The sequence below is a fragment of the Chionomys nivalis genome, chromosome 1 (genome assembly GCF_950005125.1).
Source record: "Chionomys nivalis chromosome 1, mChiNiv1.1, whole genome shotgun sequence".
Classification (NCBI taxonomy): Eukaryota; Metazoa; Chordata; class Mammalia; order Rodentia; family Cricetidae; genus Chionomys; species Chionomys nivalis.
The window spans coordinates 78,824,251-78,968,429 of NC_080086.1; the positions used below are offsets into that span (position 1 = coordinate 78,824,251).

Genomic DNA, 144,179 nt, shown 5'->3' on the forward strand with positions numbered 1-144,179 from the left:
ATTTGTGCTCTGTGTAAGGGCTCCTACCCCCACCCCAGCTTTTAACAGGAGAACCAGGACTCCTGGGTGTGGGGGAGGGGAGGGTCAGCAGAACTGATGAGCCAGCAGATTGGGGTGAGGAGCGCTGATGCCCACGTGTCCTGTTCCAAACCTCCAGAGCCATCAGCCAGAGACCTGCACGGGCCAGGCCCGTTCCCCAGTGGGTCTTTGGAAGCTGGGAGGTAAATAAACCGCTCATCACCTTGGCCCTCTGTGACTGGGGCAAGGACCTCTACTTGCTTATCTGTAACACTGGGACAAAATGGTAAGCCAAATATTTATGTTTGTTCCCATAGATCAGTTCGGCTTTCAGCCTTGGCCAGAGAAGCTTCTGCCCTGGGTGGAGACAAATCTGGAGACTTAGAACTGGTCAAAGGGCTGAGGCTAAGTGACCGAGGACTCAGTCCTAAATAGGCCCATCACAGCAACCTCCTCCCCAAGGCTCAGAGGACATGACAGAAGAAGGGGAGGAAAGAATGTGATGCTGAGGGCGGGGAGGAGATCTGGGAGGTGCTGGCTTCTGGAACCAGGGGTTGGCTCGGGGTTCCCTGAACAAGACCAAGCCAACAAGACCAGGCAGTATTCCAGCAGGCAGCCCTAATTAAACTCAGTGGGTTACAAATTAATAATCATAATTTGAAAATTTGAGAGGCCATGAGGATGGGAGGCAGTGGCTGGATACATTGTATACATGTGTGAAATTGTCAAAGAATAAAGTATTTTTTAAAATAGCAACGTTGGGGTTGCCTGTGAAGGTCTGAGATGACCGAGGTAGGAAAACAGCTGGGGTCCGGACAGAACAGAGCTCATTAAATGTCAGTGTTGTGATTTATGTGAAACTGACCCCTGTGAGCCAGTTCTATATACTGAGTGTGGGTTAAAAAGCTGCCTGTAGTGCAGGGAATCATCATAGCAGCCCGGTGAATAACCCGTTAGCACCAATATAGAAAAACTAGGATCCCTGGGAACAGAATGACTCACCCAAGGCCACCCAACTAAACAGTTGTACCCATGCAGTCTTCACAGTCCGTATGTGTTCGGACACCATGAAACTGTAAGCCAAAAGGAGCTAATGGTTAGAGATGCTGAACAGGCACATAGCCCCCACACCTGGGCCCATCCCACCATCTCTCACCCCACCATCCCTCACACCCGGACCCACCCCACCATCCCCCACACCTGGGCCCACCCCACCATCCCCCACACCTGGGCTCACCCTACCATCCCTCACCCCACTATCCCCTACACCCGGACCCACCCCACCATCCCCCACACCTGGGCCCACCCCACTATCCCCCACACCCGGACCCACCCCACCATCCCCCACACCTCACCATCCCCCACACCTGGACCCACCCCACCATCCCCCACACCCCACCATCCCCCACACCTGGGAACACCCTCCCCCACACACCTGGCCCCATCCAGCTTCATGCCTGTCAAGTGTCCCCCACTATCTCTCCTTTTCCCCTAGTCCACAACTGGGGCTGCTGGGAGGTACCCACCCTGCTACCCTCTCCAGACAGGATCTTCCTCCTCCCAGCTGCTCAGGACTCTTGGCTCCCTGCACCTTCTCTCTCATCCTCTTGACCTTGACCAGGATAAGTTATTCTCATCATTCTGACTTTTCCTCCGGACTCCTGCAGACTCTGTCCAGTCTCACACAAAACCGTGCCTGTCTTTTCTGAAAATGGGTTTTGTCTGGTGGTAAATCTGGGGGACTGGTAACATTCCTCTGTCTGCTGATCCCAGTCAGAAGAACAGCAAAGGGACCAAAGCCAGCCTGCACCTTGTCAGGGAGGCACAGGGGGACATCAGCACATGCCCGCATACCTGCTGTCAACCCCAGGAACTGGTCCAGTCAGTGAGTGCGGCGGCTCCCTTGACAGCCCCTCCTTTCCTCCCCTTCCTCCTTAATTGTCCCCTGATCAGGACCTGCCAGGGGGCTGTGTTTAGTCATAGGTAAAGGCTGACACCTCCCGGGGTATCTGCGTGCCTTCTGGTAAGCTACCCATCCTGGAATTAGGGGAACTCCTGTCCATGCCCACACAACACTCATGATCTGTGCCCCTGGACCCAGTCTGTGCCCACACAGTGGCTCTCCTAGACTTCTGGATGGCAGGAGCTGCTATCCTGTCCCCCCAGTGGCCTGAAACCTAGGAATTCACTGCCAAGAGGCTCGCTGGAGTTGAGTGGCACTGGGGATCACTGAGGTCTTGGGTGACTCACTTCTCTCTCCTCGGTTTCCCCACACAATTGCTGTGTCGACCTCAGTTCCTCAGGGCTGAGAGACACGAGATGTTTGGAGCTGTAGGCACACACAGGGAACTGCAGGGTTTGTTTTTGTAGCAGCCGCAGTTGGGACGACTGTACAAGCCTACCAACAAGGCCAAGTAGCTGAGCTTGACCGGATGGCTGACCCTGAGGTCGGAGGAATCGGCAGCAGTGGGGAGGTTGGTGTACCTTGATTTGGCACTTGCAGGATTTGTAGCTTGTTGGCCCTCACCTCTACCCTGACCTTTCTGTAGCTTTGACATTCCGGAGAGCAGCCCATACCCAGGAAAAGGTTTCTCTAAGCCTAGCATGTCCTGTGTGGACACCCCTGATGCCCAGCAGAACTACAGACATGCCTTGTGGACCCACAGGGCTTCCCAGGCTCCCAGAAGGGCCCAGCGCTGAGAACCTGTTGCTTGGGAGCCCAGGGGTACAGAGAACCTTGGAATGTGACGCTGGTGCTCATACATTGGTGACCCAAGACTCTGCCGGTTCTACTGGGAAGGAGGGACAGCTGCCAGACACCATGTCTGAGTTAATAGCCTTCAAGTTAGTGGTCTTAGAGCGGGGAATGTCTTCATGGTGTGGTAGTGCCATCTGCTGGCCAGGAGGGGAAGTGCAGGAGACGTGCTACAGGAGGAGGTGATCTTAATGACAGACTTATCAAGGCAGTACCTGCTTAGCCTTCACCGGCTGGGATCCTCTGGCCCTCCTGATCCCTGGAGGGACCTGGCAGGTAGAAAACTCTCTCTCACTTTACAGACAAGACGCTTTGATAAGCTCAGAAAAGTAATGGAAGCCACTCAGGACTCCTCAGTCTTCAGATGGCCAAGCCAGCCCAGGCTTTGTAATGCTTCTCAGAACTCCACATAGGATTGTCTTGTGAAGGGCTGGGGATGTGGTAGATTGCCTGCCTAGTACTCACGGGTTCTATTCCCAGCACTGCGTCAACAGGGTGTGGTAGTGCAACTTGGAATCAGTATTCAGAAAGAGGGGCTGGGAGTGGTTACTGGTGACACAGGTCATCATGAGTTTCTTAGGCTGGACTAAGGCATGAGACTCGCACGTGTGTGTGTGTCTGCGCACGCATGCATGTGAGCTTGCGAGAATGTAATAGGACACTTAGCACTTAAAATTTCATTAAAATCACAGTATGGTCATGCATGTCTTTAATCCCAGTTGCGAGAAAGAGGCAGGTGGATTAGTGTGAGCCTGAAGTTGTCAGTCTGGTATATAAAGCAAGTTCCAGGACAGCCAAGGCTACATAGCCAGACCCTGGCTCAAAAAAGAAAAGAAAGTGAGCTCACCTTCCTAGACCTGGATGGAGTGGGGAGGACCTTGGACTTCCCACAGGGCAGAAAACCCTGACTGCTCTTTGGACTGGAGAGGGAGGGAGAGAGGAGTGGGGGGAGGGGGAGAGAAGTGGGGGGAGGGGGAGGGAAATGGGAGGTGGGGAGGAGGAAGAAATTTTTTTCAATAAAAAAATTATATCAAAAAAAAAAGGAAGGAAAGAAAGGAGAGAGGGAGGGAGGAAGAAGGGGAGGGAGGGAGGGATGTAGTGGGAGCTGCGGGCTGAGTTCCTGCCACCCCAGCTCCTGGTTGCCTGGTTAGCTTATGCCCTGAAATAACAACACACAAACTGTATTCTTTTAAACACTGCTTGGCCCATTATTTTGTTCCGTTGGGGCATCCATCTTCAGCCTTCAGGCCCATAGTTTCCAGCAGACATTTTCATGAAGCAGGAAATTCCAAAGACAGTTCAGTCACTTTCTGCTGTGTCCTGCAGAATGTCTTGCAGACTCTTTCATGAATCAGGAACCCCGAAAGATCATCTCACTTTTAGGCAAGTTCAGCAGTCCTCTCTCTGCAGGTTCTTTGTGTCCAGTTTATGCAACAGTCCAGGCAAGAGCAGTTTCTTGCCCAAATGGCTATCAGACTCCATAAGGATCCTCTTCGATGCCCATCTTCCTCTTGAAGTAGATTGGTGCTGCCAGGAGCAGACGTGTCTCATTGTCATGAAAAACCTAATTTATTAAAACATTTAAAATGCCATATTCTATAATCTTTGAAAGATATGAAGAATGCCTATCTAAAATATATCTATGCACATCTAGAAAATCTTAACTAACATGACTACAAACTTGACTATTATGATTATCTATTAACAACCTATATACATTACATTTTTAAGTGAACTACACAATCACAATACCTTAATCAAGATCAGAAATACATATACATATAAAAAATTGACCTTAAATTTAAATCACTAAAGCAAAATCCCTATCAATGCAAATTATTCATACCTATATCATATCCCCCTTTAAATGTAAAAGAACATTTATAAACAATATTTGGGAATATGGACGTAGTTATTTCTCTCCAAACTGCTTTCTGCTGAATGGGGGCACTGTTAATCAGATATTTCAGGGTATAACCTGTGTGCTAGGTTTATCGCAGTCGTCAATTGAGTGAAGTAATTATTTGAAGGTGTTTACAGCAACCTTTTAGGAGGGCGTGGTCTATCATACCATATTGGGATGGAAGCAATCTGCAGGGTGTCATTGTCTGTGAAAACAAAAGAAGAATCTCTTTTTAAAGTATCATATCCTTAGATACAAATTTTGAAGTCAAGGTATTTTTAAAATATCTATGTTGGATTAGTTTAGTAGCATTTATAAACAAATATCTTTTAGCATCTGTTGCTTTTTTCTCAGCATTTAAACAATTTAAACAGAGCATAATAGCATACAGTATCAAAATTCTCTGTGTATTTTTTATCTTTGTGTGCTTTATTTTAACCTCTATTTTGTTTATTTTTACTTTTATTTTTTGCTTTTTGAGACAGGTTCTCTGTATCTTTGACCTTAAATAACTCTATAGACCAGGCTGTCCTTGAACTCTCAGAGATCCTTCCATCTCTGCCTCCCAGGCATTGGGATTAAAGGCGTGTGCTACCACACCTTGAAGTCACAGAGGTCAATCTCCCTCTGCCTCCCTCCAAAGTGTTGGGATTAAAGGTGTGTACTACCACACCCAACTACTCTTTCTTTTTTATTTTGTTTTTTTTTTACTATAAGAACTTTAACTTTTAGCCTGCATATACTTTTAACATATTGTAAACCATTTAGACTTTTTTTTGTCTTTGAATCTCTCTTTACTGTATCTCTCTCTCTCTTTTTTTGACCACATGAGCCTTTAAATTACTGAGCAATATGGGTAGGATTAAAGCCGTGGCTTTGCTGGCTAGATCCAGCCCATTTCTTAGCTTTCCAGCCTCATGGCAGAGGTACCGGCTGTAGCCATGTTTATCACCACAACTATGTGGTGTTTTAAAGTCCCTTCCAGCAAGTAAGCTGCAGCATTCTGCTCACAGACCACATTCGTTTAGACTGCCTGCCTGAGTCAGAGTTTGCCCTGGCAGGACGGCCCAGAAAGCCAGCATTTTAAAACAGCACAACTTTTTTTCCTGCTATGGCCGAAAACAAATAAGCATTCAGTCAACTTTTATCAATACCATTTAAGTGTTTTGTGGTAGGACCTCTTAATGAGCTGCAGGGTTTTGCAGCTAAAGCTGAGTCAGGAAGCCTCTCTTAGATGAGAGTGCTTGCTTGCCTCTAGCAAGCAGAGCAGACCCAAGAAATTGCTGCCCCACGTTGGGTGCCATTTTTTAGTGGAAGCTGCAGGCTGAGTTCCTGCCACCCCAGCTCCTGGTCGCCTGGCTAGCTTATGCCCCGAAATAACAACACACAAACTGTATTCTTTTAAACACTGATTGGCCCATTATATCTAGCCTCTTCTCAGCTAACTCTCGCACTTGGACTAGCCCATTTCTATTAATGAGTGTAGCACCCCAAGGTGCGCTTACCGGGAAGATTCTAGCCTACGTCCATCCTGGCTCGGAGCTTCATCGCATCTGCCCCCGAGAGGAGAGCTATTGAGTCTGAGCTCACTTCCTCTTCCTCCCAGCATTCTGTTCTGTTTACTCCACCCACCTATGTTCTAACCTATGAGGGCCAAGCAGTTTATTTATTTTTTAACCAATAACCTTCCTCCATCAGAAGAAGGGAGGGAAGGAGGGAGGGAGGGAGGGAGGGAGGGAGGGAGGGAGGGAAGAGGAGTTAAAACCAAATTCAACCCGACTCACTGTGCTGGGCCTTTCTTACTAGCTTTGAGAGGTGGGAATATATGGACTCACTCTTGATCCCAGGCTGTGGAGTACCCAAGATCCTGACACAGGGAATAAGGTGAGGAAGTGTGTTTAAATCTTCACAGGGCTCATTGTAAGCTCAGGGAGGCTGCTTCCTGTGGTGATTGACAGCCTGAGGCCTGGCCCATGCCCACTGCTGCCCTTGCTGCCCCCCACCCCGCCCCCAACAGCTGTTGCCTGTGGCTATTGAATGAGCGGCTTTCTCCTTTCCCAATCCCCTCGAGGTTCTGGGAAATGAAATCAGGAAAGGAAGATTGACCAGGGGAAGGAAAATGGGTGAGGACCAAAGCCAAGCGGTCACCTCCGGAGAAGCTTCTGCTCTGGGCAGGGTTACAGCATGAGCCTCTGGGACAGCATGGGTTCAGGAGTGACCCTGCATGGGAGCTGAAGCTGGGACACACACCTCTGACAAGCCAGTGCTCACCTCCTTCTGAAGACACTTGGATCTGGATAAGGAATGACATTCTGCTGTTAGATTCTGGCCCTAGAATCTCCTAATAAGCTGGGCTTGGCTACCTGCCTTTAATAGGCTAATTCATCAGTTAAGTAACAGGGGAAGAGAAAGCAGGTGATATATTCAGTATAGCCACATGGGGAAGAGGAACAAAGAGCCCCAGTGGTATCTACACCCCTCCCTAACTCCATCTTCAGGGTCCCAAGGTTGAGGTTTCAATAGGAAAGCAAGAGGTGTGTCTAACTAAGCAGTCTTGGTCAAGTTCCAGTCCCCACATCATCACCACCTAGTTTTCTCATCATCACCACCCAGTACCCTCATCATCACTTCCCAGTCCCCATATCATCACCTCCCAGTCCCCACATCATCACCACCCAGTACCCACATCATCACCACCCAGTCCCCACATCATCACCACCCAGTCCCCACATCATCACCACCCAGTCCCCACATCATCACCACCCAGTACCCACATCATCACCACCCAGTACCCACATCATCACCTCCCAGTCCCCACATCATCACCACCCAGTACCCGCATCATCACCTCCCAGTCCCCCCACCATCACCTCCCAGTCCCCGCATCATCACCTCCCAGTCCCCCCATCATCACCAACCAGTCCCCACATCATCACCACCCAGTCCCCCCATCTCACCTCCCAGTCCCCCCATCATCACCACCCAGTCCTCTCATCATCACCTCCCAGTCCTCTCATCATCACCTCCCAGTCACCCCATCATCACCTCCCAGTCCCTGCATCATCACCTCCCAGTCCCCCCATCATCACCTCCCAGTCCCCCCATCATCACCACCCAGTCCCCCAATCTCACCTTCCAGTCCCCCATCTCACCTCCCAGCCCTCTCATCATCACCACCCAGTACCCCCATCATCACCACCCAGTACCCACATCATCACCCAGTCCCCCCATCTCACCTTCCAGTCCCCCCATCATCACCACCCAGTCCCTGCATCATCACCTCCCAGTCCTCTCATCATCACCTCCCAGTCCTCTCATCATCACCAGCCAGTCCCCGCATCATCACCACCCAGTCCCCGCATCATCACCACCCAGTCCCTGCATCATCACCACTCAGTCCCCGCATCACTGCCCCATCCTCCTCTGCAAGGTGGCCTGTGGAGTTGGTTGTCTCTTACCTTTTGGCAGGTTGTGGAGATTGTACTCAGGCTTGTGTCAGGCTTGTGAGGCATGTACCATATCCACTGGGCCATCTCACCAGCCCAAAGAGGCCAGACAGGTTGTCAGCGTGGGAAATCTCCCCTGGGATTGGTATCAAGGGCCCAGCTTTTCCTTCTTCCAACATGAGACTCCTGAGGAAATTTTCCTCCCTGTGGATTAGTGTCTCAATCGTCTGATGCCGGCGGGAGGAACACAATGGATTCTTTAATATTTTCATTCCTGTCGGGATGGTTATAATGTGAGCCTCCCTAATGAGCAAGGGTTATGTGCCCAGGAAGTCAGGGTCACAGCGCTGGTCTTGTCTGTCCTCTAATTGTAACTACACAGAGAACCTGGCGGGTCCTTCTGGTCACTGTGGCAGCCAGGTTAACAAATCCTGGATTTTGACTTTCTGACCAAAGGGCACTGCAGGGTGACGAGATGCACTGTGTGTCCAAGGCCAGCAGTCCCCAGGCCTCTTGACCTGCTGGAGGCAGTTCATGTTGTCTTTGAGAGCCCTCTTCTCCCCTAGGGAAGTTTAACTGTGCCGGCTGTGAGCAAGCGAAGCTCTCGACAACCAAAATTTTCCACGTTAGGTTTGGGAGAGATCTCTTGTTAAAATACTGTTCACAGCATATTAAGGATAGACTGATTGCTGATACTTCCAGTTTTTAATAAGTTAATGCGTGGAGGTGTGTGTGTGTGTGCGTGCGCGACACGTGCATGTGCACATACAGGTACACACGTAGAGGCCAGAGGATACAGGGTCTCTCACTAGCCTGGAACTCACCAAGTAGGCCCAACTGGCTGACAAGTGACCCCCAGGGACCCACCTGTCTCCACCCCTCCATTGCTGGGAAGTCAAGAGTTATCACAGCAAGCTTCTTAAAAATGTGGATTCTGGGGGACAGAACTCAGGTTCCCTTGCTTGCAGGGCAGGGTCTTTACTGACCATCTTCCCCGCTCTCATTCTTCCAGATTCAAATGGAAATACAATTTAGACTTGTAATTTTGTGCGGAAGAGAAAGAAAACTTGACTCATTTTTGTACCTCTCCTCGGACTTTTGAAGAAAACTGGTCCTTCACTGTAGCCATAAGTTTTGCTTCCTAGGTTTCCAGCTGAACGCTTGTAGGGCTTTGCTTGCTAAGGTCGTGGTTTTGCTTTGTTTGACAACTGAAGTACTTGTGCAAGAGAGGCAGCGTGCTAAATTTATAATGCAGTTCAAAGTGTTTAAGGGAATTAAATGTAATTCATTACATTTGCAAATGATCTCTAAGGGATTCCTGTGTCTTCAAGGCAAGCTAATTGCTCATTAGCTGGAGAACATTGAAGCACATTGTTCTTACAGTTCTGATTATAAACAGAACAAGATTCGCAGAGAGAACACAGCAACTTGAGGAGAACTGGGTCATACCTATCTTAATGAATGAATCATTAACGGAAGACCTAGTCCTTTCTGGACTTGCCTTGGACGTAAGAAACCAGTTCCCGGTGGCAGCTATGGAGACTAATGGCTGCCCTGGTGAAGCACTTTACCCTGAAGAGCTCATTTCATCCTTCATACAGCAGAGAAACTCAGGAGCTTAGGGACTTCACAGCTGGGCAGATAACCAAACTGGACATGAGCTTGGATCCTTGACCCCAGATGGTCTATGGGTTTTGTTTCTTGACCACATTGGAGATCCCTGGAGAAGAGGCTGACTTCCAAACATCTGCACTCTTTGGCACCCTCAGGGGATTGGTTCCTGGATCCTAAGGGATGTCGAAGTCTACACTCAAGTTCCTTAAATAAAATGATGTACTATTTGCATATAACAGATGCATGTCCTCATATGTGTGTTTATTTTATTTTATTTTAGTTTTAGTTTTTTCGAGACAGGGTTTCTCTGTAGCTTTGGTGCCCGTCCCGGAACTAGCTCTCCCAGAGATCCACCTGCCTCTGCCTCCTGAGTGCTGGGATTAAAGGCGTGTGCCACCACCGCCCGGCATGTGTGTTTATTTTATTATTTACTATTATTTTTATTTTATTCTATGTGTATGAGTATTTTGCCTCTGTGTGTGTGTGTGTATGTGAACCCTCTTCTGGCCTCCTCAGGTCCCAAAAAATCAGATCATCTGGAACTGGAGCCACCAACCATGTGGGGTGCTAGGAATTGAACCCAGGCCCTCTGGAAGAGCACTCAGTACTCCTAACTACTGAGCCATTTTTCCAGCCCCGTATCTTACTATATTTTTGAGAAATTTCTTACTCTGTAGCCCAGGTTGACCTGGGAGTCACTATGTAGCCAGGGCTGCTTTGAACTTACATCGATCCTCCTGCCTTAGCCTCCTAAGTGCTGGAACTACAGATATGAACCACTACCTCATATATGTGGTGACCCCCTCATGTTTTACACAGCTAGTTGATGTTCTGTGTCGCTTATGTGATAATGAGGCATGGCCTCTACATGGTCAGTACCCATATGATCATAGTAGGCCTGAATGAACAGCATACCAACATGACTCGCGGCAAACAGTGCTAAAACAGGACTGCTGGAGAGAGATGGAGAAATGGAGGGTCTGTGAGATGGCAGGAAGTTCCAGCAGGGTTTGCCTACACAGCTCTTTGCTGTACGAGTTAGGATTTCACCATGATTGGTTGTCGTGGTGACAGTCTCATGCATCCCAGGCTGGCCTCCCTCTCACTGAAGATGAGCTCTGTTCCTCCTGCCTTCACCTCCCAAGCACTGAGATGACCATTTTGGCCGCCGTGTGTAGCTCATAAGGATTTTTGAGAACACAAAAGTTGAGGTCATTCGCCTGACTCTACTTGGCGACAGTTGGTTATTCTACCTGTGGCCTCTCTTACAAACCAGTCACTTGGGGAAGGATTCCTCTTAGGTATCCAAATACTCGGATTTGTGTTTTTGCTCTTTACTCACGTACATCTTATCTTATTTATATTTCTTATACCTACATTTATGACTTCATCCCTACTTCTTCTCTCTCTCATTGTTATGCTTTGTAAAAATGTCCTACATTTATTTGTGCTGTATACATGAGAGAACAGGTACACACGAGCCAGTAGGAGTCAGTTCTCTTCTTCCACATGATGAGGGTCCCAGGGATGGACCCCAGCTCATCAGACTTGGCAGCAAGTGCCTTTACCCACTGAGCCATTTTGCCTGCCTAAGGTTGTCATGGTTTCTAAGCTGTCACTTCTTTTAGGCCCTGTACTTGTGCTTCCTTACACCATTGAACAGCATCACTGCCACTGTCCTGATCTGAGCCTGTGTCCAGAGCCTGCTATCCTCAGGTGTCAACCTCCAGGGCCAGGTACCATCCTACAGGTGGGCATTCCCCCTCTCACGTTCACTAATGGTGTCGATTTTAAGGGTTGGGTAACAGAATTTTAATCATCAGGTGTGATGAGATAGCTGACTCGAGGGTGAGAGAACTGGGGACTGGACTCACGTCTCTCATCTCGGGGCAGAGCAGCTGCTTGGCCGATTACTAAAGTGTATTGCTAGCTAGCTCTTATATCTAGAATTAACCCATCTCCATTATTTTAAATTTTACCACGAGGCTCGTGGCCTATGGGCAAGGTTTCATCACGCCGTCTCTGGCAGCTCCATGGCATCTCCCTGACTCCACCTTCCTTCTCCCAGCATTCAGTACAGGTTTCCCCTCCTTGCTCTGTTCTACCCTATGAGGCCATGCCAGTTTCTTTATTAGCCAATGATATTCACAGCACACAGAGGGGAATCCCACATCAGAAGCTAGCCAAGTAGACAAAAATGATATAAAATATTTAAGTTTTCCAGGTTCTGGCTATTTTATTTATTTATTTTTATTATTTAATTAAAAATTTCTACCTCCTCCCCTCCTCCCATTTCCCTCCCACTCCCCCCATCCCCCTTCTCCTCCCTCTCCAGTCCAAAGAGCAGTCAGGGTTCCATGTCCTGTGGGAAGTCCAAGGTCCTCCCGCCTCCATCCAGGACTAGGAAGGTGAGCATCCAAACAGACTAGGCTCCCACAAAGTCATTACATGCAGTAGGATCAAAACCCAGTGCCATTGTCCTTGGCTTCTCAGTCAACCCTCCTTGTCAGACACGTTCAGGGAGTCCGGTTTGATCACATGCTCCATCATCCAGCTGGCCTTGGTGAGCTCCCATTAGATCAGCCCCATCGTCTCAGTGGGTGGGCGCACCCCTCGTGGTCCTAACTTCTTTGCTCATGTTCTCCCTCCTTCTGCTCCTCATTTGGATCTTAGGAGCTCAGTCCAGTGTTCCAATGTGGGTCTCTGTCTCTAGCTTCATCCATTGCCAGATGAAGTTTCTATGGTGATATGCAAGATATTCATCAGTATGGCTATAGGATAGGGCCATTTCAGGCTCCCTCTCCTCAGCTGCCCAAGGATCTAGCTGGGGACATCTCCATGGACACCTGGGAACACCTCTAGAGTCAAGTCTCTCGCCAACCCTAAAATGGCTCCCTTAATTAAGATATATACTTTCCTACTCCCATATCCACCCTGCCTCCATCCCAACCGTCCCATTTCCCCAAGCTCTCCCTATCCTCCCCTTCTCACTTTTTTCTCCCCATTTCCCCTTACCCCCACCCCATCCCCACCCCCAAGTTTCCAATTTTTTGCCTGGCAGTCTTGTCTCCTTCCAATATCAAGAGGATAACTATATGTTTTTCTTTGTAATCACCTTATTTAGCTTCTCTAGGATCTCATATTATAGGCTCAATGTCCTTTATTTATGGCTAGAATCCACTTATGAGTGAGTACATCCCATATTCATCTTTTTGGGTCTGGGTTATCTCACTCAGTATAGTATTTTCTATTTCCATCCATTTGCATGCAAAATTCAAGATGTCATTTTTTTTACCGCTGAGTAGTACTCTAATGCGTACATATTCCATACTTTCTTCATCCATTCTTCCGTTGAGGGGCATCTAGGTTGTTTCCAGGTTCTGGTTATTACAAATAATGCTGCTATGAACATAGTTGAACAAATGCTTTTGTAGTATGATAGAGCATCTCTTGGGTATTCCCAAGAGTGGTATTGCTGGATCCTGGGGTAGGTTGATCCCGAATTTCCTGAGAAACCGCCACACTGATTTCAAAAGTGGTTGCACAAGTTTGCATTCCCACCAGCAATGGATGAGTGTTTCTCTTACTCCACAACCTCTCCAGCAAAGGCTATCATTGGTGTTTTTTATTCTAGCCATTCTGACAGGTGTAAGATGGTATCTCAAAGTTGTTTTGATTTGCATTTCCCTGATTGCTAAGGAGGTTGAGCATCACCTTAAGTGTCTTTTGGCCATTTGAACTTCTTCTGTTGAGAATTCTCTGTTCAGCTCAGTGCCCCATTTTTTAATTGGGTTAATTAGCATTTTAAAGTCTAGTTTTTTGAGTTCTTTATATATTTTGGAAATCAGACCTTTGTCTGTTGCGGGGTTGGTGAAGATCTTCTCCCAGTCAGTAGGTTGCCTTTTTGTCTTAATGACAGTGTCCTTTGTTTTACAAAAGCTTCTCAGTTTTAGGAGGTCCCATTTATTCAATGTTGCCCTTATTGTCTGTGCTACTGGGCTTATACATAAGAAGTGGTCTCCAGTGCCCATGTGTTGTAGAGTACTTCCCACTTTCTCTTCTATCAGATTCAGTGTGTTTAGATTGACATTGAGGTCTTTAATCCATTTGGACTTGAGTTTTGTGCATGGTGATAGATATGGATCTATTTTCATTCTTCTACAGGTTGACATCCAGTTATGCCAGCACCATTTGTTGAAGATGCTTTCTTTCTTCCATTGTATACTTTAGCTTCTTTGTCGAAAATCAGGTGTTCATAGGTTTGTGGGTTAAAATCCGGATCTTCTACTCAATTCCATTGGTCAACATCTCTGTTTTTGTGCCAATACCAAGCTGTTTTCATTACTGTAGCTCTGTAATATAGTCTGAAGTCAGGGATGGTAATGCCACCGGAAGTACCTTTATTATACAGGATTGTTTTGGCTATCCTGGGTTTTTTGTTTTTCCATATAACTCTAGAGGTGTACCTAGGTGTCCACGGAGATGTCCCCAGCTAGATCCTTGGGCAGCTGAGGAGAGGGAGCCTGAAATGGCCCTATCCTATAGCCATACTGATGAATATCTTGCATATCACCATAGAAACTTCATCTGGCAATGGATGAAGCTAGAGACAGAGACCCACATTGGAACACTGGACTGAGCTCCTAAGGTCCAAATGAGGAGCAGAAGGAGGGAGAACATGAGCAAAGAAGTTAGGACTGCGAGGAGTGCGCCACCCACTGAGACGATGGGGCTGATCTAATGGGAGTTCATCAAGGCCAGCTGGATGATGGAGCATGTGATCAAACCGGACTCCCTGAACGTGTCTGACAAGGAGGGTTGACTGAGAAGCCAAGGACAATGGCACTGGGTTTTGATCCTACTGCATGTAATGACTTTGTGGGAGCCTAGTCTGTTTGGATGCTCACCTTCCTAGTCCTGGATGGAGGCGGGAGGACCTTGGACTTCCCACAGGGCAGGGAACCCTGACTGCTCTTTGGACTGGAGAGGGAGGGGAAGGGGGTGGGGGGAGGGGGAGGGAAATGGGAGGAGGTAGAAAATTTTAATTAAATAATAATAAAAAGAATATACAGTAGTGACTTTTAGAAATGGAGAGGGTTTGGGACAGGAGAACGATGTTTCAAAATTTGTCTTCTAAATAAAGTTGGAATTAATTTGTAAAAAAAAATTAAGTTTTTGAAAGAAAGCACAACCACTAGCATACTTTTTAGATTTACTTATTTAGTGTATATATGAGTGCTTGTGTGAATTTAAGTGTACCATACGGATGCAGGAGCCTGCAGAGGTCAGAGGGTGTCAGGTCCCCTAGAACTGGAGTGGCAAGTGGTTGAGACCTGGGTAGGACCTGAACCTTGGTCATATCGTAAGAGCAGTAAGTGATTGTATCGGCCAAGGCACCTCTCTAGCCCAAGCCATTGGTTTGGTTGGTGTGTTATGGCATGCATTTACACTAGCCTGGCAAAACTAATGTGGTGAAGCCTTGATGACCAGCGCAGTCTTCAGAAGTGGGGTGTTGGGGAATTGATTGAATCATGAAGATGAATTAATTTGTTATTAGTCAATGGATCAATGTTTCAATGGAGTCATGGTTTGAGGGCATTATTGGAAGACAGTGGGGGGACGAGGAGGCAAAACCTCACTGGTGGACGTAGTTCATTGAGGGTGTGGTGCTTTTGAAAGGTACGCCTTGCCCTACCCTTCCTCTGTCTCTCTTTCCCTCTCCCTGTCTCTCACACTCCCCTCTCTCTGCTTACTGGCCACTACGAGCCAAAATAAACCTTTTCTCTTGCATTGGCTACTTTTCTTGTTGTGACCCAATACCTGAGGGAAATAACTCAAGGGAAAACAGGCTTGTTTTGGCTTAGAATTCTAGGAGATACATGCCATTATGGTGGGAGAGGCATGGTGGCACATAAGGGAGCAGCTGGCCACATTGCACCCACAGTCAGGAAGCAGATACTGAGCAGAGGCATGCCCTGGTGACTTCCTCTAGTGAGGCTGCATCACCTAAAGGTTTCACAACCTGCCCAAATCAGTGCCACCAGCTGGTGCCCAAGCACTAAAACAATGGGAGACTCTCCACTTCAAAGGGCATCTTCTACATATGACAGGGGAGCTACCCGTTTTATCTCAACAATATGGCTGCCGAAACAAGACTGAATGATGACAACATCAGTTGACATACCAATGTAGATGGGCAAAATATCACAGGGCCCCCAACCCCAGACAAAGAGCTACAGGCATTCAAAAACATTCAGAAAGGAAGAACTAATCTTTCCCAGGGATGAGGATCTAGCTGGTTATTCAATACCAAGTGATCAGTTTTAAACACACACACACACAAACACACACACACACAAAACACTAAATGAACACAGCAAGTCAGCAATTTGCATTATGTATGTATAACACAATAATAATTCTAACAAAAACCAATAATTGTTAAAGAAAAAGAGGTCATGAGTTTGAGAGGGAATGAAAAGGACTTGGGAAGGGTTGGTGGGGGAGAAAAGAGGAAGGGAAATTATATAACTAAGTTAATTAAAATAAATTATTAACTACAAATCCAGTAAACTACAGCATCTTTGAAGATGATTTTCTGTGTTTTGTTACAGTGATGAAAAAGTGACTGACACAAGCATAACTCAATATTCAACACAGGGACTGGAGAGATGCTCAGTGGAGAGATGCTCAGTGGAGAGATGCTCAGTGGAGAGATGATCTCAGTGGAGAGATGCTCAGTGGAGAGATGCTCAGTGGAGAGATGCTCAGTGGAGAGATGATCTCAGTGGAGAGATGCTCAGTGGAGAGATGATCTCAGTGGAGAGATGCTCAGTGGAGAGATGCTCAGTGGAAAGATGATCTCAGTGGAGAGATGCTCAGTGGAGAGAAGATCAGTGGAGAGATGATCTCAGTGGAGAGATGCTCAGTGGAGAGATGCTCTCAGTGGAGAGATGATCTCAGTGAAGAGATGATCAGTGGAGAGATGATCTCAGTGGAGAGATGATCTCAGTGAAGAGATGATCTCAGTGAAGAGATGATCTCAGTGGAGAGATGATCTCAGTGGAGAGATGATCTCAGTGGAGAGATGATCTCAGTGGAGAGATGATCTCAGTGGAGAGATGCTCTCAGTGGAGAGATGATCTCAGTGGAAAGATGATCTCAGTGGAGAGATGCTCAGTGGAGAGAAGATCAGTGGAGAGATGATCTCAGTGGAGAGATGCTCAGTGGAGAGATGCTCTCAGTGGAGAGATGATCTCAGTGAAGAGATGATCAGTGGAGAGATGATCTCAGTGGAGAGATGATCTCAATGAAGAGATGATCTCAGTGAAGAGATGATCTCAGTGGAGAGATGATCTCAGTAAAGAGATGATCTCAGTGGAGAGATGCTCAGTGGAGAGATGATCTCAGTGGAGAGATGATCTCAGTGGAGAGATGATCTCAGTGGAGAGATGATCTCAGTGGAGAGATGCTCAGTGGAGAGATGATCTCAGTGGAGAGATGATCTCAGTGGAGAGATGATCTCAGTGGAGAGATGATCTCAGTGGAGAGATGATCTCAGTGGAGAGATGATCTCAGTGGAGAGATGCTCTCAGTGGAGAAATGATCTCAGTGAAGAGATGCTCTCAGTGGAGAGATGCTCTCAGTGGAGAGAAGATCAGTGGTTAAAACCTCATCCCGCTCTTGTGGTGGTCCTGAGTTCAGTTCCCAGGACCCTCATCCAGCTGTTCACAATCTCCTGTAATCTAGACTCAGAGTGATCTGATTCCTCTGAGAGCACCTGCACTGACATGTACAACACTCCCCGCTACACACACAAACACATAATTAAAAGAGAATCTAAGGCAACACCATAGAACATACATAAGTTCACAGGTTCAGAAGCACCAAGACCCACCTGTGTTCAGTTTCCTTTGCATCTTCCCTCCTGCTGTGGACAGTTTCTAAGATGCCAGGTGTTTCTCTGTGCTCCTAGAGGCCCTAGCGCACTTACGGTGAGAGATGATTTGGAGCACCAAGTCCCTTGTGAAGGTATTGTGGCTTTGTCACTTGTTTTTCAGAAGCTGGGTTGCATTTCTGTGACTCTATGGTCATGGTCTCTCCTGGTATCCTTTCATGCTTTGACAGATTGATCCAGCCTCTTAGATCTATATGAATAAACACACCATAGCTCTCTCGCTTCTTGGTAAAAAGGAAATAGCCACAGTTTCGAGGCCTCTGTGCTGGTTGGATTTTTGTCAAATTGGCACAAGCTTCAGGAATTTGGGAAGAGGGAGTTTCAAGAGAAAATGCCTGCATCCGGTTGCCTTGTAGGCAAGCCTATTGGGGGCATTTTCTGGATGGATGATTGATGAGGGCGGTGCCACCCCTGAGTGGGTCACCCTGGGTATATAAAGAAAGCAGGCTAACCAAGCCATGAAGAATGTGATGGCTATTCATGATTACCAACTTAACATCTGGAATTAACTAAAACCTCCAAACAGAGGACACACCTGTGAGGAATTTTTGCTTAATTTGAAATAGGAAGATCTGCTTCTAACGAAGCAGGAACACACACCTTTAATCCAGATTGAACCAGGAAAACCCACACCTAATCTGAGCCACACCTTCTGCTGGAAGCCTATATAAGGACAGGGAATACGTGGGGGCCCACAGATGTGAGTCCTGTTCCACCTTGACTAAACGTCAGAGAGTCTGATCTTATTTTAATTCTTTCAAAGCTGTGACAACAGGTGTGGCCACAAGCAGGAGACCCTGTCTCGGGTGCTTACTTGGTGTTCTGAACATTAAGATGGACCACAGAGGTGGATCTGCTCCACCCTGACCAAAGGTCAGAGAATTCAAACCTATTCCTGCTCCTTCATTTTAAAACAGGTTTGACATAAGAAGTGGCTGCCTACAGGATACTTGGTCTAAGGCATATTCACTGCACATTCTGCCCAAGACACCAGATTGCTTAACTCAGGTGGCTTGATGTCTCAAGTATTGAAGCCAGCAAATGTTCTGGTGTCCCTTGTGTCGTGTTAAAGCGACATTCGCCTTCTTCCCCACCCACCTTTGAATTGGGGTATATAAGCATATGGGAAATAAATACGGGCAGATTCAGCATTCAGTATTCACTGAGTTGCCCTCCTGATACTACCCTATGTCTCTGTATTTCTTTCGTATCTCTGTCTATTCTGCCTAACATTTTAAATCCACACACCTCTACCCTGGAATGTTCACACTCGTCGAGGCTAGACCTCGACAAAAAAGGAAGCGTTTGCTGTTTGTCTGCTTGCTTCCACCTTTCCAGCAGGTCCATCCCTTACTGGTATTAGCGTCTACTTCTTCAGGATTCCAGTGTAGACTGAAGATCAAGCTTTGCAGACTGAGAAACTGCTGGATTCCTGGGACTTTCCATTCATTGCCAGCCATTGTTGAATTAGCTGGACCACAGACTGTACGTCATTTCAGTAAATCTTATCTCTCTCTCCATATATATTTATATATGTGTATATATAGATACATATGTATGTGTACATATATATGTATGTGTGTATACATATATGTGTGTAGGTGTGTATTTGTGTGTGTGTGTGTGTGTGTGTGTGTGTGAAGTTCTGTTACTTTAAAGATCCCTGACTAATAAAGATTTTGGTGGCAGCAGTGCTTCTAGGGCGACAGAAATATAAGGATGAATCTTCTAAGTATCTGGCATAGGCGTTCCCATTTACCAACATCTATAGTTACTGAAGGCTCTCCAGTTACTAAAACCTCTCCTGAAAGCTCAGAGAGTACTAAAAGTCCTGCTATGAACTATTCTACAAAGTTAAGGAGATAAATACGTTTGATTTTCCTAATTCATCAATTGTGAGCAACAATGGATTTGCCAACTCTATATAAAACTTTTGATTGTGGAAAAATAAGGAAAATGATAATGTTGTCAGTTGCTCTTAGCATTTCTGGATAAATGGACAAAGAATAAGAATGAGACTCATTATAAAATTAACTTCTAGGGGCTGAAGAGATGGCTCAGAGGTTAAGAGCATGGGCTGCTCTTCCAGAGGTCCTGAGTTCAATTCCTAGCAACCACATGGTGGCTCACAACCATCTGTACTGAGATCTGGCGCCCTCCTCTGGCGTGTGGGCATACATCGAGGCAGAATGTTGTATACATAATAAATAAATCTTTTAAAAAAATTAACTTCTAATACAACAGAATCATATGGTAAAGGACAATAAACTCAGTGATAAAATTGGCCAGCTCCCGCTGTAGCCTGGAAGAGAATCTTCTCTTCAACAGCCACAGAGCTTCAATTGTGGAAAATCAAATCAAAGACCTCATTATAAAGTTGGCTGAATTACAGCAAAAATTCAAGTCCCTGTTTCAGAGGGTGTCAGCGGTTAAAGTAAGGGCATTAATTGGTATGGAACAGGGTCCTGTAACTTGGAAAGTGGATGTGTGGGAGGACCCTAGAGAGGCTGAGACCTTTGAACCCTCAGATTCTCAAGGGTTCATCTCATCAGAGGAGGCAGTTTCTTCACCTTCTGCTCCAGCCCGTAAAATATTTCCCTTTTCACCTTTGACCGAGGAAATTAATCCTTCATAGTTCTCTAAACCAGCAGCAACTTTCTCTGAAGAAGATGCCAGGCAAGACAACACTGTTGTCCCTCATGGCACACCAAAGTTACCTCTTGGCACTCAGATATAGGCTAAGCGGACTCCTAGAGGGAGGTGGTCTGTGAAGAGGTTACTACACACTACAGAGCTTAATGAGCTTGCTAATCCATTCAAGAGCAGTCTGGGGAACATGTGTGGGAATGGACTGTTCCTTGGAAGTATAAGATGAAATAAACTCTGTCTTCCCCAAGATGCCTTTGGTCAATTGATGGCAGAAGTCACAAAATAATCCCACACTAGTTCAAAATTATAACTAATAAAGGATTATTTATTTAGGAGAGACTTACAGATCACTGTCCTAGATAATAGTCCTCTGCACAAACAGGGAACAGGAACAGAGTCTAGCAGCCACTGTTCATTGTGGAAAATTTAAGCATTATTCATATAGACATATATTCAACAAAAGATATGATATAAGCAAAATGGACATGGAGAAAAGTAAAATATTTCCTTAAAATCTATATTCTTTCTGTCCCATACCAGATGGCTCCTGACATGAGACAGAAATTCTGAATTTTTCTTTTAACAACATGCTTGTATTTAGAGAAGGATAGCCATTGTCCAACTCCAAAGCCAGCTCATATTTTTAAGTAGAGATGTATATACATGTCCAAATAATCTAATCTTACCATTCAGATAATACAGCATCATAAGGCAGATTTCTCTTTGCTTGTTGATTCTTTCTGGATAGCTATCTTTTTATCCTTAGGCATCTAGATGTCCAAGGTCTCTCCACTCTTTGAAGATGAATATTTTCTTGCAAAGACAAGAACAGAACCCTGCCCCAACCCTTATGAGGTTTTCTTACCACCTGTATGGTTGTCACCTCTGCGGATGAGCTGTCTTTTCTCTTTCTCAAGAGGTTTCTCTTTTTCATACCAAATCTTTATCAATTTTGATGGTATCCATAGCTTTTCTTCTCCTGTGGAAAGAAAAGCAAAACTCCTTCCCTAATGTAGCACAACTCCTCCATTGTGAGGTCAGTACACCCTTGAAATACACTGGCTGATTTAATTCAGAAGTTCTTTCTATTATCCAATATCTCTCTGCTGCTGTTCCTTTCTCATTAACATTAAGAAAATTCAAGGTTAATAAAGCATTATGTAATCTATTTCAGGGGTATTTTCCATCCCTTTCAGTTTGTTTAATATATCCTTTATAGTTTGACTTGATCTTTCTATAACTGCCTGACTTGTAGGATTGTTTGGTATACTTGTAATATGCTCTATATTATAATAAGCAAAAAAACTGTTTCATTTTATTAGACACATATGCTGGACCATTGTCTGTGTTTATTTGTGCATGTATACCCATAATAGCCATAACTTCTAATAAATGCATGATTACTAAATCAGGCTTTTCTGAGCTCAAGGCAGCTGCCCACTGAAAACCTGAATAAGTGTCAACGGTGTGGTGTACATATTTTAATTTTCCAAATTCTGTAAAGTGGAACACATCCATCTGCCAGATTTCATTTCTTTGAGTACCTTTGGGTTACTCCCTGCTGGTAATGATGTTTGGTTATAGAAAGAGCAAGTAGGACAGCTCTTTTTTATCTTCTTAGCTTGTTTCCATGTAATATAAAACTCTTTCTTTAAACCTTTGCTATTGACATGATGTTTCCTATGAAATTCTGAGGCCTTCAGCACACTTCCAATCAATAATCAATCAATTTCTTCATTACCTTGTGGTAGAGGACCTGACAGACCTATATGGGCTTGGATGTGTGCTATGTATATGGGACAAAACCTATTCCTGATTATATCTTGAACCTGTATGAATAATGAAGTCAATTCTGTATCATCTAATATAAATTCAGCACTTTCAATATGTAAGACAACTCTTTTTGCATATTGCAAATCAGTAACAATTTTGAGAGGTTTGTGAAAATCCCTTAGTACCATGAGAATAGTATATAATCCTGTATTTTGGACAGAATTATAAGGGCTTTGTTCCACCTTACTTAATTCTTCTAATTTGTAACCTGCCTTCCGTGATTTATTTGTATCAGTATAAAATGTACAGGCTCCAGTTATTTGTGCATCATGTACAATTCAGGGAAGAATCCAAGTAGTTCTCTTTATAAGGTTAATTCTATCGCTTTTGGGATAATTGCTATTAATTTCTCCCCCCAAATTAGCACAAACTATTTGTCAATGTTCATTTTCTTCCTACAATTTTTTTTAATTTCATCAGCAGTAAAAGAAACTATAATCACTGCTGGGTCTATGCCTTCTAATTGACAAAGTCTCAATTTTCCTTTTACAATTAATTCAGAGACTTTTTCCACATAAGTTTTTAGTTTTTTACTTGGTTTATGTGGTAAAAAGATCCATTTTAAATATTTTCTCTTTGCATTAAAATTCTTGTATGGGAAATTCTGGAAGGCAATATGACTAGAATATAATTAAGATTTGGATTCACTCTATCTACATTTGCCTCCTGTAATTTCTCTTCAACAATCACCGATTCTTTTTCTGCTTCAGCTGTTAATTCTCTGGGACTATTTAAGTCTTTGTCACTATCTAAGGTTTTATTTAAATGAACTGTTAGGTCAGGTGTTATCCAAACAGCTGGTCATAGACTGAAAATATCTCCTAGTAATCTTTGAAAGTCATTAAGAGTCCACAATCAGTCTCTCCTTATTTGTGCCTTTTGTGTTCTTGACTCATCCTCCAGGTCTATTCCATCATTCAGAATAGTATGGTTTTTTACAATAGGCACTGGATTGTTTAATTTTCCTGGTGAGACATGTTCTCCATGTTGCTGGGAATGACTGGACCTTGTTTGACAATGAGAGGCCCTCAAGGAGTTTCCTGGTAGTATCACTTGCCTTGTCTGTCTCTTGTTGACCTACATTTGTTAGTCCAATGTTGGCTTTTGCCACACCTCCTACATATACCAGAAGGATGAGTCCTCCTATTCTTGTCATTCCTACAGGAAACATTATTGCTAGTAATTCCTTGTCTACAGTATCCTCTTACATGCCTTATTCTTCCACAATTAAAACATTCGGCATTTTGGTGTCTTCTACTACTATTGGAAATCACTTCTCCTACCCAAGTTTCAGTACTATAGTCAAATGTTTTAACATTCATTGTATACAGGATCCATTAATCTATGGGTGATTATCTAACTTTTAAAGGCCCAAGGATCTTTGTACATTCTAAGTTGACATTTTCAAAAGCCATAGATTCAATTAGTACAAGCCTAGCTTCAGGGTCTGCCACTCCTAATTGTATAGCCTTAGTTAATCCTTGTAAGAAGTCAGTAAAGAGTTCTCTCTGGCCCTGTTTAGCCCTAATATATGGCTCAGTCGTCTTTCTTGGTTTCTGAATCCTGTCCCATGCATTTAAAACTGCTGTACTACATAGGGACAAGATGTGTTCATCATAGTGAGCCTGTTCTTGAGGATCAGAGTAATGACCCACACCAAGAATTTGATCTTAGGAAGTCTCAAATCCCCTGTTGTTCTAAAATTTTTGCCTCTTCTCTCCAATAACACTTCCAAAGCATCTGAGGTCCATTTTCTAGCACCACTAAGATCAGTTGAAGTCAATCATATGGGATAGCCTTGGTGCTTGAAGCCCACATTTTCACCATTTCCCTGACAAATGGTGAATGTAGCCCATAAGAAACTATTGCTTGTTTTTATTTCTTTTAGATCACTCATACATATTGGTTCCCATGCATATTCTTTGACTACCTTAGGGTACTTTGTGCCAGATGGTCTTTCTGAGAAAATTACCTAATACGCAGTTGAAACTCTGTGTAAGTCATCCAGGGGTCTGGCATATAGTAATGAGGCTAAATCCTGTCCTTGCACCTTCTGTCCCTGCTCATCAATCTCAAGAAATTCCTCAATCTTTTCTATTATTTATACTACTGCCTTTTTAAAAGTCTGTATCTCCTATCCACTGTTCTGTTCTAATGTCCTCACTGAGGATTCCAACTTGTTCAGGAAAGATAATGTCCCATCCTTGGATATATCATAACTTTTCAACAGATTCTGAAAGCTAGATTCAACAGCACAAATTCTTTCAGATAATTTCCTCTCCATAGTATTGAACCATTTTTTAATGAGATAATATTGAAAACAAAGCTAATTCCTAGAATCAAGTAATAGGAAGGAAAATAGCATAAGTCTTGCACAATACCTTCTATAATCTAAGCAAAATGTTTATTGAACTCCTGGATGTTATCAGTCATTTTTCATAATTTTTAGATCTTACCTGCAGTAAGACAATTATAATGAATTGGAATAAGTGTAATAATTGTTATTGGTCAGCAAGTGTTACAGTTGCAGCCACATGGCCCAGAGATGCCAGCAGCAGTGAACAGCACATGCTGCTTACTTAGGTATTAAAAATTATGCTTTGTTTAACAAATTAAGAACAGATATTAAGGCGATCAAATGATTTCGAGAGTTGGGGCCTAAGATAAAGAGGAAATTGAAAGTTTTCTGTCAGTGTGAATTGTGGACTGTGTGCACCATGAGGATTGCAGGCAGCAGTGTGCGGGAAGGCATGTGGGTTGCAAGCCGGGGAGCACTGAGCAGCATCTGAGGGCCGGCTAAAGCTGTGGGTGGGAGAGTCAATGTCCAATGTGCCACGTGGCTGATAGACTGATCCCAAAAGAGTGTGGACTGGCCCCCACGTTTGGGTGCCAGATGATGGCAGAAGTCACAAAATAATCCCACACTAGTTCAGAATCATGAATAATAAAGGGTTATTTATTTAGGGGAGACTTAAAGATCACTGTCCTAGATAACAATCCTTTGCACGGGGAAGAGGAACAGAGTCTAGCAGCCAAAAGTGAGAGCTGGAAGCAAGAGAGTGAGTGCATGCTTTACAGCTGCATTTATATGTAGTAGGAGCTGTGGGCCTGCTTTTCATCCTGCCTGGCTCCTGCACAGCTAGCTTTACACCAGAAATAACAACACACAGATTGTATTCATTTAAACACTGCTTGGCCCATTTCTATTCATGTGTGTAGCACCTTGAGGTGCGCTTACCAGGAAGATTCTAGCCTACGTCCATCCTGGGTCGGAGCTTCATCGCGTCTGGCCGGGAGAGGGGAGCATGGCGTCTGTCTCTCAGAGGAGCTGCCCTGCATCTTAGCTCACTTCCTCTTCCTCCCAGCATTCTGTTCTGTTTACTCCACCCACCTATGTTCTAACCTATGAGGGCCAAGCAGTTTCTTTATTTTTAACCAATGACCTTCCTCCATCATTTATAGTATAATAGACCATGCCCAAGTGGACTGGTATCTTAAAGGCTGTTGGCTGAAGGAGCAGAAGGTGCTCCCACACCAGTCAGTATTTTATTAAAGCAACAGAATACCTAACCTAAGACACCTTGTCTTAAAAACACATGGACACAAGGGGACAAAAACAAGGTGGTGCATACCTTTAATCCCAATGCTGGGGAGGTGGATGCAGGAGGATCCCTAGGGCTTGTTGGTCAACCAGTGCAGCTGAACCCATGAGCTTCAGATTCAGTGAGAGACCCTGGCCCAAAAAACTAAGAGTCAGTAGCAGAGGAAGACACCTGATGTTGATCTCTGACCTCTACTGCATGCTCAACACACATACAAATGTACATACTTAACACACATGCACACACACAACACATATGCACATGTACAACACACACATATTCAACACACAACACATACATGCACATGTACAACACACACGCACACACACATAACATAATATGCACATACACAACACACAAATGCACATGCACAACACACACGCACATGCACAACATACATATGCGCAGGCACAACACACACATGCACACACACAACATACATATGCACAACACACATACACAAGCACATATTCTTTCAGTGAAAACCTATTAACCATGGCCTCTTCCTAGATGCCCTTTATCAGTCTGAGAAAACAGTTACAGCAAACCAAACACTCTTTCAGCAGCCACATGAGCAGCAGAACTCTGTTGTTTGGATCTAGGGTTTTTCTCTCCAATCAGGAAGAACAGGCTGTGCTGAGCTGGGCCTGAATTTTCACAGGGAGACTCCATTGCACAACTGGATCTGGGAATGTTGAAAAGGCAGTATCAAAGGTGTGGGTTTTTCTTTCATTTATTGAAAGTAGATGTTGTTTTATAGAATATATTCTATGATTTTCTCTCCCCCAACTCCTCCAAGACTTTTCTTACCTTCCCTCTCATTGGAATCCACATCCTTTGGGTCTCTTGTTGGACATCTAAAGAATAATAATAAAATAGAACAAAAGCAAACTGGAACAGGACAAAACAGGCAAACAAGAAAAAGAGTCAAAGAAAAAGCATGGAATACACATGTAGATGCAGAGACACACATATTCATACACACAGGATTCCCCCAAAACTATAAAACCTGATGCCATAATATATACACAAAGGACCTGTAAGATGGAAACAAATAAACAAACAAAACCCTTTCCAAACCTCATGAGACAAAGAACATCCAAAGATGTCATTGAGTTCATTTTGTGTTGGCCATCTACTGTTGGGAATGGGACCTGGCCTTAAGAGTGGTTTATATCTCCAGTGAGGCTCCATTGGAGAGAACTGATTTTTTATTTCTGAGTGTTAGTCATTAGACATGGATTCTGGATTAGGGATAGGGACTTGTTTCCACTTCTTTCAGCACTGGGATCCCATCTGGTACATATGTGAGTACATATGTGTACTGGTCCTGCTATTTCTAGAAGGCCTTGTTTCCTTAGTGTCTGACATCCCTCCATCTCTTAAAATATTTCTGCCTCTTCTTCTGTAAGATTCTCTGAGCCCTGATGGAAAGGAATTCATGGAGAATTCCCATTTAGGACTGAGTGTTCCAAGATCTCTCACTTTGTGCCCATTGCCTAGCTGTGGGTGTGTTTGTTCTCATCTACTGCTGGAGGAAGCTTCCCTGATGATGGCTAAGCAAGATGCTGCTCTATGAGTAAAGCAGAATGTTGTGAGGAGTCATCTTATGGCTACATTCCTTTAACAGAGCATCGTATTTGGTTTTCCCCTAGACCCCTGGCCTATCTTGTCTCCAGTTCTTGACCACTGGAGCAGTGTTGGGGATAAATTTCATCTTAAAGAGTGGACCTTAACTTAAATCAGATATTGGTTATGACTTCCCACAAGCTTGGTGCCACTTTTGCACTAGCACAGCTTGTAAGCAAGTCATCGTTGTAGACTGAGGACTTGATAAATTGATTGGTAGTTACCTTTCTCCTTTGGTAATGCACTGAACACCCAAGCACCATGAACACTCATCTGTTGAAGGGGCTGCGGGCTGCGTTCCTGCTGCCTGGCTCCCAGCCACCAGCTAGCTTATGCCCCGAAATAACAACACACAAATTGTATTCTTTTAAACACTGCTTGGCTCATTTCTATTAACAAGGTGGTGACTTATCATGCCTAACCCATATTTAGTAATCCGTGTAGCACCAGTCTTACAGGGAAAGATTCAGCATGTCTGACCTGGCGGCTTGCTTCATCGCGTCTGCCCCAGAGAGTAGAGCTATGGCATCTGAGCTCACTTCCTCTTCCTCCCAGCATTCTGTTCTGTTTACTCCACCCACCTATGTTCTTAACCTATCAGGCCAAGCAGCTTCTTTATTAATTAACCAGTGACCTTCCTCCATCACTCATCAGTAGGGGTAAAGGCTCTGGAAAGGCACTAGCTCAACTTCTCTATGGTCAATGAGTTGTGTAGTTTCTGTCTTCAACAATAGGGTCTTCTTATCAGCTCAAGGAGAGCAACCAATAGCTTTGACAATAGTCTGGGTTGTTTGGGAGTTTCCATGGAACATCTTTGACCAGCAGCTTTATTAGATATAACCCATTTCTGGCACTGGAAACTTGATTGGTGACAAGAGATGTCTAGTTGGGGCTCCATCTTCTGTTATTAGGCAATTTCATTTAGATAATCTTCATCCATGTATATTTTTAGAAAGCTTCTATTGTATAAATTTTCTGCATGACCCTTAGTTTTAGCTGTGCTTCCCTGTATTCCCTCCTTTGCCCCCTCTTCCCTCCCCTTTATATTTTATCCTCCTGTTCCTGTCTTACTGTTCATCTATAATTATTTTATTTCCCCTTCCTAGGGAGATCCATCCCTCCCTACTGGTTCCTTACTCTGTACCTAACTTCTGTGGTTATATGGATTGTAGCCAGCTTAGTAAATATTTAATAGCTAATATCCACATATAAGCAAATGCATGTCATATTTGTCTTCCTGGATCTGGGTTATCTCATTCATGATGATATTTTAAAATTTACATCCATTTATCTGTAAATTTCATGATTTCATTTTTAAATGGCTAAGTAATATTTCATCATGAAAACTTTTTTTTTAATCCATTTACTTGTTGATGGCCATTTAGGCTGTTTCCACTTTCTGGCTATTATGAATAGAGATGCGATGAACATTATTGAGCAAGTGTCTCTATAGTAAGATGAAATATTCTTTGGGTATATGTCTGTGGTGGTCTGAAAGAAAATGGCCCCTAAAGGGAATAGTACTATGAAGAGGTGTGGCCTTGTTGGAGGAAATATGCCACTGTGGGGGCGGGCTTTGAGGAATACTACCCAGTGTGTCAGTCAACTTCTGTTGTCTCTGGGTCAAAATGTACGACTCTCAGCTCCAGCACCACATCTGCCTGCGTGCCCCCCATGCTCCCCACAAAGATTATAAGTGACTGAACCTCTGAAACTATAAGCAAGCTCCCTCAATTAAATGTTTTCATTTATAAGAGTTACTGTGGTCATTGTGTCTCTTCACAGCAATGAAAACCCCAAGACAAAAGATGGTACCAGGGACTGGAGTATTACTGTGCTAGGCTTGACCATGTTTTTGTTTGGAGTAATATGAACTTCGGGAGTTTAGATTAGAAAAGCAGAGGGATGCTTTAAGCACTGCTTAGTGGGCCATATTAGTAGGAGCATGGAAGACAGTGGTGCTGGTAATGATTTGATGAACTGGCTCAAGAGGTTCTTTGAGGAGAAAAATTTTAGTGTGTTGCCTATAGATTGCCTTAGTGATATTTTGGTGAAAGAAGTGGATGCTTTTTTCCTTGTCTAAAAAGTTTGCCCAAGGCTAAAGTGAAGAACTTTTGGGTTAATTCCATTGGCAGAAGAAATCTCAAAACAGCCTAGTGTAGACTCTGCCATGTAGTTTTTGGTGGTAACTCTAATAAAGATTTATAATTAAAAGGAGAAAACTGAGCAGGGAAAATTACAAAATGTAAATTTTGAGGAGAAAAAGAGCACTAGGAAGTGGAATGGAGCTAAATCCCGTGTTAAGGAGATAAAGAGATTAAGAAATGGAATAAAGGGAGTGGTGACCTCAGGGCAAGATCCCACCCAAATAAGTTTCCAATTTGTGAAAAGGAACTGAAGAAAAGTAGTGTGGGAGGTTCTTCTGTCTATGTGTTGCTTTTCTTGGTTAATAAATAAAGAAACTGCTTTGGCCTGTTGATAGGGCAGAACTTAGGTAGGCAGGGAAAACTGGACTGAATGCTGGGAAGAAGAAGGCAGAGGCAGAGAGATACCATGGAGCTGCTGCCAGAGTAAGACATGCCGAAACTTCAGCTGGTAAGTCACAGCTATGTGGCAATACACAGATTAATAGAAATGGGTTACATTAAGATGAAAGAGTTACCCAATAAGAAGCTAGAGCTAATGGGCCAAGCAGTAACTTAATGAATACAGTTTCTATGTGGTTATTTCGGGGCTAAGCTAGCCAGTCAGTCAGGAACCAACAAATGGCTCACAACAAGCAGCCTCTCACTACTACAAATTGGTGCCAACATGATGGACTAAATCCATGCAAAACCTGAGAGGGGTTGAAAAGGAATTCTAGACACAAAAAGCAAAGTTTAGCCATATTTTTCTTTCAGCTGGCAGTTTGCCACAGTTCTGTTAAGAGAGATTTTCTTGATTTAGCCATAGCAGAAAAAAAGCCATGTAGTTTTAAAATGTGGCTTCCTGGGCCATGCTGCCAGCATGAACTCTGGCTACAGAACATTTGAATGGCATTTGTGGGCTCAGATGTTTGTGTTCCCACTCGGGGTCAGGAGGAAAGTAGCTGAGACCATGCCCATGGCTCAGTGCTCCTTGCAGGGAGTGGAATCAAGTCTACTAGGCATGCATAAGCAGGAGAGCATGGTGGATTCCTGCTGCCATACACAGAGATATTTTCAGGCCGTGCAGTGTGCTGCATGGCAGATTTAGCTATTACTCAGATAAAAAGGGTTTATGTGCTGCACACTCATTCTCAGAGTTAAAGTGCTGAGTACAGCTCCTACCAGACCTGGAAGTAATGGTACACCCACCATTTTAAAAGTGGAGAGAGGAAAAGCCAGCATCTAGAGCAGCTGCAACCAAGCTGCTTGCCATTTTAAAACCTCTTCAGGACAGTAAGAATTACAGATAATACAATAAGGACAGATTCAGACATAAAAAATCTCTAAATGGGTCACAATGTTGGATAAATGTACATAGACTTGGGAGAGAGAAGAAAAAGAGTACAGAGAGTTGGAAAAGAAGCAAATCATTTTTAAAAAGTCTTTTTTTTTCTTATTGGTATTGTGTTTGTTAAAAAGTCTTTAAAGAGACAGAGTACAGACAGTCATAGATTAAAAGGAGTAAAGAAAAATAAGCCACATAAAGATGGACTATACACAGTGAGTCTGGATTATGTATATTATTGTGTTATTTTTGAATTTTTTGACTGTGAAGGAGCTAAGTACAGAGAGATATTTCATTGTATGGGCTGCTAAGCTAAACCAGCATGTATATTATAAAGGTATCTTGATTTCAGAATTTGAGTCTAAGAATATGTTGCTTTGGAAAAGGGGTTCTTCTTTTGTTTCCACAGAGGATGAGAACCTGTGGATTGCTTCCAGACTCGTGTGGTTTCATGGAATAAGACCCCCTGAAAGGTGGCGTTGACTACTTCTCAAAAAATTACTTCACCCAACTGATGGCTGAGATGAACCTAGCACACAGGATATAGCATAAAAGACCTGATTAACAGTGACCCCAATCAGCAGGAAGCAATATGAACAAAACTATGCCCATATTCCCAAATATTGTTTATAATGTTTTTTTATATTTAAAGGAGGATATGCTATAGAGATGGATACTTTGCATTGGTATGGATCTTGCTCTATTGATACAAATTTAAGGTCAGTTTTGTTATATGTATATTTCTGCTCTTGATTAAAGTATTGTGTTTGTGTAGCTCATTTAAATGTAATGTATAATTAAGAAATATAGTTAATAGATAATCATCTATAATAGTTAAGCTTGTAGTCATGTTAGATTTTCTAGATGTATAGAGATATATTTCAGTTAGATAGGTATTCTTCAGATCTTTCAGAAACCTTCAGAATATGGCATTTAAAATGTTTTAATAACTTAGGACTTTTCATGACAATGAGACACATCTGCTCCTGGCAGCATCAAACTACTTCAAGAAAATGATGGGTATCGAGGAGACTCCTTATGGAGTTGGTTAGCCATTTGCTCTTGCCTGGACTCTTGCATAAACTGGACATGCAGGACCCACAGAGCGATGACTGCTGAACTTGCCTAAAGGTGAGATGATCCTTCGGGGTTCCTGCTTCATGAAAGAGTCAGCCAGACATTCTTCAGGACACAGAAGAAAATGACTGACAAACTGCCAATACAGGCAGAACTGTCTTTGAAATTTCCTGTTTTGTGTAAAAGTCTGCTGGATACTATGGGCCTTTAGGCTGAAGATGGATGCCCTAATGGGACAGAAAAACTTTGGGTGACTGTCCAGGCAGAGAGATGTCTCTGTCAATTCTAGAGTTTTGGAAGTTGCTTACAATGTACTTTCTGTTTACTTAGGTAATATTATATTCTTCTAGAGTCTTTGATGGAGTTGAAGAATAGACAGTTGTAGTTATAGTTTTCCTTAGTTATGGTAAAAGATAAAGTAAATATTGTAACTGTAATTTTTGCTAGAATTTTATTATGTTAAACCTTCCTTTTTGTTTAAACAGAAAAGGGGAAATGGTGTGGGAGGTCCTTCTGTCTGTGTGCTGCTTTTATTGGTTAATAAATGAAACTGCCTTGGCCTGTTGATAGGGCAGAACTTAGGTAGGCAGGGAAAACTGGACTGAATGCCGAGAAGAAGAAGGCAGAGTCAGAGAAATGCCATGGAGCCGCCACCAGAGTAAGACATGCTGAAACTTTAGCTGGTAAGTCACAGCCATGTTGCGATACATAGATTAATAGAAATGGGTTAAATTAAGATGTAAGAATTAGCCAATAAGAAATTAAAGCTAATGGGCCAAGCAGTGATTTAATGAATACAGTTTCTGTGTGGTTATTTCAGGGCTGAGCAGCTAGGTGTCTGGGACAAACAAGCAGCCTCCTTCCAACAGAAAAGCTTCGAGCTGGGTATGGTGGGGGAACACCTTTAATCCCAGCACTGAGAAGGCAGAGGCCGAGTGATCTCTGGGTCTGAGGCCAGTATGGTCTACATGGCGAGTTTCAGGTCAGCTAAGCTTAGGCAGTGAAAGGCAGAAAACTGGTGAAGATATAATTGAATGAGGGGGGCATGTTCTAGCCCTAGCAAGTAGCAGACCTTGGCTGCACTGATCATGAGTTTCTGACTTTAGAGTTAAGGAGAGAAAAAAAAGAGTTATGTAATAAAGCCACTGAGGCCAGGCATGCGTCAGGGGTGTCCCTGAATGGAGACCTAATTGAAAGACCATTGAACGATGCTGCGAAGCCTAGATTGCCTTGGAAGGTGTTAAAAATGCCAGAGCTGTGGGATACCTGTTGAGGAGAGCTGATAACAGGAAGTGGAACCAGTCTAAGGGAAAGACATGTAGTGCAGCAAACAAAACTGAACTGAGTTGGAGATCTGAAGAATGTTGTGACATCAGATATAGAAATACGGAGTTTGGAGATTGCCCAGCTGGTTTTTGGTCTTGCTTTTGTTCATTATTTCCTCACTATGCTCCCTTCCCTGAGTTTTGGAATGGTAATGTATATCCTGTGTCATTCATTATATGTTGGAAGTATGTGATCTGCTTTTTTAATTTGATTTTTGCAGGAGAATTGCAGTTATGAGATTGCCATGCATCTCAGAAGAGACTTTGGAATTTAAAGCAAGTTGAGACTGTTATAGACTATGGGGACTTTGGAAATTCGACTGTGTTCATTTTTTTTATTATGATATGGCTATAAGCCTTTGAGGGTCAGGGAGTGGAATGTGGTAGTTTGAAAGAAAATGACTCCTAAAGGGAGTGACAATATCGGGAGGTGTGACCTTGTTGGAGGAAGAAGGTAACTGTGGGGCAGTCTTTGGGAATTCCTATGCTGGGAATACCACTCAGTGTGTCAATCAACTTCCTGTTGCCTCTGAGTCAAGATGTAAGAATCTCAGTTCCAGCACCACTGGATCTGTCTGCACACAGCCATGCTCCCCATCATGATGAAGATGGACGGAACTTCTGAAACTGAAAGGGAGCTCCCTCAATTAAATGTTTTCATTTATAAAAGTTAGCATGGTCATTATGTCTCTTTGCAGCAACAAAAACATAAGACAATGCCCCAGAGTGGTACAGTTGGCTCGTGAGGTAGCTGTATTCTCAGTTTTCTGAAGAACCGCCACACTGATTTCTGTAGTGGCTGTCTGTGCAAGCTTACACTCTCACCAACAACAGATGAGCGTTTCCCTTATCCTCACCAGCTTTATTGATCCTGGCTATTCTGACTGGTATAAGATGAACTGTTTTTATTTTTTATAAATTAACTAATTTATTTTTTGAATGATCTTCTCTATTTTACATACTTATCCCAGTCCCACTCCCCCCCCCACTCTCCCACCTTACCCCCCCCCACCTCCCCATCCACTCCCCGGAGAGGGTAAGGCTTCCCATAGGGAGTCAACAAAGTCTGGCATATCACTTTGAGGCAGGACCAAGGCCCTCCCCTCTATATTTAGCCTGAGCAAGGTATCCCTCCAAAAACAATGGGCTCCAAAAAGGCAGTTCAAGCACTAGGGATAAATCCTGGTCCTACTGCCAGTGGCCACAAAGACTGCCCCAAACATATATCTGCCACCCACATTCAGACAGCCTAGTTTGGTCCTATGCAGGTTCCTCTGCTGTTAATCCATAGTCAGTGAGTTCCCAATTATAATTATTCAGCCACAAATAAGGCTGCCCTTCCGGGTTCTAGAGCCATGATGTGCAGACAAGCCCTCAGGCAGAAGTGTCTGAATGTTTTTAAAGGGCCCCGTGTGACCCACGTGCGCGCATGTGTGGTTACATCCATGTAGGACTCAGCTAAGCCCTTACACTCATGTGTGAGCCCTGTCATCTGTGTATGACGTAGTCACACCAACCCCCTGTGTGCATGCGCTAGGCAGGTTTTAAACGCGGGATGCACCATCTTTCACTCCTCCCCCCCCTCTGCACAGTGATTCCCCAGGCTTGTACATGCCCCCTCTAATAAACTCCTGAACAGGTTTGTTGTGTGTTTTGTGGTTCCTTCTCACTCGCGCCTGGTAATTTGACCAATAGCTTGGTTCAATCGTTTCTGTGGCTATCTTCATCATGGTTTTGACTCCTTTGCTCATATTATCATTCCTCCTTCTCTTTGATTGGTCTCCAGAAGCTCAGCCTGTGGAGGCCCGAAAATGTGAGCCTATTTCCATGTTGACCAAAGGTCAAAGAGTGGTAACTTACCTCTATTCCCGCAAGGTTATTGTGTGTCTACCTCAAACAAAGGTCCCACCTAGATGTAGGTCAGAGAGTTCTGCTCTCTCAAGGTTATTGTCAACAGGTGTGACTAATAGCCAGACCTTGTGCTCCAGAAATAGAAAAGTAGATATGTTCCTACCTCAAACAAAAGTCTAAGTATCCAACTAAGGTTCCAGCTTCCTTAAGGAGACAACACTGGATTCCACACAGGGAGTGGTTTGCCTACAGAATGTTTTGGTCTACGGTGTGAGTATGACTTGTTTTGTTCTAGCAACAGAATGTTTAATTATGGATGTAGCCCACGACCTTCAACTGAGCTGTTCATTTCCTTGTATTATGTTAATGCAGGTTTTTTTTTTTTTTTTTTTTTTTTGTCTTACTCCTACATTTTGGGGTCAGGGTTATTTTAAGCAATTGGAAATTAAACACAGGAGAATTTCAGTACGCACTGGAATTCCCCCCCATACTATCCTATGTTTCTGTGTTTTATTATTTTCATTTGCATCTTTATATTTTTTTTTTAACCGATTAAGTCAATTTATTAAACAGTTGACTTAGGCATCTGCAATGGTGACTTCAATCTCCACGCCCAGCTCAATACTGATGGACGTAATCTGTTTAACTATCTCGGAGGGGCTGTGCAAGTCAATGAGGCGCTTGTGGATTCTCATTTGGAAACGATCCCACGTCTTGGAGCCTTCCCCACAAGGTGTTTTTCTCGTAGTGATCCTCAGGGTCTTGGTGGGCATGCGCACGGGCCCCTTCACTTTCAGGTTCTTCTCCTTGGCTCCTCTGATCAGGTCGGCACACACCTTCTCCAGCGACTTCACGTTGCCGCTGGTGAGCGTGATCCGGATGCGGTGGATTGCCACCTCGGGCTCCACGGGCGTCTTCCCGGTGTCTTTGAAAGCCATGGCTGCGGTGCGGGCTTCCTGACCGACTTGTTCCTCGGCGGGGAACGAACAGCCGTGAGTCAGGACCGGAGCAGGCCGAGCGGAGCTCCGCGGCGCACAACACCACGCCTCAGAAAGGCGCATCTTTATATTCTTTACTATATTTCTAAATCCCCACACCCCTACTCTGGCGAGAGGTATTTTAGCCGAGGCTGGTCCCCGACACCAGCCCAGTGCCTAGTTGTGAATCTCTACATCTGCTTCCATCATTTGCTGGATAAAAATTCTATGATGACAATTAAGGTAGTCTAAGATGAATTTCCAAAGTTGTTTTGCATTTCTCTGATGACTAAGGATGGTGAACATTTCTTTACGTACTTCTCAGTCATTTTTATTTCTTCTTTTGAGAATTCTGTTTGGATCTGTATCCCATTTTTTAACTGGGTTGTTTGTTTTCTCGATACCCAGTTTTTTGAGTTCTTTATGTTTCTATATATCAGCCCTCTATGGTATGTGCAGTTGCTATTTTGTCTGAATGATGGTGTCCTTTGCCATACGGAATCTTCTCATGAGGTCCCTCTTATGCTTTGTTGTTCTTAGTGCCTGTGCTAATGGCACTCTGTTCAGAAAGTCTTTCCCAGTGCCAATGAGTTCAAGGTTGCTCCCCTACCCTCTCTTCTATCAGGTTCAGCGTATCTGGTTTTATGTTGAGGCCTTTGATCCACATGGAGTTGAGTTTTGTGCAGGGTGATAAGTATGGATCTGTATTGATTCTTCTACTTGTAGACATCCAGTTTGACAGGCACCATTCATTGAAGAAGCTGTCTTTTTTTTTTCTAATGTGTTGTTTGATCCATGGGGATAGATGTTCTTCCAGAAAGAGATGACAGAGAAAGAGGGACAAAGACAGGAGATGGGGAAGAGGAGCCTGTAGCTAAATGATCATATAGGGAAGGCATAGATAGGGTAGGAAGGTGAAGCTGCTGGAGAGGGCAGGAACCAGGGTTGGAACCCTGCAAAAAACAGGTCAGAGCTAAGAACTTGCTTCACGTGTACATATGGCTTCATGACACTAGATGGCGCTGCACACCAGCTCATTAGTAATAGTCACTCCCACTGGTTTGCTTTTCAAAAGTCAAGTGGAGTCCCGGTGAACTGGGCTCCGGGCCAAGGCTTCGCAGCAGGGGAGAAACTGCTGGAGGGCTATGAGCGGCCTCGCCTTCACTTGCGAATTAAAGCAGAGATAGGCTGGGGCTTTCATTCTCTGCTCTCAAAGGATCTAGACCTGTGGTTCTCAACCTTGTGGTGACCCCCAACCATAAAATTACTTTCAATGCTACTTCATAATCGTAATTTTGCTACTGTTATGAATCGTAACATAAATATCTAATATGCAGGGTATCTGATATGCAACCGGTGTGGAAGGGTCGTTTGGCACCCAAGGGGTCGCGACCCACAGGTTGAGTAAAGCCAGATAAAAGGCTAACAGAATCCTGAGTTAGGAGGCAGCCTGAAGGACAGTGAGGCCCAGTGTTGTCCAAGGTGAAGTCAAATCCCTTGTCTCCACCAGCACCTCCCCGCCACACTTGCTCCCACCAGCACCTCCCTGCCTCGCTTAGCTTCACCAGTACCTCTCTGCTTCACTTAGCTTCACCAGCACCTCCCCCACACTTAGCTCCCGGGCCCTCACAGCTTCTTCCATCCTCAGTCACATACTGATTTTTAAGTATGAATTAAGGGACTCCCCGTTAATATTCCCTGGGGACTTCCGCTGCCCTTTACCCTGACATTGATCTTAGGTTGGCCTGAGAAGTTTCAGCCCTCACCGAGGTCATACGCAGCCTGCACTTGCTTTAGTTTCGGTGAAATCGTGAGAGCTGCCATGCTATGCTATGCGTGGATCAAGTATATCCGGTTATGAGTTGTCAGGCTGCACCTGAGGTTCCGTTTCCTCTTCTCAGCATGAGAAGCCCACTCTGCATGAACTTACTTCCAGCCTTCTGCTTCCTACTGACCACCCCGTGGCCTCAGCTCAGACTTGCTGGACGTGGGATTTTGTCCCATGGTTAATGACCTCCAGCAGCCATAAGACCTGATCCTGGGTCCAAAAGTTTGTATTAAGAGAAAAAAAAAAATGAGGGGTAGGGAAAGGGCCCAGCTGGCAAAGCGTTGCTGTGCTAGCGTGAGGCTGGGAGTTCAGATCCCAGAACCAATGGGATGCCGGATGTGGGGTCCCAGTGCTGGGAAGCAGACAGGGGTCCCCAGAGCAAGCTGGCAAGCTGGACTAACCAGTATTGGTGAGTTCTGGGGTTAACTGAGAGATCCCGCCTCAATGGCTAAGGTAGAAAGAGATCAAGGAAGAATCTTGATATCAATCTTGGGTGTGCATGTGCATGCGTACACACATGTACCAGCACACACGTGCACTCAGACACCTGTGAACACCCCCCCCCATACACACACACCCAACACCCACACACACCAGTCTGCCTTAATGTTGCATACCTCAACTTTACATGTGAGAGAGACAGGAAAGAAAAAACAAGGCAGGCACTGGGCACTGCAGAGCCAGGCCGTTTGTCTTCTGAGGTCAGAGTTCCTGTGGGTGGTCCAGCTTTACCGCCTGCATGGAATTTTCCCAGATGCCAATGCTCTCATTACCTACCTTTAATTCATTACGACCCTTCCCCCCTTGCAATGGAAACTCTGTCCAGTGAACTGTGTTTTTGCAGCCTGTCACAGGGACTTGGCTCTCAGAGGAGACTGATGGTGGTCATTTGGCAGAGCAGGGCAGAAGCCCAGGGCGGTATCTTTGAGAGCCCTATGGGCACTGGATACAGCCAGTCTGTCTGGAACTGTGGGTAGAGCCCCAGGTGTTTTGTTTGCACAAACGGCATTAACAATGGAAAGGCCAGTCAGGAGAGACAGCCAGAGACATAGAAGAGATGATCCAGCAGAGGGGCCTCCACCCAGTGTTATGTCCACCGTCCAAGTCTGTGAAAATCAAGCCATCATCAGTGCAATTTCGGTTCCCGGTTTTGGAAAACACGGGTGCATTTTCCATGGGCAGCTCACATAGGGCTTGTATTCTGCCTCTGCCAGAGCAATGCCAACCGGAGGGAAATGGACTCTTGGGTCAGATGGGCATGGAAGGCCCTGGAAGCCACTGAAATGGCAATTCTGTGGATACACTGACTTCGCACTGTTTCTTCTGAGACTAATATTTTAACAATATTTTTCTCTTCGCTCACAGTCAGTTCCATCCATGCGTTTCTGGTGTGTGGTGGCGGGTACAGCTTTGGACTCCCGGGACAGAGGGTCGTTCCACTAAGGACGTTACCGATTATTTCCTTAGAGACCCCAAAAATAAATTTTAAAAATTCCAAATAAGTATGTCTTCTAACTCACACTGAAGTGACGGACACTTAGAATCTGTCACCTTTTTACAGTGTTTAAGACTGGACAACAAAGGACAGCTCTCTGTCTGCAGGAAGCTGGGACACGGACAGACAGAACAGGGCTGGGATTTCAGCTGCCTGGGAACCACAGCTCAATCTTCCTGAAGAGGGTGGGTGAACCCAGGAGCAGGGGTGGGGTGGGGGCGGGGGACCTGAGGGTGGGGAGCGAACCCAGGAGCGGGGGAGGGGGGAACCTGAGGGTGGGAGCTAACCCAGGAGCGGGGGGGGGGGGGGGGGGGGGGGCGGGGGACCTGAGGGTGGGAGCGAACCCAGGAGCGGGGGGGGGGGGGGGGGGGGGGCGGGGGATCTGAGGGTGGGGAGCGAACCCAGGAGCAGGGGGTGGGGGTGGGGAGCGGCGGCAGCGGGGGGGGGGGGGGGACGGAGAATCTGAGGGTGGGGAGCGAAAGCAGGAGCGGGGGCGGGGTGGAAGCAGCAGATCTGAGGGTGGAGAGTCAACCCAGGAGGGGGGTGGGGTGAGGGCGGGGTCTGAACCTGGGGAGAGTCCCGCAGACAGTTTGAAGCATTTAGAAACTGAGATGGCCCAAGAGCAGCGAACCACGGAAAGTGACTCTGGGGATAACCTAAAAATAACAAAGCAGATACACTAATGAGTATGGTGTCATGTTGTCCAAAGGCACCACTGGGACATCCGATCAGCTCACGGATGGACAGACAAGCCACGCCAGGCTCCTCTGCACAGACTTAGAAGGTTTGTGAAGTTGGAAGTCTGTCAGATGCTTCCTCCGTCTTGTCAGCCTCCCTGTGATGAACCGTGGCCCCACCAGTAGAGCAGGGAGTTAGCCTAGCCGGATGCCCTGAGGTTCTGACCCTCTTGACCTCCCTTCAGCTCACCTCTTGAGATCACAGAATACAGAATGTTCTCCAGTGGACGATACGTGATATACATTGGTCACAGGCAGAAGTGGGGAAGGAAAAGCCATTGATAGGATATTCGATCTAACAAAAACTCTTCTGTGTTGAGTCCAAACTCTTGGTGTAGGTTTCAATCTTTAATCTTGATTATTGGCTCTCTCTCTCTCTTGCACGTGTGTGTGTGTGTGTGTGTGTGTGTGTGTGTGTGTTATGGTTTTGGTCCCTGGTCCCTTTAAGATACAAGCCACGCCCACTCCCTCCCCCATCTGCTGAGGCAGGCTAATCTTCAGCTTCCTGCCTGAGCTAGCTCTCTTTTCCATCTTCTCGGAGAGGCAGCCTTGTATCTGCCTCTCTCCCCACTTCTCTGCTTCCCCCCTTCTCTCCTCTTCTTTTCTCTTCTCTTCTCTTCTCTCTCTCCCCCTTCTCCCTTCCCCCTTCATGACCCCCTGAATAAATATTCAACCTCACTCTGCAAGTCGTGTCTATCCATGTTTCTGTCTTCTGCCCGCCTGCCATGTGTCTCCCCCTACCTGGGAACAGCCACTGCTCAGAGACCAGCAGCCATCTCTGCCTGGGACTGGCTGCTCTCAGGGCCCGCTGCCTGCCGCCACATGGCCCACCACCACAGCTCTGGGACTGGCAGTGGTCTCTGCCTGGGACTGGCTGCTCCCAGGGCCCGCTGTTTGCCGCCACATGGCCCGCTACCACCATTTGGGACCTACAGCATTTCTGCTGCCTACTGCTGCAGGGATCTTGCAGCATTTTTTTAAAAAATTATAAAAATGTGTATGTGTGTGTGGTGTTTCCCTGCATGTGGACTGGTGAAAGATAAAGATAAACTATGAACTGTGCCTCCCCCAAATGTGTTGAGATAATTTCAATTGTGATGGTAATGGTGTTGGGGTAGGTGGCATCTGAAGGTGTTAGGGGAAGGAGTATTTGGGTATTGAAGCAACATTGTCCTCCTTCATTTCTGATGCTGGGATGAAATAGCCTGACCAAAAGCACCGTAGCAGGGAAGGCTGAAGGAGCCTCTTGCTCTTCCAGAGACTGGAGTGCCGTTCCCAGGGCCATTGTTGGACTGTTCACAGCTCCAGGGGATCCAACGCCTTCCTCTGGCCTCTGTGGGGACCTCCAATCATCTTCACTTACCCTCTCCCCCCGCACACACACCCATACACATAACTAAAAAATAAAATAAACTGGGCGGTTGTGGCACACTCCTTTAATCCCAGCACTTGGGAGACAGAGGCAGGCAGATCTCTGTGAGTTCAACGCCAACCTGGTCTACAAAGCAAGTTCCAGGACAGCTAGGGAAACAGAGAAACCCTGTCTTGAAAAATAAACTAAAATAAAAAAGTGACATGTCCCCTCCCCCACCACACAAATACACCCACAGGAAGGTAGACAGCGCGTCCTGAGACTCTCTTCCCGGTGACTCCAGGCTGTGTCAAGCTGACAATTAGAGCTGCCAATCACACCATCTAAGAACCAGGAAGCCTGCTATCTGCCCCCTGCCTTCAGACTCTTCCGTGTGTGAGCCCACAATAGTCTACTTTGCCACAGTGAACCCAGCAGACTAGGAGCGTGTCCGTGCGGGTGTTAACTGCACCTTGCCGTTTATTGAGCCGCACACTGGAGGAGCAGGAAAGAGCTGTGTCCTCCATTACTGTAAAGAGACAACTGCCTGACTTAAAATGACAAACCTGTCCTAAATACTCCCAAGCTTAATCAAGTAAACAAGGAATGCTCCCCATATAGGTAGACAGATGTGTGTTACATCTGAGTTATAAATTTTGGTTTCTAAATCTGCTTTAAGAAGTTCATTACAGGGGCTGGAGAGATGGCTCAGAGGTTAAGAGCATTGCCTGCTCTTCCAAAGGTCCTGAGTTCAATTCCCAGCAACCACATGGTGGCTCACAACCATCTGTAATGGGGTCTGGTGCCCTCTTCTGGCCTGCAGGCATACACACAGACAGAATATTGTATACATCATAAATAAATAAATAAATAAATAAATAAATATTAAAAAAAAAAAAAAGAAGTTCATTACAGCCAGGTAGTGAGAGGCAGAGGCATGCCATCTCTAATGCCATCTCTAAGTTCGAGGCCAGCCTGGTCTACAGAGTGAGTTCTGGGAAAGCCAGGCTGGTTACACAGAAAAACCCTGTCTTGACAAACCAAAACCCAAAAACAAAACACACACGCGCACACACGCACGCGCGCGCAGCGCGCGCGCGCACACACACACACACACACACACACGAAGGAAGGAAGGAAGGAAGCTCATCACAACTGCCTGGAATAGGAAACAGCTTCCAGCCCAGGAAGCTGGCTTTGTTTCTATTGCTGTAGTAAATACCCCGGGCATCCCAGGTCACACAGTCCACATCAGGGAAGTCAATGCCTACAAGAACTGTCAGGCTCTGAAAAGCCAGGTGCATAACCTGCTTTGCAAACTTAAGCAATAATGTTTCCCCAAAATGTACGGCTGTGTGTTCAGCTTTGAAACAAGTCGATTGAGCTTTAACGTCTTCTTCTAATACATTACCAGGACAATTATAGATGAAAAATGTGTGCACATTGTTTGTAGAGCATAAGAGTCCCCGTGAGCTAGGATTCTAGGCAGGCACTCTCCATCGTGTATGATCTTAGACTGTTATTGCCCATCTTTAAATTCCACCAAAAATGTGGAGCCAAGTACTGGGGCTGGGATGCAGCTCAGATGGAAGGTGTGCTTGTCTAACATTCATGACCCCAGCACCCCAGAAGTCAGGGGTGGTGCACACCTGCCGTCCTAGCATTTGGGAGCCGGGTGTAGGAGCTTCAGAAGTTCAAGATCATCCTTGGCTACGTAGAGGCCAGCCTGGGCTACATGAGACCAGGTCCCGAATGCCTGAAATAAGCAAGGGAATAAAGAGTCAGCGAAGAGTGGGTGGCTTAATTACAGATGACCACAGGGAGTCTCAGCTCCTCACAGGGACAGCCGGTCTCTTCCCACTCCAAATGCTCAGCCTAAATAAATACCTTTTTTGCTTCTGTTTGCGGCACAAGCACACACAGCACACACGTGGAAGCCAGAGGACAACTTGCAGGAGTAGATTCTGCGCTTTTGCCATTTGAGATTCGAGAATCAAAATCAGGCCTGATAGGATCTCTTGCACTGAGTAACGGGCAGTGTGAAGCTGCCTTTTCATTGGCCACTGTCCTTACTCAGCCTTAACGGCCACCCCCTGCACACAGCGATTTCGCCTATTGGTCTGGTCATATGACAGTTTGTTCGTTCAGGATGCCTCCTTCACACTCAGGAAGCTAATATTTTAAATGGACTTGTCATTAATGCCTATTTTATTGGAACTGAGTTTCTTCAATACGCTGAACACAACCCAGATAACAAGACTAAGTAGCAATAGATTGCTGGTTTGGGACATCCTGGGTTTTAGTGTACAGTAGGTCTCCCCATACAGAATTCTACTTTCTGTGGTTTTCAGAGCCCTGTGGATGACTATGGGAAGAAAGTATTAAGTAGAAAATTCCAGAAAATAAATAATTCATATTTTAAGTAATTTTGTATTGTATTACTATAATTGCTCTATTTTATTATTAATTGTAGTTAATCTTTTTTAAAAACAGTTATTTGTATTTTATGTTAATGGGTGTTTTGCCTGCATGTTTGTTAAGTGCACCACCCCATCTTCCAACAGCTGCACCACAGCCCCCACCCATCTCCCAACAGCTGCACCACAGCCCCCACCCATCTCCCAACAGCTGCACCACAGCCTCCACCCATCTTCAGGCATTCATCCCAAGGTTCTTGGATAGTACTGAACCTTAGCTGTGGAGGCCCCCAAAAAGTAAGCCTATTTCCATGTTGACCAAAGGTCAGAGGGTTGGAACTTACCTCTATTCCTCCAGGGTTATTGTGTTTCTACCTTAAACAAAGGTCCCACCTAGATTCAGATCAGAGAGTTCTGTTCTCAAGGTTATTGTCAACAGATGTGGCTAATAGCCAGACCTTGTATTTCAGGAATGGTGAAGCAGATATGTTTCTACCTCAAACAAAAGTCTAAGGATCAAACTGAGGTTCCTTTAAGGAGATAATGTTGGATTCCACCCAGGAGTAGTTTGCCTACAGAATGCTTTGGTCTAGGGTGTGAGTGTGACTTGGTGACTTGTTTTGTCCTAGCAACAGAATGTTTAACTATGGCTGTAGCCTGCTACCTTCAACTGGTCTATTCATTTCCTTGTATCATGTTAATGTAGTTTTTTAAAATCTTACTCCAACCTCTTGGGGTTGGGGTATTTTAAACAGTTGGAAATTAAATGCGGGTGATTTCAGTATTCACTGGCAGTCCCTCTAAATACTATTCTATGTTTCTCTGTTTTATTATTTTATTTGCATCTTCATATTCTTTACTAATATTTCTAAGTCCCCACACTCATATCCTGGGTGTAATGGTCTGTCCTGTCCCTTTAAGAGACAAGCCCCTCCCACTCCCCTCCCTGTTCACCGCTGAGGCAGCCAGATCTTCCTCTTCCAGTCTGAGCCCTTTCCTTTCCATTTCTCTCCCAAAGAGGTAGCTGCTGCCATGGCTCCTCTCCTTTCCTCCCTTCCCCCATCTCTGTTTCTTTCCTCGTCCCTCTTCTCCCTCTCCCCTTCCATAACCCACTAAATAAATTTCCAACCTCACTCTGCATGGTGTTCCTCCCTGCCTGGGATGGCTGCCTTTGTGACCTGCAGCATAGTCTCATGGCCCGCTGCCCACTGCTGCCACTCGGGGACCTGTAGCACTTTATTTAAACCATTACATTGGTGCTTGTGACCCGGCCAGGCTCTCCATGTTCCCTCTCACGGGCAGGCTGGCTGAGGATGCGTGGAACCCTGGGCTCTGGAACCAGGTTTCTTTACAACAGCTCTGCATTCTATCTGCCTGAACACCAACCTCTATGTGCACCAGCAGCTTCGGTGGTGAGTTTTCCCCTTCCAGTCCCAAAACACAGCCTTCACGGCTACAGCTGAGTCCTTTACTGATATTCATCTCTGATTACTTTCCATAGCGAAAAATGTGACCAGACAGCCCAGGTTTGGTTCTCCTGCACTAGCATTGCACACACTGTGTGGTGCATTTGATTTGGGGGCCCAGAGTCCCTCAGATTTTTCTTTCTCCTTTCTTTTTCTTTTCTTTTGGACCACTAGTAAGTGGTCCCTGCTGTGAGAGACTGCTTGGAGGGCCTCCAGCCTCTCTGGCTTCAGAGTCATGCAGAACGGAGCCAGTCAGGCTTTAACACCCTGCCTGTAGAGCAAGGACGCTCTTCTACAGGCCCTGTGGTGTTCACCACCGTCTCACACCCCGCCTATAGAAAGAGGACACTTTTCTATAGGCCCTGTGGTGTTTTTCATGGGTTTTCACATTTCCAGCTGTGGTATAAACCCTCAAACTCTGCTCTGCCAGTGTCCTGCCGGCTCTGCTTTTCCTCAGACTGTCCCTGTCACCACTGCCGCTGGTGCTGTGGATTGGTTGGATCCACGAAGCAGCTGTTTTCAATTACAGCCTTTGCTTCCCACCATGGTTTGTAGCATGGCTGCTCGGCAACAGGGCAGATCACCCCTCTAGGTAAAACTCCCGCCGCTCAAAAAATGTGGCTTCTCCATACAACATGTGGCCACCACCATTTTGACTGAGGTCAGGTGACTTCACCAACATCTTAACTGAGAGCCAGATCAGGTGACCAAGTTCCACCATCTTTACTGAGCTATTCCCTGCCTGGCTCCCCAGTGTTAACTTTGTTACATGGGTGACGTTACTGCTATCTTAACTGAGGTTAGGTGACTTAACTGCCATCTTAATTGAGAGCCAGATCAGGTGATCAAGTCCTCTGGTGCTGACTCTGTTGCATGTGTGCTTTCTGCAGTGGCATGCCTTTGGTAGGACCCACCAAGAGCATCCACTTTGCCTAATTCCTGTTCACAGTGTGTGTGTGTGTGTGTGCATGTAACTTAAATACACCTATGTTTACTGCTAAATGTTATAATTGTCATTCATTGTATCTCATTCCAGACTACAAAGCAATAAGTCTCATGCTTAAAACTGGTATGTACTTTTAAGTCTCTTACCAAAAATACTATATATATAATCCAACCCTGATTTAAAATATATTAAGCTGTTCTTAACTCTTGTCAGTTCTGCCATTAACCATCTATTGCAAGCAGTTTTTTCTTCTTTCTGTTTTTTTTATGAGTGTAAATCTTACCTGCTAAGTTGAGAGTCAGGACAGTCAAGCTCTGACCCTGCTCTCCAGGCAGATTCTGTACTGTAGTTATACCTAATAAACAGCCCTCAACTGCTCAGAGATCTGGGGAATATGGAATTTAAATGCTTAATTATTTAAAAAAAAAACTTTTCATAACAAAAAGAGACAGGTTGGCTCCTAGCAGCAGCACTCTACTTCCTCCAAAGAAGACAGAAGACAAATGGGCACAGAACACCATCCATCCACACTTCGTTTCAACTGCCAAGAGCTGATCACTGGGAAAAACTGCCTTTCATCTAAACTGAATATCACCAGACAGTAAACAGAATTTCTGGAATCGACAGCCCAGTTCTCTCTCTCTCTCTCTCTCTCTCTCTCTCGATCAGGATGTAGCTCTCGGCTACTTCTCTCACACCAGCCTGCCATGCCAACAACTATGCTTCTTACCACGATGATAATGGACTAAGCCTCTGGAACTGCCAGCAAGGCCCCAGGTAAATGCTTTCCTCTATAAGAATTACTGTGCTCACTGTGTCTCTTTACAGCAAGAGAATATGACAGTGGCCAAAAGCTACTTGAGGAAGAGGGAGTTCATTTTCGGCTTATGTTTTCAGAGGGCTGCAGTCTGTAATGGCAGGAGGCACGGCATGCTGGAAGGAGCAGGGAGCAGCCTGATCACATTTTCATCAACACACGGTGTCAGGAGGACAAGACTATAATCCATCAAGGCCCACCTCGTGATTTACTTGCCCAGCAAGGCTGAACGTCTTAAAGGTTCCATTACCTCCCCACACAGCAATCTGAACTGGGGACCAAGTGCTCACACACATGAGCGTGTGGGAGACATTTCACGTTTAAACCAGCACACTTGACATCTTACTTCTAGGCAGAAGAAAATCTATAATCTTGTCTTCCTTCATGTGGTACTGAACACAGCCCACTGAAAAATTAACTAATTTATTTATAGACAGGATGTCGTATATCCTGGACTGGTTGTAACTTGCTATGTAATCAAAGATGACCTTGAAATCCTGAGCATCTAGCCCAGTGGTTCTCAATCTGTAGGTCATGACCCCTTTGGGGGTGGAATGACCCTTTCACAGAGGTCACATGTCAGATATCCTGAATGCCAGATATTAACATTATGATTCATAACAGTAGCAAAATTTCAGTTATGAAGTAGCAATGAAAATACGATTAGGGGTCAGCACAACATGAGGAGCTGTATTAAAGGATCACGGTGTCAGGAAGGTTGAGAACCACTGCCCTAGCCTCTACCTCAAGTGGGATTAGAAGCCACTATGCCCAGTTTATGTTAGGGGTTGGACCCAGGATTTCGTGCATGCGAGGCAACTGAGTGACATCTCCAGGCCCAAATCTGCTTTTTAGAAAAGTAGCTAAAAGCCCATTGCTTAGTCTTTGTATCACATTATACTAAATAATGAGGATTATTTTTCTCAGTAGGTTGCAATTTCTTCCTTCCCTTTTTCCTATTTTTCTTTCTTTTCTATCTTCCTTCCTTCCTTCCTTCCTTCCTTCCTTCCTTCCTTCCTTCCTTCCTTCCTTCTTTCCTTCCTTCCTTTTTGGTTTTTCGAGACAGGGTTTCTCTGTGTAGCACTGGCCATCCTGGAACTCACTTTGTAGACCACTCTCAGAGATCCGCCTGCCTCTGCCTCTGAGTACTAGCATTAAAGGTGTGCACCACCACAGCCTGAGATTGCAATTTCTTAATATTGGGAATTAGTAACAATCTTACTCAGACAATGCAAATCAAACAGTTAAGCCTGCACTTTGCCTGGGGAGAACATGGCCAAAACCACCTGTGCGTGCATGCTTAATGACTAGTCCTTTTTCCTGGCTTTGCTTAGTCTTCCATTGAGTGTTAGTTGCAGGTCTGGGTTATTTCTAGCCATATAAGTTCGTTGCTTCAAGTACACAAATTTATGCTCTGTAAAGTGACCTTGGATGGCATAACAGGAATTAATAAACAATCAGAAGGCTGGATAATGATGTCTCATCTTCCAGAGGAAAGGGCACCTGTATGTGTTCACACCCCGAATGCACCTGTCTTCTGTAAGTTGCCTTGGTCACAGTGTTTCGATTTTAATTAAATCAGGTGGGGAGATTGCAGGGGCTTATTGGCCTGCTTGGCAAGTCTCAAAAATTAGAAGGCACATAGCAAGTGCCTGAGGAAACACTCTGAGGCTGGCTTCTGACCTTCTGACCTCCTCACGCACCTACACGCACACTCGCACACCAGCACATATGCACGCACGTATGCACAACGCTGATTAAACGTTCTTGAAGACGCTTTCACAACACCTGTGAACTGGCAGACTCCACCAAGCCTCATTACTTACCTAGGGCATTTGCTGACTGTCTGTGAGGAGCAGAGACAAAACAGATGTAAAAGGGAAAATGGGGAGGGTGGGTGGTGACAAGATGAGATCTGAAAGTTAATGGAAGCTCTAACCTTTGGATATAAAAATATCCCCTTCCCAGGCTCATGCGAGTGAACACATGGTCCCCAGCTGGTGGCACCATTTTGTGGATCATGGAACCCCTGCGAAGTAAGGCCTAGCTGGTGGACTTAGGCTACTAGGGTCAGATCTTGATGATTATAGACAAGCCCTGCTTCTTAGTCCTCTGGCCTTCCTGATCTGTGAAGAGGTTGCCCTGCAAGCTCCCATTACCAGACAGCTGCTCCAGATGCCATGACCTCCCTGCCATGATGGCTGTGCCTCACCAACCGAGAGCTGGAATGAACCTCACTTACCTTAGGTTGCTTCTGTCAGATGCTGTGCCACAGTTGAGAGAGGTAAATGATGTACTGTCAGGTGCAGGCTTGCCTGTCCCTAGGTCTCCGCCACTTTAACAAAGTTGCCTCAGCAAGTTCCAAGCCTCCTTTAGGTAACAAGTTGCTCTGGCTACCTCCCAGAACTTAAAGACTTCTTCCTGAAGACATCACAGGCTTCTACCACAGGACGGGGAGGAAGCAAGTGGATGCTGACCCGGACGCCTCCTCTTTGAAGGAAGTGCTATCTAAGCTAAGGGAGGAAGTTAACAGTCCTGTCCACCTGGAAAGCTGAAGAACCGTGGCAACCATCTTTAATCCCAGCACTTTGAAGGGAGACTGGCGGATCTCTGTGAGTTCGCGCCAGCCTGGTCTACAAGAGCTAGTTCCAGGAAAGGCCCCAAAGCTACAGAGAAACCCTGTCTCAAAAACAAAACAAAACAAAAAAAGAATGATAGGTTAATAGTCACTCGTGTTTGTCATACTTATGTTAGTCAGGTTCTCCATATGCACAAGGATGTACTCTGCATAGACAGGTGATCTTCAAACACTTCAAAGACCTACAGACTATCACATTGAAATGTTTTAATAATTTAGAATTCTATTAATGTGAGACATGACTGCTTCTGGCAGTACCAATCTACTCCCATGAGAAAGATGATCACTGCAGACACTCCATATGGAGCTTGTTTTCTTCTTGGCAAAACTGGCATATCAGGCAAAGAACTGCCCTTACTTTAACTGCTGATAGTAAGCACACTGTCCAATTTGGACAAGTAGGATTCAAAGAAGAGGCTGCTGAACCTTGCCAAGACAGGGTGGGACAATCCTTTGAATTTTTCCTGCTTCTGAAAATGGTCTGTCAAATATTCTAGGTCTACAGCCAAACTTGGTTGACCCAATGTTGGGTGACTGTCTAGGTAGCCAGCTGTTTCTGTCATTTCTTGCATTGTTTGGAAGTCATTTGCTTGCGCTTTGTGCTTACAATTCCTGCTTATTCAGGTAATATTATTTTCCTTCCTGAGTCTTTGATGGGGTTGAAGACTAGATGATAAGTTACTATCCTCTCTTACTTTAGCTAAGGCATATTAGGTACAAGACTTAGACCTTCAGAATAAGACAGCTATTAGAATAATCTCTGTTATTTGCCTATTACCTGTTGCCTGGGCATGTAGTATGTGTTTTTTTTTCCTTGTTGGTTGTAGTTCTATTTTTATATTATGTTATTACTCTTTCTCCTGGACAATACTTGACCATTGTTCTTATTGTATATAGTTTTGTATAGGTATAGAAGCTTCTTATTTAGACCAAAAGGGGAAGTGTTGTAGGGATTTATTCTGCCAGTAGCTTTGGGGTATCTGCTTAAAGGCATGGCTTCTTGCCTGTGGACATGATCTCTTAAAAGGGGAGAAAGGAGTACCATACTCTCTTGGATTGTGAAGACTTGAGTCAGGTGGTATGAAGCATGTGTGGCTGGTTCCCAGCTCCCTCAATCCCGTGAGCCTGTTCTCCCCAGCACTCCTCAATATATATATATATATCATTGTGGTTCTTGCTATAGGGTGGGGGCTGTGTGGTATTCAAGCTAGAATGTTTTTTAATAAGTTATAGAACTAGAAGTTTAGAAACATTGTCATATAAACAAATTATAGTAGGAGACTGTTCATTTGTTTCCTGGCCACCCAGACCTGAAATAATCACAAGGAAACTGTATGAGCTGCAACATTGCTTGGTCTATTAGCTCAGGCATTTTGTTAACTAACTCTTACATCTTAAATTAACACATTTCTATTATTTTGTATTTTACCACGAGGATAGTGGCTTACCGGTAAGGTTCTGGGGCCTCTGTCTCCTTCAGCAGCTATATGGTGTCTTCTTGACTCTACCATGCTATAGGCCAAAGCAGCTTCTTTTATTAACCAATGGTAGTAAAACATATTCACAGCATACAGAGGAAAATCCCACATCAGCAAATAGTATCTTCCAAAGTAGAAGCCAAAAGAGACAAAACCCCCAGAGAAATACTATTTTGCTTTGCAGTCCCTCCGAGCTGTAGCCTACAGCCCTAGAGATGGGTTTTGTGTTGATATGGCTTGTCCCCTTTCCCAATACTCAGAAGGGAGACAGGACAAGTGTTAGAATGCACTGGAGACAGGTTTCCTTGGGGCTGCAGGGCAGTGGCGTGAACTGAGGGAGACGCCAGGGAACATGGGCAGGGAAAGACTATAGAAAAAAGGCACAGCAGATGGATGCAGAACAGCTGCCCACACCTCCTGACACCAGGCCACTAAAAGGCAAGCTAGAGCTTCAGGGCAAGGCAACCTGTAACTACAGAGGTGGTTTGAATGGGAATGGTCCCCACAGGCTCATTACTTGAATGCTTTGTCCCCTGTTGGTGGAACTGTTTGGGAAGGATTAGAAGCTGTGTCAGTTGGGGTGGGTTTTGAGGTTTAAAAGGCCCCATTCCCAGTTAGGCTCCTTCTGCCTCATGTTTGTAGAGCATGATCCAAGCTCTCAGTGACCCCTTCAGCACCATGCTTGCCGCTTTGCTCCCGTGTTCCTCATCATTGTGGTTATGGACTCACCCTCTGAAACCCTGAGCCCCAAATTAAATACTTCCTTTTAATAAGTTTCTTTGGTCATGGAATTTTGTCACAGTGTTGAAAAATAACTACGACATCCATCACTAGAGGGGCCCTGACTTGAATCAAAGAGCTAGGGGAGTGAGGTGTCCCAATCAAAGAGCTGGGGGAGTGAGGTGCCCCAATCAAAGAGCAGGGGGAGTGAGGTGCCCCAATCAAAGAGCAGGGGGAGTGAGGTGCCCCAATCAAAGAGCTGGGGGAGTGAGGTGCCCCAATCAAAGAGCTGGGGGAGTGAGGTGCCCCGATTCTGTCTTCACATGCAGCATCCAGGGTAAGGGTTCCACTTAGCAGAGAAAAGAGATTTCCCTACAATGAACAAATGAAGGAACAAACACTCAAAGTAACTAGATCACAGGGGGTTCTGCAAAAGCTTTTATTCTTTTTTTCTTTCTTTCTTTGACATTGTTTAGTATACACTGTCAGGCATTTGAAAATCTTTCTTTCTTTTCTTCCTTCCTTCCTTTCTTTCTTTCTTTCTTTCTTTCTTTCTTTCTTTCTTTCTTTCTTTCTTTCTTTCTTTCTTCTTTCAAATAAGCAAGCTGTAACAATGGGAGGCTCTCACTCCAGTGCTTCAGAAATGTGATCATCCCTGGTAAGGTACATCCCCCAAGGCTCTGGATAACTGAGGCACTGTCATAATTCCGATGTACCACCTCAGACAAACAACAGTATCTTAAATAACACATAAGTGCTTTGGAAGGACAGAAAAAAAAATTCTCTAGAAGTTTAAAAGTATCCTGATGGTGTGGAGAGACATGGCTTCTCCAGTCTGAGGCAACTTCACAGGACTCAGCAAACATTGTCTCACCAGCCAGCAACCTCCAGGCCAGCTGCTCTGGCTGAATGCTGGTGAGTCTAAGATGAACCGGCAGAAAGGGGTTATACACTTGTCTAGTGGTCCCGACCTCCTGCGGCTGCCAGTGGTCATGAGTAAGCCCTTCATCCAAGAAGTAGGAAGTGTCTCTGCCGCCAGTTCCTCCAAACAGAGCAGCAGAATCCAGAATCAGGCACCATGGCCGTCATCAAAGGGCCAGAGAGCCCTCTGCTCCCACCTCATCACCTGCTGCCCACTGTGCAGAAGACATGCGTACAGTGTTTGCAAGTTAAATTATTTCCTTATAATACAATAAAGGATCATTTGATATCATTCTCTTTGAAAAGTCTTTCCAATCCCATTCTTAAAATTAACTTATAAAAATGTGCAAAACCTAACACTGACTTCAAATAAATAGGGCAAAGATGTGGGAAGAGCTAAACTTTGTTGGTGCTTTTTTTTTTTTCTTTTCTTTTTTAATGAAAAGTTTAAAAACAGCAGCTGCCCGTCAAGCAGCCGCAGGGTGAGTGGAAGTGAAGGCTTCACCACTGGTCCCAGCTGCATTTCCAATTGAGGTTTGTTGTGCTCAAAATTCACAATGGATGCCCCCACTGAGGTCCTTCACCACACCCTCCTTGATCAACTTCAGGAGGAACTTGGTCTCTGTGGTCACATTGTGCATGGCTTGAAAGTTCATGGCGCCCATGCACTGACTGTCGAAGTAATGCAGAGGAATCCTGGGTCGACTGAGGTCATATCCAAAACCTGCCAAGCTGACTTCATCACACAGATGTGTGGCTAAGACGATGGCAATGACACCGATGGTGGGGATGTTCTGAAAAGAACACAGACCAACTTATTCCATTTATTCATTTTAAAAATAATACTTTAACTCATTTTTAATTTTTTTTTTTCACACAGAGTCTCATTATGTAGCTCTCTGGTTGTCCTGGAACTCACAGAGATCTATCTGCCTCTGCTCACCAAGTGCTGGGCTTAAAGGTGTGCACTACTACACCGGCTATTTTTAAATTTTTGAAATTATAATATAATTACATTTCCCCCTTCTCTTTCTTCCCTCCAAACCTCCCACATATTCTTCCCTGCTCTCCTGCAAATTCACAGCCTCTTTTTTCACCAGTTGTTACTGCATGCATGCATGCATAATACATACATATATATACATATATACACACACACACACACACACATATTCCTAAATATAAGCTGCTGGGTCTGTGTGTTATTTGTATATATGCTGTAAGGATCTATCAGGTCTACTTCTGAGAGGACCCTCTGTGGTCCTTCCCAGGGCACGGTTTGTGGATCCCACCCCTCCTGTGGGGCACATTCTCCCTTATTAAATTCTCATTTCTCCCATATACCTAGTTGCTGCTAGTATCCCACTAATATTAAAATTAGCTGTTCCTAGACCATTTTTATATACACAGCAGATAAGCCAGACCTGAAATAAAGACATTTATTCTTCCTTGATTTTTAAATTGTAATTAACTAACTCAACTATCTTTTTATATTTTTAAGATATATAAATGTATGTGTGTGTGCGCGCACACATAAGCACTTGGACAGGCATGTCTCTGTGCGTGCCTGGAGGTCAGAGGACAACTTTCAGGAGTTGGTTCTCTTCTTCTCCCTGTGGGCCCGGGACTGAACTCCTGTTCTGCAGCAGGCGTCATGCTCATCCGTCTGGTTGTTGTTGTTTAAGATAGGGTCTTGCCATGTAACCCACGCTGGCTTCTACACGACCTCCTACTTCAGCCTGTGGAGTGCTGGAGTCCATGTGTCACTCTGCCTGGCGACATTTACTCCTTTCAAAATAGATTCAACTAACTTTGGCTCAGCATGCCTAAGGCTCATCCCATTTTAGCTTCTCACTGTTGGCACACCCTCTGTCTGCCTAGCATCCTGCCATGCCTCCTGGGATGTGCAAGCCTGGCACAAGCTTTTTGGATCTTCACTCAAGTTTTGGGTAAAAACAGACCATAAGACAAGCCCAGAGAGCTTGTGCCTAACAGTCCTGAGGGCTGTTGCTGGTCCAATTGCAGGCCATATCCCGTATCTGTGATGTGTGAGCCCAGAAATGTTTCAGGTATTTCTGGAGTACTTGTTCATACAAAGCAAGGCATCCTGGGACTTGGACCCACATGTACTGATAGCCTTTTGTATTTCACGCATGTCTTATACATGTACTATAATTTTATAAGTATTTAGTGTTGTTGTTTTGTTTTTGAGATAAGGTTTCTCTGTAGCTTTTGGAGCCTGTCCTGGAATTAGCTCTTGTAGACCAGGCTGGCCTCAAACTCACAGAGATCCGCCTGCCTCTACCTTCCAAGTGCTGGGATTAAAGGCGTGCACCACCACCTGTTTTTTTTTTTTTTTTAAAAAAAAAAGATGGAGGCCGGGCAGTGGTGGCGCACGCCTTTAATCCCAGCACTCGGGAGGCAGAGGCAGGCGGATCTCTGTGAGTTCGAGACCAGCCTGGTCTACAAGAGCTAGTTCCAGGACAGGCTCCAAAACCACAGAGAAACCCTGTCTCGAAAAACAAAAAAAAAAAAAAAAAAAAAAGATGGAGTTTCTCTGTGTAGTCCTGGCTGCCCTGCAACTCACTTTGTTGACCAGGCAGGCTTCAAAGTTTTAAGGACATGGGCCAAGCTACAATAAAATCATTTTCCACACCACCCCCTTCTGGCAGCACATGTTAATTGCAGGTTAACAACCTACCCAACAGAAACCTAGAACACAAAGGTTCTCAAATTATCTGGGTAACTTTGAAAATATCCCCATGTACAGATCACAACACTGACTAGTGAAGTCTGAACGTCTGGCGTGGGGCCAGACTGAAAAGTACTGCCTTAGAGGGCTGACTTCATTTATCACCATCTGTGAAGCACTGGTAGCTACCAAGTCTTAGTATCTTACAGAGATACAATATACAGAACCTTTCAGATTAACGAAGTGCCTCTTCGTGTCTGGCAGTTGAATGTGGCCCTGGGGCCAAGAGGCCTTTCTTAACATTTCAGTAACATGTGTGTTACTGTACTAAAGAGTACACTAGAAGAAGGCTAATTCCACGAGAAAACCTGACACCAAGGGGCGGAACGATAATCACACGTGGACCTGTCTGGTCAATGAGTAGGTTTCCCTACTAGAGATGCACAAAACTTAAACCTATTTTCTCTTGTACACAGAGAACAGTTAATTGAGTAGTAACAAATATACCTTGTCTTGGCCCCAGAATCTCAGCTGAGGCTCCGAGTACTGAAGGATGTCAAAGGCAGTTTCTTTGATGATAATTGGGTTCAAAATCCTGAAGTGTTTGGCCTGGAGTGGGATTTTTTCTGCCACCTGCTTCCAAAAGAAGAGCCGAACCCAAAATGGCTAAGGAAAGAATGCAGGCAATCGTCAGGATACTTACTAAGGTTCTCCTGTCAGCAGAGGGTAAGAAGTCATGAGCACAACTCCAGCTGGCCCTGTACCCTGTACCTTAGAGCACAGTCATCTAAATGCATGGAAATCTAGTATTTCCGCCCAATAATGTAACCCTGAAACTCGCCAAATTACAAAGCTGCTGCAGACCTGAACAGAAATGATAGAACCAACTCGCTTGCTTGAGGAAGAAATTCCCCAAAGATGACCTGAGCCAGGGCTCTTTTACAATGTACAGCGTTCCCAGGGAAGGTCAGTTAACAGGCTTGACTTAGGGGTGGTAAGTGCGGGGAGTGCCTTGTTGGATGGGTTCTCACCACATATCCACTTTCCACTGACTTTATTTCCTAGTCTCATAAAATTGCTTAGCAACTGACTAGAGGTCACTTCATTTTCCCATCAGAAATTCTATGCAATAGAAAAATCCAGAAGGTCACAATCATCCACAGAGAACCAGGCTTGGGACATGTAAACTGTTCCATCATGTGGTACAGCCTACTAAATTAAAAAGAATGTCTATTTAACCACGTATTATATGCACATGTGTGTGTATGTGTGTGTGTGTGTGTGTGTGTGTGTGTGTGGTGTCATAGCACGTATGGAGGCCTGAGGATGATCTCTGGGAATCATTTCTCTCTTTCTACCATGCACCTCCTAGGGGTTGAACCTGGGGTGCCAGGTACCTTTACCCTCTGAGCCATCTTCGTGGACCCTATCCTGTTAGTTTTGGAGATAGTTATTTACTATCAGCTTGATAACTGAGCCCTGAAAATTATTTCACTTTAATGCATGGGACTACATCAATTAAGTACAATCAATTAAGCAGTATTAACCGATTATGGGACAGACCAGCAAGAGGAAGCTGAGCCAGTGGAGGCCTCCGCTGCTGCCCTCGAGGATGCCTTGGATTTACCCCAATTAGAGGATCCCGCCCACAGCATTTTGGAGAACATCTTTGGGACGGTTATTGTATAAACTTCAGCACAGTTTATATTCATCCAGCAAATCTCACTTCTTGAACTAACTAAAAGTCATTCAGTTCATGTCTGCAGAACAAGGTAATCAAACTCACAATAGGAAGCATGGTCTTAAAGTTGATGCTGCTTTTTAGTGAGAACACCATTTTCACATGAAATTCTTTTTGTAGTTTTGGTTTACTTATTTGCTTGTTTCTAAGACAGGGCCTCATGTAGCCCAGGCTGGCCTCAAACTCTACACAGCTGAGGATGGCCTGGAGCTTATCTTCCTGCTGCCACCTCCCAAGTACTGAGAATACAGGTGTGTGCCCCTTTAGCCAGTTTTATGTGGCAACAGGGAATGAACCCAGGCCTGTGCATGCTCGGCGAGCACTCCACACACCGGGTTACACTTTCAGTTCTATGTGCCAAGTCTTAATATTAATAAGGTTCTGAAGCAAATGTGCAGGTGAGTTCTGAGGGATTTCTACAAAGAGGGAGAATATCATTTCAAAGACCAAGCAAAAGTATGTATTCTACTGTGAATATTTAAAAATAAAAGTCCATAATTTAATCTAAGATGCCCTCACTTTTGCCAATGCTGGATTTCCAGAAGAATTCTGAGGGCTTACCAAGGTTTCATTTTTTATCATTGCTTGAAGCCACTTGAAATCAACACTCTTGAATAAAACGGTAACAAACAAGTCATTGGCGTAGTACTCCACCTCCGACAGCGGGGCGCCCTCTGGGTAGGTCATCCTTATGGTGGTTTTGTTTCCAACGTGTTCAGAATAACCCTCAACTGGTGCACTGTTTAACCTAGTCAAACAAAGAGGAACCATTGACAAAGGGAATCGTTAATCATCTTGTCACACTGTGTGACATCCCAGCATCCTATGCCACGGCCTCATGAATCAGGACACTGTTGGAGTAGGCGTCCCTCCCAGTGACCCCAGGGGTATGCACATGGCTGCCCTTCAGGGCGCTGGCTGTACACGGCCTCAAGCCCATGCTGGAGCACCAGGACATAACCCCAGACTGTCAACTTAGGCAGTCCTGTCATGTCCTGGTATTTTAAGCTAATCCAAACATAACATTTGGGGCTTTCCTGGATATTACTTTCTTTGAAAGTCTCCCATTTGCTCAGATAATTAAGAGTTCTTGCCAGAATCCCAAAGTCTCCTGAGTACTTGGGGTTACAGAGCTACCACTGTGCCCGGCTAGTTAATGGTCTTCTGAAATCGCATAAAAATGTCAGCCACATAGTTGTGTCTAACCTTGCTATCTCATGCTACTTCCACTTCCTGCTCTTTAACACCCCATCCCTTGGTCATTAAAACTGGCTACTGGACAGGACAGTTAAATGCCAGAGCAAGCCACTGGGCCAGACTGTTTTCCTTTTTCTGTTTTGAAAAGGAAAGGCACCGCTGATATAATTGAAGTCTGCAGATTAGGTCTTTAGGTGCTAATATATGGATACAACTTATTAATTGCATTATGCTAACTTTCTGAGTCTGAATATCATGTCTCTATTCTCAGGAAAAGCATACTCAAGTTTTTAGGGCTTGCTATTGCAACTTTCAAACAGGGTCAGGAGAGAGGAACAGTACAGACGGTATCTGATCTTTAACAGTTCAACTTAAAATCTTCCAATTTTATGATTGCCCAAAGCAGTGTGCATCTGACAGAAACCCAGTTCTGAACTTCAGATTTCGCTCTTTTCCTGGGCTGCTAACATCTGTGGAATGATACGTTTTATGATGCCACAGGGTGACAGCCATGTGGATCACGAGGGGAAGAGACTGACAGTCTACACTAAGCTCAGGTGTCTAGCAGGTTAGGTGGAGTCAGTGCCTCCTCACTTCTCCCCTCCCCTTACATGCATGACTGGGTTGACATGGGGAGTCTTCCTCAAATGCTCTCCAACTTATCGCTTGAAACAAGGTCTCTCTATTGAAGCCAAAGTTCACCAGGATGGCTAGTCTAGGTAGCCAGCCTGCCTCTGCCTTCTGATCCTGGACTCATGAAGCATGGAATCTACAGGCTGGCTGTCATGCCTGGTGTTTATTCAGGCACTGGAGACCTGAACTCCAGTCCCCTGCAGCAAGAGCCTTCTGCACTGAGCTGCCTCCCTTGCCCCTTAATGCAGTCCCGATGGAAAAGTACGCTGGGCGTACAGAGGGAAGCCTCAAAAGCCAAGGGCATCTGTATAGGGAAATAAGCAAATGGAAAGCGTGTGGTCAACCAGGGAATCTGGGAGAAGGTAAATGAAATGATTTGTACTATTCCCACAAAATCATGAGAATAAAAATGCTTCTTAGGCAATCTTTGTCTTTCTAAAAGGGCTCCAAGCACCCTTCACTGTCCCTGGCACACTGGAGCCTCTCTGTGCAAGGAGCCCTTGAAGTCCTCATGCCCCAGTCCTGCCACCCCAGGGCATCAAGCCTCTTTTCTGACCCCTCCCAGCTATCTTAGCCCCCTCCTCACACCAGGCAGGGCTCCTCATTCAGCTGTCCCCACCTGATTCCTTTCTGAGAAGACACACACTGCTGTCCTTCAGAGCCAGCCTGAGGTGCAGCCTTCTCTAGCCACCTCTGCCCCGGGACTGAAGGCCTGCACTGCCAGCACAGGCCCCCCCACCCCCGGCCCGCCCCCGCCGGCTTTCCCACAGCCTAGCCTAGCCCTGCACTGTTGGACGGGTGGGGGCTCCTGGCCCTGCTCTGTACACTGCTACTTGCACACAGGCATTCATTGATCTGCTCAGTGGGACCAGGTGCAAGGGTCTGGAGCCTCCAGAGCTTGTATTTAATCAGTTAGGGACCGGCACCTTTGTGTCTTTCACGGCACCTGCTAGGGATGACACCCACCACCCACTGGGGTTACTCTGAGAAGAAAGCACTTAACGCTGCAAGGCAACAAAAAGCCTGAGTGTACGGCAGCTGTCACAGCCACTGACCCCCACAAGCCTAGCCCGCTCTGCTCCTGCTCTCTGCGGTCTGCGGCTCCCTTCTGTGTCCTCCTTTCTTTTCCTTGCCCCTCTGAACACGAAATCATTCACCGACTGGACCTTGCTGCAGCCCTCAGCTTCCTATGCGCTCTCCTGAAGTAGCCGTGGCGTTTACTGAGCACTGAACATAACCCTGTCGCTCACTGCTCTTAGCACACTGTCTCCACTGTGGAAGAACCTCACTGCTTCTAGGGTACAGATGAGGAAACGGAGGCATCACGGAGTGGCTGGTCCAAATCACAAAGGTCCCATGTGAGCATCATCACTTGGAGGTCAAAATGTCTGGAGTGGATTTTATTATGTCCCTCACTACCCTGTTCCTTCCACGTCCGGGTGTCTAACAGCAGTTTCTAAGGCCAAAAGCGCTTGGAGTCAAAATCTTGGTATCATTTGACATTAGTTTTCAAACCATTAAAAGGAGCTGCCAATCTGAGTGAATTTTCAGTATGTCGCTCAGATTCAGCCCTCTGTCACTGCTCCCCCTTTCTGTGTGTAACCCCCAACCATGAGTGTCAGTCACACCTTCCCCCAGGCTCTGTTCCCATCCTCTTGTCTTCAATCTGCCCAGACTGAATTAGGACCCAGCTCCTGTGGTTAATTAATTTATGCAGTGTACTAAGGGTTGGAAAAACAGATGCAGGCTTTGGAGACACCAATTCTATTCTAAACAACTTGTCCAAGGAACTAACTAATCAGAGCTGGATAAAAAGACATGTGGATAAAAAAAAATACAAAGCAATTTCATAATGAAAAGTAAAAAGATGAGAACATTCTAATGTCTGGCAAGAGAATCACCCAATAATTTATCTTCTTCTAAAGGAGTTTTAGGATATTAATGACTTTAGAAACTAATCATAAGTATAAGGCTAAACTACTTTGTAAAGCAGGGCTGGAGAGATGGCCCAGTGGTTAAGAGGACCTGTTGTTCTCCCAGAGGACCACAGTTTAGTCCGAGCACTCATCCTGGGTGGCTCACAAGAGCCTATAACTTCTGATGTCCTCTTCTGGCCTCCACGGGCACATGCATGTGTGTTCACATACACACTCACAGATAAACAAAATCAATCTTTCAGGAGGGAGAGACACAGATGCAAGCACATGCCCAGAGCCACAGTGAGCAGCAGCACAGCAAACCAGCAGCGGCTGGCTGCTCAGGCTACGGGCAGTGCCATTCTCTCCCTGATAATGCATACTTTACATCTATCACTGGAAAGCCTTTCTTTCCTCACTGTCACTAATACAGAGCCTCGAGTATTGGAAGCAAGTATTCTACCATTCCGCCACACCCCTAACCTAGGGGAAGAACTTAAGCACAGTGTGGTGGAACACACCTTAATCCCGACACTGGGGAGCTCCATGCTAGCCTGGTCCACATAGTGAGTTCCAGGACAGTCAGAGCTATCTAGAGAAACCCTGTCTCAAAAGACCAAAAACCAAAAACCAAACAAATAAACCAATCAACAAAATCCCCTTTAAAGAGTTAGGTGAAGTCAGAGAACTCTAGAACAGCTGTCTACTGCTTGTGTTGAGTTCTAACTACCCGAGGGGCCTTCTATCCTAGCTAGCACTGTCTCCTAGGGCTCACTATCCCAAGCCAGGCGTCCCCCATCATCCTCCTGTCCTGCATCATCCTGTAGCCCCTCCCTAGCTAACACACTGTCTACCAAGCCCTCCCATCCTTCCAAATCCTCCTCTTCTGAAAGGCTTAGCAAGTGACTTCAGCCCACAGCATACTCCTTGAATCTAGCATAACCAATAAATAGTTTGGGACACCTGACCATTTGTGGTTCTGTTTCAAAAACCCAGGAGTTGAAACAGAGATGCTGAAAGAGCTTCCGGGGTTCCTCTCTGTCCCCAGAGCTACACTGGCCCAGAGCACAAGCCTAAGTTCTAGATAAAGCTGGTTTTGAGCGCAGATACCTTATCACCACGTCGAACTGGTTGAGGGCATGGCCCAGCTCTAGTCCACGGAGGATGCCCCCATTCCCAATAACCACGCAGCGCCGGCAGTGCTTGGCTCTCAAGTGTTCAGGAAAGTCATGCTCGGGCAGCAAATCCAAGAGGCTCTGGACTTTACTGGAGAACTTCCGGAATCCAAAAGGAGGGTCATACTTGAGCTCGGCTTCATTGGCCCTGGGAACCTTCTGCACAAAGGGCTCCAAGTTCAGGCTGTACCTGTGCTCAAATAACTGAGCCATGGCTTTCTTCGCGAACCTGGGCCGGCATTCCTTCTGTAAGACTTGCTGGGCGTATCTCTGAGCTCTCTGAAAGGGGATGACCAACACGGGCTTTAGAACCTCGCCAACATTAGAAATGACACTGTGTAGACAGACACTCAGTCCTGTGATGCCTGGAGCCACTCCCGTGTTGATTGCCATCTGCTAATACAGAGCATTTGCCTTTTAGGGTTAGCTTCTGCTCAGGAACAGGACGGAACCAGCAGGTCGCATCACATGACAAGAATAGAAACTCCACAAGGGTATTGATTTCATTATGCCCGGAGACAAACCAGTCACATGAAGACGGGCACTAAGAAGACTGCACTTACCTGCAGTGTGTGAAGTGGTCAGGTTTACAGAAGCTAGATGTTGGGGACCACGGGCCGAGGAGGTGAAGAGGCAATGCATCTAACAGGCATGGCGTTTCAGTTTTGCACACTGAAAGGCTCTGGAGGGCCAGGAAGACGGCTCAGTAGGTCAAGGTGGCTGCTGCCAACCCTGACGATCTGAGTTCCATCTCTAGGACCCACATGATAGAAGGAGAGTTGACTTCCAAAGATGGTCCTCTGACTTCCATTCTATGCTATGGTGCACACACACACACACACACACACACACAAATGCAGACAGAAACACAGAGATGCACACTCTCTCTCCTTCTCTTCCTCTTTTCCTCTCTAAAAAAGTTCTAGAGGTCTGTTTCATCGTGCTGAATTGGGGCCAGTAATGTAGCTTAGTGGTAATCTTTGCTTGACATGTTACAAGACTTTGGTTTGGTTAACCCTGCACCCCAACGGTTAAGATGGTTAAATTGTGTTATGTGATTTTCTGTTTGCTTATTTATTTATTTTTTTTACCACAGCAATAACAAAGAGCTTCACATTTTCTATCTAGCAGGGCAAGAAACAGTCTTGTTTATCAGTAGGGTTAACTGGCTTTGGACAGTCTAGAAGACAAATGACCTTCAGTGTTATCAGGAAATGAGTGTCCTGACACACAGGACTTGCTGGCTCCTGTGCATGTCCCAGAGCTAATGGCTCCTATCAGCAAAGCACAGCTACTGTGGGCAAGGCCCGAAGACGTCCCACATGCTGAACACTGCCTCAGGCCTGCTCCAGTGCAGCTTCCTTCTGTGTGCACTTGAGTACGGGTGGATGTGAGGCACAAGGTTCCGTGCCGCCCAGGACATCTATTTCTAGGACCTCATCTTGTCTTTAAACCTGTCCGTGCGTCAGAAAGATTCTCACTGCTGTAGTCTGAAACATCACCTCAGCTGGTTTCCTCAGACTCTTAGAATTTTACTCTATTTTTATTACACTTTATTCTGTGCACATGTGCATGTGTGTGTGGGTGCCTGTGCCTTAGTGTGTGTGTGCATGTGCGTGTGCAAGCATGTATGTGTGTTCGTGTGGGGGTGTGTGGGAACAACTCACGGGAGCCAGTTTTCTCCTTCCTCCACGTGGGACTGAGGGAAGGCCTGACTGCGAGGCTTGGCAACAAGGAGGCACCTTAACACACAGAGCCGCCTTACCAGACGCCTTACCTAATTTTTGTAAAATATATTTTTGAGGGGAACATATTTCCCTCATTTTAGTAGAAAACCTTTCAAATATTTTAAAAGTATAGCCTTGAAAAGTTATTTAGTACCTATAAAGGCATGTGCATTTTGGGACTTGACTCCACTTTGGAAAAGAGGAACTGATAGATAATCTCCCAGCCTCATACTCCTCGTGTGTACCCTAAGATGAGGTCACTGCTGAGGTCCCTGTGCTTTCGAGGTGGTATGACCAGTAGAGTGAATTACTGCTCTGGGCTGCGCACATGCCACGGCTTGAAACAGCCTAATAGAAGGTAAACGGAATAATATAAACCAAGCCCTATTCATTACAATCCTGTTAGGATTCTACACCCACAGGAAAGAGCAACACTCCAGAGATGGCGCAGGTAGGGACTGGCATCTCCCCAGATCAGTCAGAAAGCTGAGCAAAGAATCTGTCATAACCCTGTGTCCTCACAAATACCAGGCGGGTGAGACTCCATCCCTCATGGGGTCTTAAAGCCAAACTGGGGGAAGCAAAGCACACAGAGCCGCCCCTTTCTTCATTCACCTCGATAGACTCCAGGTCTGGAGGTCATAAACAGCCATTTTCGAAGCCCCAAAGACTCAGTTAACCGCTGGGATACATGCCGGAGGCCCAGGGCAGCTCCTCTCCGTCTGGACTGGAAGGAGGTTGCAAGCAAGCTGGAAGCGCATGCACAGCTCTCTTACGTTGCCAAATCTTTCCTTTAGAAGTTTCCTTCAGAGAGAGTGAAATTTTATTTCATTCCCTGTGCTGGCAAAGGATTCAGTTTCAGGCTTCAAATTTAATCAAGCAGAGCCCAAGGTCCAGCTGTCACCTTCTGCGGTAACTCTCCCTGTGCTGCTTCGCAGCCAGCAGGACATCTGAGGAAGCGAGCAAGCATACACGGCTAAACGGCACTGGGGACGCTGCAGCCACTGCAAGTTCCTCCTTACTTCTGTTTCCCTTGTTTGTAGCCACGCTGAGCTTTGAATGTGTCTGCAATCACAGGGGTTAACTTTTCTAAACTAGAATGTACTTTGGCACCTCTCTTCCTTTCCCTACGTGGGGTTCACAGCTCAGAAAAATAATTCAAAGAAGGAACAGCTTACTTTAAGGAATGGAGCACGGCAGCTAAGTGAGGGAGGGCTGACTGGCAAGCGCCAGCCCCTGGCCTGGGTGGCACCATCCACACGGCCCTGGGATTCAGAGAGCTGATGTTACTCTTACAAGATACAAGATACTGTGTCAGATCTAAGGATGGAAATAAAACCTTTAGTTCTTCAAAGTCTCCAGGTTGAGCTTCTCAGTACCAACAAGGAGAAGAAAGATACCTTAAAGGTCCAGCTGTTTAATGATGTGACATTTGCCATGAAACACAGCATGAAAGTTCACCGAAGGGAATTAAGGTCAAGCTAATTCCTGCAGCAGAATCTCCATGCCATTTCCACTCCTTACCATTAAGGACCATGTTTCTTAGAACACAAATAAGTGGCACACTTGTGAGTACACAACGGAGTTCCATCCGCATGCCTGCTGATTCTATAATTTCACGAGATGAGGGAATTTAGGTCAAAGAACTTCGGGTTAACTAAATATGGGAAGACAGCTCTTGGGACCTGGGGGCAGTTACTATGGAAATGCTTGTTTCCATATCTGTAATTGCACTCTGGCTTCTTCCTCCCTTTGAGGACCAAAGCATTTTGCCTAGTGTCTGGCAAAGTCGAGGAGCCAAGTTTTCAGGCACAAGTTACCTGTCTACAGCCTCGCGGTGAATAAGCAGACAAAACTTAAGGAAACTCAAGGGAAGGATGCCACAGCGAGACCTAGGTGAGGAGGTGGAAACTCAAGGGAAGGACACCACAGTGAGGCCTCTGTGTGGAATTAGGTGAGAACTGATTATAAAGGGATCTGAGGGAACTAACTAGGGTTGGAACACCCCAAGATGAATTTAGTGCAAATGGTGTAATTCAGAGACTAGCCCAAAGGAGTAAGTCCTACTGTGTGCGTTCATACTCGCCTGCTAGGACAGAAAGGCTGGGTAGTTTCAGGTCTTCTTAACTAGCAGTATCATCTGGGTTAAAGCAGTGGACACGGGATGGGGACTTCAGCTTTTTCATTTTGGGGTGTTCTGTGGAAAGGGAAGTGGTACCAAAGACAACAGAGATGTGTGCAGGGTGCCGCTGCCCCAGGTCTAGGACCAGCTGGGCAGGATGAGCCTGCAGACTGCAAACACACTTAGTGGGGTCTGCGGAGCCGAGAAAGCTGAGGAACTGGGCCACAATCATTAACCATACTACACAGAATGCTGTCCCCATGGGGGTCTGTAGTCTTTGACTCCCTGAAAAAAGAGTGGGCCAAGTTCAAATCACTCCACCACTCATTCAAACCAAGCCTAAATTAACATAACATGACAGTCTCTCCTCAAATACCCTTTAAGCACAATTTCAGTCTGAGCACTCCCGATATGCCTGAACGTCACTTCTGAGACGACCGCTGGTCTTGTCAACAACGGGCACATCAATGGGCACCGCTAAGTGAGAACACACAAACTCTACAACTCAGCGGCTACTCTCCCAGCCTTGCAGAATGAATGGCAGCCCAGTACAACTGGGAACAATAGTATCTGACAGGGCAGGTAGGGTACTGCTCATGTTTCTGGAAGCTGGATGTAGCCAATGATGCTAACAGGGTTCGCTCTGAGACTACACGTGCACAAGCGCTCAAATCTGCCCACGGGTAAAGCCAGGGGTGCGGTGCACATCTGCGGTCCCAGTCTGTGCTGCACAACATATAACAAACCAGTGCTATCTGCTGTGCTTTTGCGGCCCCTGACTGTCCCATTTCCCATCTCTTTTCCTGCTGTGCCCACCTCAAGCCCTCCATGACAAGCTGCACATACCAGAAGATCAGCGACATCTTGCCCAGACCTTTCTGAAAAGTGGGGCAACCTGACAGGGTTAAACTGGTTTTTCAATGTTGCTGTTGCCGTTGTTTTGTGTGTCCCTCCCCCAAGAAAGGTGGGAACAGTGAGTCAGCTGAGCAGGGAAAAGTGCCCCATAAGCTCAACCTGAGCCTGAGTTCAATCCCTGAAACCTGCATGGTGGACAGAAAGAGCCAACTCCTCCCTGTAAGTGTCCTATGACCTCTATGTGTGTGCTGTGTCATGTATGCATTGGCAGACAGACAGACAGACACACACACACACAAACACACTTTTTTTTTAAAGATGTTAAAAGAGCTACTAAGAGTTTAAGGCAAGCCTGAGACACACAAGAGCCTGCCTTTACCACATGGCATTGGCATAAAAGGAAACAGGTGAATCAATGGAATTCAACTGAAGACCCGGACATAAATCCATATAACTATGGACACCTGAATTTTGACAAAGGAAGCTAAAATTATACAATGAAAAAAAAAAAAAGCTTCAAATGGTGCTGGTCTAACTGGATGTCTGCATGTAGAAGACTGCAAATAGATCCGTATCTATCACCCTGCACGAAACTCAAGTCCAAGTGGATCAAAGACATCAACATAAAACCAGATACATTGAGCCTGATAGAAGAGAAAGCCTCGAACACATCAGCATAGGAGACAACTTCCTGAACAGAACACAAGATCAACAATTAATAAATGGGACCTCATGAAACTGAGAAGCATCTAAAAGGCAAAGGAAATTCAACAGACAAAACAGCAGCCCACAAAACGGGAAAAGACAGAGTGCTAATATCCAAAATATTAAGAAACTAGAAATCAAAAAAAAAAAACAAATAATCCAATTTTAAAATGAGGTACAGATCTAAACAATTCTCAGCAGAGAACTATCAAATGGCTGAAAAATACTTTAAAAAGTGTTTAACATCCTTAGCCATCAGGGAAATAATCTGAGATTCCATCTTACACCTGTCAGAATGGTTAAGATCAAAAACACAAATGACAGCTTATACTGGAGAGGAACAAGAAAAACACCTTCATTGCTAGTGGAAGTGCAAACTTGTACAGCTACTTTGGAAATAAATATGGCAATTTCTCAGAAAATTGGAAATTGATCTACCTCAAGACCCAGTTATACCATTTTTGGTCGTATACCCAAAGGATGCACACTCATACCACAAGGACATTTGCTCAACTGTGTTCATAGAAGCATTATTCATAATAGCCAGAACCTGGAAACAACCTAGATGCCCCTCAACTGAAGAATGGATAAAGAAAGTGTGGTCCATTTACACGACGGAGTATTATTCAGTTGTAAAAGACAATGATGTCAGGAAATTTGCAGGCGAATGGATGGAACTACAAAAGAATCATCTTGAGTGAGGTAACCCAGATCCATAAAGACAAATATAGTTAGTATGTACTCACTCATAAGTGGACATCAGAAATAAAATAAAGGATAATCATGCTGCAATCTACAGATCCAGAGAGGCTAAATAACAAGGAAAACTCAAGGAGGGTATGCATGAATCTCACTGCAAAGGGAAAAAAAGAGCAGACATCACCAGTGGATGGGGAGGCGGAGATGGGAACAGGAGGGATGGGGTGGGAGGTGGAGGAGGACAGCAGTGGAAGAGATGACTGGAAAAGTGTGACATTTCAGGGTGAGATAGAAACCTAGTGCAAGGAAACTCCCAGGCATCAACAAGGATAACCCAAGTAGTCAAGACTCCTAGCAACAGCGGATATATCACCTGAACTGTCCGTCTCCTGTAAACAGGCAAGGCTTCCAAAGGAGGGACTGGGACACCAACCCAGCCACATAATCTTTGATCTACAATTTGTCTTGCCTACAAGATGCGTTGGGGTGGGCTGGAGAGATGGCTCAGCTGTCAAAGGCTAGGCTCACAACCAAAAGTATGAGATGTGTTGGGGTAAAGGTGTCACAGAAATTGTAGGAGTGGTCAGCCTGAGACCCATGCCGATGCCACGAGAGGGAGCCCACACCTGACACTGCCGGAGTGCCAGGACCCAGAGACTCAGGATAGAACCAAACATGATGGCAAAAAGTCAATAAAACGATTCCTAATGATATTCTGCTATACTCATAGATTGGTGCCTAGGCCAATGTTGTCAGAGAAGCTTCACCCAACAACTGCAGGAAACAGATGCAGAGCCACAGACAAACATTAGGCAGAGCTCAAGGAAGCCTGCAGAAGAGGGGGGATAAAGGATTGCAGGAACCAGAGGGATCAAGGACACCATAAAAACCCCACAGAATCAACTAATCTTGGCTCATAGGGACTCACAGAGACTGAACCAACAACCAGGGAGCCTGCATGGGGCTGACCTAAGCCCTATGCACATATGTGACAGTTGTGTAGCTTGGTCTCCTTGTAGGACCAAGAAGGGTGTAAGCAGCTGTCTGACTGTCGCCAGCTTCTGGGCCCTATTCCTCATACTGGGTTGCCTTGTCAAGTATTAATACGAGAGGAGCTTACTGCAACTTGATATGCCATGTTTGGTTGATAGAAGATGTAAAATAAATAAATAAATTTAAAAAAAGAACCTGCACCAGATAGATGGTGGTGGCACACGCCTTTAATCGCAGCACTCAAGGAGGCAGAGGCAGGTGGATCTCTATGAGTTTGAGGCCAGCCTGGTACACAGTGGAAGTTCCAGGACAGCCAGGGCTAAACAGAGAAACCCTGGCTCAAAAACACACAAAACAAAACAAAAAAGAACCTATGTTTCAAATAATCCACTTGGACCCCAGTTCTCCCATGGCTGTCACAGGCTTTCAGGGGCTATGTGCACATAACACACCCCTAGTCTCTCTTCCCCAGTGGAAAGCCTTAGCACACTTTCTCCTTTATTCTTCCCTATATTTTGAAATTTGAGGATTTTTGTTGTTGTTTGGTTTTAGAAACAGGTCTTTTATACAGTGCATGCTGGCACCAATCCCTGCTTCAGCCTTGAGTGCTGGTATTACTGTCGTGGACTAATATGCCCAGCTCCAGTGTTAGCTTTCAATTGGAAAGACGAACACATTTTGCTAAATGCAAAAAGCCAGCAACAAAAGATGGTGGGCTGTATTTACATGAAACAGGAAACAGCCTTAGAGGCAGAGAGATTCACAGTTGCCTGGGGCAGTAGTAACTGCTAATGGTTCTGGAGTTTCTTTGGGGGATGATGAAAGGCTCCATACACATCACCAAGCAGCACCACGGTAAGTATGTAAAAGACCCTGCACCATATGCTTTAAACAGTGAACTTTATGATGCGCGAATTGCATCTCAATAAAGTGGAGAGAAAGAAAGAGGTTGAGGGGTAACAAGAAAGAGCAGCTCCACCCAGTGCACACAACAGGGGCAGTGCTGGGTTGATGGGAGGCGAGAGTGGACTCAGGGACTTCCATGTGCTCCTGAAGATAATGAGAGACCAAGGGGGGGGGGGAGACGCAGCAGGTTCGGTTTTCAAAAATTCTACTGTGCGATCACAGGGCACGCCTGAGGCAAAGATAAAACAGAACAGACAACACAGAGAGAAGAGAACTCCTGAGAGCTAGCTGGGCATGCAGGGCTTTTCTTAGACTACTGGGAACTGTACGAACTTAATTCCACTCAAATGATTTACAGTTCGGCAGACTTGTGACACACTTACATGAATTAATATGGGAGGGAGCGCAGCAGAGGGAAAAGATCTCAAGCCCTTTCTCCTGCAGTCTGGTTACTGGTCCAGTACATCTTTCCATCATTAAGGCCACGTAGGCAGGTCTCATCATTTGCCCCAAATCAGATCTTTCAGGCTAGGCCAGTGCTCCCTCCCTTCCGGTGGTGTCTCAGAGATGCAGTCCTGAGTCTTCTTTTGGTCTCTATCAAGAGTCATTAGGGCCCAGAAGAACTTTAAATGGCAAAAGCTACAATGATTATGGGGCTGGTGCTGTTCTTCCAGAGGCCCTGGGTTTGATTCCCAGCATCCACCTGGAGGCTCACAACCATCTGTAATTCTAGTTCTAGGGATCCAATGCCCTTTTCTGGTCTCTGTGGGCACTGCACACTTGAGATAAAAAGCATGTATACAGGCAAAACATCTATATACAAAATTTTTTTTAAAAAAATCTCAAAAAAGAGCAATAGTTACAATAATCAGAGCAGGAACGGGATGATGGCTGAGGGTCAAAGTGCTTGCTGCACAAGTCTAAAGACCCATGGGAAAACCAGACATGGTGTGCACACACATAAATGCACATATGTATAACTGTCTGACCTCTAAAAAAGCAAGCAGAGCATCCTTGTAGACCATGTAGTTTGGAGACGGGGGATGACAAGCGTACTCCACGCACAGTGCTAGGAGAAAGCATCTACCCTGTGCCCACAGCGTGTTCAGCCTCACATGAGAGACCATTCTTTCCTCTACTACACGGACTCCAGAGTCACCATGTCTACCCTGTACCCGCAGCATGTTCAGCCTCACATGAGAGACCATTCTTTCCTCTACTACACGGACTCCAGAGTCACCATGTCTACCCTGTGCCCTCAGTGTGTTCAGCCTCACGTGAGAGACCATTCTTTCCTCTACTACATAGACTCCAGAGCCATCAACTGGCAGGCAGTTACTGGCACACATGATTCAAAGGACAGGAAAATAAGGTGCATGAGAAAGTGGGGAAGTTCAGCAAAGATTCAGACAGAAGAATCCACAGTAAACCCCACCAAATGCCATTATTTTAGGCCTTTCCCAGGAGACAGAAAACAGACAGGATGTTAGAAACCCTGGTCCAAGAGCACTGTGAAAAGCCTTGGAACGGAACGGGCTTCAGGGAATGTCTGCAAGGCCAGGCAGATTGGCAGAGGACGGAGCTTCAGCAGAGGACACTGGACACGGGCTCCAAAGCGGGTGTGGGACACCGGTGCCGCAAACGTCGGAGGACGGGGCGGGGCGGCAGGAAGACAAAACCCGTGACTACACAGGGTTATGCTCCTCGGGCTTGTTTAACTGTCTGGACACAAAAAGCTGGAGCACCTGAAGAATACAGACTGAAAGTAGAAACGGGCAAATCCAAATCAAAAAAAAAAAAAAAAAAGGGAAGCATTTACACAGATACACACCACACTGCCCCCGACATTTCCCAATGGGGAAAACTTAGGCCTAAGGGATCCAGTACCATTGGATTTGGTTTGGTTTGGTCTGGTTTGGTCTTTTTGCCTCTGCCTTCTAGGCACTGCAACCACAGAGTGGTCAGGACCCCGGCCTGACCGCTTTATCCGCAATCCCCGGCCATCTCAGCTGTGACAAAGGGAGGTGACACGCTACATATCCAGAGTGATCTCGAGGGCTCACTGGGTTGGCTGCATCCGGGCACACACCAAGCACTGACCGAGACTAACTGCACTAGCGTCCTATGTTAGACGTGAACACGGGCAAGTGGGTCAAACCTTCAGGCCACCGTCTGTGGAGACATCGTGCTGGGTGAGGCAGGACAATGGCACAGTGAGTCACACTACATATAACACCTGTTCCTACTGGAGTTCACTCCTGCCACACCACCTGGTTTTCAATCACCTCGTCTTTGACCTTGGGCCGAACACTTCTGCTGAATTTAACCACTCAGTTTACCAGTGAACTTTGTATTTCATGTATCAAACCACTTAGAAACATCAATAAAAATTTAAAGAAAAACTGAAATACTATGTGAAAGTCTTTAAAGTCTGTCCTTGTGCTCACAGATAGCACTAGGGAAACCAGGAATGTTAAACACGCCATGCTGTCTCTTCGACAGAAGAAATGTATAGCTGTGTTCTGCCCAGAAGGCTGGGAATGGAGGTACTAATAGCTTAGGTTGCACTATTAGTATGGCCAGAGGACCCCCAAACTCCTCCAGCCAGGACCAAAGGTGGCTAATAACCCGGATGACCTATGCACTATCTGAATGACCAAGACCATATCTGATCCTTCCTCGGGCACTTGAGACAAGGCATGTAAACTATCTTTAGAGCCCTTTTTCATGGAAGAAGTGACGTGTACCTTGAGGAGAGTTTGCATGTAACGACACCTCCTGTGTACATGGGATTGTGCTACACCAGAAACCTTTTTTTTTTTTTTTTTTTTTTTTTTTGGTTTTTCGAGACAGGGTTTCTCTGTGGTTTTGGAGCCTGTCCTGGAACTAGCTCTTGTAGACCAGGCTGGTCTCGAACTCACAGAGATCCGCCTGCCTCTGCCTCCCGAGTGCTGGGATTAAAGGCGTGCGCCACCACCGCCCGGCCACCAGAAACCTTTTTTTCAGATTGTACCATAATTAAATATGACTACAATAAACTGTGTGGTGTCAGACTCCAGAAGTCTGAACCAGCACCAGCCGCTGAGTCATGCTGAACTGGACTTCCTTCATGCCTGCCTCGGATCACTACTCCACTGGCTGTGCTGTTTGCAGAGACCCCCTCCCTGGGTAGGCGAGACTGGTTTTTCCTTTGACCTAGTCAGCTTTAACTGTCAACTGGACACGGCCTAGAGTCAACTGAGAATGCTGTCTCAACTGAGGGACTGCCCAGATCGGACTAGCCTATGAGCGTGTCTACAGGAACTGTCTTGATTGTTAATTGACGTGGGAGGGCCCAGCCCACTGTGGGAAGTACCATTCCCTGGGCAGGTGGTCCTGGCCTGCGAGAGGAAATTAGTTGAGTATGAGCCTGGGCAAGCTAGCAGGCAGTGCTCCTTCATGGCTTCTGATAGCGGTCTTGGCTGAGAATGAGTTCCCCGGTTAGAAGGTAATTCTGCATGGATAGCAAGCAGGTCTACCTTAAGAGTCCCTGCCTCGACGCCCCCGGAAGGGACTGTAACCTGGAAACTGAAATAAAGCTTTCCTACTCTAAACTGCTTTCGGTCAGGTTATTTTTATCACAGAAACAGATATGAAACTAGAACATTCCTTGTTCAGATACTCACTAGCAGGTCTACGTCCCACAGTAGAGGTGGGCTGGCGGCGGTGTGTGTTTGGAAACGCTGGGTCTAAACCACATGCAGTAGCTTACCTTGATGTGGTCAGGGTCCATGTAGTCCATTCTTTTCATGTCGCATTCTTCAACAGTGTAACTCAGCTTGAGGGTGTACAGGAGCCACACTCCAAACACAACCAACGTACACCTAGGAGGGAATCAGGTACAGCAATGCAGGTATGACACCCAGAGAAAAGCCTAAACTAAGTGCAATCCTAACTCAAATGGAATAAAAGCAGAATCTAAGGCAGTGCTTCTTAACCACGGGGTCAGACAGCCTTCACAGGGGTCACATGTCCTGCATATCAGACATTTACATTATGATTCACAACAGTAGCAATATTACAGTTATGAAGTAGCAATGAAAATGATTTTATGGTTGAGGGTCAGCACAACATGAGGAGTTGTATTAAAAGGTCACAGCATTAGTAAGGTTGAGAAGCACTGATAAAAGGTCACCAGAGGGCTAAAGAAAGGTGTTATTTCCTGATGAGGACAATAATCAACTTTATATGGAGAAACAAAAAACCCAGGATAGCCAAAACAATCTTATATAATAAAGGATCGTCTGGAGGCATTACCATCCCTGACCTCAAACTCTATTACAGAGCCTCAGTATTGAAAACAGTTTGGTATTGGCATAAAAACAGAGAAGTCGACCAATGGAACCGAGTAGAAGACCCTGATTTTAACCCACAAACTTATGAACACCTAATTTTTGATAAAGGAGCTAAAAGTATTCAATGGAAAAAAGAGAGCATCTTCAACAAATGGTGCTGGCAGAACTGGTTGTCAACCTGTAGAAGAATGAAAATAGATCCATATCTATCACCATGCACAAAACTCAAGTCCAAATGGATTAAAGACCTCAATATTAGTCTGAACACACTGAACCTGATAGAAGAAAAAGTTGGAAGTACTCTACAACATATGGGTACAGGAGATCACTTCCTACGTTTATCCCCAGCAGCACAGACATTAAGGGCAACATTGAATAAATGGGACCTCCTGAAACTGAGTAGCTTCTGTAAAGCAAAGGACACTGTCACTAAGACAAAAAGGCAACCCACTGACTGGGAGAAGATCTTCACCAACCCTGCAACAGACAAAGGTCTGATCACCAAAATATATAAAGAACTCAAGAAACTAAACTTTAAAATGCTAATGAACCCAATTAAAAAATGGGGCACTGATCTGAACAGAGAATTCTCAACAGAAGAAATTCAAATGGCCAAAAGACACCTAAGGTCATGCTCAACCTCCTTAGCGATAAGGGAAATGCAAATTAAAACAACTTTGAGATACCATCTTACACCTGTCAGAATGGCTAAAATCAAGAACACCAATGATAGCCTTTGCTGGAGAGGTTGTGGAGAAAGAGGCACACTCATTCATTGCTGGTGGGAATGCAAACTTGTGCAACCACTTTGGAAATCAGTGTGGCGATTTCTCAGGAAATTTGGGATCAACCTACCCCAAGATCCAGTAATACCACTATTGGGAATATACCCAAGAGATGCCACATCAAATGACAAAAGTATCTGTTCAACTATGTTCATAGCAGCATTGTTTGTAATAGCCAAAACCTGGAAACAACCTAGATGCCCCTCAATGGAGGAATGGATGAAGAAAGTGTGGAATATATACATATTAGAGTACTACTCAGCAGTAAAAAACAATGACTTCTCGAATTTTGCGTGCAAATGGATGGAAATAGAAAACACTATCCTGAGTGAGGTATCCCAGACTCAAAAAGAGGAACATGGGATGTACTCACTCATAATCGGTTTCTAGCCATAAAATAAAAGACATTAAGCATATAATGTGTGATCCTATAGAAGCTAAATAAGAAAGTGAACCCAAAGAAAATCATATAGTCATCCGCATGGAGAGGGGGAAGTAGACAAGATTCCAGGGCAAAAACTGGGAACTTGCGGGTGAGGTGGCATGGGGCAAAGGGGAAATGGGATGAGAAATATGAGAAGGGGAGGATGGGAGGAGCTCGGAGGATTGGGATGGTTGGGATATAGGAAGGATGGATACGGGAGCAGCGAAGTATATATCCTATCTAAGGGAGCCATTTTAGGGTTGGCAAGAGACTTGACTCTTGAGGGGTTCGCAGGTGTCCAGGAATATGTCCCCAGCTGGTACCTTGGGCAACTAAGGAGAGGGAACCTGAAATGACCCTATCCTATACTGATGAATATCTTGCATATCACCTTAGAACCTTCATCTGGCGATGGATCGAGGTAGAGTCTCAATTTGGAGCAACGGTCTGAGCTCTTAAGGTCCAAATGAGGAGCAGAAGGAGGGAGAACATGACCAAAAAATCAGGGTGAGGGATGCACCCACCCACTGTGACAGTGGAACGGATTTATTGGGAGCCCACCAAGGCCAGCTGGTCTGGGACTGAATAAGCATGGGTTGATTCCGGACTCTCTGAGCATGGCGGTCAATGAAGACTGATGAGAAGCCAAGGACAATGGCACTAGGTTTCGATCCTAATACATGAACGGGCTTTGTGGGAGCTTAGCCTGTTTGGACGCTCACCTTTCTGGACGTAGATAGAAGGACCTTGGTCTTCCCGCAGGGCAGGGAATTTGGACTGCTCTTCAGTATCGAGAGGGAGGGGGAATGGAGTGGGGGGAGGAGAAGAGGAGTGGGGATAGGGGGAGGGAAGTGGGGGGAGGGCAATATTTAGGAGGAGGGGAGGGAAATGGGAAATGGGGAGCAGGTGGAAATTTTAATTAAAAAAGAATAAAAATAAATAAATAAGTAAAAAAAAATCAGTCTACTTGTATTTCTAGAGAATTCTACACAAAATGAGTAATTAGAGGGCACTAACAGTTACACTTAAGTGCATCAAAGAGCTCTCTGTAGCTCTCATAAGTTCACACTAGTTTATCACCGCGCACACACACACAGAAATAGACACCCAGTCCCTGGAGTGTCTAGTTTTTGTTCTAAAGATTTCAGTGTTTTGCTGTTGCTGGTCCTTTCTCTCGACAGGGTCTCTCTAAGTAGTCCCAGCTGTCTTGCAGCTTGCCAGGTTAGACCAGATTAACCTGTACCTCACAAAGATCCTCTGCCTCTGCCTTCCCAGTGCTGGGATTAAAGGTGTGCACCCATTATGCCCAGCCAAGATCTCAGTTTTAATGAGACCCCAGTAACAGTGATAAACGAAAGGTTAAAATGTCTAAGCCACAGTTTAATATCTACATCCTTAAGTCTTATTTGCTTCTATTTTATGTGTATGAGTATTTGCCCACATACATGTATGTTCACCACATGTGTGCCTGGGCCCCAAGGAGGCCAGATGAAGGGGTCAGATCTCCTGGAACTGGGGTTACAGGAGGCTATGAGCCACTACATGGGTGACGGAAATCAAACCCATGTCCACTCAAAGTTCACAAAGTACTCGGGAGACATCCCTCCAACTCTCCAATCTATGTTTTTATAAAAACAACATTAAGGAATAAGCTTTTGAGAAAAATCATGTATTTTCAGGCAGAGGCAGTTTTTAAAATAAAGCCCCTAGCAATCTATGCTGACTCTAACGGATGCGAACCACCAAGGAAGCTGATCTGAGGATGACGATGCCTGAGGGAGGGCTTGCTGGGAGCCTCTGAGACTTCCGGAGTTCTCCCTTCCACTTGCTGCACCGTCACCTTCCCCTGGGACTGGGGACACGGTCAGGATCTGGGACTGCCTATGAAAATGGCTTTGTTCTTGACTTCTCAGCAGTCCTCACTGTCCACTATGTTCAGCGAGTCCGGTTTTATCCCATGCTTTTGGACTCGCTGAACATAGCGGACAGTGAGGACTGCTGAGAAGTCAAGAACAATGGCACTGGGTTTTGATCCTACTAAACATACTGGCTTTGTGGGAGCCTAGGCAGTTTGGATGCTCACCTTACTAGACCTGGAAGGAGGTGGGTGGTCCTCGGACTTCCCACAGGGCAGGGAACCCTGACTGTTCTTCAGGCTGATGAGGGAGGGGGACTTGATTGGGGGAGGGGGGGAAATGGGAGGCGGTGGCGGGGAGGAGGCAGAAATCTCTAATAAATAAATAAATAAAAGAAAAGAAAAGAAAAGAAAATGGCTTGGCTGAGCCTGGAGAGAACAAATCTCCATACAAAAAAATATATCTTCCACATACAAGATCCAGGTAAGTTAGTTCTCCAGAGCCGAAGGAGAGAACGGGACAGTGAGGAGGCACCTCACTGGGCGCTTGATACCTTTCTGACTGTAATCTCATGAACTCAGTAGACTGACTCCTCTCTCTAAACCCGAGAGTATACGGCATACATGCAATACTGTGTGTGTGTGTGTGTGTGATGTCTGTGTAGGCATACCATGTGTGTCACAGCTTGTGTGGAAGTTAGGAGGACTGTATGTAGGAGCTGGTTCTCTCCTTCAGCCATATAGCTCCCAGGTCATCAGGCTGGTTAGCTGGTACCTTTACCCTCCGAGATACTTCCTGCCTCCTATCCTTATTTTCTTATCGACCTAGAACTTTCCAAGCAGCCTGGCTGGCTAGTGAGCTCCAGGCTCCAACCATCTCTAGGACTTCCCCAGCTCTGATTATAAGCACATGCTACCTTGCCTGGCTTCTTTAATGTGGTTCTGGGCCCTGGGGATTGAAACTATGTCCTCAGGACTTTAGCGACTGAAGTATCTCCCAGTTCTCCTGCCATCTTTCCCACCTGCACTGCACCCCGTGTTGTTGTTGTTGTTTGTTTTTTGAGACAGTCTCATGTATCTCAGGATGGCCTTAAAATCACTATAGAGATGCAAAAGACCGTGAGCTCCTGATTTTCCTGCCTCCCCGTCCTAAGTGTTACAGTAACACACCTCGGTTATGGAATGTGGGAGTTCAAATCCAGGACTTCTTGCATGTTAGGTATATGCTCTACCACTGAGCTGGATTCCCAATTTGATTTTTTTTTTTTTTTTTGGTTTTTCGAGACAGGGTTTCTCTGTGGTTTTGGAGCCTGTCCTGGAACTAGCTCTTGTAGACCAGGCTGGTCTCGAACTCACAGAGATCCACCTGCCTCTGCCTCCCAAGTGCTGGGATTAAAGGCGTGCGCCACCACCGCCCGGCTTGATTTTTTTTTCTTTTAATGAAAGAGCTTTAAAGACATCCCCACATGTGTGTCATGTGCCTCCCTTTGCTGTACTTCCTAGCACGGGTGTGCCCTGCACACACACCACTCCGCATGGGCCTAGGTCCGCCTGGTCTGAGGTCCTACACCAGGCACCTGATTTAGTGGTAGACATGTTGTAAGCCTCAATAAACACACCAGCTGACTGAGACTGAATGGGATCAAAGTATTCATAGAACCTTTTGCCTTCCTTTCCCACCTCCTAAATTAGTCTCTCTCTCTCTCTCTCTCTCTCTCTCTCTCTCTCTCTCTCTCTCTCTCTCTCACAAACACACACACACACAAACACTACATAAATATAGATTTTTTAAAACAGGGCTGACAAGACGGCTTGGTGGGTAAAGACACTTGCCACCACGCCTGACAATCTGAGTTTGAGCTCGCGGTTCACATCAAGGTGACAGAGAGAACTGACTCCACCTATCTGCCCTCTGCCCTTCAAAAGCATACTGCTGAGTATGAAAACACACGCACAAAATGGGATTTAATTTGAAGAAAGAAAGAAGGAAGATTTCAACTTGGTTTGGTACCAAAGAAACCCACCAGGTTTGCTAATTCTCCCAGGTGCTGAGATCTAAGGGCCACCTGGCCTCAACATCTGCTGTCTTCTCTAATGTTCTATATCTAGTGGTATCTAGGAGTCTTGAGGATACCTCACTTTGCCGGATTTACATGAGCTCACAATAGCTAAGAATGCCTCTTTTGTAAGCAGTGGCATGAAGAACAAGCATCCAAGCTGTTCTCAGTCATCCAGGCTCCGACACTGAGCAGCTGCTAGGAATGGTGCTCCCATCAAACCCACCTATTAAATGTAAGCCGCGCATAAACCCACTCCTCTACACACTGAGCTTTATTCAGCTGTGGCTGAACCCACTTCTTGAACCCAGTGGTTTCCTCTAATAACTTCTCCAGGTACCAACTTCTCAGAATCTAATGCTGTTGACCTGGAGGCTGTGCTTACTTGAGAATGTCTTTTAATAACAAGCTGGGTCTTCTCATCTTGTTCTGGGTTCGGGTGTACCATTGCAGGGAGGTCCTTGAGCAATCGCTTCTCAGCTTTACAGAGGGGAACTCAGTTGGCATTGCTGGGAGGAGAGAGGGGAAGAAAGAGAGAAGCGTCAGTCAGGTGATTATACATGGAGAGACTTTAAAGTGATAAACCTGGTGATAAAAGGGAGGGATTCATGATACAATGTGGATGAAACTAGAGGGGGTTACAAGGAGATGATGCTGAAGGGTTACACACTGTACGCGATCTAATATTCTTCAGATGACAAAACCAAAGAATCAGAGTCCACTGGATGTCAGGAATTAGGGGGAAAAGGAGGTGTGCTAGTACGTCTATAACCCCAGCCTTTGGGAAGCTGAAGCAGGGGGATGGTGAGGACAAAGGCTACATACACTTTTCAGGAAGAAAAATAAATAAATAAAAAAAAGGGAGAGTGGGGTGTGGCACCGTGAAGGACTCTGAGGTGATGGAAATGTTGGTCTTAATGTATCCTTGCTGACGTGACTGTTGAGACACAACACTATCCTTTTGCAAGATGCCATGTGGGAATAGGGTACAGAGAATCTACAGATTGTCACATTATGAATCTATAACAATTCCAAAATTTAAAATTTTAATTTGGAGTAGGGGACTGGCAAGATGGCCAGTCAAGATCATAGGTCAAGGCAAGTCTGATGCCAGCAAGTCTGACAACCTGATTTTGATCTCTGGGTCCCACTCAGTAGAAGAGAATCAACATCTGAAAGTTGTCCTCTGCCCCCTGCAAATGCACTGTGATACATGCACGCCACACATGCACGTCTATGTTTGTGTGTGTGTGTGTGTGTGTGTATGTGTGTGTAAGAGAGAGGGAGACCAACTGTTTCTCTCTAATATCAGACATGGATCTCATTGATATTTTCTCCTAATTCTATACTATTGACCAAAAGAGGGACACACACACATTCACACACAATAATAAAATTAAAAATTTCTTCAAAAGGCCTTCCTTTTAGCTATCTATACAGAAATGTTTAGAGATGACGCAAATGAGAGAGCTTCTTTACAAAATAATAAAACAGGAAGAGGGAAAAATAAACTTGGCCAGTATTTAAAGCTTGCTTCAAATTTGGTGTAAAAAATGCTGGTAGTAATCTTATTCTCAACTGTTGGAATTAACATTTTCTGGAGGCCCCAGTGCGATTCAAATCACCCACCCAAATTCTAAAGTCAGACTTTCACTGAGAGGTCAGTGCAGGAGGCACTCGCCTTGAGACATCTCAAGGCTCCAGGGCGGCCACTGGTTTTACAGACTTAAGACGCCATGCTGAGAAAAGCAGCAGCATCTACCGAGGCCTCCTGGGGAATCACGGTCTGGTTCTGTTCTGTGAGATCCTGGTCTGCGATGTGGAGGGGGCTCAATGGGACCCCAATATTCTCCCATTCAGGGAAAACAGTGAGACATCAGGTAAATAGTGAAGCCTGCCTGGTCCTGGTTGGTTGGAAAGTTTGTCTGTTTCATGCGTGGAGAAAGTTTTGTCTGTCTGTCTTATTGTTGGAAAGTTCTGTCTGTCAATAGGGCTGTGCTTCTGGAGTGTCCATAAATTTTGTTGCAAGCATGGAGCTGAGAGAGCAGCGGACCAGAATCAATGAAATGTACGGCTGCAGAGTGGCAACTACATGTTCATTTCTGATTGTTCTTCGAGTGTGTGAGCCTTCTGTGTTCTGCGTTTCTTGGTTATATTTTTGCTGTTTCTGTTACTGCCAGCCACCAGTCACCCTTGCCACCATGGCAGCTTTTATGGCCAGGGCTCAGAATTTACCTCTGAGCTTTCTGGCTACTGGATTCAGTTTAGAAGGGAATCAAACATCTTTTGAGTGTGTATAATATTAAAGTTGTTTTTATGTTCCTCCATTTTATTGAAAAACTGTCTCTGGATTGGGTTATGGCTTTCCCTTTTTCAGACGCAGGCATGCTTTTAAAGTCTCTATGTCCAGGGTCGGGGGAGCAACCTGATGCTATAACAGGGAGAATAAAGCAAAGTAGAATAGCCAAAAAAATTAAGACTACTGGTTTATGTGAACATTCTGTACTTCCAAACTTGTAACTTTATTGGGTATGGTTAAAAATCTGTAAAATCTGTGGGAAAAAGTTAACAAAACTCGTAACACAGGGTTGATAGTTAAAAAATCTATGCATAGGTAACCTTAACCACGTGGCATGGGGCCACTTTGGGATATAAACAACACGTGGTTTGCCACCAACTTAGATGTTGTCCCTCATCAGGAAGTAGGCAGCCCATCTTTGCTAGGGTTGGAGAGGATGGATGTCATGTGACTTCACTGCCATCTTGATTAAAGATGACCACACAGCATAAACCAACCAAGGAGGCAACAGGTCTCCAAGACATTTTGGATTAGGATGGATTTTTTTCTTTTTTGTATAAAAATTCCTGCCCTGAAAACAAAACTATGAAAATAAGGTTTATGAAAAATAGGATTTTAAAACAATGCTTGTTTAAGAGGTATCAAAGCTTCACACATTCATATGCAGGGAAAAACCCTGTGCTGGCAGCCAAACTTATTTATATAAGAGTCAACCAGGTAGTGCTGGTTTTAAAGCTATGGCTACCACGGAGAAGAGCTGATGCTTGTCACTGTGCAGCAGTGCTGGACTTCCTAGGGAGAGCCCAGGGAAGGACCCTAGCAGTTGTGGAGATGTCCGAGCCAGGACAGCCACCAGAAACAGTACCTGCTATGAAATGGAGCTGGCTGGGACCTAGAAGGCAGGCTTTGTGAGCTGCTGAAGCTGGGCCAGAGAGGTGACCCGAGCCCTCGGCAAAGCCCAAGGATTGAGGGCAAATCCCAGCTGTTAAGCACGAAGCTTTCTGCTCTGTTGGAGCTTGGCTCTGCCGGGTCCAGATGTGGCTGTGCCCTGCTTCTTCCCTCTTGAAGTAAAAAAAAAGGTTTTTGATTTTACTTTAGTTTTTATATTGCAGCTCATAGTTGAGAGACTTTAAACTTCTTTAAGAGGAAATTTTGGAGTTTAAGTTTAAATTTAAAAACTGGATTTATTTGTTTTATTTTGTTTTTCAAGACGGGGGTTTCTTTGTGTAACAGAGCCCTGGCTGTCCTGGAAGAAACTCACCAGGTTGACCTTGAACTCACAGAGAGCCACCGGCCTCTGCCTCTTAGTACTGAGATTAGCATCACCACACCCAGCTAATACTGGATTTTTTTTTTTTTTTTAAAAGGAAAAGCTGTTTGCCGGGCGGTGGTGGTGGCACGCCTTTAATCCCAGCACTCGGGAGGCAGAGGCAGGCGGATCTCTGTGAGTTCGAGGCCAGCCTGGTCTACAAGAGCTAGTTCCAGGACAGGAACCAAAAAGCTACGGAGAAACCCTGTCTCGAAAAATAAAAAAAAAAAAAAAAAAAAAAAGGAAAAGCTCTTAAAACATTTAAATTTATAAGGCTATGTGACACGTTAAGTTTATAAAATGTTTTATATTAATGTGATTTTAATAAATAAATACATAAATAAAAGGCTAAAGAGTCAGGGCCACAGCTATGAGCACCAAACAGTAAATAACAGAAACTGGGTACTCCTATCTAACGATGCAGCAAGTGTGTGTGGCACAGAATCAGAGAATGCCTCTCCTTACCAGAGGTCTATTCGGTCCACCCTGGCCTGACCTAAGAACGTGGAGACAGGGCTCTTCCAGAGGACCTGAGTAAAAACAAGCGATTCCTTAGATGAACATGGGTAGACTGACTCTCGAGTCATTTCATTTTCCTTCTTCTTTTCCCTGCTCTCCCTCAGCTCCAGCTGTAACACAGCAGATACTCTACACTGGAAATACTTAATACCATTCTGTCTCATTCTACTTGAAGGGCATTAAAGAAAAGTGCCAAAGACCTTATTAGGAAACCTTTGCTGAAATAATGTAGAAGCCTTAAATGAGACGTCACAATGCCAAGACCCTGGAAAGTCTTCAAACTCTACGGTCATCTTACTGAGCAGCGCTTACAGCTGTTCCTGTGGGCGTTTAGGAGCTACAGACACTGATGGATTCGCAGACAGTGGAGGCCTGGCTCATGAGCTTGCAGAAGAAAACAATACATCAGCAATGGAGACCTTGGTCAGAAATCTGGCTTCAATTACCCCATGTCCTGAGAATCTGAGAGAAGTTAAATTTAAAGATAACGGTCTGTTCTGGCAGAACTTTTGAGACGGAATGGTGCATTCTGGCTGCTGCTGAGGAGCATCCAAGTGCATCCCCCAGGATCAACACGTGAAGCTGATACATCTATGGTCCAACGAGGGCCTGGCTACACCTTAAGCTGGCATCAAAACTTGACAATGCCATACCATCCTCCACACGGTACTGGTGTTCAAAGTCTAAAAACCCCAAGACTGAGAGTGTTATGGAAAGCAATTGAGGCTAAGGGTGCATTTTGAGAGGCCAGGAAATAGCATTGTGTGAAGCTGTCAAGGTGAGACCTCTGTTTCCAAGGAAACCTCAGGATACTGAAGATGTCAGGACTGTGCTCATCAGTCAAGGAGAGCGGCAGGCGTGGAGTATAGCCAGCCTCAGGAAGAACCCATATGAGCAGAGGTAGAAGACCTGGAGGGGTGGGGATATCCGAGTCTATTGAAGCCTGGAAGATTTCATGATGGCTCTAGATGCTGGACACGGAGCTGCAGGTTTGCTGTCTACCCTGCTGGGTTTTGATTTTGTTTAAGTGAGACTGTTTCATGCCATTCTTCCATTTTGAAATGTTTATTTTTACACCCATATACAGCTTGTTTTTTATTTTATAAAAAACATGCTGGGCGGTGGTGGCTCACGCCTTTAATCCCAGCACAAGAGCTAGTTCCAGGACAGGCTCCAAAAGCTACAGAGAAATGCTGTCTCGAAAAACCAAAAAAAAAAAAAAAAAAAAAAGTCACAGTAAAGAGACTTTTTTTTCTTTTCTTCTCCCCGCCCCCCAACAGGGTTTCTCTGTGTAGCCCTGGCTGTCCTGGAACTAGCTAGGCTGGCCTTGAACTCACAGATATCCACCTGCCTCTTCCTCGTGAGTGCTAGGATTAATGTACGCCACCCCTACCAGGTGCTTTTTTGGTTTGTTTTTCAAGACAGGGTTTTTCTGTAGCTTTGGAGCCTGTCCTGGAACTAGCTCTTGTAGACCAGGCTGGCCTTGAACTCACAGAGATCCTCCTGCCTCTGCCTCTGCCTTCCCCGAGTCCTGGGATTAAAGGCGTGCGCCACCACCACCTGGCTCCAGGTGACTTTGTATTTCTTAAAGGAGTTGTTCAAGTTGAACTGTGGTTTAGGCGATTAACCTGAGACACTGTGGACAAGGGACAGAAGGTTATGGCTTAAAAGTGGTGTGTGCTTCATGCCAAGCTGATAAGGGATTGTCTAGATCACATGGGCCTGTGGGCGTGTCTATGGGGATTATCTTGATTGTGTTAAATAAGGTGAGAAGATCTACTGAACTGCACATAAGCGGAGAATGCTAGCTGGGCACAAGCACACACGGGTGCGTTTTTCTCTGCTCGACTATGGATATACTGTGGTCAACAGTCCCGAGTTCCAGTCATTGTGATTTCCCCCGAAATGACAGGCTGTAACCTGTTTCTTTCTGGGTTGGTGAGATGGCTCAGTAGGTAAAGGTTCTTGTCAAGACTGATGACCTGGGTTCAATCCCTAGGGCTCACATAGTAGAAGGAAAGTACGGACACCCAAAAGTTGACCCCTATGTGTGTCAGCATGCATGCCTCACCCCTAATAAGTAGGTATAAACAAACTTTCCTTAAATGCTTCCATCAGAATAACTGATCACAACAACAGAAGCAGAATTATAGCATGAACCAGTCAACTGCTAGTAGTCAGTGCAATTAGTTTATGGACCGTGGAAACACTTGAGCTAGACAGACTCACAGGCGATTACATCCCCACCCTACCTGCAGAGACTGCTTCCATAATCTTCCTATAGACACTGTCCTCTAGCTTTAGTACCGGGGGCCATACTATTCAGACTTAATTTTTTGAATATAATTTGACTCTTGTCTCCCTCACTTGAATATAGTTTCTTCAGGACTAGTCTATTGTCTCTCCTGGGCTCTCCCGGCTCTCTTCTCCTTCTCCTAAGTGCTTGGGTTCCTCAGGGCATCAAGGTTACCCTATCCTTACTTAGGCTACTGGATCACAGCCCCAGCTTTATGGCTTCACTGACTACTTCATTTATTAAAAGCTTATCTTTGAAGGTATTTTTCTACTTATACATAAAAAGTGTAATGGATTTTTGAAGAGCCTATGACTAAAGCCCTGGGGAGGAAATGTGATCACAAGCACTTGCTGTTCTTCAGGGCTCTAGTTTGGTTCCCATCACCCATGTCAGATGGCACTTCAGTTCCAGAGAATATGACACTGTCTTCCAACCTCAGGCACCTACATGCAAGTATGCACAGATACACACACGTATGTACACACATGCTGAAGGGAGAAGAGGGAAGGCTGGAGGGAGGACAGAAGGGAAGGGGAGGGAGGAAGGTGGAGGACATAAAAAAAATCTTTTTAAAAAAGTAACAGGGGAAGCTTCTAGTCCATCTGTAGAATATTTTACCTTCAAGGAAATTTAGTCAGAATTTACTGAAGGCCAGCTATGTTATACATACTATAAAAGGCAGCTGGAAACAGAGGGAAGCAGTGATATTATTCAATATCACTGTCTACACTTCCATTAGATGGAAAGAGAATGTCTAAAAGTGAAGCTTTCTTAATCAATGATGCATAAGTAAAAGTAAATTATTATTGATTATTATTATTATTCATATCTTATTCGATCAAGTTACAGGAAACTTAAAGGTTACATGCTATGTAATTCCAATTATGTACATACATTTTGTTTGTTCTGTGGTTTTGGAAACAGGATCTCTCTACAAAGCCCTGGCTGTCCCAGAACTAACTCTGTAGACCTAGCAGGTCTTGTACTCAGAAATCTGCCTGCCTCAGCCTCCTGGGCACTGGGATTAAAGCTGTGTGTCACCATGCCTAGCATTCTTTTTTTTTTAAAAAAAGATTTATTTATTTATTATGTATACAAAATTCTGCCTCGATGTATGCCCGCAGGCCAGAGGAGGGCGCCAGATCTCAGTACAGATGGTTGTGAGTCACCATGTGGTTGCTGGGAATTGAACTCAGGACCTCTGGACGAGCAATCAGTGCTCTTAACCTATGAGCCATCTCTCCAGCCCCCCCCCCTTTCCCATGACAGATGGCTGCCGGGAATCAAACTCGGGACCTTTGGGAGAGCAGGCGATGCTCTTAACCGCTGAGCCATTGCTCCAGCTGCTCATGCCTAGCATTCTATGTATAAAATTGATAAATCTATAAATTAACTATATATATTTTGAAATTACATCAGGAGAGAGCTTGAAGGAAGGAATCAGTTCCCTCCTTCCATCACGTGGGTCCTGGAGAGCAAGCTGAGGTCACCAGGCATGGTGACAAATGAGCCACATCACTGGCTTTGGAAATGAGAGAATTTTAGGAACGGAGGAAGTAAGTGACTGGGCTGCCAGTGGCAGAAGAGTGGACACAGCCATACAAAACCAGCAGCAGGAGGAGACTTCAGGATCTTACAGGGTGGCTGAAGGGAACCTAGAGAAGCGATGAATCCGCGGAGACAGGACACAGGTTACAGACACCCCCAAACTTTCACGAAAGCAAGAATCAGCCACTGAGACAGGAGTAGAACGGATGCTTCAGAGCAGTAAACAATGAAATGGCGGACTGAGCTTATGGATAATTCCTGGCGTGAGAGTAGACAGGGTATCTACAGAGTGGGAAGGGTAAGCCTACATTTGAGCTGACCGAATCCAAAAACACCTACTTCACTGGATTACTATCTGGATTTAGCTCTCCCAAAGACACACCCGGGTAAGTAGACGTACTGTGAAATCCAATCCATCTTTCTCCTCTCCACTGCCCGGGAAGAGCAGGCTTGGAACAGCAGGGGGAACACACGTACATAAGGGCTTACATGAAGGCCTGCTAGGGTGATACTGTTTCAAATGACATCTGAAACTGAGAAATCAGTCAGTGAATCAACACGGCTGGAGTGGGCTGTCCAGAAAGGTAAGCAACAGACATGGAGACACTGTCCACCAGGGTGGGAGGTTTATGAGAAATGCATTGTACAACAGGGGAGCAATTAGCCCAGGGAGGTTACATATGTGGGAATGGGAGGTTTATGAGAAATGGATTTCACAATAGGTGAGGAATTAGCCCAGCTGGCTGAACACTGCACCCTTATCAACTCTGAGGCAAGACCTAGGTACTCATTGCAGTGCTGGCACAGATTGAAGAGGAGCCTGGAGCACAGCCTGGGGTGGACCAAGAGGAAGAGGGGGCAGCAGCAGGTGGACTAAGAATGGCGAAAGGAGGATGGTGAAGAAAACACACCAAGGACCTGGGTCCCCCGACAGAAAGGAGATACAAGTGTCAGGTTTGGTGTTAGTTGGACCGCCTGCCTGAAAGAGTCAGAGTTTACCCTGGAAGGACAGCCCAGAAGCCAGCTTTTTAAAACGCAGCTTTTTTTCCTGGTTTCGGCTTTTCATCAACACCATTTAAGTGTTTTGTGGTAGGACCTCTTAAAAGAGCTGCAGGGTTTTGCAGCTAAAGCTGAGTCAGGAAGCCTCTCTTAGATGAGAGCACTTGCTTGCCTCTAGCAAGCAGATCAGACCCGAGAAATTGCTGCTACCAAGAAAACATGCTTTATTCTTTCCCAAGCTTTCTCAGGCTTTCTGTGGATTCAGTTATCCACGTTGGGCGCCATTTGTAGTGAGGATTTTTGTAGTGATAAGGCAAGCAGGCCTGCTTTTCATCCTGCCCGGCTCCCGCACAGCTAGCTTTACACCCGAAATAACAACACACAAATTATATTCATTTAAGCACTGTCTGGCCCATTCCAGCCTCTTATTGGCTAATTCTCACATCTTGATTAACCCATTTCTAATAATCTGTGTAGCATCACGAAGTGGTGGCTTACCGAGAAAGATTCAGCATGTCTGACCTGGTGGCTGGCTCCATGGCGTCTGCCTCACTGCCTTCTTTCTCCAAGCATTCTGTTCTGTCTTCCCCGCCTACCTATGTTCTGACCTATCAGGCCAAGCAGTTTTCTTTATTAATTAACCAATGAAAGCAACAGATAGACAGAAGACCCATCTACATCAGTTCTCTTCCTGTTCCTCTGTCCTACCTGTTACAACCCAAGGAAACAGCTGCTGGAGTTACTTCTGTGAAGCTGTAAACACCCCAAGGAGAAAAGACTCCATGGCAGACAAGCTTCCCACATTAAAAAGGCCTCAGGTGCTGTCTTAGGGTTTCTATTGCTATAAAGAGACATCATGATCACAGCAACTCTTATAAACAAAAATATTTCATTGGGGCTGGCTTACGGTTCAGAGGCTTAGTCCATTTTCACCATGGTGGGAAGCATGGTAGCAAATGGGCAGACAAGTGTTGGAGAGGTAGCTGAGAGTTCTACATTGGGATCAGAAGGCAGCAGGAAAAGACAGAGACACACTTCTTCCAACAACGTCACACCTATTCCTGTAGGAGGGAGGCAGCTTGTTGGTTCCTGACTGCTCAGCCCCAAAATAATCACACAGAAACTGTATTAATTAAATCATTGGTGTGGCCCATTAGCTCTAGCTTCTTATTGGCCAACTCTTACATATTAATTTAACCCATTTCTATTAATCTGTTTATCGCCATATGACTGTGGCTTACTGGCTCAAGTTCCAGTGTCTGTCTCCAGCAAGACTACATGGCTTCTCTCTGACTCCACCTCCTTTCTCCCAGCATTCAGTTTAGTATTCCCCACCTACCTAAGTTCTGCCCTGCTATAGGTCCAAAGCAGTTTCTTTATTCATTAATGGTAATCACAGCACAAGAGGGAAATCCTACATCATATTCCAACAAGGCTGCACCCCCAAATAGTTGCCACTCCCAATGAGACTATAAGGGCCATTTTCTTTCAAACCACCACATGTGTGCACCTTAAACTTCCCAGTAATTGTGCAAATGCATCTAGTTCCAATAGAAGAGAGTGTGGTGATGATGACATGTGAACCGGGCACATGAAGCTGATGAGCTCAGCCCAGAGGCCTGGCTACTGTGGGGGCAAGAGCAATGATTGGTGCTGGGATGGAGGCAGGCAGGAAGATGGCAGTGCTAGAATCTGTATTGGCTGGTTTTATTCAACTTGACACAACTTAGAGCCATCTGAGAGGAGGGGGCCTTAATAGAGAAAATGCCTCCATAGGTTTGGGCTGTAGGCAAGTATGTAGCACATTTTCTTGTACTGATAGCCAAACTTGGTAGTGTAAAAGTCACCAAGGTGGTACTGGTTTTGAAGGCAAGAAGGGGCCATGGAGAGCAGCTGAGGCTTGGCACCACAGGAGGCCAGGAGAGGCCACTGAAAAAGGTGAAGCCTCAGTAGCAGTTGAAAACTCAGTTTTGTGTTTTTTTTTTTTTTTTTTTTTTTTTTCGAGACAGGGTTTCTCTGTGGTTTTGGAGACTGTCCTGGAACTAGCTCTTATAGACCAGGCTGGTCTCGAACTCACAGAGATCCGCCTGCCTCTGCCTCCCAAGTGCTGGGATTAAAGAGGTGCGCCACCACCGCCCGGCTGAAAACTCAGTATTAAGGGGATCATGCACTGAAGCTGAGAACTGGCACCATGAAGAGAGCCTATGAGAGGTTATTGGTGAAAGTACAGCCCAGTTGCAGCAGAAGACCCCAGTGTTTTAGAGATGCCAGTACCATGGGATGATCACCAAGAACAGGAACAGCAGTGGAGTGGAGCCAGCTGGAGCCTAGAAACCAAGCTGTGTGCTGCAGAGGGCAAACTGGAGAAGTGACCCAAGTCCTTTGCTGGAGCCTCGAAGACCATGAGTGACCCCAGATACTGGAAATTGAGTGATTTACACATTTGTTTTGATCTGATTGTGACTGCCCTGGTTCTTCCATCTTGAAATAAGAAAAGTACCTAGCTTATGTTTTATTTTGTAGAAGCTCATAGTGAACAGACTTTGGGTTTTAAAAGAAGAAACTTAAAATTTTTTAAAAAAAAACTGAATTTTTAAAGTGTTTAAATTTGTAAGACCATGGAACTTTTTTAGTCTGTAAAATGTAAATCAGGCAGTGCTGGTACACACCTTTAATCCCAGCACTTGGGAGAAAGAGGCATGGATCTCTGTAGTTCAAGGTCAGCCTTATCTACAGAGCTCCAAGACAGGCTCCAAAGCTACTCAGAGAAACCCTGTCTCAAAAACAAACAAACAAACAAACAAACAAACAAAAACTAATAAAAATGTTTTATACTGCAATTTTTTTATTAATGTGTAATCTTGGGGAAGAACGAAAGTAAGGATTGTGGCTTAACAGAGATGTGTTTGTGTTGGAGAAGGGCCGCTTTGTTGGGCCTGGCCACCCAGCTAGCTTAGACTCGAAATAATCACTCAGAAACTGTATTAATTAAATCATTGCTTGACCCATTAGCTCTGGCTTCTTATTGGCTAACTCTTACATATTAATTTAACCCATTTCTATTAATCTGTGTAATGCCACATGGCTGTGGCTTACCAGCTAAAGTACCCAGCTTCTGTCTCAGGCAGTGGATCCACGGCTTTCCCCTACTCTGCCCTTCTTTCTCCCAGCATTCAGCCTAGTTTTCCCTGACTACTTAAGTTCTGCTCTGCTATGGGTCCAAAGCAGTTTCTTTATTCATTAATGGAAATCACAGCACACAGAGGAAACTCCCACATCATGTTTGTGTGTCAACTTTACAAGTGTTCAGTTGTGCTGGGCAGTTTTATATCAACGACACAACAGAGAAACTGTCTCCATAAGATTGGGCTGTAGGCAAATCTGTAGGGAATTTCTTAATTAGTGATTGATGGAGGAAGGCGCAGCCCATTGCGGGTGGGCCAACCCTGGGCTGGTGGTCCTGGATTCTCTAAGAAGGAAAGCAGGCTGAGCAGGCAATGGGGAGTAAGCCAGTTAGCAGTACCCCTCTACAGACTCTGCATCAGCATCTGCCTCCAGGTTCCTGTCTTGTTTGAGATCCTGTCCTGACTTACTTTGCTGACTTCTTGATTGTCAACTTGACTAGATCTGGAATTAACTAAACCCCAAAGTGTGGCACACCTGTGACAGGTTTTTGCTCAATTTGAAATGGGAAGACACACTTCTAACCTGGATCTTTGAGGTGGACAGACACACCTTTAATCCCAGAACTTTTGAGGTGGAGACCCATCTCTAATCTGGACCACACCTTCTGCAGGAACCCTATGTAAGGACATGGAAGACGGAAGCATTTGCTCTTTGCCTGCTTGCTCTCACCCTGCCAGCAAGTCCATTCCTCACTGTCACTAGAGCCTACTATTTGGGGGACTCTGGCACACTCTGAAGACCAGGAGGGGTGGGAGACTGGCTCATTCTCCGTTCCATTGCTCTAAAGAACCCTGACTAATTCAGTGATGAACAACGATGTGGACATGCAACACAAACACTTTCCTCCTGGAGCTGCTTTTGTCATGTTGTTTCATCACAGAAATAGTGACCCTAACTAAGACAGGGTCCCCCTGCAAACTGGCGAATGGTGGCTGCATAAGATATGCAGCTCTCGCCGGGCGGTGGTGGCGCACGCCTTTAATCCCAGCACTCGGGAGGCAGAGGCAGGCAGATCTCTGTGAGTTTGAGACCAGCCTGGTCTACAAGAACTAGTTTCAGGACAGGCTCCAAAACCACAGAGAAACCCTGTCTCGAAAAAAAAAAAAAAAAGATATGCAGCTCTCCCCTTTTCTGCAGAGACACCCTCTTTCTGCAGCCAAAGTCAGCCCCCTAACTCAATGTGAGAGGCAGGCTCACATGTGAGAGCAAGCTGAGCTCTGAGAGGGCACTGCCAGGATCAGGAGAGGCAAACCTGAGACCCCTCCAAGCTTCCATTTATATCTCTTTGTTCAGAGCTGCCACGGCCTCCCCAACAGCAGAGCAACCACGGCCTCCCCAACAGCAGAGCAACCACGGCCTCCACCAACAGCAGAGCAACCACGGCCTCCCCAACAGCAGAGCAACCACGGCCTCCCCAACAGCAGAGCAACCACGGCCTCCCCAACAGCAGAGCAACCACGGCCTCCCCAACAGCAGAGCTGCCACAGCCTCCCCAACAGCAGAGCAACCACGGCCTCCACCAACAGCAGAGCAACCATGGCCTCCCCAACAGCAGAGCAACCACGGCCTCCACCAACAGCAGAGCAACCACGGCCTCCCCAACAGCAGGGTCTCCACCAACACCACGGCCTCCCCAGCATCAGAGCTGGCTGAGGTTTTACATAAACTGGGCTTGTTGCTTGTCCAGGTAAATTCAGTTCAGATAAGGACCGAGGGTCATTTAGATAAGGAAGATATGAGATAATAAAATCCCAGTGTGGAAGAGCAGTCTCAGACTTAACTTGGAAATATCTACCTTGAAGGAGTGGAAGAGAAGGAAAAAGAAGTATTAAGAAAAAGAAAATCTACCCTGGGTGTGGTAGGTCCTACCTGCAATCCCAGCAATAAAGAGGTAGAGATAGGAGAATTACTGCAAGTTATCAGCTTGGGGTACAATGTTAGAATCTGTCACAAACAACGAGAGAGAGAGAGAGAGAGAGAGAGAGAGAGAGAGAGAGAGAGAGAGAGAGAGAGAGAGAGAGAGAGAGAAAGGGGGGGGAATAAAATCTGTGCCTCTACAGGCTTTAGATAATTCTGGCCCCACCAGTTTAGATGAATACTAGTTCTTGGACAAAATGCTCTTTAAATTGCCTACCCCAAGAGGAGGGGCTATCAGAAACACCCTGATGCACCCACAGAAAGGGTGATTTGTCAGTTCCATTGGTCCTGCCCATGCACAAAAGAAGGACACAGAGACAAAACAATGGCTGTGTGCCTGCTTTGGCAGAAAGCAACAAGATCTCAAAGTTGGCAAGCAGGGTGTGCTGCCGGGAGAGGGGGCTGCTCAGCAGTGGTGTCTGAGACGCCCAGAACAGGCTGAGAGCCGACAGTGGGCAGGCACGGGCAGGCACGGCAATCAGCGGCATGGCAGCTAGCACAAAGGGGCCAGGCTGCAATAGGTGCCAGAAAATTCTAAATGAAACTCTCTTCTACCCAAAGGGAGAGGCAGCTTGAAGCAATGATGGACATAGATATTTCCCATTTGCCACTATGCTATGTAAAATAAGCTGGGCATAGAAAGACAAATCCTACATGACCTTACATGTGCAATTAAAAAAAAAAACCTCAAAAATACAGATACAGGTAATTAATTCAACAGCAGTTACCATAGGCTGGGTTAGGAGCAGGAAACAGAAGGCAGATGGAAAATGTAGAATGACCAAATATAGACATCTAATGTAACATGTGAGGGCTAAAGCCAATGCTGTTAACTGGTGTGGGGTACATTCTGTAAGCCCAGTACTGCGAAGGACTGCTGCTGAGTATGAGGCAGGTCTGGGCTAAACAGAGGTCAGGGCCAGCCTAGGCTTGTCTTTAAAAACCCAAATCAAAACACACAATTTTAAAAAGGAGATGAAAACGTATGTGGGACTCCTCTTAGGTAAGAGTGTTTCAGCCGCTCTAATCACACACACGGTGAAAGACTGTGAGCTGGCAGGTCCGTGACTTTGTTTACTACGGTGGCCACTATCTCATGGTTACGTATCACAGGACATGTTGTAAACTTCGCAGAGCCACAGTAAAATCACTCAGGAGCACACACCAGTCCTGTGCCTTGCCCATGCATGCCTTAGGAAGCCCTTGACTTCTCTTCCCATTCTAGAAGTCGACCTATCCCCTCCCTTGCCCAAGTGATGGCCATTCCCACACAATTTGATAGCTAATCACAGGCTAGCTATAGCATACCCCCCCACACACACACAACATACATACACACACCTAAGCTTACACAGGCTAGCTATAGCATACCCCCCAACACACACAACATACATAGACACACAAGCTTACACAGGCTAGCTATAGCATACCCCCCAACACACACAACACACACACACACACCTAAGCTTACACAGGCTAGCTATAGTATACCCCCCAACACACACAACATACATACACACATAAGCTTACACAGGCTAGCTATAGCAGTACCCCCACACACAACACACATACACACACAAGCTTACACAGGCTAGCTATAGCATACCCCCCAACACACACAACACACACACACACACACACAAGCTAACACAGGCTAGCTATAGCAGTAAAACACACACACAAACTTACACAGGCTAGCTATAGCAGTACTCCCCCAACACACAATACACACACACACACAAGGTTACACAGGCTAGCTGTAGCAGTACCGCCCCCCCCCACGAGCTTACTTAGAATCCAAGCCTGTAACAACACAGAGATAAGGCATTCAATTGGCGTTTTCCACCATTGTGCAGACCTGTGCAGCACCATTCGTCAGCATCCTGACCTCACTGAAGGTCAACAGCATCTCTAAACCTCCCTCCTTCTGCTCCTCCTGTGTGTCGATAACAAATGTTATCTCTTGTGGAGCTGGACTCCACTGTTAAGTGTGCTCACCACTTTTGCAGAGGACCTGGGTTTGGTTCCCAGCAACTCACAACCACCTGTTACTCAAGTTCCAGGGGACCTAAAGTCTTCAGGTCTCATGGGCACTGCACAAACTTGGTGCACATAAACTCCCTTAGGCAAACACATATACACATAAAAATAAGTAAGTAAATAATCTTATTTAAAATGTAGCAATTGTTTAAAAATGCCCCTAGGAACACATCCCTGAGGAACAAGCACCCGGGCACTGCTGGGACAGTTATTATACATAATAATGTCTCAACACTGCCTCATCAGAAAGTCGAGAAGGATAATTAGACTTAAATGCAAGACTATCATCAAGAACTGAAATGAATGACATCTGCATTTCAGTATCTAATACTTTGTGTTGGGGTTGGAATATACAATTTCAAGGCATCTTGGTTCATAGAGAGAGTGGTTCAGTCCTTACCTGTCACTGGCCTGAATCCACACACAGACGTAGGCTATACAAAGCCAGCTAACAGTCAGGGCACTGCTATGGGAAGACAGCACCCATTCCCAGACCCAAATGACTTAGGTTGAGTACTCCATCCATCTTACTCCCATCCTGATATAGATATGAATAATTTGCATTGGTATGGATCTTGGTTTGTTGATACAAATTTAAGGTCAATTTTGTTATATGTATATGTTATTTCTGATCTTGATTAAGGTATTGTGATTGTGTAGCTCATTTAAAAATGTAATGTATAATTAAGAAATACAGGTTAATAGATAATCATCTATAATAGTCAAGCTGTAGTCATGTTAGTTAGATTTTCTAGATGTGCATATATATATTTCAGATGGATAGGCATTCTTCATATCTTTCAAAGACTACAGAATATGGCATTTAAAATGTTTTAAGAATTTAGGACTTTTCATGACAGTGAGACACATCTGCTCCTGGCAGCACCAATTACTTCGAGAGGAAGATGGGCACTGAAGAGGGTCCTTAGCCATTTGGGCAAGAAACTGCTCTTGCCTGGACTGCTTCGCTAGACATGCAGTACCCACAGAGAAATGACTGCTGAACTTGCCTGAAGGTGAGAGGATCCTTCGGGGTTCCTGCTTCATGAAAGAGTCTGCGAGACATTTTGCAGGATACAGAAGAAAGTGACTGAACTGTCTTTGGAATTTCCTGCTCCATGGAAAAGTCTGCTGGATACTATGGGCCTTGGGCTTAGGATGGATGCCCCGATGGTAAAGAAGAACTTTGGGTAACTGTCCAGGCAGCAAAATGTCTAGAGTTTTGGAAATTGCTTATAATGCACTTCCTGTTTACTTAGGTAATATATCCTTCTGGAGTCTTTGATGGAGTTGAAGAATAGATAGGTAGTAATAGTTTTCCTTAGTTATGATAAAAGATAAGGTAAATAGAAATATTATAACTGTAATTCTTGCTTGATACCTAAATTGTTATATGTAATTTTACTATGTTAAATTTAAAACATTTTTTTAATTTAAACAGAAAAGGGGAGGTGATGTGGGAGTCCCCTCTGTGTGCTGTGATTAACATTAATGAAGAACCACTTGAGGTTGTAAACCATGTGAATTCCTACACTTCATGCCTGGAATGTAACACCTGACAGGGTCAGATGAGGACGCCCATTTTCAAGCGAATTCTCTCATGTCATGTGGGCACAGCACTTAAAAAGAAAACCTCTTTTCAGCAAGCTTTTCTCAGCAGCGATAAACACATGGAATGAATGACAGGTTTCAGCTCGAAAACTGTCAAGATTCTTCTCCAGGGTGAGCAAGTCGTAAGGGTTTGTCTCCCCCGACAAGCAAAACCACTGTTCTGAGATCTGTACCCTGCTCATTCTGGCTAACCAACCCTCCATAATTCCGAGGGATGACTTTAATCCACACCAACTGGAATTCCCCAGGTGTGAAGGTGGCATCATTATCATCACTCAAATCTCTGCTCTTCACAAGTCTGAACACATTAAGGTGATGCCTTCTGAATGCTTGGAATGTCTCTAAAGATTCATTCTCCAAGATGAGAACTCGACTAATGAGCACAGATGTTGCCTCTCCAAGATTTTTATCAAGAAGCAGTTACTCCCTCACGCCTGGTTCCTGTGCCTCCCTTGATTAAGGCCCTTGGCAAATGGCTTTTCACCCCTTAACCTGCCCACCCCTTTCCTGCTTGACTTCGCCGCACTGGAGAGTCTGCTACTGGCAAACATCTGTCTGTCTGCCTGCTCTCCACAGTAGCAGAGGTGATCCCTAGAGTGAGGGTTACTCTTTTACCTCAGCATCCTAAAATAGAGCCACCATGCAAAAAGCACTTACCAAGCACTCACTGGCTGAAGGCTGACTCAGGAGACAGCGCACTGACCACTGGCTTGCAAGTGGCCCCACACTCAAAGTGCACCCAAATTCACCTGCCATCTCCTGTCCAAATAATCCACAGCTAGGTGCTTCTTCCTTTTCTTTCGTTTTGAAATGTAATCCTGTTTATTTAACTTCATTCCAGCATTCTAAGCATATAAAAAATAACAGAATGTTGAATACTGCATTTAGGTAACAGAGGGTTCCTGAACTTTGTTGACACAGTAATTCTTTGCTTTGCTGACAAGGATGAGTTCTATACTTTGTTTAAAAATGGATGAAAATCTACCACACTTAACTAAAGAAAAAAAAAATCCAAACGCTTCTCATGCCGGCCAACCCTCCCCTCTTTCCTACAAGAATGTCAGCAGAATGCTATGTCACTAGATACAAAAATGAAACAAACTGAGGCTTAATGGATGCCCACTGCAGCATCAACAGGTCCAGCTTCACAGCACACGCCCTGAGCTACGGCCCCTCCAAAACACACCTTCCCTTCACGGCTTCCACACCAAACAAGACATCTGTCTGGGTTGTTTTGTTCTCCTTACCAACTATGGGTACGTACAGTTAACAACTCAGGATATCCAGCCAATAGCCTTACAGTTAACACTAAAGAGTTGGAAACAAAAAGCCAGGACATCTTCAAAGTGCAGAGCGAGGGGACCATAAGAGTGCCTTTTTATTTTATAAATATTTGGAGCTATGCACAACTTCACTGATAGTTTCAAGGTGCTCCGGACACTCACAGCTACTTCATGTGAACCACTGACGCTTTGAGAAACTACGATATGATCATGATCAAATTTATAATTAGACCTACCGAGGGCAATAGACATAGCTCAAATAAGAGAAGTGTCAATCACAGCACTCTGTTACTTAAGGCATTCACAAGGAGACAGTTTTGATTCCTCTTCTCTCATCCCTTTTTCTGGCCCACATCAGCAGGACTCTGGCATAATCGAACGCCCCATCGGACTTGCAACAACCCTCTCAGACTTCTCTTTCAGCCCTGCAGCCGCGCTGATCTAAGGTGACTTCACTACCGCTGAGTCCACATCTCACACAGCTTTGCTGCTACATCCAATGGAGATGCCAAGATCTGATGCCAAGATCTGTGGATTTGATCTTGGGGTGGGATTCAGAGCAGAATAAAAAATCCAGACAGTGGTCTTTTGCAGGTATTAGGGTCCTTCTTCTTCTTGCCTCCTTTAGCTGGTCCACAATCCTTCATTTCCTGATGACAGTGTACTTTATCTGCCTTTGCCATTTTATCAAACTTGCATTTCTCTTTGCTGGACATTGTCCTCCAACTCTCAGAATAGACTGGAACCTTGGAGGTTTTCTTCTCATGATCTTCCCTGCATACGTACATACACAAAGAGGGCACGAACAGACATCTTGCCCTCTGGTTTCTTGGGGTCCCCTTTAGCCATCTGACTGTATTGTTTTCTAGTCTCACTGGATATTTCTCACGTATTTCACAAACATGACTGCGTGAATGCGTGAGCCGAGGGAGGGGCAGGTAAACAAATCAATGGCTGTTGCATGTACCAGTGGGGTATGCCTGGGAGAAAAAGCAACTAGCTCTCTTTGATGCCATGACCTTCCCAAGAAAATAGGATTAAAATGCTCAACTATCTGTCAATTTGATGTGGGTCAAGAAGTAACCACTAAAGTAAGTTTACTCATCTTCAAAGAAACAGGGTTGGGCACAAACCTTCTATTGCTCCTCTCCCTGGGATGTAGAATTCTCACTCATCTAGCTTTCAAACAGCAAATGGCTTGGGTAGTTGGATCGGCACTGAAATGTTGGGGCCATGGAGGTAGCAAATGAAAGCAAGAATAAATGGAAGGAGTCAGACTAAAGACACGCCCCGCCCCCAGAAGAAAGAGTGGAATTTTTTTTTTTTTTTAAGTTCAAACACACACAGAAAATGCAACAATGCTTACTATGGGCTGGGCTTGAGAGCAGCTAAACATGAAGGGTGGGGAGGGGAAGCTTTGGCAAGTGAGAACTGGGAAGAAAAGGTAGGAAAGAGGAACAAAATGCATGTCACAACCTTCCTTCCTCTGACCCGGGAGCTCAGCAGTTTCAGGGGAACTCTGCAGAGGCCCATGAGTTCACTCACCCATGAGTCCACCCACCCACAAACAGTTCACAAACCCCAGCTTGGAAATACTCCTCTGAATCCACTGGCCCTCACAGCTACCTTTCCACTGAGAAGCCCAGCTGGAGCAAAGGTTCCTCAGACTGCATTTAAAAGAGTAGGGGATGCAGGGTAGCACAAACTGGAATCCATCTGGAGGGGGTGACAGATGGGAGGAGTTTAGGGGTAGGAGCTGAGGGTTTATATCAATTACTAAAGATATTCTACAAGTGTGAGATTTCCACTGAAAGGTACAACTCAGGGTTCTCTCAAAGCACAGCGGGTACTGCTTTTTGCATTTTAGGTCTTGTTTTGAGGCAGTTATCGCCCCACTGGTCCAGATGCAAATTGAGGACCCTCCTGCTCAGCCTCCTGAATGATGGAATTACAAGAGTATGCCACAACGCCAATGTGAGCAGACCACCTTTAATGGGAAACTCTGGGATTGGTACTTATCTGCTATTGAGGGCTGGACCACAGCATCTTACAGTGTCTGGGCTTAAACACATTTCAAAGTCTGAATGGGAAACTTCTCCTACAGGACTGTGGTGGGTTCAGTTTAAATCAGGAAGCGGGGGAGTGGAGGCAGTCAGAGCTGGTTGAGCCACAAACCAGGAAACCTCTTAGAACAGTAGCAGGAACAGGCATGGTGGAAAGAACTCTGCAGCAGAGACTAGGTCCTCATTCTGCTCCCCGCAGAGGTCAGGAGAGAAAGATGCTGAGGAGCAGTGGCCGCACAGGACGCAGACAAGCCTGTTTCTGCTGCCATGGTGTCAGAGCACCCTGAACTGTGGGCTGCAGAGATGTCCAATATGAAGAGCTCTCATCTATCCTTCACCCAGATCCCCTGTGGCTAACATGTACACCGCCATTCTGTTAGCGCAGAAAATGCATAATTTATTAATACACCCGGAAGCAAGTTGGAGGCATCATGACACCCTGAGTATTTTATTTTTCTAGAAACAAAGCCATACCTTATACAAGCACAGAATAATGGTCAATGTCAGAACATGAATTGATTCAAAACTAGACTCTAACATAAAGGTTTTAAGAAGGAATATTTCTCTGGTAGTGATGGTTTTTGAACAAAAACAGCAACCAAAAAAAAAAGTTTTGTTTTTTTTCTTTTCTTTTCCAGGACACAGTTGAGGATCACATGTGAGGCCCAATGTCATGTCTCTCTGGCTTCCTTTAATCTAAACAGTTCTATTATCTCTTATGATTTTGACATTTTTTTTTTGAAAAGTACAGGCCAAGTATTTTATAGAATGTTCCCTAGCTGGGGTTCATCAGATATTTCTTCATGATTAGATTCAAGTTATGCCTTGGGGCCAGAGGAGCACAGTGGGAGGCTACACTTTTCTCTCAGTAATTTTTCCGGAGGTGTATGGTATTGAACTGGCCTGATGCTGGTGACATTTCATGTGAAGTTGGTTAAGGTGGCATAAGTCAGAATCCACTATCAAGTTGCTATCTTTATGAATTATTAAGTGACTTCGCAGGAGATACCTAGTGTCTTAGTTATTCTTCTGTTGCTTTGAAGAGGCACCATGACCAAGGCAACTTATTTTTTAAAAAGCATTTTATTGTTTACAACTTCAGAAGGTAACACCATGACCACCATGGCGGGAAGTATGACAGCAGGCAGGCCGGCATGGGGTGGGAGTAGTAGCTAAGAGCTCACATCCTGGTCCTCAAGCCCTATCACGGGCTTTTGAAATCTCCAAGTGTACTTCCCTAGGACACACCATCTCCAATAAGGCCCAACCTCCTAATCCTTTCTAAACAGTTCTACCCACTAGGGACTAAGCAAGTATTCAAACATACAGGCCAGTGTGGGGGGCCATTCTCAAACTATCACACATAGGAACTAAGTAAAGTACCTGTTTTTTCATCAAATCTTTCTGTTTCAGTAGCCACTGGTAGATAACAGAATAAAGATAAGGCTTGTCAGAGCACAGTGAGTGAAGATGAACTAGCATCTGGGTCTCCTATCAGATTTACTTCAAGGAACTTCAACTCATGCTCACCCCTAGTACGAAAACTTGGCAGGAGCTGGAGAGATGGCTCAGTCGTCAAGAGCACTCTTGTTTCCTGCACCCACATGGGGGCTCACAACCATCTATAACTCCAGTTCCAGGGGATCTGAGGTCCTCTTCTGGGGACCAGGAATGCCCATGGCGAACATACATACATGCAGGCAAACACTCATACAATAGAATGTAAAATCTACAAAAGAAAGAAAACTTGGACTAAACGGTACACTGTGCCACACTACAGCTTCTCCAATGATTTTTAATTTTATTTTACTTTGGTGAGGATGTTGCAAGGGCAGGGTAGATACGAAACGATGGGGAGATGAATGGGATCAGGATGTATGGTGTGAAATCCACAAAGAATCAATGGAAAGTTAAAAAAGAAAGAAGACTAGATGCCACTTAGATAGGACATGGGATCATACTAATTGCTGCATGTCTGTTAGAGACTTCCTAAGTCCAGAAGCAAGAAGAGATGTGGGACCCAGAGAGCTGACACCAAGAGGCACACCTATGCCTGGTCTGTTTTAATGAGCAATGCCGAGGAGGCTCAATCCATGGTTCTGCCTTCCCCTCTGGCATGATGGTGGCTAGGGAGTCTAATCTGCTTTATCCAGGAAATACTTTAAAAATCTTTTTTTTAAAAACTTATTCTTCTGTTTTGACATTTCGGCCCATTCTCCACCCCTCATGCTCTCATGAGGCCAGAGAAGGACATAAGGCATCTCCCTCTACTGCTGCCTGTCTGGTTCTTTCCATCTTGTTTGTTTGGTTTTGTTCCTGCCTGGGCCCAACCCCAGCCCCAAGGTTACCAGACTCTAGCTACACCTAGTTTTTAGGCAGGTGCACAGTATCTGAACACAGGCCCTCACATTTACACAGCAAGCTTTTTTCCCCACTGAGACATCTCCCAGTCTCAAACTCTTGTTCTTACAAAGTCAGAGAATATTTGACAGTGGAAAGGAGATTAGGATGATGTTGACCTAGAGCCCAGGGGTGCCCACTGCTAGCGTTCTTGGCTATATCCTTTCAGCCTCTGTCTCATGCATTTTACATGAGCAGGGTTGAGTCACATTAGCCTTCTGTGACTGGAATTCCACCAGGGATGAAGACCCATAACAAGGGCTAGAAAATGCCAGTTTCCCCAAGGATGGCCAACAACTAGAATGCTTACGGAAGCACAGGAGAGAAGGTAATGTATAACACAGTCAGCCTTTGGGTATCAGGGCTTACATTTCCCATATAGCCTCAGTTGGGAGGGGCTGGTCTGCATGGGTATGGGATTTGCTTTGTTCTCCCTACACCTCAGTTGTTTATTTTTTTTTTTTTTAACTAAGTAGTTTTAAATCCAATGTGATCCTCCTGCCTCAGGTTCCCTGGGGTCATGAACCACCACGTCCAGGTTTATAATCCTTTAAATAAACATTTAAGAAGCAAATGTCACGTGCCAGAATCTGAGACTAGGAAAATAAATAGGGCATAATCCCTTTCCTCTTTCAATGACTAGCTGACCAGGAACTCCCCATATACTCAAAGCAGCAACAATGAGATAGTGGGGCTGATGGAAAGGAGCACATGTCCAGTAGAGGAAAAGGGGGTGGGTGATGAGTGAACGGATGTTCCAAGGGTGACAAGGATTTCTGAGTGTGTTCTAGATGGAAAGAAAAATATGTTGACAGCCCAGAGATGTGCTGAGACTGGATACCAGGGGATCTAGGGACAGTGGTCATAGAGTCAACTGAAAACACCAGGGCATTCATTCAACAGTTCTAAGCAGGACAGTGGTAAGAACAACCCCAGTAGGGCAAGGCCAAGGCACCGAGTGGTCAAAAGGTCACTGAGCTCATGGCTATGAGGGGTGACTGACCTGCTGGGTCAAAGGCGGAAGAAGAAGGGAGCCAAGCAGGGGATATCAGGAAGTAGGATGCCTCCAGAACTTGGTGACTGAGCTGGGAGGAGCAGTTCTTAAACTAAGAGAGCACCCAAGAAGGTTCTGAACCCTGCATTAACTCTCAAAACAATTTAGTGGCAGAAGTGGGGACACCTCTCAAAGAGAAAGACGAAGAGTGAGCAAAACAGGATGCTGGAGGGAATCCATCCATAGGACTTCTCCTTCCTTGTGGGTCCCTTTAACAAGGACATTATATGAGAGCTCTTGGGTGGGGGACCCGACATGGCCACACCATCACCCTCAAAGAATCTGCTACGATAAAACAAGTCTGTAGCAATCCCTGCCTGTCCTAAACATAGCAAACTCCAGAAGCGAAGTTTTAAATGGAAGATTTACCTATAAAAGGAAAAGATAAGTTTTGGCTGAACAAATCACACTTCATAGAAGAAAATGAAAGCCAGAAGAACAGACAGTTTGAAAAACAACCGTGAGGCCAGCACAGTTCATGATCGGGACCTTCCCCGCATGCTCGAATTCATTGGAAAACAGATGAGACAACGGGCAGGCACCTTATAATGCCACCAACCCGCATCCCAGAGAGAAATGGCAAAAGTCAGGTTCTTAAGATGGTAAAACATGACTATACTACCAAACAGGGCCTCAGATATCCTCCCAGGGAGCCAGGCTGATGGGGACGGGTGCTGGGGGATTGCTAGGCAGCTCTGACATTAATCAATGCCAATAAAAACTGTGTTTGTCCTACGGGTGCAGAACACATCAGCTAAAACCCAAATCAGGAAGCAGCAATGCAGTGACAGGCACAGTGCAGGGTTTGACAGGACCTGGCAACTAAGGGACAGGAGAAGAAGACCAAAGGAGCAGTCTGGGCCACATGAAACAGATCGTGCTAAGCTGTTCCTATCTCTGGAGCCAGCGCCGCATATTTAAGTCTGACAGAAACGACTAGAACATATTCACACCCTGATCGTGAACCCTTTTATTTTATTTGTTTTCTGAGGCAGGTCTCTCTATATAGCCCTGGCTATCTTGGAAATCACTTTGTAGACCAGGCTGGCCTCGAACTCACAGAGATCTGCCTGCCTCTGCCTCCAGAGTACTGGGATTAAAGGTGTGCATCACCATGCCTGGCAAGAACCCTTTTATCTTGAACTTTTTTTTTTTTTTAACAAAATAAAATTTTCTTACTGTGGTGGTTTGAATGAAAATGATCCAAGGGAGTGGCACTATTAGGAGGTGTAGTCTTGTTGGAGGAAGTGTGTCACTGGGGGTGGGCTTCGAGGTTTCAAATGCTCAAGTCAGTGTCTCTCTTTCTCCCTACTGATCCAGATATAGAATTCCCAGCTCCTTCTCTATGTCTGTCTGTGTACCACCATGCTTCCTGTCATGATGATAATGGACAAAACCTCTGAAACTGTAAGCCAGCCTCAATGAAATATTTTTCTCCTTAGGAGTTGCTGTGGTCATGGTGCCTCTTCATAGTAATAGAAACTCTAGCTGAGACACAGTTTACAGTTTTATACATTATACAAATGAACTTTAGTCATTTTTATACCCATCCTCTCCCTGTCTCCTTCTCCTGCTCACGTTCTTCTTTTCAACAAATCTCCCTCCAGCTTCATGTCCTCTTTTGTGTGTGATCCACTGAGTTTAAATAGTGTTTCCTGCCCCAACAAAGGCAACTGATCAGTAGCTATACCATGGAAGAAAATGACACCCCTTTTCACCTTTAATTATCAATAGTTCCTCAGGGAGGGAATTTATCCCTCACCCAGGATAAAATGCTGAGGGCCCAATCTTGTTTGGCAAAGACTTTAAGCCAGCACTTGGGCAGACTCCCAAACAGACATAGCAGGTTCCAGTCACATATGGAGTACATATCTGGACATACAGTGAGAAACAACAGACACGGCCTTTTCTTTCAGAAGGCCTTACAATCCCACCTAAAAATACAAACAACAAAAAATAAAGGTTGAGAACAGACCAGCACATCTATCTCCGGGGCCTTCTGTCTCATAGTGTTCTGTGCTGCACACTGGGGCAAAGTGTTACAAGAATTTTTAGAGATGTGGGGCAGAGAACCTGTAAAGGGGCTTCCCAAAGAAGAAATGCTTCTCTGCCGCTGTCTGACTAGGAGCTAGAGCAGGGTGCGGGAGGCAGATGTCAGTGTAGGGACAGCAGGTGCTGGTGGAGAAGTCTGTGTCAAAGGGTCCAGCCCAGGAGGGATGATACGCTGAGCCCAATGAAGAAATGAGCAGGCCCTACCTGACTGCTGAAATTATACTGGAAGAATAAAAGAATTTTCTAAATGGAACTGGATGTTGAAGAAACCTCTCGAGGTTGGCCATCCCCCATGAAGCAATACCAGATAGAAGACTGCCATGGAGACTCAGTCCCGGGAGCAATGTGGCCCCTGGAGGTGTAGAAACCTTGACAGAACTACCTCAGCCACTTCAAAGCAATGTCATGAATTATGACAGGATCCCTTCTGAGGGATGGGAATATGATATGGAATTCCCCTCTGTTTGCTGTGAATATCATTGGTTAATAAAGAAGAGCCAGGTGGAGAAAACTAAACTGAATGCTGGGAGAAAGAAGGAGGCATCAAGGAGAAGCCATGTAGCCCCACTGGAGACAGACACCGAAACTTTACCTGGTAAGCCACAGCCATGTGGCGATACACAGGTTAATGGAGATGGGTTAAATTAAGATGTAAGAGTTAGCAAATAAGAAGTTAGAGCTAATGGGCCAAGTGGAGATTTAAATAATATGGTTACTGTGTGATTATTTCGGGGCTGAGCAGCCGGGAACAAAAGAAGGGACCTCCTCCAATAGGAATACATTATTTGCTGCAAAGACATGGGAACAGTGGCCTCATTTACAATCTCCAGGCCTAGGTCTAAGTCCTAGCTCTGAACTCTGGAGCTTCTTATGTCTTTTTATCTTAATACCCTCCTTTGTAAAATGGGAGGGGCAGCAGAACCAAACAGGGATATGGTGAAATCAGCTAATCCATGTAACAGTTCTACAGCAGGTGAGGAGAGAGTGAGAAAACTATGTCTCATGGTTTCCAGTACAGGGAGCAGGCGCAGGACTGAAGGCTTAGTATGATTAACAGACCACAAAGTACTCATTAGGTACAACACACGGCTGGGAGCTGTGTCACTAGGTAAATGCAAGTTTAGGTGTCGGTATCATCAAGAGAAATGAAAACTTGAACCGACCTGTTTCGTTTCAATTTTTAAGAGTTATTTTTATTATCACTCTTAATTTTATTATATTTTGGTTGTGGGTATATGTGTGTGTATCTGTATGAGTGCACACGTGCCATGAAGTGCATGTAGAGGTCATGCACGTGGAGAGTCTTCATTGTGAGTTCTCTCCTTCCAGGTTATGGGTCCTGGGGATCAAACTTGGGTTGTCAGATATGGCAGCAGTGGCTTTTGCCCCCTGAGCCATCTTGCCAGCCCCTTATTTTTACTTTTTAATTTTGTGTATATGTGCACGTGGTATGTGCGCTCATATGTCCACATGTGCACACAACCACAGGAGCTGGAAGAGGGCTTTGCACACCCTGCAGCTAGGATGATAGGCAGCGGTGAGCTGCCCGACATGGGTGGTGGGGATGGAATCCCAGTTCTCTATTAGGACAGCAAGTATTCTCACCACTAAGCCATCTCTCTAGTACCAGTCTGCTCCTTTTTACTTTTTTAAAGGCAGGCTACTAGAAATTTTAAATTATAGGTATGACTCAAGTTCTTCCTACTGGAGAGCACGGGAACAGAAGGAAGGTAAGTGGCGGCCTGGACCAGCATAAGCCCCAGCTGACTAAGACCTTGACTGCAGAATACAGCAAGCAAAGAGAAGGAAAGACCGGAGCCACCCTGTCCTCCTGATCTTGCTGCTTGCTGGAGTCTAGATAAAGAGAGAGGAGAACATAACAGGGGTGAAGAACAAGAGGAGAGGATGAGGGAGCAGAGGCTGGAAAGAAGACAGCCGGAAGGACACATTCTCGATGCCTAACAGAAAAACTGTCTCTGCTCAGTTAATATATATAAACCTGCCATTATGAAAACGACAGTCTTTAAAAAAACAGCCCAACCGAGTGCGGTGGCACACGGCTATAGTCCCGGCACTTGGAAGGCGAGGCAGGAACCAAAATTCAAGGCCAGACTGGGTTTTATGAACCCTTATCTGAAAACGAACAAACAAAACTAAACTAAAAACCTAAGCAAATACATAAAGAATTTTAAAAGTGACCACAACATTCAAAAAGATTAAATATCATTCATAAAGTAGACCTGTTAAATGTTGTTTGTTGAGCTGATCAAACTCAATCACACAATCTTAAATTATTATAATCCCAGATATTATTAAGTCTGAAGGGGAAAAAAGAGAATTCACGAGTACAAATGTTGGTTCGTGACCTAAAAATTTACTCCTGGGTATTTTTCCCTGATGTAACTGAAGTACAAAAATGCTTCCTATCGCTCAAAACCTCAAGTAAGACAAAGGCTTTTTCTGTAGGTAAACAGAAATGTAGTGGATGGGTGGGTGGAGGTTTGCAGCAAGACAGGTGAAGACTCAGGCTGGAGACACTCTTAACATCAAGATGATCCTGTAGCTCAGAGCTTAAGCTCAGTCTGCCCTGTGCTTGGACCAGAGGAGAGCCTGGAGCCTGCAGGACTGCTCGCTCTTCCTGAGGCCATATAGAACAGGACCAAGCTGAAACTTAGCCTCCTGTAAAAACAACTCCAGCACCATCACCTGGAAACAATCACCTTCATCATTCAGGCTGTAGGAGCTCCCACCATTAATTCTAAGATTAGAATAAAAGAGCTTTGCCTGGGGACCCCCAAGAGAGTAATACACCCATAATAAACCCATAACCCAGTGATCCTACTGCTCAGCACAGATTCTCAGAAATGCACGCATATTCTACCAAAGTTAGGCACAGTTACAGCAGCACTATCTAGTGCAGACAAACACTAGAACAACTGACCACAGATAAGACACACAAAACTCCCCTGTGATCACCACCAGCAACGAGAGTGAGCATGCTCTAACTACAGGTAGCACGGGAGGCCTCTGTGCTCACAAAAGGAGACACACACTGCAGGTTTCCATTTACGCACAGTGTGAGAAGGCAGGCAGGCCAGGGTTAATGCTGAGAGCCAGTGACCAGATCTAAGCATGGGTCCTGCTTAGATCAGAACTGATCCTTGATCTCAAGGTGGCACATGTTCATTATGGAAACTTGTTCGGTGATATACTGTAGGTACATCTATTTTCCCTGAACCTACACGTTTCTAAAACATCGTCATAAGAGAAAAGACTTCTCATTCCACTGTGTAAGTTCTGAAGATTTAACTCAGATCATTGGGCAGCAGGCCAACTCGGTGCACTGAATCATTGGCTTTAAGTATGCAGGTATAAGCTTGCAAGTATAAGACTGTATATATATCAAGACAGGGTCTCATATACCCCAGTTGACCTTGAGCTCTTGACCCTTCTGCCCAAGTGCTGAGATTAACAAGCCTGGACATCACACCCAGCTGCAAATATCTACACCTTATTTAAACAGGAACAAATCTTGTTTGGAGTCTGTTGACTGAGTTTTCTGTCCTGCCCGGTTCCCTCAGTCGTTAAGTCCCCAAAAAAATCACACAGAGGTCTCCATTAACTATAAACTGATTGGCTCAGGCTTCTTATTAACTCCTATAACTTATATAACTTATATTAGCCCATTATTCTTGTCTGTTTTAGCCATGTGGCTCGGTACCTTATTTGGTGAGGCAGTCACATCTTGCTTCTTCTGTGGCTAGGTCACGACTATGGAAACGAGCTTTCCTCTTCCCAGAATTCTGGTCTCGTTGCCCCGCCTTTACTTCCTGCCTGGTTGTCCCGCCTATACGTCCTACCTAGCTACTGGCCAATCCACGTTTATTTAAAATATAACTGACAGGGTACAGACCATTGTCCCACAGCAGGTGTCCAGGTAAGCTAGTGTTGACCATGAGCTCTCTCAGTTCATTTTCTCCCTTCTCCTTCGCACACCCCACTTGCTCCCTCTAGGAACTGCTTGAACTGGGTTTCTCTTCCAGAAGAGCCCTTGAACCACCATCCGTATTTATGGCTTCCTGGGTCCGTGAGTCACACCCCTCCAGTGGATGCCTCTGTTAACTTATGCCACCCACACTGATCCAGTCCTTTCTTCTCATCCTCAGCAGCTGCCATGTACATACCTAGTGGTTTCTACGCCAAACCTTCCCAGCTAGACAAGCTGTGTAGAGCACACCCTAGGTGGATGATGAACATCCTCCTGGTTCCAAAAGCAGCACAGAATACAGACCTCCTCCGAAGCCAGAGAGGTGTGGAGGGTGACTCTTCCTACATATCTTTGTTAGGATTTCTATTGCTGTAACACCATGACCAATAGCAACTGGAAAGAAAGTGTTTAATTTCATCTTACAGTTCCGTATCACAGTCCACAGCAAGGACTGTGATACGGAAATTAGGGCAGGGACTGGAACATGACAGGAACCTGCAGGCAGGAGCTGATGGAGAGGCCAAGGAGGAACACTGCTTACTGGCTTGTCCTTCAGAGCTTGCTCAGCCGGCTTCCTTATACAACCCAGGATCACCTGCCCAGGGGTCACAGCACCCACAATGAGGTGGGTCACTAATTAAGAAAATGTCTCTCACAAGCTTGCCTACAGGACAATCTGGTGGGGGCATCTCTTTCAGTTCATGTTCTGTTTTCCCAAATGACTCCAGATGGTAACAAGTTGATCTTAAAAACTACCCAGCACACCAATAATGTTCCAAGAGACAGCTCTACCTCTCCACTGCTCTGGCCAGCCCAGTAAGGGGCATAAAGAAATAGTGTAGCAGTTTCTCCTTGCCTGTTTCCCTAACCATTCACCCCTTAACCTATGTTGATGACACGGGCATTAGCAATGTATGACAAACTGAATGAATTTACTCTTTCGTCTCTCCTCATCTTACTCTGTTTAAACCAGGCATATTGGCACAGGCCTGTAATCCTAGCACTAAGAAGATGGAGGTCAGAGGATCAGTGTTCAAAGCCAGCTTGGGCTGCAGAGTGAATTCAAGGCCAACCTGAGCTACATATACCCAGTGCCAAAACCCAAACCAACCAATCAACCAACTAATCAATCAATCAAACAAACAAACAAACAAAAACCAGTCATCAAAACCCCCAGTCATCTCCTTCATATCTTTTCAAGTCTCAAGGACACACTATCAACACTAACCAAAATTTCCACCTTAAAGAACCGGCATCAACCACATAGCAGACATGGGTGTCAAGAGACAGTCTGATCACAGTGCTCTGGAAGTTCGTATTAATCCTCTCTTGTCCAAACACTTGGAAGTAGACAATTCCCAGCTCTGCAACTAGAAATGTTAGACACTGCTCTGAGCTGTCAGGATATAGAATTACACAAATGAAACCCAAATCTGTCCTGTCTGGTCCTTTCGTTCAACAGACTGCTAGTTCCAGCATGTGTGTCCATCTGCAGGTAGAAGAGGATTTACCGTCATAAACCAAAGGAAGGCTTGGCTAGACACCAGAGGGCAGAAGATGAGAGCGAGTCTCCTTCCTTTGTGAGTCTAAAACCTAGCTCAGCCCTTGGCTGCAGGAACCCGCAACTCATCCGTTCCAGAAAAAGCATAACACATAAAACCACTTTTGGGGGAAATGATCCTGTTAAGAAAATGGCACTATATATATAGTGCCATTTGACGGAGAGGTAAAATTTCATTTTCAAGTCAATTAATGATTATACAGAGTTTTCTTATGATATATTTATTTTAAATGGTTAGAACCACAAACCCAGTGGCCTGGAAGAGAACTCAGTCTACAGCAGGTTAACCTTTCCAGTACAAAGACCAGGAGAGCAAGCCCCCCACAGGAGGATCAGTGGATGCCAAGGTCATCAGCTGATGTGGGGTAGGGGTTTGCTTCTATTCATGGGGTCCTACCAAATGTTCTCTGGGGGAAAAAAGCAAAGCAAAACAAACAAACAAAACAGCACACAAAGAACGCACCCCCTCCTCAGGCCACTGTTTAAAATTTCCAAGGAATGAAAAAGGTCGCCCCAACGTGTCTCTTCCGCAGGACTGGCCGCAGAGAGGGGGGCGGGGAAGGTCACCAGCGAATTTCTACCAGCAGAAATCTACCCACTTGCATGCACAGGGAAGGTTCGGGAGCCACTAGTGACCCTGCAGAGGGTTCCCCCAAGCCAGTCACGGAGGACACTGAGTCAGTTCGGCTCTGCTGGCTCAGAAGGTTCCAGCAATGAATTAAAACACTCCAAACCAAACCTCATGGAAAGGACCACCCCGGCTGGAATTGCCACACGGGTCGGGTCATCCTTACCCAATGCGCCGCTTCCACACCTGTGCCGGCCGCGGGGGCGCCTATCGGGGCCGCGACCCTCCCGCCCGCGTCCCCCCGCAGGCGCGTCCGGCGTCGCAGGGCTGGGGAGGAGTCTCTGGGCCCGGGGTATGAGTGGGCAAAGGCGGATCGCCGCTGCCTGGGTTGCGGGTGTCCGCTATGCCGACTGGGGGCTGCGCCACGTACCTCGGCAGGCAGGTGCCGCTGCTTGGCTTCGCGGCTTCTGGGGCCGCCGCTCCGCGCCGCCCGTCGCCTCCGGGCGCATGCTAGGGAGGGAGCGCTGGCTAGGAGCCAGCCCCGGGCCCCGCGCCCCAGCCCGCCCCCCGCGCCGCGATCGCGCCCATTCAGCCACGGACAGTCCGCTCCCCGGCGCGGATGCGGAGGGGGCGGGGCCGCACGTCACGAGGACATGAAAGGCCAATCACAGCACGCGGGACTCCGCCGCGGCCCCGCCTTCGAGCGGGCAGCCCCCCCCCCGTGGATCAAGGGGGAGTAGGGCGCATCCTGCCGGGACGCAGCTTGGGCGCCAGGAGGCCTGGGACAGGGGTGCCCCGCGCCTGGGGCGCTCTCCACCTCTTCATCTAATCCAGGCTTGTCCGCGATTAGATGGTGGAAGGGGGCCCTGGGAACCAAAGGTGGCTTTGGACCGGTTGTGGGCTTTCGGTTGAGCATCCGGTTAGAAATCGCAGAGCCAGGGAAAGAAGGGGCTTGACGTTGTCACGTGCTTTATTTGCCAGCTGCCCTCTGGTCTCTAGACAGTTACCGGTCCTCGGTCCCTGAGTCCCGCGAGGCAAGCACCAGGACAGGCTAGACCAGCGGTTCTCAAGCAGGGGTTCCCTGAGACCATCGGAAAACACAGATGTTTACTATTCATAACAGTATCAAAATTACAGTTATGAAGTAGCAACAAAAGTCATTTTATGGTCGGGGTCACCACAACATAGGGAACTGTTTTAAAAAGTTGTAGCTTTAGGAAGGTTGAGAACCACTGGACTAGAGGGACGAGCCTTGGGCCCTGCCAGGACTGCCTTATATTGTACCTAGTGTCATAGTGCTTGTCCTGAGATCCTTGTAGGGGTGAGTAACTTTTAAACCACTGAGACATTTAGTGAAGAGCCAGGATCAGAACCTGAGTTTGGAGCACTCAGATCCATTTATCTAAAAACTCCTGATGCCCTCGCCTCCCACACCTTATTCTGGAAAGGAGCTACCGTACCATTTTTAAAACTCAAATTTGGGGCGTTAAAATTGCTTAAAACTGGACTGGATCTCCCTTTTAGGATATTTCTCCCCATGATCCTCTAGAAAAGCCGACAAGAAGGAGATCCAAACCACAAAGTAAATGATATTTGAATGATGCCAAGTTCTTCTGAGGATGTAGACCCTTTGTTAGTGCACGTGTATTGGGGGAAATGCCCTGGCTGGTTAGTTTTTGTTAAGCTGGAACAGCTAGCCTTCAGTCTCAAGAACATTTAACCCCAAAGGGGCATTCTGACAGTCTGGAGGAGACACGTCCTCAAGATCCAGCTCAGTTTTCTTGGTTGCCGCATATCAAACTCCTTTCTGAGGCTTCTGGTCCCATGATAGGTCTCATGGCTGTGTGTCAGCTGACGAAGCTGAAACTTTGTAGTGAAAGCTAGGACCGGGGTTTTACTACGGCATGTGAGGCTGTAGAAACCGGACAAGGACCTCTTTCTCCCAGCTCCCACAAACCAAACAATACCTCTCTCATTTTGAAGAACAAGATCCTAGACCCCAAGCCAAGAGTCCTATCACTTTTTCCTTTTCAGCAGCTCGAACAGAGCAGCAGGTTTGGACACGTTTGTTCTTTCTCCAGGGTGGAGAGCAGAGCTGGGATGTGGGGGTGGGGGGTGCTATCTGGGTAGTCAATGCCGAAAATAAAACGCAGGAAAGAATAGGCTGGGTGGATTCTGCTTTCATTAAAAAAAAAAAAAAAGAAATCTGGATGATTTTAAGCACACTAGGAATATTCTAGAAGAAAAAAAAATGGAAGGAAGTTCGACATGGGGCTGTCTAAAGCCAGTGGGTTGGCCAAGGCTGGTCAGACAGAGCAGCTGCCTGGAATGCTGAGCACCTCGCCCCCTCGCTACTGGAGACCAGCCTGGTCAGACATCCTGGCGTCTCTGCCTCGGTTTTCCCCACAGCTCCCTGTGCAATAACCATTGCCCTGGGAGCTGGAAGTACCCTGACTTGCAAGGCAGGTCTAAGTTAGGGGCAACGAAGAATAAGCTGTGAACTCTGCCTCCTGTCTTAGCCTCACAGACATCTGTCTCTGCATTCTGCTCATTTACCTGGTTCACACTCCCTAAGACCCCCAAATAATATACTAGACTCACTCACTAGATCTCAAAGGTTTACTGGCTGGCCTTTGAGAGAAGCTTCCAGGCTCTAACTAGCATATGGAAAAACCACTAATAAATCAAGGACAGCAAACTACAGTTGTATATTTTTTCAGTGCTGGAGACCAAATCCAGGGCCTTCCACTGACTGGACCACCACCATGCTGACTGGACCACAACCATGCTGACTGACTAGACCACCACCATGCTGACTGGACCACCACCATGCTGACTGGACCACCACCATGCTGACTAGACAACCACCATGCTGACTGACTAGACCACCACCATGCTGACTGGACGATCACCATGCTGACTGACTGGACCACCACCATGCTGACTGACTGGACCACCACCATGCTGACTGACTGGACCACCACCATGCTGACTGACTAGACCACCACCATGCTGACTGAATAGACCACCACCATGCTGACTGACAGAACCACCACCATGCTGACTGGACTACCACCAAGCTGACTGACTAGACCACCACCATGATGACTGACTGGACCACCACCATGCTGACTGAATAGACCACCACCATGCTGACTGACTAGACCACCACCATGCTGACTAGACCACCACCATGCTGACTGACAGGACCACGACCATGCTGACTGACTGGACCACCACCATGCTGACTGACTGGACCACCACCATGCTGACTGACTAGACCACCACCATGCTGACTGACTAGACCACCACCATGCCGACTGACTGGACCACCACCATGCCGACTGACAGAACCACCACCATGCTGACTGACAGAACCACCACCATGCTGACTGACTGGACCACCACCATGCTGACTGACTGGACCACCACCATGCTGACTGACTGGACCACCACCATGCTGACTGACTAGACAACCACCATGCCGACTGACAGAACCACCACCATGCTGACTGACTGGACCACCACCATGCTGACTGACTGGACCACCACCATGCTGACTGACTAGACAACCACCATGCTAACTTACTGGATCGCCTCCATACTGACTGGATCGCCTCTATGCTGACTAGACCACCACCATGCTGACTGACTTGACCACCACCATGCTGACTGACTGGACCACCACCATGCTGACTGGACCACCACCATGCTGACTGACTAGACAACCACCATGCTAACTGACTGGATCGCCTCCATGCTGACTGGATCGCCTCCATGCTGACTAGACCACCACCATGCTGACAGGACCACCACCATGCTGACTGACTGGACCACCACTATGCTGACTGACTAGACCACCACCATGCTGACTGACTGGACCACCACCATGCTGACTGACTGGACCACCACCATGCTGACTGACTGGACCACCACCATGCTGACTGACTAGCGCTCTGCCACTGAGCTATACCTCCGGCCTATGTTTGTCACCTTTAATGAAGTAAAGTCTATTTCTTTTGGCTTTGGAGGGAGGTGTTGTTTTAGACTTGTTTCTATCCAGGGTCCCAGCACGGCTGGCCTGGAACTTCGAAGTAAATCAGGCTGGCCTTAAACCCACAGAGCTCTGCTGAGGCCTGGGTTTAAAGTTTGTGCCACCAAACCTGATGTAATAAATATTTTTAAACAACTTCAGCTTTAATGTCTGATTGGGCAACAAACATGAGGTAAATTCTATATTTAAAAGGTTGTTTCTCCCTCCCTCTGGCAGCTGCAGTAATTTCTAGAAATAGAAAGGATTCCTATCACAAGCCACAGGAACCAGAAGGACTGAGAGGAAATGCTTCCATTTCCTGCTAGCTGTGAGTAGCCTCAGAAGACGTGTAAGAGATAGCCGTGTGGACTAGAAGAAGAGGCCCGAAGGAGAAAACCATGCTGTGGGAACACCGAGTGATGGAGGTGGGTCATCTTTCTATCTGTTGTTTCATTGGTTAAGTAATAAAGAAACTGCCTTGGCCCCTTTAATAGGACAGAAAATTAGGTAGGCGGAGTAAACAGACAGGATGCTGGGAGAAAGAAGCTGAGTCAGGGAGTCGCCATGATTCTCCCACTCCAGACAGACGCAGGTTAAGATCCCCCCTGGTAAGCCAGCTCGTGGGGCTACACAGAATATTAGAAATGGGTTAGATCAATATGTAAGAGCTAACCAATAAGAGACTAGAACTAATGGGCCAGGAAGTGTTCAAAAGAATACAGTTTCCGTGTAATTATTTCGGGGCATAAGCTAAGCCATGCGGGCGGCCGGGTGCTGGGGACACAGCCCCGCCACTCTTATTACAACAGAGTGGCACCCAACGTGCTAATGAACTCCACGTAAAACCTGAGAGGGCTTAAAAAGGACACAGAGAGAATTTAAGACAGCTTTTTGCTGTTTGTGGGTTGCGTGTGGCAAAGAAATTGTCCTGACTCAGCAACAGGAAAAAACTGGCTGTTTTAAAATGCCGGCTTTCTGGGCTGGGCCGCCATCACAATCTCTGTCTGGCTCCTGCGGGAGACAGAGTCTTTGAATGGAGCATTTGGAGTAAAGAGCTACAGCTTGCTTGATGACAGTGTGGACTGCTGTGTGCCTGGAACTGTGTGTGACTCAGGGGCACCAAATGGTTCTGATGCAGGAGCAGCTCAGCTCCGCCATGCTGAACTCTGCTGGTCTCAGGCAGGAACTACCGTAATTACCATAATAACAGCGCAGTTAAGGTTTAGACTGGGCAGGACACAGGCAGTACCATAATACTTCTAAATGGTGCAACTTAAGTTTTTGAGAATTGCTTAACATTTTAAGAAATGCTCCTGGATAGTAAAAAAAAAATTAGAGATTCACAATAGAACTGATTCAGACACTGTTGGATGAATGTACGTAGGCTTGAGAGAGAGAAAAAAAATATATATAAAGAATAAAGTTAATGTCTTAAAAAAAGGGTAAAGTCTTTAAAGAGACAGAGTACAGATAGTTATAGATTAAAAGAAATAAAGAAAAAATAAGCCACGTAAAAATGGAAAATTCACAGAGAGTCTGGATTCTTTGTATTATTGTGTTTTCTTTAAAATTTTTGACTGTAAAGGAGCTAAGTGCAGAGAGACATTTCATTATATGGGCTGCCAAGCTAAACCAGAATGGATACAAGGGTATTATGATTTCAGAATATGGGTCTAAGGATATGATGCTTTGGAGAGGGTCTTCTTTTGTTTTCACAGAGGATGCGACCCTGTGGATTTCTTCTATCCCAATATGGTATGATAGACCACGCCCTCCTGAAAGGTTGCTGTGAACATCCTCAAAAAATTACTTTGCTCAACTGCCAACTGAGATGACCCTGGCACACAGGTTATACCATGAAAGACCTAATTAACGACGCCCCCATTCAGCAGGAAGCAGTTTGGAGAGAAAAACTGCGCCCATGTTCCCAAATATGGTTTATAAATGTTCTTTTACATTTAAAGGGGGATATGATATAGATATGAATAATTTGCATTGGTATAGATTTTAAGGTCAATTTTGTTATATGTATATGCATATTTCTAATCTTGATTAAGGTATTGTGATTGTATAGTTCATTTAAAAATGTAATGTATATAGGTTGTTAATGGATAATCATCAATAATTGTCAAACTTTTAGTCATGTTAGTTAGATTTTCTAGATGTGCATAGATATATTTCAGCTAGGGATATATATTTCAGTTGGATAGGCATTCTTCATATCTTTCAAAGACTACAGAATATGGCATTTAATGTTTTAATAACTTAGGGCTTTTCATGACAATGAGACACGTCTGCTCCTGGCAGCACCAATCTACTTCAAGAGGATGATGGGCATCGAAGAGGCTCCTTATGGAGTTTGATAGCCATTTGGGCAAGAAACTGTTCTTGCCTGGACTGTTGCATAAACTGGACACAGAGAACCCTCAGAGAGAGGACTACTGAACTTGCCTAAAGGTGAGATGGTCTTTCGGGGTTCCTGACTCATGAAAGAGTCTGTGAGACATTCTGCAGGACACAGCAAAAAATGACTGAACTGTCTTTGGAATTTTCCTGCTTCATGGAAATGTCTGCTGGATTCTATGGGCCTGTAGGCCGAAGATGGATGCCCCAACGGTACAGAGGAACTTTGCGTGACTGTCCAGGCAGCAAGATGTCTCTGTCATTTCTAGAGTTTTCTTATTTCTTGTTTACTTAGATAATATTATATCCTTCTGGAGTCTTTAATGGAATTGAAGAATGGTTAGTTATAGTTATAGTTTTCCTTAGTTATGATAAAAGATAAAATAGATATAAATATTGTAACTGTAATTCTTGCTTGATAACTGTTTTGCTATATGTAATCTTACTATGTTAAAGTGAAAGCCTTTCTTTTTTGTTTAAACAGAAAAAGGGGAAATGATGGAGGTGGGTCATCTTTCTATCTGTTGTTTCATTGGTTAAGTAATAAAGAAACTGCCTTGGCCCCTTTAATAGGACAGAAAATTAGGTAGGCGGAGTAAACAGACAGGATGCTGGGAGAAAGAAGCTGAGTCAGGGAGTCGCCATGATTCTCCCACTCCAGACAGACGCAGGTTAAGATCCCCCCTGGTAAGCCAGCTCGTGGGGCTACACAGAATATTAGAAATGGGTTAGATCAATATGTAAGAGCTAACCAATAAGAGACTAGAACTAATGGGCCAGGAAGTGTTCAAAAGAATACAGTTTCCGTGTAATTATTTCGGGGCATAAGCTAAGCCATGCGGGCGGCCGGGTGCCGGGGACGCAGCCCTACCGCACATATCACAACAACCGAGGACAAAGAGTAGAAAGACTACATGTCCTTTCTGACATTTCTTAGTTGCTGGATTAACCCTGTCCTGAAGCCCTCCCTCCGTGCCTCCGTGCATTCCAGTTACACGAGGCTTTGGGCTCCTCTGGGGACTGAACCAACCACCCTCGAGCTCTCCAAGTGAGACTCTGTGTGTGCTTATTGGTGCACGTTCTTTTTTTTTTTTTTTTTAAATATATTATGTATACAATATTCTGTCTGTGTGTATATCTGCAGGCCAGAAAAGGACACCAGACCTCATTACAGATGGTTGTGAGCCACAATGTGGTTGCTGGGAATCGAACTCAGGCCTTTGGAAGAGCAGGCAATGCTCTTAACCACTGAGCCATCTCTCCAGCCCTGGTGCACGTTCTTGACTAAACAAGTGCCCGAGCCCTCAGCTCATTCTCCTACAATTCCTTCATTGTGCCATTAGTCATGTGATACAAGTCAGCGCTGGAGTGAACTGGGAAGGTGGCAGAATGTGGGAGAAAAGGGACCTGCAGCAGAAATGGGGTCAAAACAGTGCCATGTCAGCCTGATAGCAACGCTGTCTCTGTGTGTAACTCTGACTGGCCTGGAACTCCCTGTGCAGCCCACACAAGGGAAAGCAGGGACAGAAGGTACCTCAAACCCTTGGCACTGCTCCTGCCTCCAACTCCCTGGGTGCTAGATCATAGGGCCTGTACCACCATAACCAGCATAGAACATTCTTACTCTCTTTGACTGTTCTATATATTTTTAATTTTTACATACGCATGCATTGCTTTTACTAGGAGGAACAAACCAAACATAGGGATTCCTTTTTTGAAGCCCCTGGCCAAGGGCACAGCTTCAGAGGGCAGTTTAGGTAGGGATAGGACAAGGCAACTCTCAAGTTACATTGTCAGCAGAGAAGAAAGAAGATCTCTGTGGTGCAGATGGGACCAGAAAACAAATTCCCTTTCAGGCATAGCTTTGTCAAGATTCCAGCCATGAACAGGAATGCTCCAGGGATAAGGAATCATCAATTATGCTTGAATCAAATTGGCTGGGATATTTGCAGCTGAAAAAAATAAACACTCACAAAACAAAAACAAACAATGGAGGAGACCAATATGAAGACTGTGTATTAATACTAGAAAAGGACTTAAGGAGTATATTAAATGATACATTTTTAAAAAGGAAGTCACTGGGGAGGTAGCTCAGTTGCTAGAGTACCTGCCTAGGATGCATGAAGCTGTGAATTCAACCTCAGCATCACATGTGGTGCCTACCCTTCAGTAGGTAGGGACCTGAGGATCAACTGAAGGTCATTTTGACTATTACTGAGTTCAGACCAGCCTGAGGTACACAGTACCCAGCCTAAATGTAAATGAAGAGGATCTGCTGGGTATGGCCATGCCTTTAGGCTCAGAGGCGGGCAGGTCTCTGGTCAAGAGTTCAAGGTCAGCCTGGTCTACTGAGTCACTTGTCTCAAGAAAAGAAAAAACGAAGGAAAGAAGGCAAACACAGATTGCATGCTAAAACTCAAAGGGACTGGAAAAAAATTAAACACTTGTGGGTGTCAGGCTCTTGAATCATGGGTCATCTTTTATTCCTTTTTAAAAAATTCTATTTAATGTTGTTATCATGTTGTTTTTTACAATAAATAAAAGCTTGGAGATCACTGGGACAATTCACTGAGGTCTCAAGCTTCTCCAGATGGCCTGTTTCTTTTTTGCATGCCAAATGGCTCTCTTCCCACAACCAGGACAGAAGCGGGGCTTCCCCAGAGGCTGGTGCCTTCAAAGCAGTTGCTGCTGGTGTGACCATTCTGTGGGAAGGCAAAGGGGACAGGGGACAGAAGGTGCCTCAGCCCAGACTGAGGGCTGTGTGATGTGGGGGTGGAAGGAATTCCCTTATCTTCTGACTCTACCTTATCCAGGGTTCGGAGGCTAAATTCTTTTTACTGAAGCAGCCTTTATGGTGTGAATTAATCCCAACTGCCATCCCAGCCCCTTCCCGGGGCCCCAACGGTTGGATTTCTGTGGCAGATAACAAATCCAACTGTCTGCTGCCCTGGGGCACAAAAGAAGTTGGTCCCTTGAGGTTTTTCTAGGAATATTTCCTGTGAGCCAGATAAACAAAGTGAGGGAAAAGAACTTGCAATAAAACACCATGGAAAAGCTTCCCTTGGGCAGAGGGAGGCCCTGATGGAGGAAATGCCCCCACATGGACCTAATCCTCTGCCAAGTCAGTCCGTCCCTCACCCGTGTATTTGTAGAGCGCCTATTATGTGCCAGTCCGCAAGTCCTCTCAGAACTTGGTTCAGTCGATCTTCAAGACTCTTGGGATACAGCCTTCTTAGCCCTATATTTTAGAGGAATCTACGGCAGTGGAAGAAACTGCTGGTGCTTACCTGTTGAAGTAGTAGTAAAGTCAAGATTTGAACTTACTGAGAAGCTGGCTCAATTGGCGAAGTGTGGCCCCGGGAGCACGAGGGGCAGAGCAGAGTCAGCAGCACCCCTGTGAAAAGGAAGCTTGAAATTCCACTGCTGGGGAAGGAGAGACAGGCAGGTTCCTGTGGCTCATTTTTCAACCAGCTCACCTATTTGGTGAGTCCCAGTTCACAATGAGAGAATGCAGAAGAAAAAGAAAAGAAAAGAAAAGAAAAGAAAAGAAAAGAAAAGAAAAGAAAAGAAAAAGGTGGTGCACCATGGTGATCCAAGCTGAATCCCTGCACTCAGGCAGAGGCAAACAAGTCTCTGGAATTCAAAGCCTGCCTGTCCTACAGAGCAAGTTCCAGAACAGCCAGAGCTGTTAGAGAAACCTTCTTTCAACAAACAAAACAAAACAAAAGACAGTTTCAAGCAAGTGAACAAACAGGCCAGTCACAATGGCACTGAGGTCTGAGGGGGTGGGCTAGAGCACAGGGACAACTCTTGGGCTGTTAACATGCTGTCCCAGCGTGACACCACTCTGTACACGTTGACATGAAGGGAAAGATCTTCGCTAGCGCGTGTCCAGTTCAGCCCGATGCCCAAGGAAGAGCCAGCCTCGGACAGAAGACATTGCTAACTTATGTACGCCTGAGGCTTCTCCATTACACACACTCTGTCATCTTTAAATCTCTTTTGGGTCCCTGTTCCAGGTTACATTTTGAACAATTCATATGGAGACAGAAGACCACTTGGCCGCTTGGGCAGATGGGACATTTACGCAGCAGAGATATTGCCAGATTTCTTAAGTACACCAATGCTGTTCTTTCTGATGATGCCAGGTTATCCTGCCCACCTATCAGAATTATGCTTTTCCTGATAAGCGCACAAGGGACTTCAGGACTTAATGGCAGCTGTGACCCTGTGCTGTCCCCTTGAGCCACCTGTTAGAGGCTGGTCAATCCCGTGAACATTTACACCCTAGTGTGGTAAACTTTGCTTGTTGCCAACAGAGCTGGTTAACATACTACTTATCTTTGGGGTATTTTGGAGGCGGTGCTCCTTTAGCTGGTTTCCACTTTGTGTGGTTTAGTGTGTCATAAGCGAGTCTGTTAACAAATCCTTACAGCATCAGTTCTATGGCTTTTTAGTTTCTTTTACATCAGGACCAGTGAAATTGAAGCTGGTTTTCAAGAACATGATAGGTGTTTTGTCTATTGCTGTATAACACATGACCACAAATTGACATCAGAACAACAAAGTCTGGGGCTGCGGAGATGGTCTAGTGCTTCGAACACTGGCTGCTCTTCTGGAGGACCCAGACTCAGTTCTTACAACTTTACAGTTGCTCCAGGGGATCCGAAGCTCTCTTCCGGCCTCTGCAGGAACTGCTTATTTTCAGTGCACATATAAACGTAGGCAAACACACTTATACATGTAAAATAAAAATAAATAAGCGTTAAAATAAAACAACACAAGCTTATTATCTCAAAGCCTAAGTCTGGCTTTGGTGTAACTGGATTTCCACCCAGGATCTCATATAACAAAAACCAAGGGGGTGGCTAGGGCTTCAGCTCTTAACTTGGGCTCAGTCATCCAAGTTCACACGTTTTGGAGGAATATATTTTACGGCAGTTACAGGATTGAGGTCTCCTAATCTTCCTTCAGACTGGTAAAGATGATGATGCGCAGACACACTATGACAAGTTCTATGACAGAGACCAGCCCCGGTCCCTGATACCACCTCCAATATCCTAAGGTCGGCTTGGTTAGTTTGTGTTAACCACGGGGATGCTCTTGTTCTCTCAACTGGGATAGTAGATCTTTATGACAGGGGCTTCGTGCTTCTTGATCATTCTCCAGGACAGAGAACATTCCTGGCTTTTAATCAATATTGCTGATAGGAGTCAGTTGTCTTCTTCTTTCATACCTGTGCCCAGTTCCCAAAGAATCTGATACATTGCTCCTCCCTCCGTCTCCAGAAAAGCTGGGTTTCCCTTAACTGGAGTAGAGAAGGATGGGGCAGTGTTGAAGAGACCGGGTCCCATGCCCAGGTCCCCTGAGATCTAAACTGGGGAAGTCTATGCACGCTCAGGTACTGAGTCCTACATGCTACAGCTGTACGCATACCAAAGGAGCTGTGGGCAAGCTTGTAGAGCTTGTAGCTAACCCACCCATGATGAGCACAGCTCCATGACTCCTGGCACAGTAGTCGGCCAGAGCCAGAAGGAAAGGCAAACAGTACCAAGATACCAACTACAATCAAGGAGCGGGGCCCTTGGTCTATTTTCCTGGCACCAGACAAGAGGTTAGCAGGAGTCATGCAGTCACGTGGATAGACCCATTTTGAGCAAACTGTGTTTAATAATAACTCCACTGATGTCCATCATAGGGACATCTGTGAGACCTATGTGGATGGCAAATTCTCCATCAAGAATGGAGGTTGAGAGGGTGGAGGAAAGGAGCTGGAAATGAAAAACACAACCAAGCCGTCAAACACAGAGACATGTGATCTCTGCTGGCTCAGAAGAAAATGTCATCCTCCGTGACCACATTACTTGGATAGACAAGGGGAGAAAAGCAGCAGTCCCGGAAACACAGGCTGATGATATATCCGCTTGCCTCCCTCACCGATGGGCAGATAGATCTTCTAGGAAACGGTCTATAAAGCAATCCTCCCTGCCAACCGCATTGGTTTGTCTGTATCCCACATGGGACCTGCTATGCAAACAAGGACCGTGAGGCAGGTTGTAGGGACCATGAAGCTTGTGTTGGCTCAGTGTCGTGAGGTTGCTGCTCTGGCCCAGTTTGCTTCTGACTTGCTGCTGCCGCACTCAGCAACTCTTAAACTGTAGTGTGGGTCTGACTGAGGTGCTAAAAGGTGTTTTCCTGTCTCAACATAAAAAGTTTAAGGTAGAGGGTGAGGTTGGTTGGGGATGTGGGTCAGTAGTAGCGTGCCTGTCTACTATCTCATACGCACAAGGCCCTAGTACTGCACCCCTCACCCCAACCCCCAGATATGTTGTGGAATATTGCTTTAACTAGGCAAAGATGTGTTACATTTGTTTCACCTTGTGTGCTAAGGCACCTGAGTGATCTAATAAAAAGGCGAATGGCTAACAGCTGGGCAGAAGACGGATAAACGGGGAGGAATCTAGGAGGGGAGGAGAAGAGAACAAGGGAGGGAGACAGGGGCACAGTCAGGGCCAGAAGCCAGGTAGCCATGGAGATGGCAGGAAAGCAAGGTGTACAGAAAGAGAGAAAGGTAAAACTCGGGAGGCAGAGCACAGACGAAGAGAAGCAGGCGGAGTCAGAAGAGCTGGTGGGATCAGCATACCGTGAAGCCGAGCGTTCATAACTATTAATAAGTCTCCCTGTTGTGCTTCGGGAACTGGCTGGTGGCCTAAACGAGAGCCTCTCACACAGATGAATGCCCATCCCGGCAACTTCTTGTCATTTTGTTTTCATTTTTGTTGATTTTTGAGACAGCTCCTCAATATACAGCTTTGGAGGACTGAAGTTTACCATGTCGACCAAGCTGGCCTTAATTTTATGGCAATCCTCCTGCCTCTGCCTCCCAAATCCTGGGAGTACAGTCATTTTCCATCACCCCCAATTCAACAGTGTGTGTGCACATGTTAGTATATGTGCAGGTGTACATGGAGAAGCAGAGACCAACCTCAAATACTGTTCTTCAGGGGCCACTCACCTTGTAGTTTTGTTGAGAATGGCCTTTCACTGGCCTAAAGCTAGCCAGGTAGGCTAGGCTGGCTTAGCAGGGAGGCCCAGGGATCTTCTGTCTCTGCCTTGAATTTCTGGAATTACAAATGTGTGCCACTACCCCTAAGTTCTTCACATGGGTTCTGGTGACGAAACTCATATCCTCATACTTGCTATAGCGAGCGCTGGCTGAACCATCACTCCAGCACCAATTATTGTTTTTTTTTTTTAATTACAGAAAATGATGGGGTCAAGTCCCGGACAGGGCAGGCCTAGGTCTCCCCAGCCTCTCATTGATCTCCAGAGAGGCCGTCATGCAGTCTGACTCTTCCAGCTGAGGTCCTTACATGGGCGGCTTCAGCTCTGTGCCCACCCCTGATGGCATGTAAACTGTTAAGGGGGTGTGCTAGCCTGCCTACAGCATGATCAAAAGCAACTTGTGTTCATCCCTCCAGTCACGAGTGACCAGGCCCCTCCCGTGAGAACCTCCAACTGCCGGGCTCCGCCCACAGAACACTCTACCTGCCCTAACTGCCGGACCCTGTCTTCACCCTACAGAGTAAAAAGCCCAGTGTCTGGACGTGAAATCCCACCAATCTCCACCCTGGAAAGCTCCACCCTGAAAAGTTCCATCCCTTTCCCAGAAAACGCTATAGAAGCCCTGCATCCTGTTCAGTTTGCTGGTGTTTCTCACCCGAGCAGAGAAAGACACCCTCCTGTTTTTTTCTCTCCCAATAAATCTCTCTTGTGACGTTTGCTGTGTGGTATGACTGTGGTATTCCTTGGCTTCCAGCTGCCAGGATACCTTTCGATCCGAGCTGTAATGTTTACAGCTTGGGGTGGGGGAAAGGGCTTATTTGGCTTACACCTTAGGTGTAAGCCCATTACTGAGGAAGTCAGACCAGGAACTCAAGCAGGAGCAGAGCAGAAATCATAGGAGGAGGCTACTTCCGGCTCGCTCTCCCAGGTCTTTCTGATGAAATTAGTTCCCTTTTCACCCAGAGCTGACAGAGTGGCACTGTCTTACAGAACTTTACCTGAGGAGATGCCACACACATCAACTCAACCCTAGATAAAGAGATCATGACACACCAAAGCACAGATCCCCCCAAAGTCCAACTTGGTGACCCATGAGTTTTCTGGGGTTCTTTAAAGGAGGATGGCTGAGAGGTTACTTACAGGATCAGGAAGTGACTCAAAGACAGCTGTATCACCAAAGCCCACTGCACTACGGCCCCTGCCACCGTGTGTGTGTGTGTGTGTGTGTGTGTGTGTGTGTGTGTGTGTGTAGGCAAGCACATCACTAACTGTTGCCCCCAGTCCCTGAGCTTGGACTGTCCACATCAGAGAGAAGATTGCTGTGCAAGAACTTGGTACTCTATCACCGATATTATCACCCCCACGGCTAAGGTCCTCAAGGTCCTGAAAGCTAAGGCTGTTTTGGCAGGAGCTGGGCACTTTTGTGAATTCTTACTTTCTAGGCTCTAGGACAGATGTTCTGAGGGGCTACATCTGCCAGACACCAGCCATGGCATCATTTACCACAATAAGTGTCTCCTAGTCACTTCTCAAACCACCTTGGGTATTGAGTCCCTCGGGTATAAGAGGGAGATAATACTCCAATGAGACTCATGGGAGAATACCATGAGATCAAAACAATGTGTGCAAGTGTCTTTAATGTACTTCAGTGTGTGGCTCAGATTGATTATTCCTTATCCAAGAGCCCCACCTTTCTTCGGGCCCTCCCTGTGAAATGAATAGGTGTTGGTAGCCAACAGTGAGCTTTTGCTTTCTTTTCTGGAAAATTGTTTGCACCAAAAACCAGACTTGATTCATAGGTAAGAATAGAGGACATGGGGAACATGAGTTGGCCCAGCAATTAGGAGCACTTGCTGCTCTTACAAAGGACTTGGCTCCAGTTCCTAGCACCCACACATGGCAGCTTACCACCTCCTGTAACCAGAGTTCTGAGACATCTGGTATCTTCCTTCTTCTGGCCTCTGTAGGCACCAGCGTGTACAAGGTACACTCACACTCAGACACATATGCAGAAAATAAAAATCAGTATTCTTTTAAAAAGATAAGTGGATACACTAGATATGGTGGCCCATGCTTGTAGTCTATAGTTCTTGGGAGACAGGAGGATTGCCATGAGTTTAAGGCCAGCCTGTCCTACAGTGTGGACCCTATAAAGAGGTCAATTAATCCCAGGCTGACTGGGGATGACAACTCCTGCACTAGCTTCACTTTCCTTCCCAGGATGCTTTGCTGGTGCTCCCATCTCTATCCTTAAAGGGATGGGCTGTGTTACCAACCAGAGACAGCCTGTGAGGAGAAGGAGTTTCCAAAGATAAAGCACTGATCAGAGGACCCATCCTCATGAGCCCGTGGGTGGTGGGTGTTTCCTCAAGGCTTCATCAGCAGTAGGAGGGAAAGAATTCCTTCCTCTGGTTAAGGGAGAGTAATCTGCCAACATGTTCCGTGACATCTGAAGTCCCCTGATGTATCTGGGTGTTTGTTTCTGCTCACATGGGTTACAGCTGTTTTCTCTCTCTTGTTTTTTCATCACCCCTGAGTCCCATCCAAGTTCTTATTTCCTCGCCAAAGCACTTAATTCCTGTTTCCTAGCCTCCCGTTGCCGTCTCCTCCTGTAAATACAAGACGCCAAGTAAACAGCAAATTGGAGTTTCTCAGTCAGCTTTGTTGCAGCCCAGCGTTGCCTCTCAAGCGTCTGGCTCATAAATTAATTTGTCCTTAAATCGAACTCAATTCCACACATCACTCCTCCATCTCCAAAGTCTCACCAGGCTCAGGACAAGTTCCTGAATTAATTCCCATCCACTGAGCCCAGCCTTAGAAGCCTTTCTCCTTTTGGTTCCTCAGGGCAGCAGCTAGCAGAGCCAGGGCCAGACTCAATAGTTTTGCCGGCAGATGCAGACTTGGGCAACAGCGCATCCCTCAGAAAGGAGACTGGGCTTTGGGTATGATATCTTGATCAGGTACCCATCGCTCTCACTTGGCCTTGCCACCCTCATCTCCTGCTCTCAATTTGTCCTCCCTTGTCTTTGACCCAACACTCTGCCCACAACTCACCCAGCAGGCACCACACCTTTCTGGTTCTGTACATTTGTCATGCCAACCCTTCTACCTTAATCATTTTCTAATTGTATGTATGCATGTGGTACGTATGTGTGTTTGCATGTGTGTGGGCACAGGTGCCTGGGCATATGTGTGATCACTGAACTTCCCAATGCAGCTAGACTAGCTTCCCAGCTTGCTCCGGAAATTCTGTGTGCAGCTTCTGCATGCTCTAATTACAGGTAGGCTGGGCTGCCAAGTCCACCCAGCATTTATGTGAGTGTTGAGGATCTGAACTCCTCATACTTACATGGAAAAAGCCTAACCAGTGAGCCATCTCTGCCCATCACAGCCCCAGCACCCCATAATTACTTTCAAACCCCCAAATCACATTCAGATGTCACTTCTGAATCAGGATAGAAGAGCCTGGTCGTGTCTTGGAGGAAGTCTCCTGAAGCAGTATTTCTAGGTTTCTTCTCTGGGGCTACTCAGTCTCCCCAGAGAGAGAAGGTCTTCTGGGTTCTTGCCTGGAAAGTAAGGATCAGACTTCCAGCATGTTCCCACCCCTAGCAGCGAAAGGGCTAGAAGCTGCTGAGTGTGGTAATCAATATCTGTCTTCGATCCCTCTCTGTAACTTAGATTCCATTGTCTTCCTGTCCAAACCCACACTGTCTGCCTCCTCGAGGCGAGACTGCTGACTTCTGCTGAGTTGAGACAAGGCAGGCATCCAGCAGAAGGAGGAGCAGAGTACCAGTCCAGCAGCTCCTCCAGGGGTGGCCCAAAGGGTTCAAAGTAACCTCTCTACACAGCCACAGTTACCGCTCAAGCAATCCTTTCCTGGTCGTCTCCGTTTTAACTCCCTGTCAGCTGCTCGCCGTGTTCCAGAGTTCTTGGGGTTCCCTCCCCTCTTCGCATATGCTTGTGCTTGTGTGCAGTGCCCAAAGGACACACGCAGTGTTGATCCTCGGGTGCCACTCATCTTGTTGCTTGGTTTTCTTGCTTTGTCTTGTTGTTGTTATTGTTTTGTCTTCGATTGGCCTGAAATGTATCAGGCAGGCTAGGCTGGCTGGCTAGCAAGTTTCAGAGATCTGTTGCTACCTTCCCAGAGCTGAGATTGCAAGTGTATGGTACCACACCTGGCTTTTTTACATGCATTCTGGGGATTGAACTCAGGTCCTCACACTTGCAAATATTTGCAAGGCAAACAAACATTTTACTGACTGAGCCATCTCTAAAGCCGCTCTTCTAGCCTTGAGGTGCCTATGGCTGAGGGTTTGGTTTGTATGATTTGCTTAGTCAGGTAGGTGCTCCTCATCTGCTTGCTTTCCTGGTTCCAAAGTGCTACTGCTATTGTCGTCCCATAAAGTCTTCCTCACAAAGCCTCACTCTAAGCCGTACAGTGGGTGAGCGCGTGGAGGTGTATAGACTGGGTAGCCATCCGTTTGCCTTGCCTCAGCTTACTCTCACACCTGTCTTGGGCCCCAGGCCATGCCAAGAATTGTGTCTCTAACAAGCCCAGTCTCACACAAGCTAGTTCTTGCAGCAGAAAAAAAAGTGTCAAAGATTGTTGCAATGAGTGGGGCCCCTTGTTTATCCCTGCCGCCTGGCTAGCTTAGCCCCCGAAATAACCACACAGAAACTGTATTCATTAAAACACTGCTTGGCCCATTAGCTCTAGTTTCTTATTGGTTAATTCTTACATCTTAATTTAACCCATTTCTATTAATTGGTGTAATGCCACGTGACTGTGGCTTACCAGCAAGATTCTAACCAGTGACCGTCTCAGGCAGAAGATCCATGGCATCGCTCACTCTGCCTTTCTTCCCAGCACTCAGTTCTGTCTTCTCTGCCTACCTAAGTTCTGCCCTATCAGGCCCAAAGCAGTTTCTTTATTCCTTACCCAGTGAAAGCAATACATGAACAGAAGAACCTCCTACACCAAAAGATCAAGACAAATGGGCAACCGAAAGCGTGGAAATCTGGATGACCCCGTGTAGGTTTGAGGATTTGCCGCTAACGCATGACTTTAATCCTGTCATTTTGGAAGCTAAGGTTTAGCTACTTCTACACCATTTCTTCTTCTGCTCCGTGGTTTTCCACTTACGTGGCTCCCTGAACTTCTCATGTGCGGTGTTTGCCTCCACCTGTCACACTCAAGGTCCTGAAGAAGGGCAAATTCGCCGAGGATTTTTACCCAAAATCCCCAAACTGTGTCCCCCAGCTTGGAGTAGGCTTAGAGAATAGACAGGTTCACCTACAGCCTTTGGGAAAATAAGAAAGGATACTTGGAATTCCCTCAACACAGAAAGTCCCACTGTCCCTAAGGAGACTGTGTCTCTTCAGTCTGAGCCCTGTGCTGTTTCACGCAAGCAGCACACGTGGTGGCCTTGGGCCCAAGGCTACTGCCTCTCAGCTGAACTCAGGCTAATTCTGGCCTTTCTTCCTTCCTTTAGTTAGGAGAGGCTTTGGTGAGATGAGTCCCAGCAGACAGGGGAGGCAAGAGAGAGTGTGCTTTCTCAAGTATATACTTACTTTATTTGAAAAGGGGATTTAGTGGGGAGAAGTTTTAGATTCACAGAAATATTGAGCAGAAAATACCAGATAGTCCCATTCCCACCTCTAACTTCCCAGTCAGTGCTTTTAGCTAGCAGGACACGTAAATGCTCGCCTGCGAGCCGGTACTTACAATTACAAGTCCATGATTTGTATTAGGGTTCAGTCTTGGTGTTTCCTTCTACAGGTTGTAACAAGCATGTAAGGCCATGTGTCCAGCATACAGTATCACACAGAATAGTTTATCACCCTCAGAACCCTTTTTCCCACTTAGGCTTCCCTGCCCTGCCCTGCCCTTATGAACTTTTTAACCCTGAACGTTCTGCCCCCTGACAACCCTGACTATATCAGTGCCCTCTCCAGAGGTGGAGGCTAGGAGGAACAGTATGGTGGTTAGCCTTCATTATCCGCTTGACTGGTTAGAATCACTGAGGAGACACACTTCTGGGGTGGCACCATTCTGCGGGGCAGGACCCCATACTGGATAAAAAGGGGGAGAGGGGGGAAGATGAGGTGAGCTGCAGCCCGCATGGCTCTCTCCCTTCCTGACTGGATCCAGCACTGTCACCTGTCTCCTGCTGCCATGCCTTTCCCCACCCTGCTGCACAGGAGGCCCTCAAATCACATGCTAAAATAAACCCTTCCCATGGCGGTTTGACTAGGAATGTGTGTGGATGTTGGGGCTGTAGGGGGTGGCACTATTAGGAGGTGTGGCCTTTGGAGGAAATGAATCACTGTGCAGGTGGGCTTTGAGGCCTCATAAGCTCAAGTCTGACCAATGTGACACAATTCTTCCTTATTCTGCCTGTGGATCAGGATGTAGGACTCTCAGCTCCTTCTCCAGCACTGTCTGCACACCACCATGTCCCACCATGATGATGATGGACTGAACCGCTGAAACCGTAAGCCAGCCCCAATGAAATGGTTTCCTTTCTAAGAGTTGTGGTGGCACTGACTAAGACGCCGCCCTTGCTTAAGTTGCCTCTTTTCAGGTCCTTTGCCGGAGCAATGGATAACATATCAGGTACAAGCGAGAAGGGAGCAAGAGGGGCTACACCTTCCTTGGCGGCCAACTATCCTCCTGTCATCCCCTACAGAAAGGAGCCCAGCCAAAAAAAATCAAAGTGGAACCCACTACCTAATTCCTTTCCTGCCTCCCTCTGCCTCCTCGGGTGCTAAGGAGGGAGACGAAGTTGGCGTTCATTTAGAAAATGAAAGGACAGCCCGCGGAAACAGAAGTCTTTTACTCCGTGGTGAAGCATTAGAGTGTGTTTATAAATACACACTTTACTATTTTACTAGAGCACTGGTCGACAACGGGTTTTGTTATGCCAGTGAAGGACATCTGCTAAAAATAAAGTCCGTGAAGATTGTTTGGCCTTCTACAATTCTGAGAAAGAGTTTCCACTAACAGACTCCAGTCCTGTTCCTTCCAGAAACTGACTATGGTTGTCTCATGTGGACCACAAAGACATAACCACATGGGCAGGACCATAGGCAAATCAGCCGTGCTTACGGGTGAGTAGCCCTCCTCCTATGCTGACTGTGCTGTGGTGAACGTTGTCAGCATCTTAAGGCAGGCTGACTTCTTGGTTACTCAACCCCTCCCATAAACACAGGAGGGCTCGGCCACCTACTATCGATCAGAAGAATGCTGGCCTTGGAGCTGGCCAGGGTCTTGGAGGCCCTTGCCATTAGATAGGAAGACTGAAGGGGATCCAGGTAAGGTTAGCTTCATGGTTTGGGACTTCGGCAGTTTTGCTGTGACTTAGTTACTTTTGCGGTTCTATGATAAAATACTCTGAGGAAACCACTGTGAGGAAGTGAGAATTCATTTTGATTCACGTGGTACAGTCCATGTTAGGGGAGTTGGAGTGGCAGCAGCCTGGGGCAGCTGGTTGCTTTACAGATCAAAGGAAGCAAAGGGAGAATAAAGGGCACTTTATCCTTTTTATACAGCCCATGCCCAGCCTAGAGTGCTCCCTCGAGGACTGAATCTTCTCTTCTCGATTAACCTGTCAAGATAATCTCCCATAGGCATTTCCAGGGCCTTCGCTCCAAGGTAATTCTAGGTCTCATCAAGATGACAATTGAGATTGAGCACCATACATGGTTCTATGAGTTAGAAGAAGGTTATGATCAATAAGACTCTATAGTTGGTTGAACACTATGCTCTTGCTGGTCTCAAATCAGTTAAGGATGACCTTGAACTTCTTATCTTCCTGCTTTCACCTCCAGGGTGCTGAGATTCCAACCCTGCTCCTTAGGATTGATTCACAGCGCTCTGGTGGTTGAATGCGAGATTTCACCTGCACGCCAGGCAAGCACCGTACAAACTTAGCCACATTCCCAGCCCCTCATTTGGTTTTCAACAAGGAGGCCTCTAGCTTTACTCTGTACAATATCCTTTAGCAAATGGCCTTTGAGAAGCTGGACAAGGTTGGGTACCAAAAAACGACACTTTTGCTCTCTCTCTCTCTCTCCTGGCTACTGGATTCGGTTCCTGTTCCCTGCTTGTGCAAACTGATCTGTGAGTCTGCCATCTAAATAAAGAACCCTTTATTATACTCAGTTCTGAGCTAGTGTGGGACTACTCTCTCTATTCGTGTTCACCTACAGGAGAACACTCGAGAGTGGGGACAGAGAGGGCTGAACACCGCTATAAAGCATTCCAATCTTTTAACGGTTGGTAGCAACTAGAACATACCAGCTGCGCCTATCCTGCATGTGGTTGGCTTGATGTGACAGTCCAAGAAGGGCCCACACTCACCGAGACAGTCCTCGGAAGGGACTTCTAGGGTTAGTGAACAGGGTTCAGAGGGCTGATCTGAGCCATGTTAGTGAGACACTTACATGCCCCATCTCTGTCTGTGCCTCCCCTTCTTCGTCTGCACTTTGAAAAGGAAAGCAGAGCCATGCTCCCTGTGTGGCAGGAGTGAAGCAGGGCATCTGTTCTATACATTAGGACCAGGGCCGAAACCGGCGAGATGTTACACATTCCAACGCAGAAGCCTTCATCCGTAGGGAATGCAACTGCTTTTGTGACTCTGCAATAAGATTTCATTCCCCTAAGAAATAATCCAGGCTTGCTGGGCAATGGTGGCGCACACCTTTAATCCCAGCACTCGGGAGGCAGAGGCAGGTGGATCTCTGGGGGTTTGAGGCCAGCCTGGTCTACAAGAGCTAGTTCCAGGACAGGCTCCAAAACCACAGAGAAACCCTGTCTCAAAAAGCAAAAACAAAAGAAAAAAGAAAAAAAAAGAAAGGAAGCAAGCAAGGAAGGAAGAATCCAGGCTGAAAGACGGTCCAGTGGGTAAAAGCACTTGCTGTTGAACCTGATGCCCTGTTTGACCCCTTCAGGATGAAGGAGAGAACCGAGTTTGCAGTGTCCTGTGACCTCCACATGCACACCGTGGCATACATGTGCCCCCCACCAGCACACAAATGTAATGAAGTAAAGGTATGATCCCTGAACCCTGCACGGCTGGTGCAGAACTCGAGTGCTCTGCCCGTCCCTTCCATCAGCTCCCTGCGTCAGGGCTGTCATGAATACTTAGCCATGTTACTCCTTCCAGTAGACCCTAGATGTAGCTTCCCAAGCATTCGGGGCAGTGACTAAGATCATAGCAGGTCAAGACCATGGAAACAGACCTGCAGCCACGACAACACCAGTCTTTTGTCTGCTCGAGCTGAAATGTTCCAGCCAGTCTATGGGACGTTGTGTTAAAAAAAAAAAAAAAAAAAAAAAAAAAAAAAGACTTTGTCTGTTTTTTGTCTTGGATCCCCAGGGCAGAGCTTCTAAATCCTTGGAATGTCCTAAGTGGTAGGAGTGTCTTTGGTAGACGTGGTGGGCCCTGGATCACTCCCAAGTTTACACTAACAAGGTGACTAACGGTGGTTGTTCTGCATGGGCTTGAAAATGACCTATAGTTGTCATATTTTCAGTTTTGAATGTGTGGGTTTACTAAGCATAAAGCAAGCCAAAGTAAAGGAATAAACAGAAGAGATAGATAGGTGGATAGACTGAGAGACAGACGTTAGACAGCAAACATCAAATCAGGCGCTCAAAACATCCAGTTTTTAAAAACCAGCTAGGAAACCCTCACTGAGACAGACGGTTGGGGTGTCTGGTGAGTACCAGAAAGAGCGGAATGTCCTCTCAGGTGAGACTTTCTAATCAAAACAAATAACAGCATAAATGGACCACCACTAAAGGCTGCAGACACCCAGCAGAAATTGTCTGGCCCAGCCCCGTTGTGGTAGTCAATTGGAGTTCTGATAAAGAATACCCTGGCCAGACAGAGTGTCCCCTTGGGTGAAACTTCCTAGTGAAAGAGCAAATAGCAACAGACACAGATACATCACCAAATCAGGGGCTCACAGACATGCAGCAGAAACCAACTAAAGAAGCTAAGGCAGCCGCCTGGAGTTTCTCTCCATGAATGAGTTTCCCAGCGCTGAACTTTCGGCTTCCCTTCCTCAATGCAGGCACTTTTATATCATGAGATAAACAATAGCAATACCTGTTGGAAAACATTTACCTTCTAGCTGCTTTCAAAGGCATAGTGTTTTTACTCTGGGGCTGCTTTGCTGTTCCCTCCCTGTCAGAGTTAGGAAGGAAGGCCATTACCAGACAGAGGTCCTATAGGACATCTGACATCAGCACACTTGGGTCTGAAGTTAGAAGGGGAATTCTGCTTCCAGACATAGCTTCTAAAGCAGTTTAACAGCGAATCGTAATTTACCAGTACAAAAAACATTGCAGTGACCCCTTCATATCTACAGGATGAAGCTAGTGTGGTCCCTGATGTGGTTAGATGGTTAGGGCTTTGAGTCATGTGATGTCAGTGAAAGGGACAGAGAGCCAGAGATGGTGTTTAATCTATCACTCCGGAATCATGAAGCCCCAATAAAAACCCTGGACAATGAGGTCCAGGTGATATGTTGTGGGGTAACACCTCCTGGTGGAATCTGGAAAACGCAGAAGCACTGCACAGGGGACCCCCTTAGTCCTCATTCTAAGGCAGGGGTTCTCAACCGTCTTAATGCTGCAACTATTTAATAAAGTTTCTCATGTTGTGGTGACCCCTAATCATAAAATTATTTTTGTTGCTATTTCATACTGTAATTTTGCTATTGCTATGAATCATAATGTATGATATGCAGGTTATTCAGATATGTGACCTCTGTGAAAGGGTTGTTCAATCCAAAAGGGGTCGTTTTGATTGAGAAACACTGTTCTAAGGGTCTCTTCTTTTCATTTTCTTTAGATATGTTCTTTAGAATAAAACTGAAATCAGAGCAGGAGACCCACATGCCTGCCTGGGGCAGCTTGCTCCAGAAAGAGGGGGGAGGGTCCCTGTCCTGTGGAGAGAAGCAGATCTGAAGAGGTGAAGGTGGGGAGGAGTAGGCTGAGGTGGGGAGCTGTGTGCACCCAGGTGGTGAGAGCATAGGGTTGCACAGAGTTGTCCCTGCCCCTCACTGGCTGCAACACAGGGAAAACTGGCCCTGCCCTTCGCTGACTGCAGCAGTCAGGGGAGCAGGTTGTGAGCAGCACAGTGGCACTGACCCTGTTCGTGCGTGGGAGCTGGTCCTGAAAGCATGAGCATGACAGATCTGGTCCTGCCCCATCTGCCATATGGTGACACGTGTGAGGGAGAGATCCCTTGTCCCGTGCCCCTCACCATCTGCAGCAGGTGGGAGAACTGGCCCCCGGGTCATGAGAGCAGAAGAAGTGGCCCTGTACTCACTGGCCGCGGCACTGGGAAAGCAGGCCCTGCACCTTGCCTAGGCAGCGCAGTAGAACTGATCCTGTTGGCCGGGGCCTGGGTGAGTGAGCTCTGGGGGTATGAGAGTGGGTGGGAGAGCTGGTCCTGCCCCTCACTCACCTGGGCGACACGGTAGAGCTGGCTGGTCCTGGTAGTGTAGGTGTGGGTGAGCCAGCCCAGCATGTGAAAACAGAACTGGCCTAGCCCCTTGCTGCTTGCTGCAAAGGGTAACTAGCCAGGGCAATACTGGAGAGCTCACCCTGGTGGTGAGGATGGGGGAGAGATGGTGGACTGACCAACCCTGTAGTCACCCAGGCCCAGAGTCAGAGCTATGAGTTGGCCCACCCTAAATATCCACCCCATCTATGATCTGCTGGAACGCATGAAGGGGCTGGTCCTGCAGATCCAAAATTGCAGGATCTCCACAACACAGGATAGCCCAGAGGAGTCCCAATGAGGACCCAGTGATAGAAGCCAGAGGCCTCAAACCAGACCAATGACTGCAATGATCACGAGCAAGTAAAAATGTATGGACTAAAGGGTTAACTGTGTGACACACTGTGTCACTACAGCTCCCAAGCTGAGAATTTGTTGTTGTTCTTCTTTCTTTTTTTCTTAAATTTTACTTCATTTTATTTGTAGGGGAGGCTGCAGGGGCTGAGGGTGGATGTGAGAGATGGAGAGATGAGTGGAATTGAGATGCATGGTGTGAAAGCCACAAAGAATCAATAAAAAGTTAAAAATAAATAAATTAAAAATAAAACCGAAATCATGCAAAGGACACTTGTTGCTTTTCCACAGGACTTGAGTTCAGTTCCCAGCGCCCCTATCAGGTAGTTGACAATCACCCATATACCCTGTTTTGGCCTCTTTGGAAGCCACGCAAATATGGCATCCATTCACAGACCTACACATTTTCAGTCCTAAGAGTTGTTCTAGAAGCACCAAATGAAAGAGGGTAAGGCGAAATCCTGAATATAGAGGCGGCTGAGTAGCAGTCCAGGAACTCCCAAGATGGTAACTGACATCAGGAACAATGGCAGTCTTTCGCGGGACTGCGTCCTTACACTGTGGAGTCTGCTTTTGCTATGAGTAGCTGGTGTTAAGGTTGCAGCTCAGCTCAGCAGATGTCAAAGCCAGAGAGGCAGCCACATTCCCCTGAAGGCTGTCAGAGCAACAGGAGGGCTGGCATGGAGGGTCCCTCTGAGACCTCACCTGCCTTTCCAGTGAGGACATCCTCCCTCCACTTAATCTCAGAGAAGCGGGGCTTTGGGAATGCTGCGAGCCGTGTCTCCCCAGGCATTCATAGGTATGGATGAGGTAACAGTCGTGACGTATACAAATTCTTTCCTGAACTGGCTCCCACAGTAGTTTCTGTGTCAAAGGTTCAGAAAGTGGCTCATAAGTTATAAACAAGCACAGCGGCTGTACGGCCTGTTGGGTGCTGCGACTTTCTTTGCATAACGCTATGTTGGACAGACCAGCTTACCCCTGCTATGGTTGGACAGTTTGCCCTCTCAGAAACTCAGAATGGAACTTATTTACCATGAGAGCTGAGTTGACAGATGGGACCTTTGATCCCAGCATTCGGGAGGCAGAGACTAGAGCACCACCGACTGCCCAGTGGGAGCTTCAGGCTAGCCCAGCTTATACCGTGAGGTCTCTGGAGTGGGGAGGTGCTTTACGAGCTGTCCAGGAATGGATAGAGAATAATATGACCACATGAGAGCCTTGAACCCTCTAACTCTTGGTGTATCTCTGAGTCTCCAACTCCTCTCCTTCTCTTCTTACCTTCCTTCTCTTGCATTTCTGCTTTCTATCCATCATGTTATGATGCAGCAAGAGGCCTTCACTAGTTGCTAGCATCTTAATCTTAAACTTCCCAGACTCTGGAACTAGGAACCAATAACTTTTTATTTAAAAATAAATCTTCTTATTGGTTAGAAATGACTTGAGCTGTGGTCCTCTACTGTAGTGCCATGAAATAAACCTGCAACTCCCTCCTCCCGTCTCTGCCTCTCTCAGTGCCCTGAAATGCTGGCCTTCATGACCCGCCTCATCCAGGCTCCTCTGTTCTGGCTTCCTGGCCAGGCTGAGGGTCACCTTGGCCTCTCAGGTTCAGAGGAGGAGAAGCTTCCCCCAGGTGCTGGCCTGGGATGCTCCACACCTTTACTCCTTACGAGTCTCCTATGCCCCTGCCCATAACTTCCTACACAGTCTGCAATGGCTCAAATATGAAATGAGCTTCACACGCCCGTGTGTTCACGGCTTGGTCCCCGTTTGTAGTGCTGTTGGGAGGTAGCAGAAAAGTTGGAAGATAGGGCTTAGCTAGAGGCAATTGATGTTCTGTCCCTCCTGGGGCTCAGAAATTCTAGAGCCAGCCCCCAGGGATGGGATCTTCTGAAAGCCTGAGTCTGAAGAAATCTTACCTTTCTCACACGGCTTCTCTCAGGAATCTGGCACAGTGATTGACACCCCATCCTCCATTACCAGTTCCTCAGATACTAAGTTGGTATCAGTTGCTTCTGCTCTTGACTATTCAAACACTCCTGGGCTGACACATACTCCCAGGATACCGTAAGATCTCCCATGCATCACTAGTGACCCTATCCTGGCCCACTGAGCACAGCCAGGGGACACATGCCCCTGTGGCTGTGTAAGGCTGCCACCCCCTGCTCTGCTGCGCTCTGTGAGAACACTGGGTTCCTTCTGGCATGAGTGCATCGGCCTGAAGATGCCTTTCAAAGCAGTAGGAATGCAGGAGCCGAGCAGCGGAACTCTGGCTCAGGGCACTAGCCTTGAGTGTGGGTGCTAAGTCTACCACCGAACAGCTGAGTTCAGGGATCTGCCCCTCTTGTTTAGACTTCGTTTCCGTTACGTTAGACTTACGTTTCCCGTAAGAGTTAGACTCCTTCCAAGAAAGTTCAAAATGTCAATAAACAGGCAAAAGAATATAGAAAATGGGGTATCCATACAGATGGAGTTCTATTCGGTGTTAATGAAGAACAAAATTAGATCATCTACAGGGGAATGGATAGACCTGGAGCTCATCACGCTCAATGAAGCAAGACGGACTTCAAAGATAAATATCACACTTTTCTATCATGCATAGGACGAAGATTTTAGTGTTTCCATGTATACATTTCCCTTTCTACCTTCATATCACATATGCAAATACGACAGGAAGGTAGAAAGGTGAGTATGTGAGAAGGGAAAGGGAACAGGAGTCGGGAGATAAGACTAGGTGTTGCATAACAAAATTTTTCCCAGAGAAGTCAACACACACATATACTCATTCCAGACAGGAAGCCCACGACAGACCAAAGTATAGACACCACCAAGGTCCAACTTGGTGGACCATGTGTTTTATCAGGGATACTTAACAGGGGCGTATGGGTGAGTGGTCACTTACAGAAGCAGAAATGACTCAGAGACAGCGGCATCACCAAAGTCCACCCAGCATGGGTGACAGCTGACAAAAGCTGGGATCCTGGAGCTCCCTGCCCAGCCTGCAACAGCTCACTAGGCTGGAGAGCATGTGTCCCTTCAAGTGCCTCAGTTGCTCCAGGCCTCTCTTAGGCAGCTCAGCAGGTTTCTGCTTCTCCCAGGCTGGTCCCAGAGTCTTCCCTGCAGCGTGTTCAGGGAGGGAGGGGCCTGGTGGATCTGGTCAGTTCCAAGGACTTCCCGAAGCTATTTTGAGTTGTTTACCTTCCTGCTTAAAGAGCTTTCCAAAAGGATGGATGGTCCTCTTCTGGAGGAAACCGTTACACAGCAGTAGGTAATCGAGAACTGAACACGAAAATACATTCCATACAGGTATGAAAACCTCATTATAAAACTCATAAATTTGTCCCTTATGTGTGACTATAATAACAGTAATTTTCTCATTTTGATCAGTTAAAAATAATGTTTCTCAGTTTTTAAAACGGTGGGAAATAACTAGATGAGAAAATTCAAAGTTCTCTTCTAGGCCCAACATTTTAAAACTTATTTTACTAATAAACTTACTTGTTGAGACAGAGAGAGTACATTGCGCGCACGCACCAATACGCCACAGCACATAGGTCCTGAGGACATTTAGGACAATCCCACATTTACGCCGTTTTGGTCCCAGACATCAAAGTCTTGATAGCAAGTACTTGTGCCCGCCTTGATTCACTGAGGCATCTCACCAGCCCTAAGCCAATTTTTTTTTGTTGTTTTTTTTTTGGTTTTTTCGAGACAGGGTTTCTCTGTGGTTTTGGAGCCTGTCCTGGAACTAGCTCTTGTAGACCAGGCTGGTCTCGAACTCACAAAGATCCGCCTGCCTCTGCTTCCCGAGTGCTGGGATTAAAGGCGTGCGCCACCACCGCCCGGCCCTAAGCCAATTTTTAAGCATAAAAACCAATCTTGTCTTGCCGGTGTGCCAGGGAGGCTCCGGTTCCAAGGATTAATGGAAACCAGACGATGAAAGGCCTGTGTCCTGCCAGGCTTCCCGTGCGGTGCATTTGGTTTGGTTCTCCCAGCCCCACTCCAGCACCTTCTCACTTCCACTTGCTTCTGACACTGCACCTGCAAAGGAAAAAGAAAGGGAAATTTAAAGTCAGTTGCTTAAAATGCAAACCAGCCCAGCAAACAAAAACATGGAAAAACTGCAGGAGCACCCCGGCAACTTGGCATGGCATTTCTGAACGGATCGCTGGGGTGTCACTCAGGCCTAGCCTGTGGCTGTGAGGCTGGGCCCTCAATACCTTACCCCAGAGGCTTAGTCCTGGACGGAATCACAGAGTAGCAATTCATAGTTTGGGCTCTGGGATCTAACGCGTATGGGTTCAAATCCCACTGCCACCAATTACTAATGATCTTGAAAAAAGGTACTTAATCACACTGAGCTTTTCTTTGTAATCCGGAAAATCATGAGACTATAGTATTAATAGTAATAGCAGAGGGCTGGAGAGATGGCTCAGTGGTTAAGAGCACTGCGGCTTTTTGAGAGGACGCAGGGTGTGGTATGCGTAGGGTATGGTACACATGCATCTGTGCAGGTAAAGCACTCATTCACATAAATAATTCTTAAAGGAAAATATCTACTTGATAGAGTTATCATGGGGATGAGGGGTAGAAAACATTGTACAATGTTTGGCTCAATGTTTAGAATCTAGAAATAAATCTATTAAGCTAATTATTTTTTGGGTTTTGTTACTAAAGCTGATCCTATTGGCTTGTAAGAAGTTTGGGGATCAGAGTTCATTTGCATGCTCAGCAGAGGACCCCTCAGCGTTTCTCTGTGCCGCTTGCTGTTTGCCGTCACCTCATAAACTCTAAGATCACCCAGGGGTAGGCTCTGCCTGTGCCCTGGGGATTTTATAAATGGTATTACTTGGTATAGGAAGACCCATCTTAATTTTGGTTGGGGCCATTCCCTGGGCAGAGGATTCTGGGCTGTATAAAATGGAGAAAGCTAGTTGAGCACTTACGATATGTGCCTTCCTCTCTCCTTCCCGACTGAAGCGGCCTTGACGTTGTCAGTGATAGGCTGTGCATGCCATGATAGACTGCACACGACGTGATAGGCTGCACATGCCATGATAGGCTGCACACACCATGATAGACTGTGTACATTGTGATAGGCTGTGCATGCCATGATAGACTGCACACGACGTGATAGGCTGCACACACCATGATAGACTGTGTACATTGTGATAGGCTGTGCATGCCATGATAGACTGCACACGACGAGATAGGCTGCACATGCCATGATAGATTGTGTACATTGTGATAGGCTGCACACACTATGATAGACTGCACACACTATGATAGACTGCACACGCTATGATAGGCTGCACACGCTATGATAGAATGTACACACTATGATAGACTGTGCATGCCATGATAGGCTGCACACGCTATGGTAGACTGCACACGCTATGATAGACTGCACACGCTATGATAGACTGCACATGCTATGATAGACTGCACACGCTATGATAGACTGCACAAGCCATGTTAGGCTGTGCGTGCCATGATGGACTGCACATGTGAACTGTAAGCCAGAATAAACTCTTCTCCTTTCAATTGCTGTTGTCAGAATATTAGGGAAAAAATGAGATGGCCCCTCTGCTCCCTTATCCCCCAGTCAGAGCCTTAGTTATGATGATGCAGTCATTTAGTGAATGCCTGCCATGGTTCAGAACAACGTAAAGAAGCTGTTCAATCCCCTGAGGGAGCTTTGTGACTGACTCAAGTCACGATGTTACTCACAGCTCCCAGCAACACTGATAAGTGGGTGGCCCCACCTCGGTCTGCTTGTGATAGAGAAGAGAAGGGAGTCTCATCTGGGGGCTGGGAAGGTGACAGGATTCCCAGAAGTAGGAAGACACACCCAGCATATCTCCACTCGGAACCTGCCAGTCTAGAGGGAACTGCAGAAATGAATTCCTTCTGGTGGGCAGATGACGAAGATCTCCAGCATCTTGCCTTGGTGGCACTGGAGCCAGAACCATACCAGAGTCTTGGGCCAAGTGGTGCTTACCAGCTTCCTGACATATTTTGAAAGAAGAGAAAGCATTGTGAGTGGTATTTCATGGCTTAAAAGAGCTTCAACATGGTGACGACCTGTTTGCCATTTCTTTGAGATTGTTTTATGTAGCCCAGGCTAGCCTCTGCTTGCTGTGCAGCTGAGGATGACTCGGACTCCTGATCCTCCTGCTTCTACCTCCTGAGTGCTGGGCTTCTAGGAAGACACCACCATACCTGGCTCCGATTATATTTTCCTTTAATAAACCAGGAGCTTCTGTGAGCTGAGATCCACTCACAGTCCCCAGGTGATACCTCCCCGAGAGCTTGGTTTCTGTCCTATCAGAGTCTCTTGATACCTCAGAGAAGGTAAATCCAAACCTTTCTTGCATT

At 45.9% G+C, this 144,179-nt stretch overlaps 2 protein-coding genes across 3 annotated transcripts; both read right to left on the minus strand.

Annotated features, from left to right (window-relative positions):
- Window positions 1-35,686: 35,686 nt before the first annotated feature.
- On the minus strand, window positions 35,687-36,171 carry LOC130882095 (40S ribosomal protein S20-like). Its single transcript, XM_057782006.1, has one exon. It carries the CDS (start codon window positions 36,066-36,068, stop codon window positions 35,709-35,711), a length of 360 nt encoding a protein of 119 aa, XP_057637989.1. The 5' UTR covers window positions 36,069-36,171; the 3' UTR covers window positions 35,687-35,708.
- Window positions 36,172-52,425: 16,254 nt separating this feature from the next.
- Window positions 52,426-113,058, minus strand: St3gal5 (ST3 beta-galactoside alpha-2,3-sialyltransferase 5). 2 transcript variants are annotated; one of them, XM_057790040.1, is made up of 7 exons: window positions 112,861-113,058; window positions 80,123-80,246; window positions 74,034-74,145; window positions 62,211-62,554; window positions 57,916-58,102; window positions 56,121-56,279; window positions 52,426-53,715 (listed from the first exon to the last, which is right to left on the minus strand). In XM_057790040.1, the coding sequence occupies exons 1-7, from the start codon at window positions 112,937-112,939 to the stop codon at window positions 53,467-53,469; spliced, it is 1,254 nt and encodes a 417-aa protein (XP_057646023.1). In that variant the 5' UTR covers window positions 112,940-113,058; the 3' UTR covers window positions 52,426-53,466. The 2 variants fall into 2 exon arrangements, with proteins under 2 accessions (XP_057646023.1, XP_057646031.1); XM_057790048.1 differs by lacking the exon at window positions 112,861-113,058 and adding an exon at window positions 112,657-112,797.
- Between the last annotated feature and the right edge of the window lie 31,121 nt (window positions 113,059-144,179).

Bases quoted from the DNA above. Each gene is read 5' to 3' on its own strand.
- LOC130882095 (XM_057782006.1), bottom strand. From the start codon at position 36,068: ATGGCTTTCAAAGACACCGGGAAGACGCCCGTGGAGCCCGAGGTGGCA.
- St3gal5 (XM_057790040.1), bottom strand. From the start codon at position 112,939: ATGCGCCCGGAGGCGACGGGCGGCGCGGAGCGGCGGCCCCAGAAGCCG. The intron at 58,103-62,210 runs GTATCTGCGCTC...TTGTTTGACTAG, and splicing joins CAGTTCGACGTGGTGATAAG to GTTAAACAGTGCACCAGTTG. The intron at 56,280-57,915 runs GTAAGCCCTCAG...TTCTTTCCTTAG, and splicing joins TGATAAAAAATGAAACCTTG to CCATTTTGGGTTCGGCTCTT.